This window comes from Amblyomma maculatum, chromosome 1, assembly GCF_055883805.1.
Source record: "Amblyomma maculatum isolate TAMU_Amacu chromosome 1, ASM5588380v1, whole genome shotgun sequence".
Classification (NCBI taxonomy): Eukaryota; Metazoa; Arthropoda; class Arachnida; order Ixodida; family Ixodidae; genus Amblyomma; species Amblyomma maculatum.
In genome coordinates, this window is record NC_139344.1 from 478,992,681 (window position 1) to 479,136,859 (window position 144,179).

Genomic DNA, 144,179 nt, shown 5'->3' on the forward strand with positions numbered 1-144,179 from the left:
TGCTTCGCCGCACATGCGCAGTGACATCATTGCTCTTCCGGTGCGCCGGAGCGAGTGCAGGAGCAGTCCGCCATGGAGAAATTGAGCCGATCAGAGACTGAGCGCCTTAGGCAAAACAAATCTTCGTAATTCGTCGCGTCCAGAAGTTTCAGCCTGGCACACCGCAGTAGATCGGAGAAAGCTAGACAAGGCAAAAGCCGAGCGTGCAGAGGAAACACCGGAACAACGAGAAGAGCGGTTCCGCAATTCTACTCAGAATGGCCACTGGTCAAACGATAGCCAATTTTTCTGTGGCTTTCTTGTTTGCTTGTCTGATGTCTTCGATCCAGTCCTGTACGGACTGGATCGGGTTTGATGGCACTATGCATTTCGGAATTTGGGCCAGTCGGTGATGTGTGCACCGCCCATATCCCTTTGGATTTTGGTTGATGATGTGGATGTGCTTGGTCGTTCTCATTCTGAAAAAGGCATCAAGGTTAACTTTCAATAGCCCCTATTGTGGGCATAAAATTTAAGATGAGGCCTTTATACAGCTTCTTGGCGTGATTTAGATCTTCAACCGACCATATTTTATCTTTGTTGGTATCCAGAGTGAGATATAGAGACGCTCTCAGCTTGAACATTCCTTTCGGCATTACTGCGGTTAAATGCGTGAACTAACTGTGTCTTGAACTTTTTGCTCGATAAGCATGATGACTACTGAGATATCGATCACTTGGACGCAGCTATTTATTATAAGTACGAGAAATGAATCCCCTGATAGTGCGTCTGCGTGCGTACCAAGTGTCTTCTGCTTCCGATATTTGCATTAGGCGTCTTTTCTATTGGAACCGCTACTTGCTGGATGCATCCCAAATTTTAGCACAAATAGAAAATTTCGATTTTTGCCACACTGACTTTTGAATTTCCAATTAGAGGCGGAGCATACAAGAGAAAAGATACTGGAAAAAACCACGAACCAATTCCGGTATGGCCGCTCTGGTGACGACCAGAGCTTCGTCGAGGCCTTTCTTGCGACTGTCCAACTCGCTCAGTAGTAATTGGTCACTTTCCTGGGCACACAGCAAAACACGGGTGTAAAGTTGCGTTAACAAAATTCACAGAAGTAGAAGGTGGACACAAGCATGCGGGGAGGACTAATAGCTTGTGTGGGCGATTTTGCTACTGCTCAAGAAACAAGTTCATCCTCCATATAGGCGGGTCATAACCTATAAAGCAACATGAGGAATTGTCCCAGTCAACGAGACTCGACACTAACGAGTCGTCTGACCGTCACGCGTACGTTTCATTACAAAGCAAGGAGACTCTAGGCGCACTTCACACCGCTTGCAGGTCACCCATGAAGGGAGCAGCGAAAACTAGAAACAGACAACTGGCGGAAAGAGAAAGGGTTAACTTAAACAAGCGATACTGCTTCAATGCGCCCATAAAAGCAATACAGTGAAGAATTCAGGGACGGTGAGGAAGCAGAGTTTCAGGCGCGCTCTCGATATGAATGTGACTAAATGCCAGCCAATGTTCAATGTAGAGCTTGTTTCAGGCATAGGCGATACATGGACATATTTCTACTGCGTTATTTCTAGAACTCCTCACTTTCTAATTCACTTACTCTGCTTGGGAAAACTAAATCCTTTCGGAAATGCTGGTGTGTGCAGGATCAAAATTGTCCGTGGTGATACTGGCGTTTTCATTAGCCATACGTGTTTTGGCACATTAATGAATATCTTCGACACCGTTTTCATAATGACTGGTTCTTTGATATTTTCGAGCCCTTTTTAGCGCAACAGATAAGAGAGAAACGCCGTCTTGTCCGACTTATGTTAGGGCGCTGTCTTGTTATCTTGTCCTGCTTATGTGTCGCGCTGAAGATTGGAAAAGATGAGTATTTTATAGGTTGTAAACTTCTGTCAGCTGGAAACTGTGCTGTTTTAAATTCTACTCTAGAAGCGGTTGTGGTCTTAATTCACACATTACGTTCCTCAGCATAGCACGTTACATTAATTGGACTTATCTACAGCTCGTCCTTGCAGGAGATAAGCAGGGCTGGCAATACTCCTCTCGGAGCGAGAAGCCTGCTCAACCACAGTTCATGCCATTCAAATCATGTAAAAAGAATATAGTAGCCGGATACATGAGCGTTGCTATAGAAAAATATTATCTGCACAAGGTGAGCCTCATAACCACTGCAGCAAGGACGACTTCTCGGAATTAATTCTTAATTAACATACCCAGAACATTGAAACCTTATGATCACGACTTTGAGCAGCGCACCATTCCGGGTGAGAGACGTAGCCTCTATCACGCAAATTTAACAGCTAAGGGGTCGGATACGGTTTAAATGTTCCGTTCTCAGCTCATAATCAAGTCGGAGAGTTCACAGCATCTGACCAAAGAAAGAAAGCTAGGATAGTTAGGAAAACAGGATGCAGAGTTAACCCTGCTCCCATGTTCGTTCCTAGATGTTTGGCAGATATTAGTCAGACAGGCCGATGCGCCAATGTACGGCTTTTGGAGCGACAAAAAGCTATAGGGAAGCAATAGACCAACCTGGCGAAGCATTCTTTCGAGCTTCAGTGTGTTGAACGAAACGTCGCTGTCTTTGCACACTCTCAGTTAGCTGTTTTCGTGGGAAGAGGCACCCGAGTGCTAAAGATAATGCAGGACCAGCGATAGGTCCACACTTTATCTGCCACCCACCGAAGGCACGACATAGGAGTCGGGAATGAAAGTGCAAAAATTTATACGCTAAAGAAAATGGGCCCATTTAAGCTTAAATTCAATTTCAAAATAAAGCAGACGGCAGAGAATAAACAGAATAAATCTTGGCATACATGTACAGCATCCACATGTACAAGGAAGAAAAATACGATGCAGAAAACTTTGAAAAAGAGGAATTAAAAAAAGAAAGTTGGGGCACGACACCACTCAAGGAACAATGTTGAGCGCCATTCTCACTTTTAAGGTTTGTTGTTCAAGCCTGCCTAAAGAATATTCGCTGCAGTAATCGTTGCATGCCCCGACAGCTTGATATGACAAGGTTGTCGCGCGCTTGTTGCAGTGCTGAAATGCTACAAGCACTCATTGATTTGATGCTGTTGATTTCTAGTGAAGTCGAGCTATAATACGGGCCCTCTCAGTTTGGCCGAATTTGAATCACTGATAGAATCGATAAAACAAATTATGGAAAACCAGACAACTATCATGCGCGAATTTCAACAGCTTAAAATCAGACAATTCTCCCACAAAGATTCACTGAGTCGGCACTAGGAGCCGTGAACGTAGTGATACCGCTCAGAACATGTCGCTGTCCTCAAAGCGGCTAGCACTGATGCAAGTTACGGGCTACGTAGAAATACTCTTATTTTCCTTGGCTTAAACGACACCAAAGACGAGACATACACCCGATAAAAAAATTTCCTACAGTAAGCTATAGAAAGTCCTTTGTATGGTCGGCTATAGATATTTGGCCAAAATATCTATAGTTGATTCTATGGCTGTCTTGGGTTTTTTTGTAGTATATTCTATATTAAACTATTCTATAGACTTATGACGCCCTATGTACTGCAGTCTAGCATTTTCTATGGTCGCATACTAACAACTATGGCCAGCTATAGAAAATCCCTTGTATCGTCTGCTATAGATATTTGGCCCACAACGTTATAGCCTGCTATAGAAGGCTATAACCTATGGACTACTTCTGATGTCCTAATGTAAGTAGTACAGTCTTTAGCCTTTTATATGGTCAACTATAGAATATTCGCGCGCGCGCGCGTGTGTTTGTGCATGTGCGTGCGTGTAATTGGGCATGCTTAAGTGTGTAAGTGCATGTGTGTCATGCTCTATATCTTCGGACGTTTATTTCCAATTCGATGCCTAAATAACTGAAAATTGGCCAGCAGTCCCCACGATTAAAACCATACTAGGTCGGCGGTACTCATCGCAGGCATACTTCCATGCGGCGACAGTGCTCCCACCAGTTATACCAAGATTGTGACGCAATCCATCTGTCGTACAACATTGTAGTTGACATACGGTTTCTCGTTGCATACAGCGCACATCTTAATCAAGCCAGAGGACAAGTCGCACGAGGGATTCGAACCGATGTTATATGTACTTTCATATAAGGGTGAGCGCCTACTGGTCTATAGCTTTTGGTATATACAATATTCCATAGCCAGCTAAAACAGGTTATATGGCTTGCAGTCTCTAGCTCTAGATTCATTGACATTTCTATAGACGGCTAAAGATCACTGTATGACTACTAGTCTATAGCTTCGGGAGCATGCGCTTTTCTATTCTATAGCCAGTTAAGCAGCTTACATGGTTTGCAGTCTGTAGTTTTCGAGGCATTGGCATTTCTATAGACAACTAAAGATAACTGTATGACTAGTAGTCTATAGCTTCATAAGCATACAATTTTCTATAGCCAGCTAAAACATGTTATATGGCTAGCAGTCTGTAGGTTTAGAGGCATTGACACTTCTACAGACAGCTAAAGATAACTGTATGACTACTATTCTATAGCTTCAGGACCGTACACGCTTCTATAGCCAGCTAAAGCAGCTTATATGGCTATCAGCCTGTAGCTTTAGAGGCATTCTAATTTCTATAGACAGCTAAAGATAACTGTATGACTAGTAGTGTATAGCTTTAGAAGTATCATAATCATAGTCGGCCTGACTATACCCACTGCAAGGCGAAGGCCTTTCCCATATTTTTCTAATTAACCCGGTTCTGAGCTAGCTGCATCCACTTGACCCCTGCGAACTTATCAACCTAATCCGCCCACCTAAATTTCTGCCGTTCTCTGCTACGCTTTCCTTCCCTTGGAATTCAGTTTGTTACCCTAAGCGACTATCGGTTATCCTCTTTTCGCACTACATGTCCTGCCCATGCCCATTTCTTCTTCTTGATTTCCACTACAATGTCAGTAACTTGAGTTATTTCTCTAACCCACTCTGCACGCTTCCTATCTCTTAATGTTACCCCTACCATTTTTCGTTCCATAGCCCTCTGCGTTGTCCTCAACGTAAGTAGAATCCTTTTGGTTAGCCTCCAAGTTTCAGCCCCATAGTTGAGTACAGGTAAGATGCAACTGTTGTATACTTTCCTCTTGAGCGATAACGGTAAGCTGCTAGTCATATCCTGCGAATGTTTGCCAAATACACTCCATCACAATCTTATTCACTTGTTATTTCCTTTTCATGGTCCGGATCTGCGGTTACTACCTGTCCTAAGTAGACATATTCGCCTACTACTTCCAGTGCTTCGCTAACTAACGTAAACTGCTGTTCTTTCCCGGGGCTGTTGAATATAACCTTAGTCTTCTGCATTTAGATGCATACACTGTTTCATAGCCAGCTAAGCAGCTTATATGGCTTGTAGTCCGTAGCTTTAGATACATTCACATTTCTATATATAAACAGCTAAAGGTAACTGTATGACTAGTTGTATGCAGCTTCAGGAGCATACACTTTCCTATAGCCAGCTAAATCAGCTTATATGGCTTGTAGAATGTAGCTTTAGAGGCATTCAAATTTCTATAGACAGCTAAAGATGTCGGTATTACTAATATTCTATAGCTTCAGGAGCATAAACGTTTCTATAGCTTGCTAAAACCAGTTCTATGGCTTGCAGTCTGTAGCTTTGGAGCCATTCAAATTTCTATAGACAGCTCAAGATAACTGTGTGACTAATAATCTATAGCTTCATGGACATATGGTTTTCTATAGTTAGCTAAAGAGATTTCGTATGGTCCAGAAGCTATAGACAAAGTGGTATAGAATTTTCTGTAGCTGCCTGTAGATATTTCAATGGCACTTTATAGCTGACTATAATAGTCCATAGATAGACATAGCAGGCCATAAACTTTTCCATTCAAATACATAGACCATTTTTGTATGGGCAAGAATAAGAACAAGAAATATTAAGACTTTGTTCTGACAAACACAAAGTGTTTGTCTTGATTGTTGCACCATTGAACGAGCGCATCGCATAGGTAAATTCTCGCAATCGGAGCGTCGTTCAATAATAGTTAAATTCATTCACTTCAAAACCAAATAAAACGTCCTGGCATGTGGAACTAAGCTAAAAAGGCACCAAAATTGCAATTAGGGAAGACTTTGCCTCTGCCACACGGTTGGCGCGATCAAAGTTATTGCAGTTTATCCGGCTACAGAAATGTCCCTTTAAGCTACGATTTGACAAGGTTCACGTCGGCGACAATTGTTACGTTTTCGACGCTCTTTCTAAGAGTGCGATTAAAACCACCCCGACCCCTGAAATCATTCGCGCAAGCAGTCCTGCTAGAGATACTGCTTCGCATATCAATACCTGGCGTACAGTTCGGCTTCCCGTATTCCAATCCTGGCAACAAATACCATCTTAACATCGAGCTCACCAACATAAGCAGCATCATACGTAAACCAAATTAGCTACTCAGCATCGTCGAAGATATTGACGTTGACATCCTACTCTTAACCGAGACCTGGCTGAACGATAACATTACAGACAACGAAGTTCTTTCCAATAAGACAAACTACACATTACACTGATGTGATTGGAAGCGAGGGGGAGCTCTCGCGGCAGTGAAAAATTGCTTATCGTCCTCACTCATACGTCATGACGAAAACTTGGAACTTACATGGATACAAATAGGCAATACGCCTCCCAGGGTGATCTTTGACATATGTTATCGGCCACCTGACACAACCGCATCCTTCTACAATTTCTAAACTGAGGCCCTGATATTGAAAAAAAAAACATTTACTGTCACACCCATCGATTTATTTGGCGACTTATTTACACTAATATCAACTGGTCTCTCATGCCTGTTTCAAACGGTTCGTCAGCCGACTCCAAACAATTTATCGACATAGTGCTAGATCATTACCTCCAGCAAATGATATCATGGGCTACCAGAGGCAATTACACTCTAGACTTCCAACTCACGTCTTCGCCTGATAACGTAGCCGCTATAAATCGCCTGCTCGGTATTAGCGATCACAACCTGCTCCACATTACCATTTAATTATCAATCAAAAAACGATAATCCGAAGTAAACTAATCACGGATTACAAAAGAGCAAACTTTGAAAGCATTAATCTGCGACTTGATGAGTCTTCGGCAACTTTCCACAGTTCCTATTTATCTCGCACGGTAAATGCTAATTGGAAGTTGTTTAGAAACATATTCGTGAACTTGCAATTAATTCCTACAATTATTGTAAAACCTGATGATCACAAACCCTGGTTTAATAAACGCCTAAAATAAATGCTCAACCCCCCAAAAAAAGCATCTTTACTGGACTGCAAAGGAGAATAACAATCCTGAAAATGGGGCCGGTACCACTTATGCGTAAAACAGTACCTGAAGAAGTTAGCAGAAGCTAAGAAGAAATTCCAAATATCTCACCTGCTTTTAATTCTGCTATCTAACCCCAGCAAGTTCTGGCGTCTTTTATTGAACAAATATCGTTCTAACCGAGTCGAATTCGCAGATCGCGGTGGCGGCGTACTGACCCTGAGAATGGCGCTACAGCACTAAACGACCACTTCGCTTGTTTTCACGACCGAACATTACCTCTGCCAGTCACACAGCTAGCATTCATACACATCCCATGAGAGAAATATAAATTAATGCACAGGGCATATCCAATCTCATTAGCTCACTTCAGCTATCACTGTCAGGTTGCTGCGATGCAATCAGAAGCGAATTGTTAAAACCAGCACTGCATTATTGTCGAGCCGCACACTCTACCTAACTTTTCCCAATCTCTGGACACTGATAATGTACCTAAGACTGGAAAAAAAGCGAGAATAATAGCAGTCTAGATAGAAGAGATAGGAAGAGAGGAGATAGGAGATAGATTAAGAGATAGGAAGCATGCAGAGTGGGTCAGAGAAATAACTCAAGTTACCGACATTCTAGTGGAAATTAGGAAGAAGAAATGGGCATGGGCAGGACATGTAGTGCGAAGAGAGGTTAACCGATGGTCGCTTAGGGTAACAAACTGCATTCCAAGAGAAGGAAAGCGTAGCAGGGGGCGGCAGAAGGTTAGGTGGGCGGATGAGTTTAAGAAGTTCGCGGGGGTCAAGTGGATGCACCTAGCACAGAACCGGGTTAAGTGGAGAAATATGGGAGAGGCCTTCGCCCTACAGTGGGTATAGTCAGACTGATGATGATTATGATGATGATATGAATACCAGTTTTTAAATCAGGTGACCGTTCAAGCCCATTTAACTTTTGCCCAATATCACTGTCTAGTATTCCTTCAAAACTGTTTGAACATCTAACCTTATGACACGCCTTGAATCAATTAACTTGTTATGTCCTCAGAAGCACAGCTTTAGAAAGCTATTTTCACGGGAAAGCCAACTAGTAGAATTTACTCATGCTTTATTGCAGTACATGGAGGACCATTGCCAGATTGATTCCATCTTTATAGATTTTTTGAAGGCGTTTGATTGTGTCCCTCATAATCATTTGTTGCTAAAGTTGCCCGGCCTTGGTTTAACACAAAAATGCTTGTCATGGTCACTACTTGAAATTATGTATTCAGTTCACAAGCGCAAAGAATCAAACATCTCTTCTCTCGAGCGTGACATCAGGGGTCCCTCAGGGTGCCGTGTTGTCCCCATTACTGTTTCTAATTTACATCAATGATCTGACTTCGAACATAAATCTAAACTGAGATTGTTCGCCGATGATTGCGTCGTATACCGCTCCATATCTAATCAAGACGACACCTGCACCCTCCAAGGAGACCTAAACGCTATCTCACTTTGGTGTGAAACAAGGCTCATGCGTTTAAACACAACCAAGTGTAAAGTCGGCATTTTCCCCGCCTCAGAACCAGATTAACTACTTAACTACCTACTACTTCAACTCCACCCCCGTTGCCTACGCATCGTCATACAAATATCTGTTCATGCACATGACACCATCGCTATCATGGATTTGCTCCGAAGTCTCACACGTTCTGGGCTACATGTGGCGTAATCACAGCGACTCGTCATCAGACAATACAAAATTACAAGGGTTCAACGCTGCTGAACCAAATATTGAGCGAAAGCATTAATTGCGGGTGACAGAGCGTTCTTCTTTTTTTCTTCTTCCTCAGCCCACATATAAAGCCCCTCTTCAACGATCGCTATCATGGATTTGCTCCGAAGTCTCATGTTCTGAGCTACATGTGGCATAATCTCAGCGACTCGTCATCAGACAATACAAAATTACAAGGGTTCAACGCTGCTGAACCAAATATTGAGCTAAAGCATTAACTGCGGGTGACAGCGCGTTCTTCTTTTTTTCTTCTTCCTCAGCCCACATGTAAAGCCCCTCTTTAACCATCGCTATCATGGATTTGCTCCGAAGTCTCACACGTTCTGGGCTACATGTGGCGTAATCTCAGCGACTCGTCATCAGACAATACAAAATTACAAGGGTTCAACCCGGCTGAACCAAATATTGAGCGAAAGCATTAACTGCGGGTGACAGAGCGTTCTTCTTTTTTTCTTCTTCCTCAGCCCACATATAAAGCCCCTCTTTAACCATCGCTATCATGGATTTGCTCCGAAGTCTCACACGTTCTGGGCTACATGTGGCGTAATCTCTGCGACTCGTCATCAGACAATACAAAATTACAAGGGTTCAACGCTGCTCAACCAAATATTCAGCGAAAGCATTAATTGCGGGTGACAGAGCGTTCTTTTTTTCTTCTTCCTCAGCCCACATATAAAGCCCCTCTTCAACGATCGCTATCATGGATTTGCTCCGAAGTCTCACACGTTCTGGGCTACATGTGGCGTAATCTCAGCGACTCGTCATCAGACAATACAAAATTACAAGGGTTCAACGCTGCTGAACCAAATATTGAGCGAAAGCATTAACTGCGGGTGACAGAGCGTTCTTCTTTTTTTCTTCTTCCTGAGCCCACATATAAAGCCCCTCTTTAACCATCGCTATCATGGATTTGCTCCGAAGTCTCACACGTTTTGGGCTACATGTGGCGTAATCTCAGCGACTCGTCATCAGACAATACAAAATTACAAGGGTTCAACGCTGCTGAACCAAATATTGAGCGAAAGCATTAACTGCGGGTGACAGAGCGTTCTTCTTTTTTTCTTCTTTCTCAGCCCACATATAAAGCCCCTCTTTAACCATCGCTATCATGGATTTGCTCCGAAGTCTCACACGTTCTGGGCTACATGTGGCGTAATCTCAGCGACTCGTCATCAGACAATACAAAATTACAAGGGTTCAACGCTGCTGAACCAAATATTGAGCGAAAGCATTGACTGCGGGTGACAGAGCGTTCTTCTTTTTTTCTTCTTCCTCAGCCCACATATAAAGCCCCTCTTTAACCATCGTTATCATGGATTTGCCCCGAAGTCTCACACGTTCTGGGCTACATGTGGCGTAATCTCAGCGACTCGTCATCAGACAATACAAAAATACAAGGGTTCAACGCTGCTGAACCAAATATTGAGCGAAAGCATTAATTGCAGGTGACAGAGCGTTCTTCTTTTTTTCTTCTTCCTCAGCCCACATATAAAGCCCCTCTTCAACCATCGCTATCATGGATTTGCTCCGAAGTCTCATGTTCTGAGCTACATGTGGCATAATCTCAGCGACTCGTCATCAGACAATACAAAATTACAAGGGTTCAGCGCTGCTGAACCAAATATTGAGCGAAAGCATTAACTGCGGGTGACAGAGCGTTCTTCTTTTTTCTTCTTTCTCAGCCCACATATAAAGCCCCTCTTTAACCATCGCTATCATGGATTTGCTCCGAAGCCTCACACGTTCTGGGCTACATGTGGCGTAATCTCAGCGACTCGTCATCAGACAATACAAAATTACAAGGGTTCAACCCGGCTGAACCAAATATTGAGCGAAAGCATTAACTGCGGGTGACAGAGCGTTCTTCTTTTTTTCTTCTTCCTCAGCCCACATATAAAGCCCCTCTTCAACGATCGCTATCATGGATTTGCTCCGAAGTCTCACACGTTCTGGGCTACATGTGGCGTAATATCAGCGACTCGTCATCAGACAATACAAAATTACAAGGGTTCAACCCGGCGGAACCAAATATTGAGCGAAAGCATTAACTGCGGGTGACAGAGCGTTCTTCTTTTTTTCTTCTTCCTCAGCCCACATATAAAGCCCCTCTTTAACCAAGCCGTATGAACGTGTCTTAGTGGCCTATAGGGGTAACGTGAATGCCGGGGTCCTAGCAGGCTTATTCTGATATAACTGCCCCATGTGAAACGAGAGACCCAAGTTGGCAGCTCCTGCCAGCCCACGTGGAGTGGGAGCTCACAGCGTCTCGGGAGTAAGACGGGCCTACTGGCCGCGCTACGCTGAAGACTCGAAACTTAGAGTAGTATTGCTTTCGCAATAAAAAGCTGGCATACCTCACGTTCATTATACCTAAGATTGAATACGCGTCAGCTTTCTGGCACCCGTCCCAATCATATCTCCCCGCAAACCTTGAAGCGATCCAAAACCGCGCTACACGATCTATCAATTCCACCTATTCAGTATGAAGGGTAAATGGGGTACGCCTCAATTCGCAGGTCGAGCCAACGTTTTGTCTGGGCAAAGCGATCATCACTGGCAGGGGTTTAAATACGCTTTTGCTTCCGAAGAAGAAAAGCTGGGTAGGGTAAAGCTGGTGAGAAGAAAGTAGGTGGTGGGAGGGGGGAATGGGTGAGAAGAAATTAAGTCATGGAGTAAACAAAAAAAAGAAAAATGACTTCATCAGTACGTATTTTTCAACCTGGAACCAGGGATCCTGTGGCCTGCAAAAGAAGTAAAAGTGGCAGTAACAGGAAAAACTACAATACCGGGTAGATGATTAGCCAACACTTAAGAGGGTTTGGTAGAGATACACCTTTCAAAGGGACAGGCACTGCAAAGGGCCCTGATAAGGCATATATCTAAGGGGGACAATTCTTCAAACTTTCCGCAAAGGGGGGGGGGGGGGAGAGGAGAAGTACAAAGACACAGGATAATAATTGCACAGTGAACCACAACTGACATTAAAAGTTCGAAGACAACCTCAAGCAATATGTGATAAGGAAGAAATGTGTTTAGAGGAACATGTACAGGTTATGCTATTGCGGAAGTGAATAGAGTGTCCATGCGTTGTGAACAATGTGAACAAATTGTACAATTAAAGCTAAGTGGGGTTCTTTTCCCGAATGGTTATGATGCGGAGGGAATATACCTAAGGGATTCTAATGTTGCCTTAGATATATTTATTCCTGCTGGTTTCAATGTTCTAAATTAATGAATTAGATATGCTACTCTATATTTTCTGTCCCTTGCAGATTTAAAGCCTGACTGGAGAATATATAATTTAATTTCTTCGAACATATGGTCTTTCCGATTGAAATGCTGGGAGACTGCTTTCGAGAGGTTTATGTCTGCGTCTTCCCGTTGTTTATTAAGCGTTATGCTCATTGGTTGCCCTGTCTCTCCGATGTACTGTTTATGACAGAAGGAGCATTCTACAAGGTAGATAACGTTTGAAGATGTGCAGTCAAAGCCTGATTTTATGTGAAAAGTGAAATCGCTTGTATTACTTTTAACGACTGCACGTCTTACATCTAGGTCGAGAGCAAGGGTGTGGTTGTGTTGGATGCTTGTTGTCGAGTTTAGAATGTACTAGAATATCTCTGAGCTTTGCGTTACGTTTGTATGTTACCCTTTGTGCCTCCGGAAATATTTTCTTCAGGCGTTCATTACAAGCTAGCATGTAATGGTATTTCCGCAGAATATTGTCTGTGGTTGGAAGGGCATTTGAGTATTTAGTTACTCTACCTTGATCTATTCAAGGCATTTCAGTGTCACCTCAACGAAAAGAGGCCTCGACTTGCCGTCTCTCACATCATGCCGCATCATATCTCGTTTGTGCCTTCTTCACACATTTTGTTACCACTCATGGCCCACACATCACCTACTAAGGTTCCCGTTTAGGCTACAGCCAGACTCTAATGTGAATTTTTACCCGCACCCTTGCAATGAATAGCTCATTTTTGATTCATGCTTATGGAATTTCTTACCTGAAAATATAGTCGAATGCACAGATAGAATGAAATTTCGGGATATGCTAATATGTCTGCCAACCTGAATAGATTGAACACCCTGTGTTCTTTCGGCGCTGAATTTTATTTATTTTTTTCCTGATCGGTGTTATTTCGCCTAGTTTGACTTCTGCGTCTTACTGCAATTTTTGTCTCTCTTGCTTTTGCTTGTTTGCTGCTATTTCACTTAGAAGTACTGCATTTTTTCGGTGTTTTTTGTTTTTCTTGTCCCTGCTTGCTTTCGTTGTATTTTGTATTTTTTCTTCCCCTTTTTTGATGTTCAAGACATATAAACCTTGTTATTTCACCTCCCCTTTTGCAATGTCCTCATGCCCTTAAGGAGAAATAAATGAAATCAAAAAATAAATGAAAACGACGACAGCACAGCGAGTGCTTAGCTGTTCATGACAGTAAGGCCCAATCCGAGGTGGGTGTGGGGCTGACGATGTCGGCTCGCCTAATTTCCTCCCTTGCCCGGGCAACTTCACAGACCGATCTCGCTACATTGTCATAATGTCAATATTCCATAGCACTGAGAATATGGAATCGTATGGTACTGCAATGTCGTGAATGGGCAAGAACCTCATACCTTGCGGTGTAAGAGGAAGTTTCTTCTTAATGGTACTCTGTCACATTGCGTTATTGCAATCTATGGACATGTCTTTAGTTATTTCTGATTTCTTACACAGGAAAATATTTGTCCAACCAGGTCCGTAAATTTCTTTTTGATATAGCCACGTTTTAATGGTTATGGTACCAGTGTGCAGATGGAAAAAGAACTTTTTTGGTTGCAGGCATGACCCACATCTTTCTCAACCTTTTAACACATCTTGACCAGTGCTTGTGTGTGTACATCTCGCCTTTCTTGTCTGCCTTTGTTTGCGCTAAGAAACCCTTACATCAAAATGAACTACCAACTCGCTCAGCAGGAAGTTTTAATGACCAGGTGTATCTTTAAAAATCTGTCGATTTAGGGGGACTGGCAAGACCATGTCCACGTGGTCCTGCGTATGGCGCTATTTCTTTACCGTGTGCAAATACTCCTCTCTCTGTTATGCCAACATTGAACCAAGATATCATAATGCAGCTCGAAAGAGAGATTAGTGTCAGTGAAGTGGAAAAAGCCATAGAAGATTTAAATCCCGGAAAATCACCGGGTCCATATGGCCTGAGTGCTGCCTTCTACAAGGAGTTCAAGAATGGCATTCGCAGAATCCTTTGAGCGCACGTCTCTGGCGCCGTCGTTCACCCATGCCTACGTGGTTTTAATACCCAAACGAAGGACGACCTGCCCACAGTTACAGGCCCATCATGTTGACATCAAGGTGCTCACGAGAAGACTCCAGTCAGGCCCCATCAGACATGCGGAATAAAGGACAGAACTATATACACAAACATTCATATTTGAGAGCGAATTGCTCAGGGTTGCCATGCCTCAGACTGATTTGGCGAAGGCCTTTGATAGAACGAAACACTTTTCATTTTGCTCAAGCATGTAGGTTTGAATTGTGAAGGAGTCAGAATGGCAGCACAAACCTGATCATAAATCGTAAATTAACAAGACGTACAAAATTGCTCTGTTCTGGCAGTCGAGGTTCCCCCTTTGCGCTTCTTTAGAGCCCCTGTGTCGAAAGGCATGCAAGGTCCGAGTACGCAAGTGACGGGGCGTTTTTTGTACGGGAGAGGGAAAGCACGACGGCTACACTAAAATAACACAAGAATACTACGACAAAAGCGGCAGCATGCTGAATTTATCAAAGTGTGTGGGAGTGTGGAATGGCTCGTGGGTAAGACACGAGCCGGTTTTGAGAAAGTCGAATGTCTACCACACGGAGCACTTATCTCGGAGTGCCACTTGACTGCTATAGAGAAAGCGGCTAGACCTGGAGCAAAAAGGAAGTTGAAATGAAAGAGTTGGCGACTCGGTGGGGTGGCCGCAACTTGGCGGTATTCACACGGGCTGAAGTCTGCAATGGTTTTCTGGTTACAAAAATTCTGTATATTTTACAAGTCCTACGTTGTACGCGGGAGAATTTCGAAAATTCCATCGCATTTTTGCAACTTTCGTGTATTGAGGCCATTCATAGCGAACGTTCCAAACACGCCACTTTCGAAGAATAGGGGCTGGAAGCCTTTGTAATTAGTATTTAAGGCAGACTGTGCGGTGCTGCATGTTCTGCGCAGACAAAAACATCCCTTTTTTTATTCTTTTGTCCAGTACATACTGTCCAACAGCTTACCGGATTTAATCGTCTCATCAAGTGAAGGGTGTAGTTATGATGTGTCGCCCTATCTCCGCGAGGTGGTAGCTGCTCATCGTTTTCTTGCCACGTGTTTTAGTACTCTGCGCCGACTTCCTAACAACGTACCGATAACTGTACTGGTCTACCGTAAGGACTCTGGATGGCGTTGAGGGTCATATAGTTAAAACAATATAATTAATGATGAAAAAATAAATATAAAAAGCACTGCTCGCCTCATGAACGGCGTTTCAGGACCTGTGAACAGAGCTTGTCATCCAGGCGCGTCCTGACGACGAGCTGTCAATTATGAATAATAAACAAAATCGTGTACAGTCTATAGGGTCCACATTACGAGTATGCGTGGTTATCTCAGCTGCCTCAAGTCATCTGATTTTTGCAAACCCTGGAACCAGATTTCACTATCACTTCCGGTTCCGACGTTGCCACCAACCAGATGACGGGAGGTCGGGAAGCTAGCGGCACTTGCGGTAATGACGCAAACTCGCAAAACGGACGCTGGACTAGAGCCACTACTTGCCCGCCGAGAGCGCAAACCACTAGTCTACGCCGACATTTTTTCTCTGTTGCCGTCTTGGACAACGCCACAGAATATATAAATTAATTGTAAAGAAAATCATGACCTGGCGCCAGCACCCCAGCACAAGACGCGAGCACCAGCTGTTCGAGCTAGGACCTGTAAGCACCTACCTTGACCTAGCCGCCTAGCTCTAGAAATCGAGCGTGCCATTAGCTCGTTATAACCTTGGTGAAGTCTCCGGGGACTGATCCAGGAGCAACGCAGTCGTACCCTCGGTACCACGATGCCATCTGACGCCATCCAACCAACCGCTTCTTTACCGCCACCCTGCAACCTGCCCCGATGCGCTTCGTCAACGGGATTCTCTCATTTTCAGTGGCACGGATGACCATGACATGTAGAGGACTGGCTTTCATCCTACGACCGGGTGAGCGCTCACAACCGGTGGGAGGACGGCATGAAGCTGACAAATACCGTTTTCTACTTGACGGGTGTTGCGAACCTTTGGTTCAAAAACCACCAATCGGACTTTGCAACATAGTCCGCTTTCAGGACCGCCTTTATTGGCATCTTCGGGTGTCCGGCCGTGCGTAAACATTGCGCTGAGTAGCGTCTTTGCTCTCACTCTACGCAGGTCGGAGAAAGCTTCACCAGTTATGTCGAAGAAGTCCTTGACCTATGCAAGCGCTTCAGTACATCAATGACAGAGACTGAGCGCATCAAGCATGCGCTTAAGGGCATTGTGGAGGACGCCTTTCAAAAACTGACAAAACGGCCATGTACCACACTCGGAGGCATTCAACCATGAGGCCATACGAGTCATTACTGGACTGCCCAGATCAACACCATTTACTCCAGGCGTACGCCCACCTTAACATGTTGGCAGAATTAACTGCACAACGGCAGACAAACAGAATTCCTTCGTCCTGAATTCGAGCACAAGCCACCTCCTTGGGACTACTACCACCTTATTCTGAAAAGCCTCTACTCACCAAGAAGTCGCAGTTCTCCTCATCACTCCCAATAACTTCTGGCGCAACACCTGGTGACTGTATTATTTACACAGATGCGGCCGTAACCCTGAAAGGTGGTTCAGTTGCTTTTATAAGCTCAACTCCCCCTCACCTGAACATCACTTGAACCTACCTTACCAATACCAAATCAATCCTTGCCTTCGAACTGCAAGCTATCCTAAACGCCAAAAAGCGTTATCTGTCGACTCTACGTTTAAACAAGTACACATAATCACTCACTCCAAAGAAGCCCTAAAGCATTTAAAGGAAGTCCACAGGACTCTTAGGGTAGAACAGAATATGCATGCTGCTTGTCACCGTTACCCAGTGGCTATAGCCCTTCACAGGGTTCAAGACAACACAAATTTGGTTACCATTGCAGCAGACGTGCTTCCTCATACACCAAATGTGTCACAACCTATTCATGATTCCTTGCTACCGGATACACTTCTGACCCACTTGACATCATCAGCATCCCTCAGGCATCGTACACGTGCTCTAATTCCACCGTTTACGTACCCCCTTCCCCTAATCTGGTGAAGGAGGTATCTCTGAGACGTCTGAGAGACGGAGTGGCCCTTACACCCGCCCTTCGATACCAGCGGCAAAGTCCTAGAATTCCAGTTCCAGACAAATGCCCGCACTGCGAAGAACCCTCTTGCGACACCGCTATCCGGCATCTAATATGGACATGCGCAGGAGCTTCGCATATGCGCAACACCAATCTACAAAAAGCTGGACTTTCACCGACTAATGACTCTAATTTCCACTTATGCATAACATTTATGCACGCAGTTTATGTGACGTCTTGCACATGGCTGCACTCTACACATTTCTGTGACTCCACCACCTGCTTTTATGCCGTGTGGTAAACTCAGCGACATAAATAAATAAATAAACATGCAGCCAAAAGCCCCACCTCTGTCAGCGAGATCATCAACCTCTCCCACAGTTATGACGAACTGCGCCGAGGGCGAGGCTTCACTCGGTTGCCCTCAACACAGGCAGCAACTTGTAATAACATCGACCCAACGAGAGAAGTCAACATTTGTTTCATCTCCAGACTCAGCAGTTTGTCAGTGAGCAGTAGCCTGGCAGCTGTCACTGCTTCCCTCTGTTTGAACCCGCGATCAAATATGACACTAACAACTCAATATCTGATCCGGGAGCAAGTGTACGAGGCCATTCCGTCAGTTTGTCACCCGCCTCCCGTTGCAGTGCCTCCCGTTGCAGCGCCTCCCAATGCAGCACCGCTTACTTACGCTGAAATAGCCTGACAGCCACCGCCAGTTTTTCCTCCTTTTCGACCTCCCCCTCTAGTCATTCCCGCTCCTGCTGTTCGGCCGCCTCCTCAACGTTTTCCAATCATAGCGAAAACCAGACAACTTGCCGATTTGCTACGCCTGTGACATCGCTGGACACGTGATGCGTCACTACCGCCGCCGCGTCATGACCTCTGTTGACGAAGCCGACCACTGAGCATACGCTTACGACCCTCCAAGGCCTGAAACCCAACTTCCGAGTCCATCCGAATACCATCCATCTCTTCGTCGCCGCTCTCCATCTCCGCGTCCCCGCTCAGTGTCTCCCATACACCATCTTTCAACCCCGCCGCAGGAAAACTAGTGATCGCAGTTCCGGAGGCAAGAACTGCGTTTTAGACGGAAGATCTAAGCCCTCGTTTTTCGCCGCCGAATTTGATGTTTTCGTGAAGGGCATCGATGTTCTTGCCCTTGTTGACACCAGTGCTGCTGTGTCGGTGCTAAGCGAATGTACCGCCCGATGCGCAAAGTGACGACGCCGCTATTGGTTTTTAGGTTAGTGCCGCTGATTCCCAGCTCATCTACCCAGCGACCGCCTGTACAGCGAGAGTTCGTATTCAGGGCGCTCTCTACATCATTTCATTCATCGTCATTTCATCATGCTCTCACGACGCCATTTTGGGCTGGGACTTTCTATCCAAACATCAGACCGTTAACGACTGCGCTCGTGATGAAGTAGCGCTGTTTCCCCACTGGGATGCCACGACGACCAACACCTCTACTACGTGCGCCAAACTCACTGTGTCTGACGATGTTTCAATCCCGCCATGTTTGCCGTTCTTCTGTCTGTTTTATCCGACTCTCTTTCCGACGAGTCTGTCATCTTCACGCCTTCCGACAGCTTCCCGCGTCGCCACTGTCTATTCCTGCCGTTTGCCGTGCTTACTCTTGAAGCTGGCTGCAGCGCCATGGCCGTCATGAACCCATTCAATTGCACGTTCTCTTTTCTTCGTGCGCGAGTGTCTGGGAACTGCGCGAGAATATTGAATTGGGCGAGTTGGTGCATTCGCATTTTTTGCCTTTTAGCGCTCGTGTGTGTGTCCCTCATTTTGTCCTTGTCTTCTTTGCGCTACGTTTCCTAAAATGCGAGTGTCTGGGACGCGTCCACTCTTTTTCCTCGATGCTGGAATGCGACAACTGCGATAACCCTTGCCGCATACCGGTCGCAATGCTTACTGCTACTTCTGCTTATTCATCTCCTGTAGGCATCTTCGCCAGCGCTATTAAGAATAAGCTCACGCCGGCTCAACAGACCGAGCTTCTTGCCCTGCTTGAATAGTGCCGTGCCTCCTTTGATTTGTCACATCATAGTTCAGGCCGCACATCGGTTGTTACATATCGGATTGACACCAGTACCCATTCGTTTCTCCGCCAACAACCTTACCGCGTATCCGCGACCGAACGTCAAATCATCAACGAACAAGTGGCCGACATGATTAATCGCGGCGTCATTCAACCTTCGCACAGTCATTGGGCCTCTCCCGTCGTTTCCACCAAAAACGACAGCTCCATCCGCTTTTACCTTGAATATCGGTGCTTGAATAAAAACACAGGTTAGGACGTCTATCCCTTGCCTCGAATTAACGACGCCCTTGACTGTTTGCAAGGTGCAGAATTTTACTCATCTTTGGACTTCCGTCCCAGGTACCGGCAAGTACTGCTGGCCGATGCAGACCGTGCCAAGACAGCTTTTGTGACACCAAATGTACTACTAATTTAACGTGCCGTTCGGACTGCGTAATGCACCTGCCACATTCGAGCGCATTACGGACACCATATTGCGTGGCCTAAAGTGAAAGATCTGCTTGTGCTATTTGGACGACATTGTTGTTTTCTTGCCAAATTTTCCGACGCATCTCGCTGGATTGAAATATGTTGTAGGATACATTAATAAATTTACAGAAATGTCACTTTGCCGCACGCCAATTGTCAATTTTGGGCCATGTCGTTTTTAAGGACGGTGTGCCCCCAACCTAGCTAAACTTCTTACCATCTCTGCATTCCCAAAACTATTCACGATGAAGGAACTCTGAAGTTTCATAGGACTCTGCTCTTATTTCCGACGCTTCATCCGCAATTTTCTTCCATCATCGCGGCATTGACAACCCTTCAGACATCTTATAGTTGCGCGAAAAAAAGACACACACACAACAGGACGAGCGTGTGTGTGTCTTTTTTAGCGCAACTGTCAGATATCTGCGTACTGCAGCTACTAAATTGCCAGCTATCCTTCGTGGAAGCAATGACCTCTCCGTTTGGTGTTCTGCCTCTGACGAAGCGTTTAGTACATTGCCTCGCCGAGCATTCTGACCCTGATTCTTCTACTGAGACTGATATCGGTGCTATTCTAGCGCAACCTGCTGGTGTACTGACTGTGTTGTCGCCTACGCGAGCCGCCCCTTGACGAAGCCGGAGCGAAACTACTCAGTTACTCTGAAGCCTAGCCATAGTTTGGGCGATAAGACTATTCCGCCCTTACGTGCACGGCCGACCCATCGAAATTGACCACCATTTGCTGTGTTGGCTGCCATTAAAAATCCCACTGGTTGCCTCGCTCGCTGGGCATTAAGGCTTCAAGAATATAACATTCGTGTTCTGTATCGATCTGGAAGGACGCATAACGACGCTGACGCACTCTCTCCGCTATCCCCTGAAAGTGTTTCCCCCATCTGACTAACATAGCAGTCGAACAGCCCAGAGATCCATGATCGCATCCCTACTCGCTTTCCTTTCCGACCATTCGCGCACTTTGACGTCTCGTGCAATTCGCTGCCAATCTGCTCATTTTACAAATCGCGATGTGATCTTATATCGCCGAAATTATCTTTCTTCTGGCCGCAAATGGCTGCTTGTCATTCCTCGACACTTGCGTTTAGAAATCTGCGCTTCATTTCATATTGACCCGAAAGGCGCTCACGCTGGAGCATTCAAGACTTATACTCGGCTTCGCTTGCGTTACTACTGGCGCGGAATGTACACCTACGTCTGCAAGTTCGTAGCTCATGCCTTGTTTATCAGCGCCGCAAGGTCGGCCATCGCCATTCTACCGGCCCCATGCAGCCTCTCCCATCAGGATGTTTCGACCGACATCTACGGTCCGCTTCCCTACACTGCAGCCGAAAACCGCTGGGTAGATCATCTCACCCGCCGAAACTGCCGCTCTACTGCTGCTACGGTATGCGATGTTGCTGCCTTCATCCACTTGATCCTTCGTCACGGAGCTCCATGGTAACTGCTGAGCGACCGTGGTCGTGTATTTTTATCTCAAGTGCTTTCATCCCTCCTGTAGCAATGTAACATCCCTGATCGCACTACTACGGCTATACCACCCGAAGACTAAAGGTCTGACAGAAATATTCAACTGAACCCTAGGCGACATGTTGCAGTGTACGTACCTGCCGGCCATTCCAAGAGGGACAAATTGCTACCCTTCGTTACGTATATATACAACACCGCGGACCACTACGGGATTCTCGCCATTTTTCCTATTATATGAACATGAGCCATTTCACCACTCAACACCATACTTCCTTACCAGCCCGATTCTTCCGAAGCCACCATCGTGTCTGAGAAGCCTCTGGATACGCTGTGCAGTGCGGAAGCTCGCCCGTTCGCTCGCGTCTTCTGACAGAAAAAATCCTTTTGACGCCGCACACGTCGCCGACAGCTTTCTTCTGCCCATGCTTGGCTACGGGTGGACCCTACCGCCGAAATACCATGAACCGCGTCCTTGAAAGCACCTTGCCCGTCACGCCTTCTTCAGACCTTCGACGACGTGGGCGTGAGACCGTCCACGTCTGTCAGTTAAAACCCTGCTATGGCCCAAAGGTAGTGTTGTCCCCTGTAGTCGCCAGGATGGCTCCCTCTTCTCCTGGAGGATGATTGTAAAGATGACCTGGCGCCAGCGCGCCAGCACGAGACGCGAGCAAAAGCTGTTCGAGCCAGGAGCTGCAAGCGCCTACCTTGACCTAGCCCTAGCAAACGAGCTCGCCCTATAATAAAACTCGTTATACGATATGTACACTGCATCAGCACTAAATAAGAATACATGGTCGACTGACTGCACGCGTGTAAATAATTCTCCTTGGCTAGTCCAAGGACGATGGAGGACTTTGAGGCAAATAGAAAAGTATAAAAAATAACTGACTACGGCAAAAATTAAGAAAAGTTTTATTACATGAGAAAAGGAAGAACAATAACGGGTCTAGCGTCACAGAAGCAACAGCAATGTTCAGTCCACTGGCTTTCTCCAGTGTTGGTTCTGCAGTGATCTCAAAATTTTGTTCTGTGTCCGTGGCGCCGTTTCAAGTGACGCTTAGAGAAAATTTTCCGTGCTTCTATGAGTTTCCCAGTGAGTACATCTATGATCCAAGTTCCTGAGGGAGATAGCTGGTAACGCTCTGAATGCCACTAGTTGTGTCACAGGTGTTCATGTCTCCTGCTGTCTTGCTTTGTGTTCGTCCATTCTGTTCATCTAACGGCTTGGATTTAGGTTAGATTACTGAACAAATTACGTCCTGCTTTTTTATAGTAAACCTCTAAGAGCCAAGGTTTGTAAAACTCTCAAAAGACAAATCAGTGCAGTGCCCCATTGCCTCATTGTCTCCACAATAACATACGTAACCGTTTTCTAATGGGATAAAGGAGCAACAAAGGCGAACTGTAAGCATTTCCTATAATGAACTCAGAAGTAAACAAATCCCACCCTCCTTGATGTCACCCACAACGTGGTTCCTTCGCATCTTTCTGTCGACTTGCGGAAAAGTGTTCTCCAGTTAAACAAGCTACGTGGGACGAAAAGATTCCTTCCTTATAGGACTGCAGACACACGAAGCTCCTTACTTGAAAGTTTATGCTGTTGGTGTGAGATACAAGTTACATAAGTTATGATCATCCCCTGCATTGCGCATGCATTGAATACTAAGGTGGTCGAAAGCCAGGTTGGCTTTGCTGTAGAGAAATCCGCAAAAATAATAAAATTGAAGTGCTTGAAGATGTTTCAGTATACTGTCAAGGTTTGAAGCTTGTTTCTCCAGTCCAGCACGTAAAAATAAATAATTAATCATTTCCAAACGAAGCTGAAGCAAGTGAATAGCGCTTGCAGAAACACTGAAAATAAAATGAAACGCCGAACTGAAAACGTCGCGAACTTAGCGAGTAGGCGCGTTGTTATGAGCTCACTGAATACGACCAATCGAGGTTTGTGGCTGGAGCGTACTGATATCGTTTGCGCTCACCATACAAGAAAAATAATGAAAACTTTACTTCACGGCCGGACTCCAACCTTGAGCAGCGCTGGCCGCCGGCGTTAAAAAATATCGCTTTAGTGCTTTTATTCGATCGGGCAAATACGGCAAAAAAAAAATATAGTCTCCATCCGGGAATCGAATCTCCATCCCTTGGATCCCCAGCCGTGTGCTTTACCTCTGCGCAACGTCCCGTTTTTTTTTTTTATTTCCTGTAAACAATAAAATTTCATCATCATCATCATCATCACCATCAGCCTGACTATACCCACTACAGGGCGAAGGCCTCTCCAATATTTCTCAATTAACCCTGTTCTGTGCTTGCTGCATCTACTTGACCCCTGCGAACGTCTTAACCTCATCCGCCCACCTTTCTGCCGCCCCCTGCTATGCTTTCCTTCCCCTGGAATCCAGTTTGTTACCCTAAGCGACCATCGGTTATCCTCTCTTCGCACTACATGTCCTACCCATGCCCATGTCTTTTTGATTTTCACTAGAATGTTAGGAACTTGAATTATTTCTCTGACCCACTCTGCACGCTTCCTATCTCTTAATGTTCAGTTCAGTTCAGTCGTTCAGTCGTGTCCGGCTCTTCGTGACCCTATGGGCCATGTCACGCCACGATTTCTGGTCTCTCACTATCTTCCTAACATCACATAACTTCATCTGCAGTGCCTCGAGGATGCCATCTAACCATCGCGTTCGCTGCCTACCCCTTCTCCGGCGACCCTCAACCTTTCCCAACATCAAATCTTTCTCCAGCGACTCCTCTCTTCTCATCAGATGACCAAAGTAGCTGAGCTTTAACTTTAGAATTTGACACTCCAATGAGCAGTCAGGGTTTATGGTCGACAATATCGACTGATTTGATCTTCTGGCAGTACAAGGAACTCTCAAGAGTTTTCGCCAGCACCAGCACCACAATTCGAACGCGTCAATTCTTCGGCGGTCAGCCTTTTTCACAGTCCAACTCTCGCATCCATACATCACAACTGAAAAGACCATAGCACAAGTTATACGGATCTTGGTTGGCAGACTAATGTCTCTGCTCTTTACTAGGCGGTCAAGGCTAACCATTGCTCTCTTTCCCAGAAGCAGGCGTCTCCTAATTTCATGGCTGCAGTCTCCTTCCGAGGTAATCTTGGAGCCCAAGAAGAGAAAATCTGTCACAGCTTCCACTTCTTGTCCATTGATGCTTCAGGAGTTGATAAGGCAAGACGCCATGATCTTTGTCTTTTTAATGTTAGGTTTAAGCCCAAACTCCTCACTCTCTTCTTGTCCGCGCATCAGAAGTCTCTTGAGTTCCACTTCACTTTCTGCCATTAAAGTGGTATCATCCGCATATCTAAGGTTGTTGATACGTTTTCCAGCAATCTTCACACCAGCTGAAGACTCTTCCAGACCGGCCTTCCTCATGATGCACTCTGTGTATAGCTTAAATAGGCAGGGCGATAGTATGCAGCCTTGCCTCACTCCTTTCTCAATCGGAAACCAATCAGTAAGACCATGCCCAGTTCTGACTGTGGCCTCTCGTCCTTCATACAGGTTCCTGAGGATACAGATGAGGTAAATTGGAACTCCCAACTCTTGGAGAGCTTGCCACAATCTGCTGTGATCTACGCAGTCAAACGCTTTCGCATAATCAATAAAGCAGAAGTAGATGGGTTTCTGGAACTCTCTTGCTTTTTCCATGATCCAGCGAAGGTTGGCAATTTGGTCTCTAGTTCCTCTGCCCTTGCGAAACCCAGCTTGCAGATCCGGAAGCTCCCGATCCACATACTGCTGCAGCCTACCTTGGAGGATTTTCCACATCACCTTGCTAGCATGCGAAATAAGTGCGATCGTGCGGTAGTTGGAACAATCTTTGGCACTGCCTTTCTTTGGAATGGGGATGTACACTGACCTCCTCCAATCCTGTGGCCACTGCAGGGTTGTCCAAATCTTCTTGCATAATGTATGCAGAATGTTAACAGCGTCATGGTTGAGATTTTGAAGCAACTCAGCTGGAACGCCATCAATTCCGCTAGCTTTGTTCTTAGCAAGGCTGGCTAAGGCCCATTCAACTTCACTCTTCAGGATGCCCGGCTCGAGATCAGTAATCACAACCGTCTTATGTTGGGTTTGCACATTCGAGTCCTTCTTGTACAGTTATTCTGTGTATTCCTGCCACCTCTTCTTTATCTCTGTAGCTGAGCTTCAACTTTAGAATTTGACCCTCCAATGAGCAGTCAGGGTTTATGGTCGACAATATCGACTGATTTGATCTTCTGGCAGTCCAAGGAACTCTCATGAGTCTTCGCCAGCACCACAATTCAAACGCTTCAATTCTTCGGCGGTCAGCCTTTCTCACAGTCCAACTCTCGCATCCATACATCACAACTGGAAAGACCATAGCACGAGTTATACGGATCTTGGTTGGCAGACTAATGTCTCTGCTCAATACTAGACGGTCAAGGCTAACCATTGCTCTCTTTCCCAGAAGCAGGCGTCTACTCTTAATGTTACGCCTAACATTTTTCGTTCCATAGCCCTCTGGGTTGTCCTCAACTTAAGTAGAATCCTCTTGGTTCAGCCCCATAGGTGAGTACAGGTAAGATGCAACTGTTGTATACTTTCCTCTTGAGCGATACCGGTAAGCTGCTAGTCACACTCTGCGAATGTTAGCCAAAAGCGCTCCATCCCATCTCATTCTTGTAGTTATCTCTTTTCAATGACCCAGATCTGCGGTTACTACTTGTCCTAAGTCGATATTGCCGCGAAACGTTCAAAACTGTATTTGTTGTTTTTTTAACAGCCGCCGGCGTACGGAATTATCACTCTGATTCTGAATCGCGTATCAGTTCTGTATTCTTTGTTTGTTAATGCTCGATGTCGCGAGTCGCACCTTTATCAGTTTCGTTGTAGCGTAAGATGCACCGAGATCTGTCTCGAAGGTTCCGGCCACCCGTGTGTCTTTCCATAATGTTCCAGCCCGTGCTGGTAGCTGTTTTCGACGTTATCTAGATTGTTCTGAGCAGCCTTTAAATTGAGCGTTGACGAGTGTAACGGGCATTCTTTGTTCGACGATCGATGAGCACGTTTGTTGCTATCGACGCCGCCGAGTTGCTTAGTCCTTTTACGGGTGCAAGTCAGCCCCAATAAAGAGTTATTTCAGCACCATTACGCCAGTGTTTTCTTTTGGCGTGTACGGCCTTGTCACCACTACGTGACAATATATTCGCCTACTTCTTCCAGTGTTTCGCTACATAACGTAAACTGCTGTTCCCTTCCGAGGCTGTTAAACATTACCTTAGTATTCTGCATATTGATTTTAAGCCTACCTTTTCAACTTTTCCTGTCCAGGTCATCAATCATTTCTTGCAGTTCATCCCCCGAGTTACTCAGCAATGCAATGTCATCAGCAAATCGCAGATTACTGAGGTATTCTCCATCTACCCTTATCCCTAACTGTTCCAGCAATTTTATGCTTGCTCGTTGCCAATCTTCGGAGGGGCTGAAGCCTCTCCAAACGTGGTCTTTCAGCAATGAAGACGCAGTAGACGATGAGCAGATAATGGTCAAGAGGAGAATTATATTTACAGAAGAAAAATAGTATACATTGGCAAACTGTAAATTACAGCAACAAGAGTCACACAGACAACCGTAATTTAAAGGAAAATAAACTCTCAAACAGAGAAGACCCTCCACAAGCCCTTACATTTCTACCGAGCGTTTCGGTTAAAGCCTAGGGACTTTAAATACGTGGTAAGCACGGAGCCTCAATCTTGACTGCCCAACATGGTACGAGGACCGCTTTTTGATGACAACCATCAACAAAGACCCGAGGGCGGTCACCTTAGGTGATCCGCCCAGAAAATAAAGCAATCAATCAAATTATTTAAAAACATGCCACAACCACAGTGGTTTGGGAATAATCTTGTCCCAGGTCCTCAATTACTCCAAATTAAAATACAAAATTCAAAACACACACTCTCTGCACTCACCGCGGGGGGCGGCAATGTCCCTAAGACGTGTACAGTCGCCGTTGCTCGCACCCATGTCTGGGCTGAGCGCTGGGCTGAGTCGTTGCTTGGGGGGGGGGGGGGGGAAGGTCGCGCCTATTGTCGCCTTCTGCAGGACATTTAGTGAGCGCTTGTGGCGGTGCAAAAGGCTTCATTAGTAGCGTCTTCCTGCACCCATGTTTGGCGCCACAGCAATAGCCGGCCGTAAAGTGTTTCTGTCGTGACGCTGGGGCTATGTCGACCCGGCCTTCACTTGGTAGCGTGCAGAGACTCGGGGTTGAAGAAGGACTGAATCTTCGAAGTTGGTAAAATATGTACAAGCAGGTTTACTGGCACTTTGAGAAAACGTATTTACAAGAATATTTACATGAAAAAGAAGGGTACATCAGCAAAATGACAAGCGTTAAGAGTTCATAGCGAGAAGCGACTGGATGAGCCGTTTACCCAGGGCCCAGAGCGACATTTCGTGCTCTGCAGCGTCCTTAAAACCCCCCTATGTCCAGCCCCTCTCTGAAGATGCTGACCAACCAAATCCAGGGCACGCCCCTCAGGTATCGGCATCCAATCGAACACATCACTGCACTGATGGTCTGAAGCACTGAATGGTCCGGCATTCATTCGTTGGGCGTGATCACTTGTTGGCGGGAAAAGCTTGGGAACGGCGAGGAGAGGAGGTACATTTCTATTCTTCAGCAAAGAAACCACAGGCTGGTTCTGACAAGGGGTTTTACTTCTCAGAAACCCGAGTGCACGTGGCGCCGCATAGGGCTCCCAACATTGTCCCTTTTCGACAATTGCAAATCTTTCCTGCATTCCCGGGAAATCACTTAATGGCCGTATGAGTCATGCTCCTTTCTTGTCCTGCACGTCAGCGGACATGTCACTCTGTCGTCTCCTTTGGATAGGAGGCATTCATCACTGGAGGATAGCACTTCTCGACTGGAAGGGTGAACAAAAGAAAGAAAGCACTTCCTGCTATTTCCCGCAGGGGGACGTTTCTTTGTGTTTTTCCAGACGTTCTCTTGGCAGGGTCAATTTGGCATTTGCAGAGTGTCCACAAAGCAAAACAGGCTTACAAAACAGGATTCCTGGAAACAGGCTCACTTAGAGCCATTGGACCATCACCACATTTTCACAATACTTTTCCATGCCCACAGGCGAACAATAGAGCGCGCAAATGCGGATGCTTGGTCGTAACAGCCTCCTCCCCCGCCAGAAGAGACTCGGAGGGCAGCAGCCGCAGCTGCTGCATGAAGAGACGACTTAATGGCCTGCACGTGAACGCTTGAAGCTCGCTGTTGCTTGTCGCGTTGTCTTGATTGTTGTAGGCCAAATTGCTCGAGCTGTCTGAAACTCAACCACATGTCTAAACAAGCACTCGGCTCCCGTCTGAAGAGACCAGGTCAAAAGAAAACTGCCATTGTTGTTCGAGAAAAGCCCACTCTCAAGACGTTCAGGACCCACGTATTCCTAGAAAACCAAACGTGCTGCTTTACATAGTCACACATATACAAGCGCACGAAAAAAAAAAAACCTGATTATCAATTTGGATACATGGTGAGGAACATCTCGGACCGCTTAGAAAGAACGGCTAAGCGCGTCCGCATTCCCATTTAACTTCCCCTTTTTGTATCTTATTTCAAAATTGTACTGCTGTAAAATCAAGCTCCACCTAAGAAGGCGACTGTTCTTCGATGTCGCAGTTTGCAGCCAAGCCAGGGGACAATGGTCCGTCTCTACGGTGAATTTGGCCCCTCCAAGATAGCACTGCAATTTTTGAATGGCCCATACAATGCAAGCGCACTCTTTCTCTGACGCGCAATAAGCCCTCTCTCTAGAACTCAGTTTTCTGCTCAAGTAGAGCACGGGGTGCTCATTACCGTCGTCATCTCTCTGGCAGAGAACAGCACCTAGCCCTCGATCACTGGCATCACACTGGACCGTGAATTCTCGGTCATAGTCTGGAGCTCGCAATACCGGACGGCTAATCAGCACAGCCTTCAGGTTTACGAATGAGGCTTCCTTTTGTTCGTCCCAGACTACATTTGTCGGTTCTGTCTTGCGGAGAGCGTCGGTCAGAGGGCTAGCCAAAGCTGAATAGTTAGGGATGTAGTGATTGTAGTACCCAGTCAGACCCAGGAATGCTCGAATTTCCGTCTTCGTGCTCGGCCGCGGGTAGTCTGCTACCGCAGAAATCTTAATCTCGCTGGGTTTCCTGAAACCTTGACCTACATTGTGACCCAAGTAGTCCACGGTCGCCCTTGCCAGGCAACATTTCTCGGCCTTTACGGTTAGTCCAGCTTGACGCAAAAGGCTCAGTACAGCTCTTAGATGTACCATATGGTCTGCCCATGAGTCGGAAAAAACCGCAATGTCATCTAAATAAGGCACCGCGAATGTTTCACACCCCTTTAAAATCCTATCCATGAGTCGGGAAAAACAAAATGGAGCATTTTTGAGCCCGAAACTCATCATTGTTGGCTGGTAGCTGCCCGTCGGAGTGACGAAAGCCGCGTATCTGCTGGCGCGTTCAGTGAGCGGTACTTGCCAGTATCCTCGAGTAAGGTCCAGCGTAGTCACATATGCCGCTCTACTGACCTGTTCTACTCTCTCCTCAATATTCGGAATAGGATACACTTGATCCCTGGTGAGAGAATTTAGCTTTCGGTAGTCTACCACAGGCCTAGGGTCTTTACCTGGAGCTTCTACTAAGATCATAGGCGAAGCATAATCGCTTTCCGAGGGTTTTATTACTCCCAATTCCAGCATGCGAGTTACTTCCCTATCCAGAATTTCTCTTTGCCTTGGAGAAAATCGGTAGCACCTTGATCGCACTGGCACGTCTGAAGTCAGCTCAATATCGTGCTCAGTCAAATCAGTTCTGCCTGGCCTGTCTACGAAGCAGGCCTCAAACTCTGTTATTATCTCGCCCAGATCGGACAGCTGGGATTTCTTTAGTTCTCCTCTCTGCTCCGTCTTTTTGAGAAGCTCCTGAGCGTTGCTTCCTTTTCCGCTGAGGCAAATCAAGTTGTCCCCCATCTCCTCGGGAAGGTTTAACGTTAGATTTACCACGGCTTCCCTCTGCACATAAGGCTTCATAAGATTGCAATGATAAATGCGCACTTCTTTACGCCTACCGGGAATTTTCACTGCGTAGTTAGTGTTAGAAAGCTTTGCAACGACTTCAGCCGGTCCTTCCCACTGTACTTCGAGCTTATTCTGCCTTGAACTTCTCAGCAACATCACCTGGTCCCCGATACAAAACGTCCTTTGACGGGCTGTCTTATCATAGTACACCTTGGAACGAGCCTGGGCTGACTTCATGCTGGCCTCAACGAGTTCCTTAGTGTTATGTAAGCGATTCAAGAGGTTCAGAATGAATTCTACTACTGTTGGGTCTTCTCCGCGCCCCTCCCAGGCTTCGCGCACCATTCGCAAAGGTGAGCGCAGTGACCTTCCGTACACCAACTCGGCTGGGCTAAATCCAGTGGATTCGTGCGGCACTGACCGCAAAGCGAAAAGTGCTGCAGGCAGGCAGGTATCCCATTCGCGCTTGTTTTCATAGCACAGTCCCCTCAGGACTCGTTTGAGAACAGAGTGCCATCTTTCTACGCTGTTGCTCTGCGGATGATGGATCGAGCTATGCACTACCTTAATGCCGCATCGCTCGAGAAATGAGGTGGTGAGGACACTCGTGAAAACGCTACCCTGATCACTTTGGACCTCGGAAGGGAATCCAACTCGTGCAAACACTGACAGCAGCGAATCCACTACACTCTCGGACGTCACCTCGCGCAGCGGAACAGCCTCTGGAAACTTTGTGGCTGGGCATAACATAGTGAGGATATAACGGTACCCTGACTCTGTCACAGGAAGTGGCCCAACTACATCTATTACTAACCGGTGAAACGGCTCGGTAATGATTGGTACTAACACCATCGGAGCTTTCCACTTATCTTGCGCCTTTCCAACCCGCTGGCACGTGTCGCATGATCGTACAAAATTTTCCGTGTCCTTAAAACATCCAGGCCAATAGTATTCTTGCAACAGCCTCTGCTTTGTTTTCCTTATTCCAAGGTGACATGACCACGAGCTGCCATGGGAAAGTCGCAGTAAGTCTCCGCGGTACTTTTGGGGAACGACTAATTGGTCCCGCTCTACTCCGCGCTTATCCTTGAATAAGCGATACAGCACTCCCTTTCTCATCTCAAAAGAAATGTTATTTGCTGTCTTAGTGGCGCGGTGGCGCTCTCTTATCTCCTGTATCTTGGGATCATTGGCTTGCTCCATAGCTAAGTCCTCTCGAGTTCCACTTAAAAGTCTCGTGAGATTACTAGACACTGGCGGCAAGAGGTTACTCTCAAGAACGTCCTCATTCCGCGTCGCATCAAGCTCCCTTTCAAGTTGACATATCTGAGATGCCTCGCTCTCAAAGTTTTCTGACCTGCTATCTTCCGCATTTACCACTGTTTTAACTGCCGTTTCCTCCGCTGTGGATTTTTCTGGAATGAGCAGTGTAGCTAGTTCTCGCGCCTTTGAACGTGTTAAGGCTTGCACAACTCTGTCTCCGAAAAGGATGCCCCTCTTTCGCAGCAGCATGTCCGATTTGTTGGAGAACAAATACGGATAGCACTTAGGAAGCTTTCCTGAAACGGCAGCCTCGGTTGTTAATTCGCCGAAAGGGCCCTCGATGACCACGTTCGCGATCGGCAAGCACACACTCTGTTCCTCAACTACCTGTCGGATCCATGCACACTGTCCTGTATAGTCGGAAGGCGATACATACGCCGGATGGACAACATCCATCGTTGCGGCCGAATCGCGCAGTACCTTGCAAGGCTTCCCGTTGACTACTAGGTCATGCAGGTAGGGTTCTAAAAGCTGCATATTTTCATCGCAGTCCCTGACATACGAGAAAGCAATCTTTTCTTTCCGGCAGTTGACGGCAATGTGACCCTGCTCATTACACCTAAAGCATGTGAGCGGCTTCCTAGCCTCAAGCTTATTCTTTGTGTTCTGCACGTTGGTCACTTCCCCACTTTTCTCACTGCCGTCCTTTCTAGGGAATTTGCCTGAAGAAACCTTCATTTCTTCGTTTCCCACTCTAGCAAAGTGCCTTTCCTGACGGTTTTTCACACTGAACTTGGGATTGCGGGGCCTATCCACTGCTGGGTTGCTGAATTGTCGGCGCGAAGCATACTCCTCAATAAGTTCGGCAGCTTCAGTTGCCGACTTAATTTCGCCTCGGTCCTGTAACCAATTTCTTTCTTTTTCTGGGAGGCAGTTATAAAACTGCTCCAAAAGAATTCGCTCGACTACAGCGTCCCTATCACTGTAGGAATCTGTGCTCTTTAGCCACTCGCCCAAATTTACTCTTAAATTGTACAGGAATTCAGGGTAACTCTCGTCCCTGGACTTAGTAGCGTTCCGAAAACGTTGTCTGAACGCCTCGGCGCTAAGCCTATACTTTCTCAGAAGGCAAGCTTTGACCTTCTCGTAGTTGTCCGCGTCCTCCTTGCTTAGCCGCGCGACAACCTCCGCTGCCTCGCAGGGCAGAACCGTCAATAATCTCTGAGACCACGTGTCTCGCTGGAAGGACAGTTTTTCGCAAGTTCGCTCAAAGTTAGCCAGATACAGACCGATATCCCCTGATATCACATATGGCTGCATGTACTTTGACATCTTGAAATCTGCCTCCTTGTTGAGACGAGGTACCGCTAGCTGGGGACAATCGCCCGACCTCTTGCTCAACTCTAGTTCTAATTTCCGGAGCTCAATTTCTAGCTCCAGCTTTTTTGCTTCTCTTTCAATTTCACGCTCTTTCTGCTGTCTGAGCTGTTCCTTTTTTTGACCGATGAGGTTCCATGCTTCACTGAGCTCCTCATCATCGGTTCCTAGATCAGTGATTGCCTTTATAATCAAGGGTTTTCGTGCCAAACCACTTGTATCAATTCCCAATTCCTCACACAATAGCAACAGGTCCGGTTTCTGCAGCTTTTGTAGGTCCATGATCGCTCCGAGTGTCGGCTACTTCCAAAACAACTGTGCAAACTACCAAACCTAAAGGCGTTTCCACACTCTCTTTACCAGTTCTAAAATCTAACCCTGTTCTAGAACCTGGTCCACATCAGAAGAAAAGCCAAGCACTCACCCACACATGCGATCGATGTTCCGAGCTGCCCTCTTGGCCGATTGTTGCTCCTGCTTGTTGCTTGAGATGCCACCTCCGATCACAAGGTGTTGTGGCTTGTAGCTTCAGATCCACCTCCAATCACCAGATGTTGTGGCTTGTAGATTCAGATCCCACCGCTGCCACCAGTTGTCGTGACGCTGGGGCTATGTCGACCCGGCCTTCACTTGGTAGCGTGCAGAGACTCGGGGTTGAAGAAGGACTGAATCTTCGAAGTTGGTAAAATATGTACAAGCAGGTTTACTGGCACTTTGAGAAAACGTATTTACAAGAATATTTACATGAAAAAGAAGGGTACATCAGCAAAATGACAAGCGTTAAGAGTTCATAGCGAGAAGCGACTGGATGAGCCGTTTACCCAGGGCCCAGAGCGACATTTCGTGCTCTGCAGCGTCCTTAAAACCCCCCTATGTCCAGCCCCTCTCTGAAGATGCTGACCAACCAAATCCAGGGCACGCCCCTCAGGTATCGGCATCCAATCGAACACATCACTGCACTGATGGTCTGAAGCACTGACTGGTCCGGCATTCATTCGTTGGGCGTGATCACTTGTTGGCGGGAAAAGCTTGGGAACGGCGAGGAGAGGAGGTACATTTCTATTCTTCAGCAAAGAAACCACAGGCTGGTTCTGACAAGGGGTTTTACTTCTCAGAAACCCGAGTGCACGTGGCGCCGCATAGGGCTCCCAACATTGTCCCTTTTCGACAATTGCAAATCTTTCCTGCATTCCCGGGAAATCACTTAATGGCCGTATGAGTCATGCTCCTTTCTTGTCCTGCACGTCAGCGGACATGTCACTCTGTCGTCTCCTTTGGATAGGAGGCATTCATCACTGGAGGATAGCACTTCTCGACTGGAAGGGTGAACAAAAGAAAGAAAGCACTTCCTGCTATTTCCCGCAGGGGGACGTTTCTTTGTGTTTTTCCAGACGTTCTCTTGGCAGGGTCAATTTGGCATTTGCAGAGTGTCCACAAAGCAAAACAGGCTTACAAAACAGGATTCCTGGAAACAGGCTCACTTAGAGCCATTGGACCATCACCACATTTTCACAATACTTTTCCATGCCCACAGGCGAACAATAGAGCGCGCAAATGCGGATGCTTGGTCGTAACAGTTTCGCAGACGCTTGCCGCTGTTGTTCCCGGCTGATAAGGGTGCGTCTGCCGTTCGCTTTCTCGCGACGCCTCGGGGCGAAGGGACGAACCAAACCAAGAATCCCTCGAGCCCCGCGGGGCGCAGTCAATGCCCGAGTAGTAAAGCCTTTGATACTTTGATGATCAAGGGACTTTACCGAGTAGAGGGGAGAAAAGGAGAAAAAAAAACAGCGCTCGCTCCTTGGCGTCGGTGCGTGAGGGGTTCAAACACCAGCTCGACTCCACGCGCGAGTCGCTTTTCACTGCGGCCTTACAGCTCCCATTCCAAGTCTCTGAATACTTCCTCTAAGCAAGCTGTGAATAGCACTAGGGAGATCGTGTCTCTTTGCCTAACATCATTCTTTAAGGGAGTTTTGTTGCTTTCTTTATGCAGAACTATGGTTGCTGTGCAGCCACTATATGCCGGGTGTCCCAGCTAACTTGAACCAAGGGATACAAAATAAAACATTTCAGGTAGGTCAGTGAAACCAATTGCATTCAACTGCCAGCCTCCTTGCGCACTACAGGCAATTATTTGTTTTGCAATGACGTAATTAGCTAATTATGTTAATTTTTCTAATTTAATAAATATCGACTTTAGACCAAACATGTGAAATGGAAACTTGTAGAGCATCTTCAGAAACCCCCATTCGATTAATTGCGATAAAGAAAGTCTCATGTGTATCTTTTTTTCTGGGCTCAAAAGAGAGCCCGCGAAATACAAATAATACCACGTGACTAGCGCATTCGCGAGCCGCGATTGTGGTGCTCTCAGTCGTCGTTTGAGCGAACGAAATTAGCTGCGGCCGTGTCTTCTTGGCCCCGTTAAAGCGGCAGGCCGATATGCCTGCAATGGCTTTTTCGCCCGCATCAGACAGCCGGCCCACGTGACGGTGCAAGTAGCGGCGAGAGCGGCGAACCGACATCACGGAGATTCTAACAAGGCCTCCTTCTCTCCCATCAGCGAACGTCACGACAAACGGATGCGCGATACGGTATCAGCCACCGAATCTGCGCATACAGGCTTGGGTACAGGGGCGAGATGACATCATGTGACTCGACTAAAATTAGCGCTGCATCTTCATTTGCCGGTTCTTTATCGTCATCCGCTTGTCGTGATATAGGCGGCTGTGGTGCGCAGGCCTGGACAAGATCGCGGTGGCGACGGGCGAGCTCGAGCTCGCTTTAACCTTCGCCAACATTTCGGCCTGCCACTGCAGCGGGACGATCGGGTCACGGCCGCAGCTGATTTCGTTCGCTCAAACCACGACTAAGAGCACCACAATCGCGGCGCTGAAATGCGCTAGTCACATGGTATTATTTGTATTTCGCGGGCTTTCTTTTCAGCCCGGAAAAAAAGATACACGTATGACTTTCTTTATCGCAAATAATGGAATGGGGGTTTATGAAGGTGCTCTGATTTCGCAGTGCTTGCATCACAGCCGAGGTTTCAACTCAGGTAAATGCTTTTTCGTAACCAATGAATGCTATGTATAAGGGCTGGTCATATTCCGAGCACTTTTCTTTCACCTGGTTGATGGTATGGATATGATCGATAGTAGAGTAGCGTTTCCGAAAATCTGCTTGATCCTTTGCTTGATTCAGTCTAAGGTTGTCCTGATTCTATTGGCGATTACCTTAGTAAATACTGTCACATGGCGGTGACCAGGGTCGATGACACAAATGAAGAGTCGGTGATTGCACTGAAGAAACACTTTATTGGGCTGGCTTGCGCCCGCAAAAGAGCTAAGCAACCCGGCGGCGGAGATAGCAACAAATGTGCTCGTCGATCGTCGAACAAAAAATGTCCGTCACACTCGTCAACGCTGAATTTAAAGGCTACTCAGAACAATCTAGATAACGTCGCAAACTGCTACTAGTATAACCTGGAACATTGAAGAAACATGAGCAAGTGATCGGTATCTTTGAGACAGATCTCGGCGCGTCGATCGCGAAAAGGAAAATGATAACGCGTCGTATCGCGACTATGAGTATGAACAAACAAGGGATACAGAATTGATACGCGTGCCAGAATCACAGTGATAAGATCGCATGCCGGCGACTGCTAAAAAAACAACAAATGCACTTTTGAAGGTTTCGCGGCAATACCTTATACGTAACAGACAGTACACTGTAAAAACAAAAACACCTTATTAGGTGTTTTCGCATGTCTATAACTAACACCCATGCAGCCTTGAAAAAAAGTGGCTTCAGAGTGCCAGTACACCCTCAAAGATGGTGCTTCGGTTGGTCATAACACCCTTCTATAGGGCCAATGCACTGGGGTGTTTTCATCACCTTTACACCCTATTGCAGGGTGGAAGCAGTGGCATTGCACCCTTACACCCCTTGATAAAAATCAGTGCGGATAACGTCCATATATTGCATTCCCTAATTAGGAATTACTTTTGCCACTACACGTTCCTTAATGATTTTCCTATGTGCACACTTGCAATCAAGCTTAATGGTATTCCTTTTAAGCACCTGTAATGCCAAATGAGCATGTAAAGAGATGCTGCATGCCATTATTTTGACATCTCGAATGGCCCATGCCAGTATGATTGTTTTTTCAAATTCACAGAGCATGTTACAAAAAAATGTCACACAGAAGGAAACTGGAAGTCTTTTATTCGGCATAGAAGGGTCAGGGTTTGGGCTAGTGGGTGCTCGGGTGCTTGTGGAGGGGGGGGGGGGCAGGGGGCACTTGTGTTCTGTTTCTTTATTGATGCGCGCTATGGAAACTCATTTATTTAATACTGCCACTCTCCACCGAGAGCCGAGCAGACGGGCAAAAACATACATGGTATGTACGTAAATACCTAAAAAAATGAAAGAAGCAAAACAGTTCCAACAAATGCAAACACCAAAGTATACAATTTTTTTGAAAAACAGAACCGAACAATGAACACAACAACATGGTGACATTTCTTAAAAAACAACAACAAAACATTTAGTCGTATGCAACAATAATCGCAGTACACAATATTAATCCTATGCTTTGTCAGTGTCAACGCGTGCGCTTGCATAAAATTCGGCCTTAAGCGATGAAATAAAGCGTCGTGCAGCGCATCTTGGCTTCGACACGTAGACGCCCAAAAAGAGGTGCTCTATAAAGCAGCACAAATTGTCGGACCCCTTGTCATATGTCAGATTGAACAGCCCAAATCGACCCATTATTGGAACAATACCCTAAGTAGAGTCGATGACTCGAAGAAGCTTCCGCTGCTGAATGAAGGGGAAATGCTCTTCAGCTTCTTTGATGCCGCTCCCAGTATATCCGACGCACGGCGTGGCAGTCTTTTCTTCCTGTTCCTTGATAAAATTGCGAAAGAAGTGCATAACAGAGCAGCTGTATAAATATGCACTGCACCTGGCAAAAAGCAAATTCAACATATTTTCTACTCTATATTTAGAATACGCCAATGCCCCTTTAGTGTACAGCAGTGTGCTGGAAAAGAGCCCTATCGGAAACCACTGGTGGTTATCTCACAATTAACAATGCAGAGTATACTGTTATGGTTGGTTCAGGAGGCACAAAGCCAGCAGTCTGATCAAGTCATAAATGAGAGCACATAAGGTCAACCCATTTTTATTCATGCAGCATGCTGTTGAATGGTAACTTTAGATTATGCAAGCTATTTTATCAAACAAAAATATCTACACTCATCAAAAGCACCTGGGTTAGAGAACTTCTATGCTGCCCCACGAACTTTTCATTTCACATGAACTGGAATGCTTATTATGATAGTTAAAAATGTAAATAAACAATAAACAGCACTGGAGCACGGTGTTTACTACTAAAATATTAACAGCTGGCTCAATTGAAGGGTTCACACAAGGCCTATAGCATACCCTGCACTGGCCAAGTAGATACTGCAGAACCAAACAAAAAAACGTGGAAAGAGCATACTTAGTGTTGGGGCACTACAAAAAAAAAAAAGTGCATGTAATACATAACACATAATGCATTTCTGAACTTTTGCACGTCTTCTTGTGCTAAGTATGAACCAGCCAAGCCCTAGGTCATCGCAATGCTTCCTGAAGTGTTCACATTTAAGGTTTAGTAACAAGCAAAAAGTGTTCTCGCTGCTCTATGTGGCAGTTCTGAAACTTCATCACACATTATTCATTGAAAGTGTACACTGGAGCTTTGAGTTAAGCGACAATTACATGTGCAACAGCAGAGCATTACCAAACAACCAATTGGCAGAAACTCTAAAAAATGTCAACACTGAAGCATGGCATGTTAAAACATTTTCCATGCATAGCACATTGTATGCATAGACATCCAGAACATCAGTGGTGAGCCTCAAGAGACAGCAGGAAGCTCAAGTGTTCAAGAAGTTGTAATTGTTATAGCGGCAGGCAGTCTGAGCACTTTGAAATACTAAAGGTTCGAATACTAAAAATATGTTGACTAACTTGAAATGCAAAAATAACAATTTGGATTTATTGAGAATGTTTACTATAAATGAGAATGTCTATGACAGTGCCACATGGTTAATGCATAAAATGTTAGCATCTGTAGTTGAAGGCATTATATTTATGCAGCATGAACCTTGAAACACAGCAGTATTTTCTCCGAACCAATGTGGTAAACCTAATCTCAGAAGAATTAAAATTATTACATCAATTCAAACTTGGCTAGCAAATTACAGCATTTTTTAAAAACAACTATTAAACTGCATTACCCACCTTCAGAAGCCTGTAGGATAAGACAATGTGGCAAATATTTCTTTTGAAGCAGTCTCAGATTATATATTCCAGACATTAGGAACATGTTAGGTACTAGCATGCATGAGCAGGTTGAGAGACCCCTTTCCATCCAGCAAATGCTAAACCCCACCAAGCTGCCTGCAAGAGCCATCTGATAAAGCACTGCTGGTCCACTGCAGCAGAGTGCTTAGTCAAATGGCACACTGCACCAATCTTGACATTACCAGTGCTTCATCAGGTGACTCTTGTATGCAATACGACGTGGTAAGCATGTGATGGCAGGAGTCTCTTAAAAGTGCTTTTGATTGTACTTACAGTGCAAATAATCCTTCACAGCAAAGAATTCACAGTTGTGATGAAAACTTGTGTAGTATTTCTATTTGAATTATGAATCACTAATACATATTACAAGTTAGACTGTAAACCATTTTAGAAACAAAGAAAATTCGCTAATAATGTCGGTTTCAAGTAGGCTTCCTGAATATTCAAATGACAAAGAGAAAACTTACAAATGATACAAATAACATCCAGAGCTCCCGGCTGGTTCCCAATGTTTGCCAAGAGTTGCAGAATGCATACTGTATGTACATCTACAATAGAAATAAGCAACACAACAATGGTGTACCTCCTTGCAGGTAAAAAGAGACAGCCGAGTTTTGAGGCGATAATTTATTGTCTAATTTAGGAAGGCAAATAAACAAAATTGAAAACATGTAGAGGCACACAAACTGAAAGCCAAACATCTGACAGCAAAAATTAGCAAAGCTTCTGAAGATTTCAATCAGGTATCACCTAATTCTCTGCTACTAGTTGAACAGATTCGAAAAGGCTGCACCATTACAATGGAGAAGAACAATAGGTAATTTAAATTTAGGTAATGCGAAAATTGTTACATATGAAGAAATGCACAGGCTAGTTATGGTTTTATTATTCTTTCTGATGCTCAGCCATGTTTTTAGTATATCTATAAGGCAATGCAAAATGGCAAAAATGTAGGCATTTAGCGAAAAACTGCCAATTAGATAGCACATGCAGCAAACAGAAGGAAACAGCTTAATACTTACGCTTCTTTCTCCTTTCACGCATTCCCTCAGAACATACTTCGAGCACCCGGGCAATGTCCTTTTTTCTTGCACGAATGGTGTCCTTCAAAACCAAGACAAGTGTCTTGTTCAGACCAATTTCAACTGCCTCTTTGCCGTCCTTCTTGATCAGCATGTTGACGTCATGTAAGAACTGCAAGTTTGTGTGAATGGTAGCCATAAAGAATTCATTTTACTCAATGTTTCAAGTAACTGAATATTAAAAATCATTGTACAAAAGCTAAGGCAACTGATGCCTTTGTACGTATCTGAAAAAAAAAAAAAAACTGGCATTAGCAAACAGCAAATACAAATATTTACTAAGGTTAGAAAACTGCAAAAACCATCAGTTTTTTGCCACTCATCGCCAAACTGCAAGCAATATTAAGGAAAGTCTAATATAAAAAATAACAAAGCAAACATTATGATCCTCCTTCCCTCAACTTGGCACACGGCTGAATGGCAATAAAATATGTAATATATCTCTAAACTAAGGGTCCCCGCTAAGCTTTGAAAAGTAGGCTTCAATTCTTAGAGACAATCTACAGACATGCATCGTTAGCATATGAAAGTCAAATTGTTTTCTGGGCCCTATAAATCAGTAAACTGCTTTCAACACATACATTACAAATTTTTTAATAACAGTAAGTCACAAATTTGCCTGCAATATGCGCACTGTGATGAGCAAAGAAGGTAAACATATTCGACTAAGGCTATGATAACCGCTTCATATGTACATTTAAGCAAAAGACAAAAAAAAAAGTAAACATCTGGTCAGAATCAAACTCTAATAGCAACATCTGGTACAATATTTGGCCACAGAATTCAAGCTGTCGACCTCTACTTGAATGCTGAGGCATCAGTATCGAATATCCATTTATTCTAGTCTAAAGACACTACAAAAATCAAGTAATGCGGTCAAACAGTTATGTTGAAATGTGACCACAAAAATAATGAAAACTGGATGGTTTGAACCACATCAGCTGACTTAGCACGTGTACAAGTGCCTTAATTGAAGTCTTGCTGAAAATAAAATACGTGCCTAAATGATTCTTCAAGAGCGAAAGTAAACGCCATAACAAAAGCAGCATAATAAAAATGCAAATTCACACTCCATGCAACCGCAAAATATGGTCCCCGTAAAATGAAAAATGCTCCCATTGTGATTAAAAAAGGCAAATCCAGACGCGGAGAAGTTAACATAGGCTGATGATAACGGCATATATTTTACGCAGTTTGGAATAAACTGTTATGCAGCCAGGCCGGCCGACCAGCGCACTTCGATGCCGAGAGCACGAGCGCAGAGGCGTGCCGCGCTGAACGGCCGCCGAGAACGAACATAGCCTCCTCGAACAAAAAGTGTAAACAGAAGGGCTGCGGGAGGACGCTCCCCGAGCAGCAGGACGGTGCGCGCCTATGCTCAGAGTAAATAAAAAAAAAAGGGGGGGGGGGGGGGGGGGGTCGCGGCGCTCCGAGTGAAAGAAGATGACGAAGAGCGAGCGCGAAGTGTAAGCGATAAAGGAGGAGGGGGGAGTCGAGAGTGCTAGGAGAATTAAGGTAGTACGCCGCACGAACGGAAACGGTAGAACAAAACTGAGTCGTTGCGAACTGAGCGCAAGTATCAAACTGTCAAGAAACGAAAATCGTTTCGTGAACCTTCTGCGCGTACAAAATGCAAGGAAGCGTGGCACATACATTATTTCTGTTCAAGAAAGTTGAGTCTGATGTTCCTGCGCGAAATCTGCGTAACTCGCCGCGACATCTACCACATGTGCGATGTCATTTTGGCAGCCAGGTGAAAACAAGCGCGTGTTTCACGTTTTCATTTCAGCACATTCTGGAGCGTTCCGGCACAAAAAGACACAGAATGCAGCAATCCGGTAGGACACTGTTCCCACAAAGCGCAATATGCGTGAGAATAGGCTTACCTTTACAGACGATTGCGTCAGCCGCAAAGTACGCTGTCCGCCTTCGTATCACCGGCACCGAACCAACCAGTGCGATTTCAGCGCGAGTGCAATGTAGTCGGCGCATATACCTCTTAGTCACGCAGAAAAAAAAATCGCCCATGCCTTCTTCTTTCGAACATTTCAAACACAAAGCGGTGCAGCAGTCCTTCGGCCTGAGCAAAGCAAAAACGAAGCCCGGACACTTGCCGACACGATAAATGCCCGTTTGCGTTAAACACCACATGTAGAAGGCACTTCACAAGCGTACACACTTCTGTAACACATATGCATGGGAAATGCAACACATTTCACGAGGGTACACAATCGAAGAAGCACATTCAGCATTCGCCGAAACGTGGTCGAAACGCACCCCACAATGCTAACGGCCATATTGTGAAATTTGAAAAGAGCGTTCGTAGCTACCGGCGGCCTCCTGGCGGTGAAATTTTGTTTCACTTTCTGTTTCATTTTTAGAAAGCACTCGTGTGTAATTTTAATTTTAGCGTTACTTTTGGTGCTTTATTTAGGTGTTGGGTTATATTAGCAGCGCCGCTTGTGTATAAAAGGCTACGAAGTTACGCAGCCATACCCCCAGCATGTTAGGTGATATTGCTTGCCCGTAACACCCTAAGGCATATTCTCCAACCAAAGCACCCCTTTGGCATGCAAGAGGTGATTTCCAATGGCACGAACGCCCTATACTCGGGGTGTAAGGGTGTTTTGAATCAGACAAATGCCCAAAAAGGTGTTTTCGTTTTTACAGTGTAAGCTGATTGGTCTGTAATTTTTAACGTCCTTTGAGTCCCCTTTTTTATGAATGAGGATAATGTTTGCAATCTTCCATGGTTCCGGTACCGCCGATGACACCAGGCACTGCGTATACAGGGCGGCTAATTTATCTATCAACATATCCCCCCCCCCCGTCCTTCAACAAATCTGTAGTTATCTGATCCTCTCCAGCTGATTTCCCTCTTTTTATAGTTTCTAATGCTTTCTTGACCTCGTATTTCGTCACTGGTAGAACGTCTGACTGTTTCTTCCTACCGCCAATCGACTACTTTTGCTACGGTAGAGATCTTTAAAGAACTCCTCGGCTACTTTGACTATCTTGTCCATATTCGTGATGACGTTGCCCGCCTTGTCCCTTATCGCACAAATCTAGTTTTTCCTATGTCCAATTTCTTCTTTACCGCTTTAAGGCTTCCTCCGTTCTTTGCAGCATGCTCAATTTTCTCCATGTTATACTTCCTTATATCGGCTACGTTGGGCTTATTGATTAGCTTTGATATCTCGGAAAATTTTATCTAGTCTATTAGATTGGAAGCTTTCATAATCTGGCGTTTCTTAATCGAATCTTTCGTCTCCTTAGACAACTTACCGGTATCCTCGCTAACTATTCTACACTCTAAGAACTGGAACTCTTATTTCAAGAGTCAAACAGCCTAATTACTCCTGCAGATCTCACTTTACTCCTGCCATATGCGAGGAAGAGTGAAATGGCCTTTCAATCTTCCAAGAAAAAATGAGTAAAGTGAACATTCTACTCCTGCAGATTTAGATAGCGTTAAAGGTTGTTTTACTCCTGCGATAAAGAAATTATAACTTTCCGTACCACACATGTTTCGATTGTTGCTCGGGCAGCACAAGTGTCCGTATTGGACATTGAAGCAGGCTTCTTTTTCATTTTTTCCTCCTGTCTGCGTGATACCGCATTAAATAGTAGTAATCAGCTATCAAGGGTAAAGGCTTCCAGGCGTGTCGTCTGCTACTGTTTTCAACTACGAAACTGTCAACTGCTCAAACCAAATTTACCTGAAGAAATGAATAACCTACGACCATCTAACTTCACAAATGAACTTTATTATTTGAAAATAATTTATGCATTCACAAATACTTGATAGTTATGAAACTCATGCTCCCTCTTCTTTCTTTTTTTTTTTTTTGCGTTGCGCAACTGTTGCTCTCCTTGTCCAGTTCAAGCGCTGCGTTAGCTGTGCGTTGTTTGTTCTTGCGGCCTGTCAGTTACATCGTATTTCGCTTAGAAATCCTTTATTACCGCCGGCTTGACCACTACCCTGTTATATCATTATGAAATGCATCGCAAGCCTCAAGCCTTCGCAGTGTTCACCATTTGCAGCGCGCACACAGGATATGACCTGCAACTTGCTTTCAATGCTCGCTCGCCAACGGCATCAACGGTCTCCGGACAATAATGGAGTCATTCAGGTAAGGTTCGCTTCTATTTTTTTTTCCGCAACTGCAAGTTTAAAACGCGCAAAAGCGTGTAGACTTCTGTTCATTAGCACATATTTTGAAGCCTCAGTTTTACCAAGCGCTATTTTCTTGTACTGGGAGCAGTGGCATTGTCGCTTGTTCGAACATGGGAGGCGCGTAGGCGCTATTTGTTTTGGCAGTGCTGTAACCGCTAATTTTCTTCCGTAGACACAGAAGTATGTGTTCTTGTGCATACATACTTTAATAACTTCCATTTTTATCATCACAAATATGCATCGGCAGTCACGTTTACGTCCGGTTGAGTGAGGCATTACAATTTTGTTCCTTGCACTTCCAGGTGTACACTGTTTTTGAAAATGTTCTCCTGGGAGACAGCTGCTTGCTCAGGGTGGATGCTTGCTTGGTTGCTAAAGGCGTCCCGTGAACAGCATTAAGCTCGTAAGTGTGTTCTTCCGTCACATGATTCTCAAAAGGCACTACCATGATTAATGGTGATAAATGCTTTATTTGCCTACCTATGCTGTACAAGTGGAGGAACCGCTGCCTTAGGCTAAGCACATGCCCACAAAGTGCGGTCAGCTGTTGCCATGGTCTCCTAGGCTGTTCTGTCTGAGGACGTCATTGCATATTAGGGCACTTCAGATGGGCAAGCAGCTTGAGTATGCGAATGTGTTTGCTTGCACTTTATGTTCTGAAGATTAGTGTCGTGTGTAGCAGCCAATCAAGGAAGTAATCGTGAGTTAATCCGAAGAAAATGAATTGTTCATTTTTCACTTCCTGGCATACTTTTTTTCTTCTGTAGAAAAGTCACTTATAAACAGTATGCATACTTTTTTTATAGCTGCAGCATGGACATGCTGTTATAAAGCCACTTTGAAACCTCAAAGAAGTAAAGTTGCTATTTAGGTCATGCTCATAAGAAAGAGAAGCTGCTAAGAATGGCTCACGAATTAATTGTCGAGTCATAAAGAATATTCTTTGTTGCTGTGCAAAATAATGCAAAATGTCCTACATCTAAAAAAAAAATCTGGAAACATTTCAGTGACCTGCTGCGTGCTTGCTGAAACACACACACACAAAAAAAAGAAAATGAGGGTGGGGACCAATGTTGAGTGCACACAGGAAGTTGAGTAGCGGAGGAAGTCATCACCGAGCTCTATGACAGCAGACTTGGCATGGCAAGGAGTCATAGAGCACTGGCACGACAGTGTTGCATCGGCTTCAGCTCTTTCCACGCACTTTTGATGGCCTTCCATAACTCATCAGAATTTGCAGTGTGCAGGACCCTTTTTTGCAAAATGGCTTTTAATGCCTGAAATGTTTTCAGTGACTTTCATATCAGCGACCTTAGGAAGCCAAGCTAGTGTAATGGGCTACAAAGCTTTTCAAGGTGCACTTTCACAATGTGCGCCGTGAGGATAGGGAAAGAATGCTGCGGCAGAAAATGCCCATTCTTGTAAGCCATGATTGACAGCTCTTAACCACACGGCCAGAGTAAAGAGCACATAAATGACGAACACAGGTGCTGAACTTCAATTTTATTCTGTAACCACTAATATTCTGCTTATATACCCATAAAGGCACAGACAAGTGGCGATTTTTGACACTTGTGGCAACAAAAACTAATGTGACAAATAAAAACCAAAAAAGTACCGAAAGGGCAAACCCGAACGAGGAGAGAACGAGATAGGCAAGTTATCTTTTAAGCCGCCAACACATGGAAAGTGGACTAATAAGTACAAAAAAATTACAAATGTGGAAGGAGAGCAGAAAATGGGTAGCAGAGGTAAAGGTAACAATTAGCACAGCAAAATGCATGAGATGAAGTGCACTAAAACTGAAAAAAAAGCGTCATGAACAGCGACAATGAAGCCAACAATTGACATTGCCAAATGCAGAACACAAGCAGTACTAAATAGCTAAACCAAAGCAAATGAACGAAACGCGCATGATCAACAAGGGTGAAGTCAACAATTAACATAGCGAAAGGATGAAGATGAGGTGCATAAAACCAAACAAGAAAGATAAAATGTCAGGAAATGAATTCAACAAATGTAACAAAGCTAAAACCAGGCTAGATTACAGAATTCCATAAAGAAAGGCAATCTCTTTTTCTAAAAGTGAAATGGAGGGGGTGCTAACACAATCATCCTTGAGCCTCAAAATCTTGGCAGCTTCGACTATTTCATGTGTCAGCTTTACCAATGTGTTTTTAACACTGTTTTTTTTTTTTTTTTTCAAAGATTGGGTGGCATGGCTTCTTTGAGTCGGTTCCTGCAGTGGACGGGCAGATTCCTGGGGGATTACCTGAGAAGTCATTTTAATGCTCCATTAGCCTTTCATTGATGCATCAAAAAGGCTTGTTTGTCTATGTATACCTTACGGCAAGTGAAAGGCTTAGAGTGAGCGCCTTCTGTACACTGCTCCTAAGGGTTTTCTGTGCTTCTTGGTGCGGCATCTTTTCTTTTTCATGAACGATCCACGAAAGCTGCAATAGTTGCTCAGGGGCAGAAAAGAACGTCAACTTCTGCTTTCTTTTCACTCATCGTAAGGTTGTGGGAAATTTGGTGCATGCAACGAATCACTGCAACCTTTTTGCGTGGCCTGTGCACTTCAGCCAGTGGTTGTGTTTTTGCACTTGGTGTTTTTCAGCACTTTTTCTGCGACAATGGAGAGGACTTGTAATGGGTACCCTGATTGCGTGAGCCTGCATACCTTTTTCAAGAAGCTTTCTTGCAATTTGTGCTCGCATGACTTGTTCAAGGCGTTGACAAGGGCAGACTGGATGATATTTCTTTTGACCAGCTTTGGAACGAGCGGAGCTGCATGTTAGGAAGGGATTGTTTCCCCTTGGTCCAATCCGCCTTTTGCGCGAGTTTTCTGCGCATGCGCGAAGCCCCAGCGGCGACTGATGAAAACACACTGAGAGGCGTCGACGGCGCTTCTCGTCGCCGCACTCATAGCCAACGCACGGGGGCTGGAGGCGCGGTACGTTCACAGCCTCGGTAAAACGATGCCAACCACCTGTGCCGCTTACGTCTGCCACTCTCGAGGCGTGCCGGGATGCAAGACGCGTTTTGTTAGGTTTCCTTCGGCAAGCCGCGATCTGCAACGGCGTGAAGCTTGGATTAGGGCAACCAAGCGTCAAGACGTGAATGGGCGACCTTGGCAGCCGACTGCGTGCTCTCGACTGTGCGAAAAACACTTCGTTACAGGTATGTATGCATCTAAAGGAAATGTGCATGATGAAAAGTATCTACCGGAGTTTGCACCAAGCCTGTAACCCACCAGTGATAGCCGCAATGAGCATTTGTTCGGCGCGTCTGATGGCGATGTATTTTGTCGTTTGTTGCGAAGGGGCCGGGTAGCGCAGATATCAAAGGTGGTTGTGTGCGCTAGACCGTAATATTTAGCATGTTTTATTGCGACTGCCGCCTGACTAAAAAGAAGAAAAAAAAAAGGTGTTGTGATGCACCGCCGTCAGCGAGCCGAGTGGTTGAGCTGGTCATGAGGCTCGCGAACGGCAGTGCATTAAAACGCCGTATTTTTTTTTTCTTGTTAGTGAGGTGGCAGTCACGATAAAACATGCTAAATATTACGGCCTAGCGCACACAGCCGCCTGTGATATCTAAGCTACCTAGCCCTTTCGCACATAAAGATAAGAAGGGACAAAATACATCGCCTTCAGGCCCCGGTGCAACTGAAGCAATCACGCACCGAAGAAATCCCCATTGCAGCTATCACTGGTGCGCTAAAGCCTGGGTGAAAACCAGTAGGTACTTTTCATCATGCCTATTTCGCTTAGATGCATACATACCTGTAGTATCTGTGTTTTTGCCGCTCGGAGCATATGACGCACTTGCACGACGCACAGTATTTTTTTTTAATTAAAGGCTCGCCTTCGTGCACGCCAAAGCATCCGGACTTTGTTCCTTTAATGTACGCAATCAGATGCACTTCGTTAGGGAGCTTGATAATCGTCGTCTTCGTCCAACTGTTCGCAACGGCAAGGAAACCGCCCGGCACAATAAATGAGTCTCCTGGAGGGTTCATGCTCGTTCACTTGCAGAGTGGATCGCTCTGGACGTAAAACAGGGTTGGTTCCTGACCGAGATGCGCATCCGATATGTAGGAGATTCACATATGTGTCACCAAGTTGTTGATTCCGCAGAAATCGCGGCGGAGGCAGAAATGAACGTTGGAGATCATTCCACAACAGAATGACCATTCTCTGCGCACCGAGAACCTTTTCACCACTGCGACCACATCCGTTCCGACTTCTGAGGCCAGAAACCGGCTACAGCTCTGAATCATCCATTGCCAGAAAAATGCAGCGCGTTTCCTGCAGGTGTGCATTTCGGCCGGGACAATGCCCTTTTCACGGGGTGTGTATATGTGACTCTCTGCCGATCTTCGTGGATGAAATCCTATAGCTGCACGGTTGTAGATGACGCGAGGAGGAAGCGACGCCCATTGCACCATGCCGGCGCCGCGGTGACCGCATTGTGCTCGGTAACTCAAGACACCCCGCGCATATGCGCAGCTCAAAGTCACAGGATACGATTCCACCTAGCTCTGCAGCATCAACAAACCCCTGGCTGCTTTGCCCTTTGAGATCCCTCTCTCTCTCTGCCCCCACGCTCTCCTGTCTGCCGAAAACCTGCACGCGTCGAACACGGCCCGCGCTACACGCTCTTACAATACGAAGATAGTATATGCGTACGTGCGTTATGAGTGGATTGTGAAAACGCTCTACCTTCCCCCATACTGCGTGAACATGATATGCTGCAATCACTGTCACTACTTTCCGCTCCGAGGCCAAAAAAGGGGGGAAGCTTTCGCTTTCTACCAGCGTTGGCGTGGCCATTTCGTATGGTGCGCTCTCGCGTCGTGCTGCTACACTGCCGCTCAATGTGTTTCCCGCCCGCTCCCGCATGATGGTGCCACATCCTCGCGCAAAAGGCGGATTGTCCGGCACACATAACTGGGTGTAAAGAAGATTCTTAGTTCCAGGATGTGCATGGAATCATTGTCCGGCATTTCGTGCATAAATTTAAGGGGAGCCAGGGCACTCTTAAGGACACTAAAAATTTCAGGTACTTCATGAAAAAAAAGGCTTCCTTGTCACAGTCGAAAAGAACCAAGAAATCATCCACAAAGCAGAAAATATTTTGAACTTGTTAGTGTTTGAAATGGTTCCTGAGACTTTTGTCATGCATAGCTAAGAACAGATCACTGATAACGGGGCAATACATGATCCAATGCAGATCCTGTGACTTTGGATAAAGTGTAAACCATTGCATTCTAGAAATGTTGATTTTAGGTACACAGAAAGCATTTCCAAGAAACCATCTACAGAGACACCACACTCATTCTGGAAAGATGCGGCTCCAGGTTTGTCGATAGCTTCACGAACGCATTTCATGAGGTCCCCCATCTTGAGGTATAGAATAAAATAATTTTAACATCTGTAGAAAAACACGGTAGGCTTTCTTTCTATTCCAGTTCAAAGACCTAATGATTTCATCTGCATTCTTTACCAGAAAGGTATCATCGATAGAAAGCAATTTCTGGTTGCCTTGCAAATACATAGAGACGTCTTTCTGCCAGGTATCCTCCGAAACAATAACGCACAGAGGGCACGAGAGGTATATCTGGCAGAAAGACGTCACTATGTATTTGCATGGCAACCTGAAATTACTTTTTATCGATGATCCCTTTCTGGTAAAGAATGCAGATGTAGTCATTAGGTTTTTGAACGGGAAAAGAAACAAAGCCTATCATGCCTTTTCTATAAATGAAAAAGGCTTGTTTTATTCTATACCTCAAGATGGACCTCATGAAATGCGTTCGCAAAGCTATTGACCAACATGGAACCATATCCTCCCAGAGTGAGTGTGGTGTCTCTGTAGATGGTCTCTTAGAATTGTTTTCTGTGTATCTAAAATAAACATTTGCAGAAAGGAATGATTCACACCTTATCCAAAAGCACGGGATCTGCATCATATCATGTATTACTTACTCCCTTGCTCAGTGATCTGTTCTTAGTTATGCATGACAGTAGTCTCAGGAATCACTTTGAAAACTCACGAATTCAAAAAATTTTCTACTTTGGGGACGACTTCTTAGTTAATTTAGACCGTGACGTAGAAACCTTTTTTCATGAAGTACCTGAAGTTTTGAGTGTCTTTAAGAGTATCCTGGCTCCCCTTGAATTAAAGCAAGAAATGCCAGACAATGATTCCATGTGCTTCTTGGAACTAAGCATCTTCACACCCAGTCACGTGAGCTGGGCATTTGAACCAAGGGGCAACTAGCCCTTCCTATAATATGACTCCGCTCGTTCAAAGCTGGTTAGAAGAAATATCATCCAGTCTGCCCTTGTCAATGCCCTGAACAAGTCATGCGAGCACAAATTACAAGAAAGCTTCTTGAAAAAGGTTACAAGTCCTTTCCACTGTCTCAGAAAAAGTGCTGAAGCACATAGGCAACACGATAATGTTCCAGGGATTCCTTACATGCACCAAATTTCCCACAACTTTACGACGAGTGAAAAGAAAGCAGGAGTTGACGTTGTTTTCTGCCCTCGAGCAACTATTGCAGCTTTGATGAATCGTTAATGAAGAAGAAAAGCAAAAAAAAAAATAAATAAAAAAGAGGCCGCACTAAGAAGCACAGAACACCCTTAGCAGCACATGCGGAAGGCGCTCACTCTAAGCCTTTCACTTGCCGTAAGCTATACATGGACCAAACTGGCCGATGAAGGCTAATGGAGCATTAAAATGACTTATCAGGTATATCCCCCAGGAATCTGCCCGTCCACTGCAGGAACCGACTTAAAGAAGCCATGCCACCCAATCTTCGAAAAAAAAACTGTGTTAAAAACTCATCGTTAGAAGCTGACACATGAAATAGTTAAAGCTGCCAAGATTTTCAGGCTCAAGGATGATTGTGTTAGTACCCCCTCCATTTCACTCTTGGAAAAAAAGATTGCCTTTCGTTATGGACTTCTCTAATCTAGCCTGGTTTTAGCTTTATAACATTTGTTGAATTCATTTCTTGACATTTTATCTTTATTGTTTCGTTTTATGCACCTCATCTTCATCCTTTCGCAATGTAATTGTAGACTTCACCCTTGTTGCTCATGAGCATTTCCTTCATTTGCTTTGTTTTAGCTATTTAGTGCTCATCTTCTGCATTTAGCGGTCAATTGTTGGCTTCATCTTTCTTGTCATGCACTTTTTCTTTCAGTTTTAGTGTACTTCATCTTGTGCGTTTTGCTGTGTAATTGTTAGCTTACGTCTGTTACCCATTTTCTGTTACCATTGCATTTTTTTTTCTGTTATTAGTCCGTTGTTCCACGTGTTGGCGGCTTAAAAAATGATTTGCCTATTTTGTTCTCCCCTTGTTCGGGTTTGCTCTTACGGTACTTCTTTTTGTTTTTATTTGTCACAAGTGTCGAAAATCACCACTAGTCGGTGCCTTTATGGGTATATAAGCAGAGTATCAGTGGTTCCAGAATAAGGTTAAAGTTCAGAGCTTGTGTTCGTCTTTTATGTGTTTACTCTGTCCGTGTGGTTAATTAAGCACTGTCAACCATGAATCAACACCATTAGCCCGACAACTTTTTCTATCCTTGCAAGGTCCTTTTAGCAGGTGAGAAAGGAGCTGGTGACAATGATTACAAAATAAGCTTGGGAGCTCAGCTGACCATCAATGCAGGGAAGAGGTGAGAGGCTGTCTTTGTGGCAACCTCCCCCCCCCCCCCTTCACATGTTTAAGGATTTTTGAGTGCTTGGCCTGAGGCCATTGACATAAAGGGGATCATACCTTAAAATAGCAGTATTTAATGAAAGTTACAGCCTTGGCAGAAAAACAAACACGGTATATAAGAAAGCAAGCCACAGGTCAAAAGACAAAAGTATAATCATTTACTTTTTAGCAACTAGGCAGCACTCTTTTTGTTTCTAGGCCCACCCAGTACAGGCCCACCCAGTAATGCCTTAAAGTTAGGGCTTTTGTGTAGCCATCCTATCTGAATCCTGCTTTGTCACGCCTTTGCCTAATAAATTTATCTGACACATTAAGGCCCTTATCTCACCCCCTGTTACGAACAGGCTGTCACTAACTGAGGCAACAATTTGTAAATTCTTTTTGGTTGCTTTTTGGTGAGATAGTGGGAAGCATCTTTGATTTGGTCTTCATCCCGGTAAGTATGTATGATTATGCCCTCTGAAGCCTCAGCCACTCCAGTTGCTTTTCTGTAGTGCGCTGTCCAGTGATGTCCCTCTAATTCAGAATCTTTTCGCTTGAGGTATCGCGGCAGCCTTATAGGTCCGTAGCCATGCTGAAGCTCTAAGCAATGCATGTTGATAACTGTCCATTTTACAGATTGAAAAAGCGTTCACATCAGAAAGTGAGAAATGAACGATCCATAAATGGGTGTGTTTGGCCAGTGTTTAAATTGCATTTCTTCAATTGTTTGCTGTATAGGACAGTCTTCAGAACAATAAATATGAGCAAGGCCGTTTGTCTGCTCATGCTGCCTGTTCATCTGAAGTGTGCTAATGTGGAGTAACATCCTTAAAGAACAGTATAGCAGATGTGGGCATGCTATTCAACCCATGTACAACCTCTTGACCAATCACTTTGTGGCTAAGTGCAGTTACTACAGGCCTACTATTACCTTCCATGCTATGTGTGTGTTAATTGTTGCACTCCTTATTTAATCTTAAGAGAATGATCTGTGTAGGTAATTGCATAAAATGGATCACTACCTTATTTTGACAACTGATTTATTGCTATTGCTGCCATGCAGCATGTGACACTGATTGAGTGTATTGTTCTCAAGCACTTCCTTCAGCCAATGCTTGGTTTAATAATTTTGTTGTCATTGTCTTGTGTTAAGTAATGGCAATAATTAGTGAACTGGTTGATCTTGTGCCCTTCCAGCAGGTGTGCTTCTGCTTGGCAGCACATGAGAATCAGTGATTCTTGTTTATAAGTCACTGTATCTGTTCTGTTCCCAAACTGTAATTGTACTCAAGGGGACTCAATCACAGTTCTTCAATGCTGTTTTTTTTGTAATACACTAGTTGACTTTGCTTTATATTTGATGATATGTATTCTTTCCTTGACTATCATTGTGTATATCAGTGGGCCTCTTAGATTATCCACTGTCCGCAGGTCGCCTGAGTACAGCCCAGCCATTTGTTTACTAGGGTTGCTCTGGCGTTAGTCTTTCTCCAGGTGGACAGTTCCGGGCTACCTGCTGGCTGCTAGACTTGCCAGGATGATTTTATGTTGGCTACTCGCATCCAACTAGCAAACAACGGAGAGGTGATGGGGAGGTGAGGAATGTCTGCGGCTGTTTTTATTGACTAGGACCGCAGAGCTTCGGGTGAAATTATCTTTTGTTTTTAGGGTGTCTTTAATAATGTGCAGGCAGGTGCTCATTTCAGCTGATCTGCAGTGCTCATTTATTACATCTTTAACTGTCGCCGCATACATATTTTGTATGTGTGTGACATTGTCTCCCATCACATAATTTACAAGATCAGATGTTCGTTCCATATTGAGCTTAATGAGTTCGGATTTGCAAATTATATTTCATCTGTCAAGTTCTAGCATCAACTTATTTTACAGCATTGTTCGAGAACCTTCTCGAGCGTGAGAGCAGACCTCAATTCCCTGTGCACTCAGGCATGCGCATTCATGCAAGTATATCGTCAGCATGCGATACACGGTCCGAGTGTTCGGTATTTACTTTTGTAGCGCAGTGGAAAGGACATACTTTGGTAATTGCTCAGAAATATTTTAAGATGTAACGCATGCATGCACTATCACGTTTCACTTGATTCATTAAGGTGGTCACGACAGCTAACAACTGAGCATAAACTAGTTATTGCATTTCACTCCTCACACGTTAAATTATAAATCCTCGAAATTTGAGCTCATTCGGTGCAGCAGATAGTTTTAAAAATAATTTTTGTTATTATTGAAATTGGCTTTCTGGTCTGGCAACCATTGGCCGCTGACGTCATGAGATATCATTCCCATGTCGTCTGCTATTCGCGATGTAGTCTATGTAGGCTGCACTTTTGCATTCATGCTTGGATGGTGGTCACAGATTTTTTTTTTTCAGCAAAAATATTTTATTCGCATATTCTCTTTTCCTAGAAAAGCCTTTACTATAATATGCGACTTTAGTGATCCTCGGACTTGTTTTGGGCTTCGTCTAGAGATTGCCGAGGAGGCTGAAATGGACGGGCTCATGCTGTATAATTCAGCATACAATCAGAAGCATCTTATTCTTACACTATGAGATTTAGCTTGTTTTAACAACAAGCACTCACGCATATAAAAAGGTACTTGTCCGTTTCTTCCCGCCGTGTACCCGCGCCACGAAAGTGGGGAGGGGTTAGCATTATGTTCCTGATTGCTGAGGTATTGCCGTTGCTCTTTCGGTCCAAAAACTAAGAGTAAGCAAGCATTACCTTGAGGCGAGAGCATACCTTGCAACATTAAAGGAGCAGACAAAACTTTTAAACAAAGCAGTACCTCTTGACGACCTTCCATTGATCAGTTCCGTCGGTGTCGCGGGGCCGAAAACCTCACACTACGGTGATAGGTGCTGGTCGTGCTGGCGTCGTCGCCAGTGTAATGCGAAAAATCATGCGTCGATAAGCTAAAGCTGATAAGCTGACTGACCGTGCCTTATGCTGAAGGAAACATGCCTTATTCTATATTGCTTTTGTGCAGTAGCATCTTCATCAAGCGCTTTCGTCTGAGGGTCGGCCACTGAGTCAATCAACTCCCTCCCCCCTCCCTGCAAAGAAAAAAAAAGTGTCCTTTGATATTGCAGCCTGCATTTCAGACGACGCTCCACCGTGCATAGTCTCCTGTCCGCAGTGATAAGAATGTTTTTAATATGAAAGCGCCTCTACTTTAATAAAACTTTAGCAGCACACCTCTGATTTGAATTCATTATGCAATTGGGGCTGGTACAAAAGCAGCCAATGGTGTGTGCTGTGCCTTCACTGTGGGGAACAACTGCTAGCATGACCAGCGTGGCAGTACGGCCTTGCATGTTGTTTTTCATGCATGATGGCTCACACGGGGAAGATTGGGAAAAAATAAGGCGATAGATAGTTCATGCATTTGGCATTTCTCAAATATTTCTGAGTGCTTCCGAAAACACATTCTTTTTTCACTGTGCAGAAAAATGAAATGAAGACGTGAAAAATTAATGCACTCATGATACTGATGTACTGTCTTTGCCAGAAGTAACCAGGCTGCGTGTTCCGCTTCTCAGTCGGTTAGCAGAGAATTCATAAAACTTCTGATGCTGTAAATTGGTGCAACATAAATGAGAGCTCCTGTCTTCACTTGCCAAAAAGTTATGATCCTCAGGGGATCCATGTTAGCTTCAGAATACAAGCAAGAAGCAAAACATGCAGCCTGGTTACTTTTGGCAAAGACGGTACATGCACTTGTTAATGTGCCTTCTCGAGTACGTACTGGGAGCTGCAACTCACGGCAATGCTCGAGAAGGTGCTCAAACAGCAAGTCAAGTAAAATAAGCTGAGTACGGACTTGAGAGATGAAACGTATTTTGCAAATAAATCGATTTATTGAGCATAGTATGATGCAAACATCTGCACTTGTAAATGGTGAGAAGAGATATGTTGCCCCACATACACAAAATAAGTAAGCAATGGCAATGGAAAGACACACAAGATGTCCACCACGACTGGCAGAAATAAGCACTATCCTTGAGATTGTACGAAATGTCTTGTTCACTAAAGTACCGCACATGCTCACCACTTCCTTATAACCTCTGTTGTCTGCTAGCCGCCCAAGCGCAACCCACACTAAATCATCCTTGTGGGAGTGTGGCATTCAGTGGCATATCATCAGAGAAAAAATGACCCCCCCCCATACACACAGAAAAATGTAAGAGCTGGCTCCACGCTCGGGCGCCCCTTAGGCTAATAACTTAAGCCCAGTGACAAGGTGGCACGTATGCGGAAACTAACGATAAAAAAGAGTAAGCGTGACAAATGTCTCTTAAATGTAATTTATGTTCATTATTTTACCTGTGTTTGCTGTGTTTTTGGTCATTTATTTTTAATGTGACAGTATTGAAGGCCCCGTTTCCCCAAAATCTTGCATTGTTGGTGGCAACGTCGTGAGCAAAAAAGTCATGAGCAGGGTTCTAGCATTTGGTAATAAGCAGATGACATTTTTGTGAGTCAGGCATTGATTTTTGGTGTTAGTTTGTGTGGCATCATGAGGCCGCATGAGATGCCGAATTGCCTGGAGCTCCTTACGATTGAAGGGTGAGATGGGCCCTTCCGAGTCGCACTTTTGTGCAATGTTGCTAAAGCAGGTATATATATATCTATGTCAGGTTGTCTTTCAGATAATGTGGTAGCTTATCACTGTATGCTAATGAATGTTTGAGATAAATGGATCAGTGACGAAGCGAATAGCAGTATGCAGGTACGAAAAGGTGGGTCACCTTGTAGAAATGCAGACTGAAGACAGTCAAACTACCACATTATACCCTTAAAGGCAGACTTTAAGTATCCCTCCAGGTCTTAATTTTAATTTATTTATCCGAGGGCTGTTTTTAGCACCTGTTTTCCTTCCGGATTTGGTTTTCATTTATAATTGTGTGAATTTAAGGTAGTCTCATTTCTCGCAAGGGTGGAAGAACGGGCTAGTTGCTGGTTCATATTGGGAAAGGAAAAAATGATTGCACACTCGACAAAGTGCTGTGTTGTCATTTTTTGTTCATGTCTCAAAAATGCGCTCTTATTTTTTCTCAAGCTCTCTGTTCTTACTAAGCTTTTTCATTTCACCTCAGATGCATGACCTACAGTAATGAAGAAGGACATGCCTCTTTGTTTATGCCTTATCACTTAATGTTGTAGTATTATATTTTTTTTCTTATGTCTATAGCCCTGTGTTTTAGATAAAAAGAACGACCGAGGTTGCCCTGCTTTGTTATATTGAACAACAATGCACCATAAAGTCATCCCGCTGTCAAAACATGCATGAACATCGGAGCATATCCTACCTTCCGTTATCACTCTCAAAGAAAGTGACTAGTATGCAGAAACACTAAGGCGGTAGGCATTGCTAGTGAAGTTAACTGCCGCCTGACCACATGCCCACAGGCTACGAGGTCAGCCACTCAGTGTGTATGTGTGTAAGGGCTGATATGTTAGCAGAATTAGGGTAGCAGCAGCTTCTCTACACTGCCAGGAAATGAACCACTGACAGGGTTTTAATTAGTTTGAATACTTGTCACGCAGTATGCTGTGTTGGTCCAACTGGTCACATTGCAATGCATCACCTTCTTAGTTGGATCTCTGCCTTCTCCACTACTGCAGAGTGTAGGTAGCAGTGTGTTATTAGTCTGTGCAGACGTAATTGAGCGGAAAGGTTGCTTTGTGTTCCAAGCAACAGCAATCCGATATCACCTTTCTTAAAGGTTGTTGGGCTGGTGGAGTGCATTACACAAATATTACATGTATAATGTATGTTCTGCATGCACATGTGCTTGGTAGCATTGCCGCAGTATCTTTGACTATTCAGGATCGATGACAAGAATGCCAGCCTACCTACCACCAGCTGTTGTGAACACCTCGATTACTATATTATTGCGTTGCTATAGTGGCTTATCCACAACCAATGACTCGGTCAAAAGAACATAAGCACTCCAGAGAGCTTAGACGTTAGCTTGACAGGGTCAGGGTGCTTACTGAATTTGGTATGGCAAGCATCATGCAAAAAAGGAAGTGGTGGCAGTCCTAAAACTTTTACACTCTGCTAGATATAACTTCTGTGTGGATCTTGCATGAAAGTAGCAATTATCAGTCAATTTTGCAAATATATTCGGTGGAATCAGCTGTGCAATACAGTATGATGCTATATCTGGCTAATTGCACATACATTTAGGTTTTTTTTTTTATTCTGCAAGCTCGCCATAAGGCATATTATAAAAACCCATCTAAATTGTCTTCCATAAGTAACCAAAGAAGGCTCTTGCTCTTATCGTTGTCGGTGAGCCATTTGGAGAAGTCCGCTTGCCTTGTTGCAGTTAGTCCTACTTCCTGCTGAATCTGTCCTTGATGGTCCCTGCACAAGTGCACAGCAGGTGGCGAACATCCACTTCTGCAGCTGGTGTGCAACACTTCGGGCATGTGGCGGGTCCGATGTCTTCTTGAGATTCCCATCAGCATGTTACAGATAGGGTAAGGGCCGCCCCAGCTCTTATTCTTGTTTCTTGCTATTGTTGTCTGCAGTACTAAAACCTGGCTCCTCATCTCCCTGGTATATGAAGTAATCAATTACAGGCTCTGCATCTCAAATACCCATATATTTGAACCTTTGAACAACAACAGCATCTGGGGACATCACATGCAAAGATTTGAAAATACGCAAACAGACAGCCTAAAGTGACACTCCAAGCTAACCTCATGGTGTCATTACGTGGTTGACTGCTGCCATGCGCAAAGTACAGATGTGTCTGAATTGTTCTTTATATGCCACAGAGCTAGACGATGATAATGATGGCAGCAGGCAGGGGCAGTACCTTGGGGTGTATGCAGGGCCACTGTACTATGCAGATTCCATTTCCTTCCAAATGACAGGTTCCAAATTTACAAGGAGTGGCTCATACATAAATGTAGCCCTTAGTCGAGTGTAAAAGGCACTCTATATTTCCTTGGTATGGATGATCAGGTCGTTTAGGCTTTTTGAGAAAATGTATTGCATAAAAGGGTTGCCCTTTCTCAGTATTATTTACACTTGGCAAAGTGCTAGACTGCATTATGCAAAGATAGTCTGCAGTCTACCTCTCCCTTCTTGCCACCCTGCTGAAAGATATCTGTTGTATGTCTGTAGCAATGCATCCGTCTGTTGTTTCACGCTACTAGGAAAAGTGACACTATGCACAGGCAACCGTAATAAGCATACTTATTGCGTCCCCACTAGCAACGTAAAGCAATTTGCCTTTACAGTGGTCTTGTTTATGCTCTTTCAGCTAATTGCTTGCCTTTTCATGATGCTATTTCCTTACACCTTCAGTTAAGATCACTGCAAAATTGCCATATATGTGCCCTGGGGGTGAAACCGCAGCCATCTGCTGGGAAATAAATCACATGACTGCATTAATTTTGTAAGAACTGAATCTGCAGTTTTTACCACACATTAACGGTGCATTAGAAAGACACCAGTATCAGTTCTGAATGAAAAATGTAACCCTTACTAAATTTTATGGATATAAACACGTGAAAAAGTGCTGGCCTTTACACATTCTTTAAACTGACCACTGAAAGTCAGCAACAGAGCTATCTATAGATACATACACCTTCACATTGTCTTTTTGTTTACTGTTAAATACAAATAAAGTCAGATATCCAAGCAGTCAGGCGCCTGATGCAGTCATTGGTTGTGGGTGTGCTGCTTTAGGAATGCAATAATAAAGCAGTTGAGGTGTTCACGACAGCTGGTGGTTAGGTGGGTCGGTGTTTTTGTCATCAACCCTCAACAGTTAAAGGCTAACCAAGCAGATGTGCATGCAGAACATCAATTGTACGCATAGTTTTTGTTTAAAGCATTCTAGCTGCACATCGAGCTTTAAATAAACTGATACCCAGTCGCCGTTGCTCTACTTTTGAAGCAACCTTTCTGCACAAGTAGATCTGCACATACCAACAAGCCTGGTAGGAAGTGGCTCTTTAGCATAACACCATCGGCTGCTGTCTAGTTTCAATTGATGAGTGTGCACTGCTCTACCTACAAAGGAGAGGTGCAGATTATTTGCTCTGTGTGCTATCTGCACGCTCCAGTAATTGAGAAGGTGCAGATCCAGTTGGGCAGGTGACACATTGTCATGTGACCAGTTCGGCTAACAAAGCATACTTCGTGGCTCGTATTCAAACTTCTCAAAGCCCTGTTAGTGGTTGATCACTGCCAGTGTAGAATAGCATTAGTGAAGCTGCTGCTACCCTGACCCTGCTCACACTTCAGAAGTTTTGCCTAGCCGGCACACTGACGGACCAACTGATCGACCTTGTAGCCTGTAAGCATGTGCTCGGGCAGTGGTTAACTTTACTAGTGCTTCTGATTTATAGTTTCTTGCACTGTTTTTTACATGCTCGACACTTTCTTTGAGGATGATAATGGGAGTTAGGATATACTCTGATCTTCATGCATGTTTTGACAGTAGGGTGACTTTATGGTGCATTGTTGTTCGTTATAACAAAGCAGGGTGACCTCAGTAGTTCTTTTTGTCTCAAACTCAAGGCTATAAACACATATTTTGACAGTAGCTCCACCCTCGTTCACAATAAGCATTTGTGATAGCTGAGGCCAATATAGGTGGGCTCTACTTCAGAGCTAGGAAAAAGTAGTGAAACCAGTACCAACAAGTTCCATAAGTACTCACTGGTACCAAGCTGTCGAGGATTTTCTCTTTAGTCTGACATATCGAATACACACACATGTTGCAGCTGTTAAATTAGGTTAAAAAAAAATAAAAACAACAGTAGGCGATAATGCGTAAACAAATTCATCTTCTTCATTGCTGTAGGTAATGCATCTGGGGTGGAATGAAAAAACTCAGTAAGAATAGAGAGCTTGGGAAAAAAATAAACCGCACTCCTAAGACATTGAAAAAGAAAGAGATGACAACACAGCGCTTTGTCCTTGTCTCAAGAGAGTGCTGTTTTTTTTTCCCAGAGATGAACTACCAGCTAGCTCATTTTTCCACCCTTGCAGGAACAGAGACCACCTTAAATCGACGCGGTGCTACAAATGGAAACCAAGTCCGGAAGGAAAGCAGGTGTTAAAAATCTCGGAAAAATAAATTAAACCTAACTTTAAAACCTGCAGGGATACCTAAAGTCTGCCTTTAAGGGTATGCTGCTAGTTGCTTCGTCACTGATCCATTTATTTCAAACATTTATTAACATACAGTGATAAGCTACCACATTATCTGAAAGACAACCTGACATATTATATATATGTCAGGTATAATTGTATAAAAGTGCGACTCGGAGGGGCTTGATTGCCATCTCACTCTTCAATCACAAGGAGCTCCTAGCAATTCGGCATCTCATGCGGCCTCATGATGCCACACAAACTAACACCAAAACTCAATGCCTGACCCACAAAAATGTCACCTGCTTATTACCAAATGCTAGAACCCTGCTTATGACTATTTGCTCACGACATTGTCAACAATAATGCAAGATTTTGGGGAGAATGGGGCCTTCAATACTGTCACATTAAAAATAAATGACCAAAAGCACAGCAAAAACAGGTAAAATAATGAATATAAATTACGTTTGAGACATTTGTCACACTTACTCTTCTTTTTTATTTTAGTTTCTGCATACGTGCTGCCTTTTGAGTGCACTTAAGTTATCTCATTAGCCTACGGGGCGCCCGAGCGTGGAGCCAGCTCTTGCATTTTTCTGTGTGTAGGGGGGAGGGGGGCTACTTTTGGTTGCTCCAGAATGCGTTCATTTTTTCTCGACGATATGCTGCTGGATGCCAGACTTTAACAAGGATGATTTAGTGCGGGCTGCGCTTGGGTAGCTAGCAGACAACAGAGGTGATATGGAAGTGGTGAGCATGTGCGGTACTTCATTGAACACGACATATCGTACAATCTCAAGGATAGGGCTTATTTCTGCCACTCGTGATGGACATCATGTGTGTCTTTCTATTGCCATTGTTTACTTATTTTGTGTATGTGGGGCAACATATCTCTTCTCACCATTTAAAAGTGCAGATGTTTGCGTCATACTATGCGCATTAAGCCGATTGATTTGTAAAATGCATTTCATCTCAAGTCCATACTCGGTTTACTTTACATGGCTTGCTATTTGAGGGCTTTCTCGGGCATTAGCGCGGATTGCAGCTCCCTGTGCTTAGTCAGGAAGGCACATTAATTCGTACATGTACAGGGTCCTTCAAAATATGTGCGAACACGGCGAAGCGTGCCCGCGCTCCGTGAGCGTCAGCGCATCCGGCGCGGTCGCGCATCGAAACAATGTGGCGCATGCGCACGCTATGTGCGCATGCGAACGCTTCGAATATGTGCGAATATGCGAATTAGTGCGAACGCTTCGCCGTGTTCGTACATATTTTGAAGGACCCTGTACATCAGTATCATGAGTGCACTCATTTTTCACATCTTCATTTCATTTTTCTGCAAAGTGGAAAAAGGACGTGTTTTGGAAAACACTCAAATATTTGAGAAATGACCAATGCATGCACTATCTATCACTTTATTCGTTCCCAATCTTCCGCGTCATGCATCATGCATGGACACCAACATGCAAGGACTGTCACGTTGGTCATGCTAGCGGTTTCTCCACAGTGACGGCACAGCACACACCATTGGCTGCTTTTGTACCAGCCCCAATTGCATAAAGAATTCAAACCTGCGGTGTGCAGCTTAATTTTTATTTATGGTAGAGGCGCTTGCATATTAAAAACATTCTTATCGACGTCATGCATGGATGACGGCATGCAACAGACACACTGTCGTGTCAGCTCTACCACATAGTGTCCTCTTTTCCCCTGATAGATTCCTAAGACTGCACTGCATTCCCATCCAGCAATGGAGCCAAAGTTCGAGCGTCACCGATGCTGGCATCGACAAATCCCATTGATGCTCTCTCTCTCATGCTCCCTGTTTCCGCACTCCTTTATGTTGAGTTTTGAAAAACTAAAATCAGCTTTAAACCTGTGCCCTTTTAGCCATTTAAAGCTGTGTCTAGCTGGGTCAAAGCTATTGCATGACCTTTCAATTTTTTTTTATCATATGTTTTTGGACTCCTAAAATCGTGACTCCCATTTGAGAAACATTGCTTTTTGATGGCTGAAGTGAAACATGATAGTGCATGCATGTGGTACATCTCAAATATATCTGAGCTATTACCAGAGCATGTCCTCATTTCCACTGCATTGAAAAATAAAATACCATGCACCCAGATTGTGTTTCACACACTGGCGATATGCTTGCATGAATGCGCATGCCTGAGCATGTACTGAGGGCTATGATCTGATGTCACACTCGAGAAGGTCATTAAATGATACCATAAAATAAGCTGAGGCTATGCACTTGACAGATGAAAGATTTATAGAGAATCCGAGTTCAGTGAGTTCATTATGAAATAGAAATCTGCAATTGTCAGTTGCCTGGTGGGAAAGAGTGCCGCATGCATATTATACGTATATAAGCAGCGACAGCTGACAAAAAAAAAGATACCATAGGTGGGCACCATGGATCAGCTAAGAGCACCTATGATGCCCTCGGATAAAAGAAATGTCGCATGATACTCCTGTCCTTCTAGTCAGTTTAAAAATAGTGCATAAATTTCTCACTTCTATATCACATCTCCATTGTCCGCTAGTTGGAGGGCTGCAGCGAGCATAAAATAATCCTGCCATGTCTGGCTGCCAGTAGGTACAAACAAGACAAATATGAATAAAAATTGAAAACGTTGCTTATGCTTTCTCTAGTTTCGCTGGCTGCTAGCTTCCCTATGTAATTTGTCATTTGATAGATTTCATTACTACAAAAGCAGCGTCACTTCAAAATTTACATTGTCATGGTCTTGCCTGAGTGGCAGTATTAACTTAAAATTGTACAGACACCATAATAATGCCACAGCATTCATGGCTTTATTCTGGATATAGTCTGATATAGGCATTTTGAGCAAAAATCATGGGCATATCTCTAGCAGGTGGTGGTTGGCTGGTGACATGGCTGGACACTGCTCAGTGGTTGTGCATGTCACGAGTCCACATGACACGGCTAAAGGCCCGTTCACACTTGCGACTAGCAGCGGTCGCGTGACCGTTTTGGTCGAAAAGCGACAGTCGCAAATGGTCGCATCGGTCGAAAAGCGACTGCCGCGGGCCGATCGGGCACTGCTCGAATTTTCAGTCGCGCGACTACTAGTCGCAAACCATTTCACCAATCAGCGAGGTCCCGGAGTACTTGATCGAGCACCTTCTCAATGCAATTAAAGAATACCCCTACCTTTTCAACAAACGGCACCCGGAATTCAAAGGCAGGGAGATAGGATATGGCCTGGGAGGAGATTGGAAAGATATTTGGACTATCTGGTAAATACCATGAACTTTTAAGAAATGGATTTTTCACGCAGGTGCAACATTTTATATTGACACCACGGTGATTGACATTGTCTATTCGTCGTCGGCGTTTTCCTGGAAACACGAGAGCGCGGCATGCGTACCGGCTCGCCTGAAAAAGCTGAAGTGTCTGGCAGGCGGCAGCTACCGACGTTCACTGTCATCGCCCAGCAGCTCTCCTACTCCCAACTCGTTCGGAACGAGAACAGAACGAGAAGGCGACTGTCGCAAGTGTGAACATTGGTAGTGGCGAGCTCCTCTCCTCTGGTCGCGCGACTGGTAGTCGCAAGTGTGAATAGACCTTAAGTTGGCAGATAGGAATTCTGGCTTTAACCAAGCCATTAAATGTGCCCGAGTGACCTAGGGGTAGCATGTCTTTGTCTGGATCCAAGGTTCTTTGGATCCAGCCAACCAGGCATCCCCAGGTGACTCAGGTAGGTTCAGATCTCTTGGTTAAAGCAGGTTTCTATATCTTTATGTGGTCTAACATAATGTGATGGCTTACAACTGCGTTAATGAGTATGCACAACATAATAGAATAAATTGTGGGGTTACTCAGTTACCCTGTAGTGAAGTGTCTGTACATGAATGAGAATCCACACGGAAGTCCCAATGTGCTCCATCATACACTTAAGGTAGAGTTTAAAGGACCCCCGATTTTTTTGCGTGTTGTCTTTGTAACAGTGTGCATGACTATACATGGATTACCACATAGTATTTGTTTATGGCTGCTAAATAATACAATCTCTCCCATCATCTGTTTCAATTTCAATGCCATAGCAATGGCTGTGTCAGAAATCAGTATAGGTCATGGAAGGCATGAAAAACAAGAAACTGCAATATCTGCTTCATGATTTTATTCACTATATCGCTGAAGCTAGCCTGGTTCAGGAGCAGTCATCACACCGAACGTGCCTTTATGACCTTCTTGATATTTGACACAAAAGCCTTCTTCTCCTGGATTCTAAATATAACTAAACTCAAGGATTCATTCAAGTTATTAACACGAAAGCGTTACTTCGCTATGTTCACAGATTTCTGTCCGTAGACCGCACCCGCAAAATCGTGTCCGCAGCAGTTGCGAGTAATTAAGAAACGTGAGAGGTTAATGAGTGGTGTCAATCGATAGAGGCTGACATAATGTTGCTGCCGAAAAATAGGCCAGTAAGCTAGTTAGGTAATTAATTACAGGCAAAAAATGTAAAAGTTCTCTGCAGCAGTTGTGAGTAATTGAGAAGTGGTAGAGGTTAATGAGTCCAATTGATAGAGGGTGACGTAGTGTTGTGTGCGAAATAATAATTAGGCCAATAAGGTAATTAGGTAATTAATTAGAGGCAAAACATGCAAAATCATGTCCGTAGCAGTTGTGAGTGATTGAGAAATCGTAGAGGTTAATGAGTGGTGTTAATTGATAGAGGGTGATGTAATGTGTGCAAAGAATTAGGCCATTAAGGTAATTAGGTAATTAATAAGAGGCAAAAAATGAAACAGTAAAGGCAAAAATGGTCTCATTAGCTAATGGCTTGGTGCCACATTTGAATGTATCAAATACTAAAATAATTAAACCAGTGAATTAAGGTGACTTCAAGTATGTGACATTACACAACCTGAAGTCGAGCTAAAAAAGGGCATATGAAGGGATTAGCATGCAATTTCAAAGTACCAAAGACTAAAGTAGTTAAGGCAGTCAATTAGAGTGGCGTCAAAGGTGTGACGTCACGCAACTGGAAATAGAGCTGAAAAAGGGCATAGGAAGGGATAGTGCAATTTGAAAGTACCAAAGACTAAAATGAATAAACAAGAAGTGGATAATGTGAGCTAGAGGCTGTGACGTCGCACTACCAACCGGAAGTCTAGCTGAAGAAGGACATAGGAAGGGATTGGTGCACAATTTGAAAGTACCAAAGAAAATGGGTAAACAATAAGTGAATTAAGCAAACAGAAGCAACCAACAGCAGATTCCGTGCTTTTGCATTACTCCAATTCAGATTCTGCAGCGCTGTTTTTAGTTGTAGATGGATGCCACTCTGCAGAAGCGGCCTCAGTAAACTCCAGAGGGAGTGGAGGTTCGCCAGTACAGCTGCATGTGTTCTACATCCAAAGCCAATTCTCGAGCAACAAACGGTCCAGTGCCGGCCAGGCTTGTGTTTAGCCTCTGAGGGACCAGCATAGTGGTATTCCCACTTGAGGTATAGCAAATTGGCAGTCAGAATAAACGAAGTATGTGGATTTCTAGATCAATAGCTTTGTTTAATGATTTGGAATGAAAAGTCTACACTTGGTCATGATGTGCCACTGTTAGGGCATACCTAGGTGGCGACCCCAGGCGTTCACACCAAGTTTTGTTTTGTTGCATTAGCTGTAGGTTAAAATGAAAACTTGAGATTAGGAGTATGTTTAGTTGCTTATAATGGTTTGCTTTAACCTCCCTTGCATTGTTTTTATTCTATATGCAGGCACCTGGAAAATGCAAGGATATCTTGAGCGGCTTCACTCGGCTCGGCAAGCTGCGATGTGGTCGAGCGGCAGGATCACTTGGTTAAAACTTTGCTCACAGGATCACTTGGCTTGTAGCAGTGTTCTGGGCATCTAATGCCAATTAGACTGTGGTGTCGAAAACACTGATGGGCCTAGACCTCACAGAGCACATCCCAAATGTATTGCTGGCATGCACAGCAATTGTGAGAAAATAAAAGCTGTCATCAGCGTGCTTTTGCATCCCTATTTATTGAAGCACCGATTTCACATCACAGACTGTTGTGTGTATGGTGCAAGAAGTGTGGAAAAAATTTGTACATTCACCATTGAACAGTGTGTAGTGGAAATACTATGCACCGTTTTGCAGAGGAAGGTATGGCCAAAGTGAGTCCTACAAAACATATGGCTGGAACTGGTTTAAAAAATGGTAGGATATGTAAAACAGGCCATGAAATTCCATCAGGAGGAGTAAAATAAAACTCCTTGAAGGAGTACAGGCACTCCTATCAGTGGAGTCTTTGAACTCCTCCTGGAAGAGTTGTAGGACGCTACTACAGTGTGTAGTTTTACTCCTTTCGGAGGAGTACCTTTACTCTATTCACAGGAGTAGCGCAGTACTCCATCAGTGGAGTCCGATTACTCTATGGCTAGAGAGAGTTCTTTTACTCTGGAAAAAGGAGTCGTATATGGGACAAGCGAAAACTCCTCCAAATGGAGTTCTAGTACTCCTTCTGTTTTTAGAGTGTACCGCCTACTTCTACAGCGCATTCAGTAATGATATCCCTGAAATTATTGTTCATTGCTTCTAGGGTAATGTTACCACCCTCGGTTAGAACTGAATATCTATTCTGCAGCGAGATCCTGAACAAATCTGCCCTCCCCCTCACCGCTAATAAGTTGGTGGCGGGTTTCTTTCTTACTAATCTGTTGCGTTCCTTCTTCAGATGTAGGCTAATTCGGGACCTCACCATCCTGTGGTCACTGCATCGCACTTCCCGATTACCTCTACATCTTGCATAATGGCGGGGGTTGAACACATTATGAAGTCAATTTCATTTTTAGTCTCACGGTTAGGACATTTCTACGTCCATTTCCGGTTCTTCCGTTTGCTGAAGAAGATATTCATGATACTTGAGTTATTACGCTCTGCAAACTCTACTAGTAACTCGCCTTTGCTACTCCTAGAACTAATGCCATAGTCACATACTGCCCGGTCTCCTGCCTGCTTTTTCCCCACCTTGGCATTGAAGTCGCCCATAAGTACTGTATACTGCCTCTTTACTTTTGAATTGCTAATTCTACATCTTCGTAGAAGCTTTGAACCGCCTGGTCATCATAACTACTTCGCCACTGCACTCCCTCACCAGAACAGGAGTTGGCAACCCTGGTGCAGTAATTGGCCACAACCTCTCATGATAAGCTCAATAAAACCCCGGCCCTCAGTCACCAGCGGCTGCGGAACAACTCACCACGGCGGCGGTCAGACCTGTGACGCAGCAGGGGGTGCTAAGAATTCCTGGCTCCGCTGGACAGGCCGCCATTAGAAACTGACCTTGGCAACGTTTAATGCTAGAACCCTAGCTAGTGAAGCTAGTTTAGCAGTGCTGTTAGAGGAACTAGAGGGTATGAAATGGGATGTCAGTGAGGTTAGGAGGCCGGATGAGGCATATACTGTACTGAAGGATGGGCATGTATTGTGTTAGCGAGGCTTACCAGAGAGGCGAGAACTAGGAGTAGATTTCCTTGTCAATAAGTATATAGCAGGTAATATAGATAAATTCTATAGTAATAATGAGAGGGTGGCAGGCATCATAATTAGGCATAATAAGTGGTATAAACTGAATGTTGTACATGCCTATGCACCAACAATGAAATTTACAGTGAGTCAAATTCAAAGTATCATACCACGAAGAGCTCTAGCAAAAGTAAGGGTTCACAAAGTTGCAAAAACTCTTTAGGTTAGCCAGTTTACTAAAAACTGGAATCTATTCATTTTTCTCACTTTGGGTATTATAGATTGCGGTCAGGGTGTTAGCACTTTCATTGAAATACCCCCTCGCGGAGCGAGCATACACGTCCGCGTGCCTGACAGCCATTCTCGTTTTCCATACACTGTGGAGGCAAAGCAACATGATTACGTCATATGCACAGCCCCTTCATTATGGACCGGCAGGACCCCTATACCATATGGTGTAATTGGCAAGCCTTTTTTTAAGTCCTCTGCAGTTTCTCCCAAAGAAATACTGCATCCCAGCATTACACGTTGATATTAAGCATGCGAAACGTGCTTATTACGAAGCAGTGTTTTCTAGGATAAGAACGGATCCAGCTAAAATCTGGACGCAGGTTAATTACCTTACCGGCAGAAACTCCTCACAGGATAAGGCAGATCAAATTGTAATCAATGGCTCCATAAGTGGCAAAGAGCTTGCAGTTGAAATCAACGAGCATTTTATTAAAGGGGCCGTACCCCAGTCGTCCATTCAACACGGTGGGGATTACTGGCCTTCTCGCCAAGTACATTCATTCGTATTGGAAGCTATTACCGAAGCAGAAATTAATGATCTTATAATACACCTAAAAAGTAAAATGTTGTGAGTGTGTATGATGATATTTTAAAGTTGAACCCGTAATGCGGGTGTCATTAATAGTCAGCTCTGTTCTAGCCCATCTCGTAAATCTCACGTTTTCTACAGGAGTCTTCCCGGACAACTAAAGGTGTCCAAAGTAATTCCAATACACAAAGAAGGTAGAACCGATGATATTGTAACGGATGAAAGGGTTTTAATACAGGTTAACGTCATATGAAGGACGGACGCACACGGCTCAGAAACCCAGATCAGTCTGCGCGCGCCTCGCTTCCACTGCTTCTTCTTCTTCTTCTCCTGTTGCTTCTCAGTGTGCCGCTACGCGGCGTAAAACTTCCCCCCGAGCAAACGATTCTCGTCCTCGAGAAAATTAGGCAGATCGAAGACGGCAGCGCTTCAGGCAAGCCACGTGAACAACTTGTGTCTTGCGGGGCCGGCGGTTATCCGTCGTGACTTTGGCGATGACGTATTTCACGTCATTCAGTTGGTGCAACACGACAAAGGGGCCATCGTACTTGCAGAGAAACTTCTCATATAATCCTCGCTTGCGAATGGGCGTCCAAAGCCAGACTTAGTTTCCAGGGGAGTAAGCTACTGCACGATGATGCAGATCGTAGTGCTCTCTCCAGCGGTTTTGAGAAGCCAGTGTGCGTAAGCGGGCTATGCGACGGGCTGCTTTGGCACGGCATAATATCTGGGTAACAGACGCATCGTCGTTGGGGGAAAATGGAAAGATGGTGTCTAGGAAAACGTGGGGAGTTCTTGCATAGAGTGAATAGAAAGAAGAATAGCCGGTAACTTCATGATTTGCAGTGTTATACGCGTACGTCACATACGGTAGCACTGCATGCCAGTTGCGATGATCAGAGGAGACGTACATGGACAGCATGGTTGTCAAGGTGCGGTTGGTGCGCCCGGTGAGACCGTTGGTCTGCGGATGATACGGTGTCGAGTGTTGGTAGTGTGAACCACAAATTGGGAGCATTTTTTTGCGACATCAGCAGTGAATTGCCGACCACGATCACTGATAATAACACGGGGTGCGCCATGGCGAAGAATAACGGAATGCAAAAGAAACGACGAAACATCAGCAGCCTTTGCGGTAGCGAGAGCAGCGTTCTCCGCGTATCTGGTAAGATAGTCAACGCAGACGATAACCCAGCGGCAGCCCTCCATAGTCTTTGGAAATGGACAGAGCAGGTCAATTCCAATCTTTTCAAAAGGTAAGGTAGGTGGCTTGACAGGTTGTAAAGGTCCGGCCAGCGTGGTGGTGCGTGCCTTATGTCGCTGACATTGTTGACATGTCGCAACGTATTGCTTGGTTGTCTTATACATTTGTGGCCACTAAAAACCGGGTTAAGTGGAGAAATATGGGAGAGGCTTTCGCCCTGCAGTGGGTATAGTCAGGCTGATGATGACGATGATGAAAAACGCTAGCGAATTCGGTGCAGGGTACTACAGAAGCCTAGATGTCCAGAGGTAATATCATCGTGCATGGCATGCAAAACTTAAGCACGGAGACTTTTTGGGACGACCAAAAGGAGGGCAGCACCGTCAACTGAGTAGTTCTTCTTGAACAAAACACCGTCTTCAATAGTAAACTGCACTGACTCTGCTCTTCCTTCTTCCTCTTGTATAAGAGGCTGTAGTGACCGGTCGTTGCGTTGTTCTCGCATAAAGGTCGTCATACTAGGAAACGTCGACGCGATTGAGGCTAAACACCCGTCGAAGCCGTCTTAATCGTTAACGGAATTCGGCAATGGGTGCTGTGACAAGCAGTCTGCATCACTGTGATGTCGTCCACTTTTGTATGCGACACCAAAGTTGTATTCTTGTAGGCGCAATGCCCTGCGCGCCAGACGACCAGATGGATCGCGGAGTCCGATGAGCCAGCATAGCGAATGGTGGTTAGTAACTATGGTAAAGTAGCGCCTATATTGGTATGGTCGGAACTTGTACACCGCGAACACAACTGCGAGGCACTCCAATTCGGTAATTGTGTAGTTCCGTTGATATTTATCAACGTGCGGCTGGCATATGCATCAACGTGCTCAGCCCCACTATGCAGCTGCACAAGCACCGCCCCAAGACCGATGCCACTGGCGTCAGTGGGAACCTCCGTCACAGCAGAAGGGTCGCTAATGTGCAGCAGTGGTGCTGAAGTTATGGAAGACTTGAGCAGATTTAAAGAGGATTCGCACTCTGGGGTCCACACAAATTGCGAATCCTTGTGCAGTAGAGAAGTAAGGGGGCGGGAAAGTTGCGCAAAACCAGCAATAAGCGACGAAAATAAAAAGAGAGGCCAAGAAAGCTCCGAGACTTTTCAGGGTTCGTGGAGTTTCGAAGTCGCGTACTGCAGCAATCTTCTGTGGATCCGGTCTGATACCATCCTCGTTGACGAGGAACCCAAGAACTAAATTTTGTCGCCCTCCAAAATGGCACTTCTTCGAATTCGAAATGAAGTCCGCTTTACCAATGCATTCAAGAACATTATGGAGCCTGTCATTGTGCTCTTGGAAGGTCTTTCCAAAAATGATAACATCATCAATGTAACACATGCATATTTCCCATTTGAGGCCACGAAGGATAGTGTCCATAAATCGCTCGAACGTCGCGGGAGCGTTGCATAATACAAAGGGCATTACAATAAATTCGTTTAAACTATCTGGGGTTACAAAAGCGGTCTTCTCACGGTCGGATGGATGTAGAGGAATTTGCCAATAGCCAGATCGCAAATCAACAGAGGATAAAATGACGCCGAATGCAGACAGTCGACAGCGTCATCATTGCGAAGTAACGGGTATACGTCTTTCTTTGTTACCGCATTTAAACGACGGTAGTCTACACAAAATCGCCAAGAATTGTCTTTTTTCGCACTAGGATCACAGGGGCGGCCCACGGACTGGAAGATTCTCGTATGATTCCTTTCTGCAGCATTTCGTCCACCTGTTCTTGAATTATCTTGCGCTCCTCCGGGGAGACTCTGTAAGGTTTTTGGTGAATAGGGGGTGCGTTTCCTGTGTTAATTATGTGCTGCAGCCGAGAGGCTGGGAAATGCCTACTCGATCCATTTGAGGCAAAGTCGAACACTTGGGCATGAGTTGCCAAAATGTCTTGCAGAATACGACGTTCACTAGATGGGAGCGATTTGTTGACCATGCCCTCAAACTCAGCACAATATTCAGACTTGTCTTTTCGCGGCTCCTGTGCAATCGGAAATAATTCCAATGGTATGAGTCACATAATTCTCAAATCTCGCAAGTGTCAAGCCAGAAGGAATACAAACAGGCTCTTCTGACACGTTCACAGCCCAGAGGTATGCGCGACCCTCCTCCGCCTCCACGACCGGAGCGTGGCACCAAAATATTTTTTTTTCGCTCCATTCGAGACATCTGACTCGACGACTATTGAATGTTTACCCATGAAGGATTCAGATGACTTCACAGGGGGAAACGTCGCCGTCATCGCAGGCAGCAGCACATCTTCATTCAGGGCGAGAACTCCTTGATGACTCTGAGTCATGTTATCGACTAATGCGGGGATAATGTTCGGTTGCAAACAAATTTCACCGGCACTAAAGTCTAAAGTCCACCACACTCGCGCAAAACGTCAAAACCCAAGATAACGTCATGCGTGGCATGTCTCAATACAACGAATTCTGTCCTATAGCACTCGTCACCAATTACAACTGAAACAGTGCACAGGCCAACCGGGACTAAAGTTTCACCCCCAACTCCACAAAACGTAGTGCTTTTGTCCTACACAAACAAAACTTTCTGTCGAAAGCGGTTCTTAAATGAAAGGCTCACAACTGACACAGCGGCACCAGTGTCAACCAAAGCATCCGTTTTAACATTGTCTACACACACTGACACTTTGTTCTTCAGCATGACGATAGGCAGAGGTATGCGTGAAATCGACCGTCCGACGACCTTACCCCCATCGGTCGCACCACCTAGTTTCCCAGTGGTGGAGAAACATAGCGGCGACGTGGGGATGGCGAACGGGGTTGTCGCTGCGGTGGGGGAGTGATGCTGCGATCGGACACAGGGGAGTCATTCCGTGAGTGGCGTTGAGGGGAAGACGGCCGATAGAAGGTGGCGGGTGGTTGCTGCTCCCACTGGGCACCATTCGTGAAGCGCGGTGCTCGTTGGACAGGGGGTCCGGTAATTTGACGACGCGGGCAAAAGCGGAAGATATGTCCGCTGCTCCCACAGCCGTAACATACAGGTTGCTGGCGGCTCTGGTAGTTCACTTCAGGATCCCTTGGAGGCCGAGATGGGGCGACAGAAGCGCGACTAGGAGCGCCACGAGGCACTTCATCCGGATGGGCTGGACGCTGCTGGAAATAAGGGTGCGATGTTCGTTGCAGGGTCCGCTCCACGCCGTTGTTGTCAGCTGGTTCGCAGTCATTTTGTGAAGCCCATGGCGTGCGCTGTTCCCATGATGATAACGACCTGGATGTCGGGTGGTAAGGTACATCGAAATTTTTACGTAGCCGCCGTATATCCAGCTCCTCGAGTATAATCCTCCTGACCATAGAAGCGATGTCTTCAGCCTCCGGAATGTTGATGCCGGCAACAGTTGTCACATTTGAAAGACGGCCAAATTTGGGCGCTATGCGACGTGCCTTTAACGCCTCAAATGCCCGACACTGCTTGATGATATCTGCTACTGTGTCCCGCGAAATAAGGAAGTTGTACACATCCTCAGCAATCCCCTTGAGAAGGTGCCCTACCTTGTCTTCTGACATCTGCCAGTTTACAATGCGACAAAGTTTCAATATTTCGTCGATGTAATGCATGCTTGTTTCACCGGGCAGCTGGGCTCTCTGGGAACGCTGATGCTCTGCGCGTTGCTTCTTCGCAAGGGTATCCCCAAAGGACTTCGTAATTTCTTCAACGAATCTGTCCCAGGCCGTCTGGATTTCTTCGTGGTTATGAAACCACGTCGGAGCCGTGCCAGCGAGGAAGAAAACAACATTGCACAGACGTGCGATCGAGTTCCAGAGGTTTTACTTGCTGCACCTTTCATAATATCGGAGCCATTTCTCAACGTCATCTTCGGGCTCACCGTGGAACGTACGCGGCTCTCGCTGATGGGGAAAGGTCGTCGTCTCTTCAGGTCGCTGTTCATGAGTCTGCGTCGTGCGGGTGGTAGCCATTGAAAGGTGCTGTTGAGGAGATAAAGGTGGCAAACCTGCCACACGACGGCTGCGACGAGGTACTGGCTAATACAGAGCCGTTTTACCCAGCGCCTAGCACCAAATGTAACGGATGAAATGGTTTTAATACAGGTGAACGTCGAAGGACGGACGCACGCGGCTCACAAACCCAGATCAGTCTACGCGCGCCTCGCTTCCCCTGCTTATTCTTCTTCTCCTGTTGCTTTTCAGTGTGCCGCTACGCGGCGTAACAATATTATGAATAACCAGCTAATCTCAGTGCTACCGGTGTTTTCTAAGGTTTACGAGCTATCAATAAAAAACCGGCTGTCAAAATACCTAAGTATCATGTAATATCACCCTCACAATGCGGTTTCCAGAAAAATACGACAACTCAGGGCGCTCTTCTTACCGTGAAGCAGCAATTAGAAATCTTGAAGATCAGCTCTTCACCTTGGGGTATTTCTTGACCTGCGTAAAGCCTTCGATTCTGTTGGCCATGAATTATTAGCTATAACATTAGATTGCTATGGAATCCAAGGCGTTAAATTGGATATTATCAAAAGTTACTTATCGTTTCGGCGTCCGTTTGTTCAGATACATTGTATTACTTCAAAGCAACTTGATATTAAACTAGGTGTCCCGCAAAGGTCGATAAAGACCCGTTATTTTTCCTCTTGTATGTGAATTACATCACGGGATTGAAAACAACACCCACAGTAACTAGTCTATTTTTTACACGTAGGACACTGCACGACATCGAACAATCATCAAATTGTTATTTGGGCGAACTATCCGCGTGGTTGCAGCAAAACAAACTTCAACTCAATGCAATAAAAACAAAGTACATGGTATTTAAGCCAATCAATAAACACGGAAAAAAAAGATCCATCTAGAATACAGAGGACAAAACTTACAGCAAGTGAGTGTGCAGAACTTTCTTGGGGTATGGTTTAGTGAAGACTTGTCTTGAAACCCTCATGTCAATCACCTGCTCTCTGAACTCGCAAAGTCTGTCGGATGTCTCAGAAAAATAGCCTCCCTTCTACCTCTCTGGTTAAAACAATCACTCTATTACTCCCTGTTCTATTCCAAACTTTTGTATGGTATTCTAGTCTGGGGAATGACGACAAATGGGAAGTATGATAGGCTACAAATGCTGCAAAAGCGTGTCCTCCGAATCTTTGTAAACCAACCAGATTGCTACCAACGCAACCACTTTTTCCTGCCTTTGATGTTTTACCAGCAAATAAAGTCTATTTATGGGTACTGGCACAGCAAATCTATAAAAAGAAACTCCACACTATTTACATGCCTGTCTTGGTGCCATATGATATTCGTAACACCAAACGGAGAACCAAAATGTTACAACAAATTATGGAAAGCAAGATTTTGAATATCAGGTAATAGACCTGCTAAATTGCTATGTTTTTATTTTGGATTTACGTTTGCCGACAAAGGCGGTCAGACGGCCACTCCGGAAAATTTTGTTTTCTGTTGATAACGTAGAGTAACGTTGATAAATATATGTTTTCTTTTCATTATGTCAATATGAACTTTTTCTATGTTTGTGAGACATGAGCTATTGTTCAATGTTCATAGTGGTTCATGGTTCTCAGTTCATAGTGGTTGAAAGAACAGAGCCATGCTGTATGAATGTATGCGTGTATTTTTTTTTTTGCGGCTTCTATGTTCATATTTATGTATTGTACAAGCTGTCTGATGTACTGCTGTAGATTGCGTAGTTTGTTACGGGGCCACAGACCTCGTTAAGCAATCATGCATTTTGACTCTGCAACCCACAGGAAGCAGTGTTAAAAAAAAAAAGACTGACTGACTGTTTGACAGTCAAGAAAAATGTGGTCTATGGTTTCTGGCTTATGGCAAATCAAGCAGTCCACCGACCACGGGACAGACACCTTTCTCCCTCAACCACTGTTTAACAGATAATGTACCACCGTGAATAGTAAAAAAAAAAACATTTTGCTGAAGACCGTACTGGCATCTCTTTGACTCTTTTTAGGACATCCTTACCTTCCCCTCCACAATGTAATGATCGATACAAGGACTCTGGCATCATTACATCAGCCAGGTTATCATTCAGTTGCCTTTGGATTACAGCGCTTAGGTATTTCATTGAGAATCGCACTTTTTAAATGTTGAAGGAAGCCACAACCTCCCGAAAAAAAAAAATAAACACTCAGTCTTCAATGTCTAAATTTGCTAGACGACACCAAAAATTCGGGAAAGTCCAGGCTCAGGCTAACTTTAAAAACCGTATACAGAAATGAGTCGGTTTGGTTCCGTAAGAACATAAACCTGGATACTAATTGTCGTAAAAATAAATGGGCCAAACTAAGTCTTTCACGTTTTACCGAGGGAAACAAATTTGTACAATTTGTTCTCTCCCAAACCGATCCCCAGCAAACTGTGAGACCCTAGAAAACCCCTCAACCCGCGCGAACCCCAGCGAACCCAAGAAAACCGCCAGCAAAGTGCGAAATTTCTGGACGCCAACCTTTGACATGCATAGTGTTTGCCACACATACCACACTTTCGCAACAATGAACAAATATTATACAGTTTGTGGGGCCCCACAGCCCCTTTTAGTGTTTCAAACCGCGCGCGCTTTTTTCTGTTTGTGTTGGTGTCCGCCCGGGCAGCGCGAGTACGCATGAGCGAGCTGCCTGAAGCGGGGGCGGCATGTTATCGGCGTGAGACCGAGGGTAGATAAGCGCGTCTGAAGCATGGCTCGGGGCTTTTTCGCGGGGCGGCCGGCCAGCGAAAGGTGGCTAGGCAGCGTCCCAGGCCGCCGGGATGTACACGGAGCGGAGTCCTGCCAGACGAAGACGAAAGCGGTGCCTGCAAGAATGCCTTAGTAGTATTAGCGTGAGTGCTGCCACGCGAGAAGCAATGCTTTTGTACCGTCGTCAACGCTTTGGCCCTATTACTCGCCCTATCCTCGCCGCAGTGTGTTTTGTGTTGCCGCGGTGAAGCCCTGATCCATGTTCCGTTTTATTCTGCACAGTCCATTGTCGCGCACTTCAACGGCATGTTTTCAGCGCAGTTTTGACCAATGCTGTTTCTTTTCCATTTTATACTTTTCTGTTGATCCGGAATAAACCGGTGTTTTTAAGAAAGACCTGGTTTTTCACTCGTCGGGCGAGACCATCGCTCGCGAACCCGTATTCTAGAAGGCGGAGCCTTCAGGTTGGATGCGCAAACATTGATAAATCAAGGCCACTCCACCTTGTTTTCGACTGGACACGTTCACGTTCAGCATTCTAGTAATCTTTCGTATCCTTGTAGTGTTCCAGCGGCACTCAAAGGTACCTCGCAGGTATGACAGGCCAAGAAACACTTTCGAAAAGGGAAGGTGCGCTGCACCAAACCCCATTCCACAACATTTGTCCCGGTTGACTTCGCTGGCCGTTTGACAACAAAATCTAATAGCATCTTTGATTGTGTTGTGACTGTGCATGGTCCGCGCTTGCGCGCACTATTGTGCGCTTGTGGGCATGGTATTGATATGTGCTGTTGGTGCAAGGGCTCTAATTGAGCCTGTTCCCATGAATCGTTTTGTGTGAGTATGCTTTGCTTTGTTGTGACCCTGCAACTTCCAAGTTGGCCCTGTCAAGGGACGTCAAGAAAAATACAAAGAAACGTCGCCCTGTGAGAAATAGCCGGAAGTGCTTTTTGTTCAACTGTTCACCCTTCCCGTCGAGAGGCGCTATTGTCAAGTGAGGAATGCCTATTGTCTAAAGGAGACGATCGGAGTGACACACCCGCTGACGTACAGGAGAAGAAAGGAACATGATGACTACGGCCATTAGAAGATTTCCCGTGAATGCAGGAAAGAGTTGCAATTGCCGGAAAGGGACAATGCTGGGAGCCGTATTCGTGGCGCGCACGTACACTTGGGTTTCTGAGAAGGAAATCCACTTGACGGAACCAACATAGCGAATCTGTGCAGAAGAATCGAAATTTACCTCCTCGCCATTTCCAAGCTCTACCCGCCAACAAGTGACCATGCCCGACGAAACAATATTGGACCGGTCAGTGCCTCAGACCATCAGTGCAGTGATGTGATCGATTGGTTGCCGATATCTAAGGGGTGTGCCCTGGAACTGATTGGTTAGCATCTTCAGAGAGGGGCTGGACATAGGGGGTTTTAAGGACGTTGCAGAGCACGAAATGACGCTCTGAGCCCTGTGTAAACGGCTCATCCAGACGCTTATCGCTATGAACTCTTAACGTTTGCCATTTTGCTGATATACCATTTTTTCATGTAAATAAGTTTTCTCAAAGTGCCATTAAACCTGCTTGTATATATTGTACCAACATCGAAGATTGAATCCTTCATCAACCCGGAGTCTGCACGCTACCAAGTGAAGGCCGGGTCGACTTAGTCCCAGCGTCATGACAACTGGTGACCAGCGTTGGGATCTGAATCGACAAGCCACAGCATCTGGTGATCGGAGATGGCATCTGAAGCTAGAAGCCACAACATCTGGTGATCGGAGGTGACATCTCAAGCAACAAGCAGGGGCAACAATCGGCCAACAAGAGAGCAGCTCGGAACATCGATCGTATGTGTGGGTGAGTGCCTGGCTTTTCTTCTGATGTGGACCAGGTTCTAGAACAGGGTTAGATTTTAGAACTGGTAAAGAGTGTTGAAACGCCTTTAGGTTTGGTAGTTTGCACAGTTGTTTTGGAAGTAGCCGACACTCGGAGCAATCATGGGCCTACAAAAGCTGCAGAAACCGGAACTGTTGCTATTGTGTGAAGAATTGGGAATTGATACAAGTGGTTTTGGCACGAAAACCCTTGATTTTAAAAGCAATCACTGATTTGGGAACCGATGATGAGGAGCTCAGTGAAGCATGGAACCTCATCGGACAAAAAAAAGAGGAGCATCTCAGACAGCAGAAAGAGCGGGAAAAAGAGAAAAAGAGGCGTGAGCGTGAAATTGAGAGAGAAGCAAAAAGGCTGGAGCAAGAAATTGAGCTCCGGAAATTAGAAGTCGAGTTGAGCAAGAGGTCGGGCAATGGTCCCCAGCTAGCGATACCTCTTCTCAACAAGGAGGCAGATTTCAAGATGTCAAAGTACATGCAGCCATATGTGATATCAGAGGATATCGGTCTGTATCTAGCTAACTTTGAGCGAACCTGCGAAAAACGGTCCTTCTAGCGAGACACGTGGTCTCAGAGATTATTGACGGTTCTGCCCTGCGAAGCAGCGGAGGTTGTCGAGCGGGTAAGCAAGGAGGACGAAGTCAAGGCTTACCTTTTGAGAAAGTATAGGCTTAGCGCCGAGGCGTTCAGACAACGTTTTCGGAACGCTACTAAGTCCAGGGACGAGAGTTACCCTGAATTCCTGTACAATTTAAGAGTCAATTTGCGCGAGTGGCTAAAGAGCACTGATTCCTAAAGTGATAGGGACGCTGTAGTCGAGCGAATTCTTTTGGAGCATGTTTATAACTGCCTCCCAGAAAAAAGAAAGAAATTGGTTACAGGACCGAGGCGACATTTAGTCGGCAACTGAAGCTGCCGATCTCATTCAGGAGTACACTTCGCGCCGACAATTCAGCAACCCAGCAGTGGATAGGCCCCGCATTCCCAAGTTGAGTGTGAATAACCGTCAGGAAAGGCACTTTGCTAGAGTTGCAAACGAAGAAAGGAAGGCTTCTTCAGGCAAACTCCCTAGAAAGTACGGCAGTGAGAAAAGTGGGGAAGTGACCAACGCGCAGAACACAAAGAACAAGCTTGAGGCTAGGAAGCCGCTCAGATGCTTTAAGTGTAATGAGCAGGATCCCATTGCCGTCAACTGCCGGAAAGAAAAGATTGCTTTCTCGTATGTCAGTGACTGCGATGAAAACATGATGCTTTTGGAACCCTACATGCATGACCTAGTAGTCAACAGGAAGCCTTGCAAGGTACTGCGCGATTCGGCCGCAACGATGGATGTTGTCCATCCGGCGTATGTGTCGCCTTCCGACTATACAGGATGGTGTGCATGGATCCGCCAGGTAGGGGAGGAACAGAGTGTGTGCTTGCCAATCGCGAACGTGGTCATCGAGGGCCCTTTCGGCGAGTTAACAACCGAGGCTGCCGTTTCAGGAAAGCTTCCTAAGTGCTATCCGTATTTGTTTTCCAACAAATCGGACATGCTGCTGCGAAAGAGGGGCATCCTTTTCGGAGACAGAGTTGTGCAAGCCTTAACAAGTTAAAAGACGCGAGAACTAGCTAGACTGCTCATTCCAGAAAATTCCATAGCCGAGGAAACGGCAGTCAAAACAGTGGTCGATGCGGAAGATAGCGGGTCAGAAAACGTTGAGAGCGAGGCATCTCAGATAAGTCAACTTGAAAGTAAGCTTGATGAGACGCGGAATGAGGGCGTTCTTGAATGTAACCTCTTGCCGCCAGTGTCTAGTAATCTCACGAGACTTCTAAGCGGAACCCGATAGGACTTAGCTATGGAGCAAGCCAATGATACCAAGATACAGGAGATAAGGGAGCGCCACCGCGCCACTAAGACCGCAAAGAATACTTCTTTCGAGATGAGAAAGGGAGTGCTGTATCGCTTATTCAAGGATAAGCGCGGAGTAGAGCGGGACCAATTAGTCGTTCCCCAAAAGTACCGTGAAGACTTACTGCGACTTTCCCATGGCAGCTCGTGGTCATGTCACCTTGGAATAAGGAAAACAAAGCAGAGGCTGTTGCAAGAATACTATTGGCCTGGATGTTTTAAGGACACGGAAAATTTTGTACAGTCATGCGACACGTGCCAGCGGGTTGGAAAGGCGCAAGATAAGTGGAAAGCTCCGATGGTGTTAGTACCAATCATTACCGAGCCGTTTCACCGGTTTATAATAGATGTAGTTGGGCCACTTCCTGTGACAGAGTCAGGTTACCGTTATATCCTCACTATGTTATGCCCAGCAACAAAGTTTCCAGAGGCTGCTCCGCTGTGCGAGGTGACGTCCGAGAGTGTAGTGGATTCGCTGCTGTCAGTGTTTGCACGAGTTGGATTCCTTTCCGTGGTCCAAAGTGATCAGGGTAGCGTTTTCACAAGTGTCCTCACCACCTCATTTCTCGAGCGATGCGGCATTAAGGTAGTGCATAGCTCGATCCACCATCCGCAGAGCAACAGCGTAGAAAGATGCATTCTATTCTCAAACGCGTCCTGAGGGGGCTGTGCTATGAAAACAAGCGTGAATGGGATACCTGCCTGCCTGCAGCGCTTTTCGCTTTGCGGTCAGTGGCGCACGAATCCACTGAATTTAGCCCAGCCGAGTTGGTGTACGGAAGGTCACTGCGCTCACCTTTGCGAATGGTGCGCGAAGCCTGGGAGGGGCGCGGAGAAGACCCAACAGTAGTAGAATTCATTCTGAACCTCCTGAATCGCTTACATAACACTAAGGAACTCGTTGAGGCCAGCATGAAGTCGGCCCAGGCTCGTTCCAAAGTGTACATTGATAAGTCAGCCCTTCAAAGGACGTTTCGTATCGGCGACCAGGTGATGTTGCGGAGAGGTTCAAGGCAGAATAAGCTCGAAGTACAGTGGGAAGGACCTGCTGAAGTCGTTGCAAAGCTTTCTAACATTAACTACGCAGTGAAAATCCCCGGTAGGCGTAAAGAAGTGCACATTTATCATTGCAATCTTATGAAGCCTTATGTGCAGAGAGAAGTCGTGGTAAATCTAACGTTAAACCTTCCCGAGGAGATGGGTGAAAACTTCATTTGCCTCAGCGGAGAAGAAAGCAACGCTCAGGAGCTTCTCAAAAACAGGGAGCAGAGAAGAGAACTAAAGAAATCTCAGCTGTCCGATCTGGGCGAGCTAATAACAGAGCTTGAGGCCTGCTTCGTGGACAGCCCAGGCAGGACTGATTTGACTGAGCACGATATTGAGATGACTTCAGACGTGCCAGTGCGATCAAGGTGCTACCGATTTTCTCCAAAGCAAAGAGAAATTCTGGATGGGGAAGTAACTCGCATGCTAGAATTGGGAGTAATAAAACCCTCGGAAAGCGATTATGCTTCGCCTATGATCTTGGTAGAAGCTCCAGGTAAAGACCCTAGGCCTGTGGTAGACTACCGAAAGCTAAATTCTCTCACCAGGGATCAAGTGTATCCTATTCCGAATATCGAGGAGAGAGTACAACCGGTCAGTAGAGCGGCTTATGTGACTACGCTGGACCTTACTCGAGGATACTGGTAAGTACCGCTCACTGCACGCGCCAGCAGATACGCGGCTTTCGTCACTCCGACGGGCAGCTATACCAGCCAACAATGATGAGTTTCGGGCTCAAAAATGCTCCATTTTGTTTTTCCCGACTCATGGATAGGGTTCTAAAGGGGTGTGAAACATTCGCGGTGCCCTATTTAGATGACATTGCGGTTTTGCCGACTCATGGGCGGACCATATATATGGTACATCTAATAACTGTACTGAGCCTTTTGCGTCAAGCTGGGCTAACCGTAAAGGCCGAGAAATGTTGCTTGGCAAGGGCGACCGTGAACTACTTGGGTCACAATGTAGGTCAAGGTTTCAGGAAACCCAGCGAGAATAAGATTTCTGCGGTAGCAGACAACCCGCGGCCGAGCACGAAGACGGAAATTCGGGCATTCTTGGGGCTGACGGGATACTAGAATCACTCATCACTAACTATTCAGCTTTGGCTAGCCCTTTGACCGACGCTCTCTGCAAGACAGAACCGACAAATGTAGTCTGGGACGAACAAAAGGAAGCCTCCTTCTTAAACCTGAAGGCTGTGCTGATTAGCCGTAAGGTATTGCGAGCTCCAGACTGCGACCGAGAATTCACTGTCCAGTGTGATGCAAGTGATCGAGGGCTACAATGGCCCATACAATGCGCTTGCATTGTATGGGCCATTCAAAAATTGCAGTGCTATCTTGGAGGGGCCAAATTCACCGTAGAGACGGACCATTGTCCCCTGGCTTGGCTGCAAACTGCGACATCGAAGAACAGTCGCCTTCTGAGGTGGAGCTTCATTTTACAGCAGTACAATTTTGAAATAAGATACAAAAAGGGGAAGTTAAATGGGAATGCGGACGCGCTTAGCCGCTGTTTCTAAGCGGTCCGAGGGGCTCCTCACTATGTATCCAAATTAATACTCAGGTTCTTTTTTTTTCGTGCGCTTGTATATATGTGACTATGTAAAGCAGCACGTTTGGTTTTCTAGACATACGTGGGTCCTGAGCGTCTTGAGTATGGGCTTTTCTCGGACAACGATGGCAGTTTTCTTTTGACCTGGTCTCATCAGACGGGAGCCAGTGCTTGCATAGACATGTGGTTGAGTTTCAGAGACAGCTCCAGCAATTTGGCCTACGACAATCAAGACAACGCGACAAGCGACAGCGAGATTCAAGCCTTCATGTGCAGGCCATTAAGTCGTCTCTTCATGCAGCAGCTGCGACTGCTGCCCTCCGTGACTCTTCTGGCGGGGGAGGGGAGGATGTTGTGACCGTGCATGGTCCGCGCTTGCGCGCACTATTGTGCGCCTGTGGGCATGGTATTGATATGTGCAAGGGCTCTAAATGAGCCTGTTCCCATGAATCTTTTTGTGTGAGCATGCTTTGCTTTCTCGTGACCCTGCAACTAACTGCCAAGTTGGCCCTGTCAAGGGAACGTCAAGAAAAATACAAAGAACGTCGCCCTGTGAGAAATAGCCGGAAGTGCTTTTTGTTCAACTGGTCACCCTTCCCGTCGAGAGGCGCTATTGTCAAGTGAGGAATGCCTATTGTCTAAAGAATAATCCGTCCGCAGTCTAATCCGTTTGTCTTCTTGGTGCAGCTAATCGGAGTCTTGGTGCTGATACCGCCACGGACTGACGCGCCTGTCACGCCAGCTACGATCGTCGACGCAAAGAAACCGGATCATCGCGCATGCTGCTTGCCGGCTGCAGTGCTTCATGACGATGTGATACAGCATGGCTGCCCTGGAAAATCAACATCAGAAGCCCGGGCGATCTTCAGCGACACACTGGCGGCGCTGCAAGCTTCGTGGGCGAATATAAAGGCCGGACATCACGACCCGCGAGCCATAGGGCACGGCAGCTCTGCAACTATGCAGTCTAATCCGTTTGTCTTCTTGGTGCAGGTGAGCAAACATTATGGAAAATGTATCCGCTCGAATAACCCTTGTTTGATTGTGCTGCCGTGCCCTCGGCTTGCGTGTCCATTGCTTTATGATTTATCTGTCCATCTTGTACAACTGCTACTGCTTGCTGGAGACGTGGAAACTAACCCTGGTCCCGACATATCACAACTTTCTAGACAGTTGCAGCAAATTGCAGACGACCTGAAGGTTATTAAAGAGGAGCGGCTCACTTCAATAGACACCAAACTAGAAAGGCTAACGTCTCTTGATGATAAGGTTTCCACCTGCTTAAACCAAGTCGCTACGTTGCAGGAAACAGTGGCATTCCTTGAAAAGAAAATCGACCACCTGGAAAACTACTCGAGAAGAAATAACTTAATCGTGTATGGGGTCCCTGAGGACCCCGAGGAAAGTAACAGCTCACTTGAAAATTTAGTTACCGGCGAAATCTTCAGGGACACACTAAAGGTTGAACAGGTAGCCATAGAAAGAATACACCGGCTGGGCAAACCAGAAGCGACAAAATGCAGGCCTGTAATTCTAAAGCTGCGGGATTTTCGAGACAAATCTGCAATATTAAGAACCTGTACAAAATTAAAAAACACTGATTACTCGATTGGTGAAGATTTTTCAGCAAGAGTGCGTGAAATTAGAAAAAAAGCTCTGGAAAACTGGTAAGGAAATGAAAGATTCAGGGCAGAAAGCTTCCCTGGTTTTCGATAAGTTACGAATCAACAATGATCTGTACCGATGGGATGACGAGACACAAAGTATTGTTTTGCTTCGATCTTACACGCAGACGGCTAACCATAAAAACCAGAAAGACAGTGTCGCTTCAACTGAAACAGATTCCCGGACTGCTAACCAAAAAAACGACAGAGCCGAAACACGGTCGCTACGTTCCCGCCACCCGCCTCAGCCTCCGAAATAACATTTGCTAACATGAACGTTCGCAGCATAGTGAATAAAACAACTTACCTTGAATCATTCCTCCTCTGCATCAGCCCTGATTTTGTTGCCATCACAGAAACATGGTTAACAAACAATATAAAAGATTTCGAAGCAACTCTCCCCAACTATGCAATTGTGAGAAAGGATAGGCTGACACGTGGTGGGGGCGTTGCTATCCTAATAAAAAAGGAAATCCCATTCGAGGTTATGCCTGACGTCGAAGATGTCGAAGCAATATTTTGCAAACTCCTGTATTCACCGCGACCAGTCTTTATCGGCTGCGTGTATCGCAGCCCGTCTTCAAACACCGATGTTCTGCATTCCTTGCACGCTTACATGCTTAGGCACTTGCTTGGATCGAGGTTAATCTTATTGGGCGATTTCAATTTACCCTGTGTTAACTGGAACACTATGCAACATCATTCTAAACACGCAGACATACTGTTTGATACCATGCTAACGTTTAATTTATGTCAAATAATAAATAAACCAACTCGTGTACAAGGTGGCAGTTCAAACATACTTGATATAGTTTTCCTTAGTGATCACTTCCCAACAGAAAAAGCAAAATTTCAGCTTCTAGATGGTACGTCAGATCACAAGATAACATTATGCAATGTACCTATTCATGACATTCTAACGCACTCGAAATCATTCGTAACATTTCCTGGTTTCCACAAAGCAGATGACACCTGCATACTCGATCACCTGTCTTTTGAATTCTCTTCTTTTGAACAACTCGCCTTAGACACTAATACCGACACTGAAAAATTGTGGCAAAGATTCAAACTCATTATATCGTTTTGCATAGGTAACTTTGTGCCAGTTAAAACTAAGAAAACAAATAAGCACAGCCCGTGGATCAACCGTGACATCATCCATGCCAAACGCAAAGTCAAGCGGCTGAGAAAATCTTTAAAAGCACAACCCAGTAGCACAAGAACTTCTATTCTCTCCGTTGCAATCAGGAATATGAAATCAAAAATAAAAGTCGCCAAAGCTGACTATTTTTCTTGCAAACTTGCTAGTTTTCTCAAGAGCTCTCCGCGAAAGTTTTGGCACTACTTAAACCCAAAACAACATAATACGACCATAATGAGTCCTGACGAAAGCAAAGCCAGAGCGAACTCACTGAATAATTACTTTCATTCGATCTTCACTACAGATGATGGCAACTTACCACACATAAAAGCTCCCAACATATGCCTTGAACCACTAACAATTGACGAGGCTGGCGTATTTAACCTCTTGCTAAATTTAGATACCAAAAAAGGACCCGGACCAGACAAAATACCAAACACATTTCTTAGAAGATATGCGCAATGGGTCGCAAAATACTTATGCCTTATTTTCAACAAATCTTTAGCCTCATCTTTCCTTCCCGCAGATTGGAAAATCGCAAGGGTAATTCCTATCCATAAAAGTGGAAGTGAAAATCAAGCGTGTAACTATAGGCCCATTTCACTAACAAGTACTGCATGTAAACTACTGGAACACTTAATTTTAAAACATATAACAACATTCCTGGAAGATCAACGCATTATATCACCATTTCAGCACGGCTTCCGTAAAAACCTATCCACCGTCACTCAACTAGTAGAACTAATACATGATGCTTCTCTTAGCATCGACCACCAAAAGCAAATAGACCTGATTTTACTAGATTTCTCTAAAGCATTCGATCGTGTATCGCATAACAAATTAATTCTAAAGTTAGAATCCACACTAGGCAAAGGAACAATCATTAACTGGATCAAAAGCTATTTATCTGACCGGTTACAATCTGTAGAGCTTAACAGTGAAAAGTCCACAATAACTGAAGTCACGTCAGGTGTACCCCAGGGCAGCGTTCTAGCTCCTATTTTATTTCTAATCTTCATAAATGATTTACCTGCTAGCGTTCGTGTTAATATGAGGCTTTTTGCTGATGATTGCATATTATACCATGAAATAAATTCGCCAATTGATCATGTAGCACTTAATGATGCACTAAAATCAGTACGTGAATGGTGCGCTAAATGGCAGATGAGCATTAATACTGAAAAATCAGCCGTGTTACGAATTACCAGGAAACATAGTGTGTCCGAATTTTCATACACACTAAACAACATTCCGCTTCCCACAGTTACACAGCATAAATACCTAGGCCTAATTATATCAAATAATCTTAAATGGGACACTCACGTGAACTTCATTACATCATCAGCACTAAAACGACTTTTTTTTCTTAAGAGGCGCCTCCGAGACGCCCCATCAGACATTAAATTACTTTCGTATAATACTTTTGTCAGACCCGTACTTGAATACGCAAATGTAGCCTGGTTTCCGTTTACAGATAAACTAATAAAAAAACTAGAGGGCGTCCAGAGGAAAGCTGCTAGATTCATCTATAACAAGTACAGACAAACGGACTCACCCACAAAACTAATAAACAAAGCTGGAATACTCACGTTACAAAACCGCGCCAGGCTTGCACGGCAGAAACTGCTTTACCAACTCATTCATAAAATGATAAACATAGATACTTCGAGGTATATTGCAAAACCAGACACAAGAGCAACACGACATAGACATTCACAAACACTGGAAGAATATCGCTTTAACACAGACTGTTTTAAACATACATTTTTCCCGACAGCAATTAGAGAATGGAACAACCTACCATCATGTATAACACGTTCATCTTTAGAAACTTTTTTGCAGTCTTATGAAGCCCACCTACTCGTTTTACAATGTCAGTTATAATCATAGTTCAAACTCATTCAGTGCTCTATGTTAATGTCAAGTGTGCTTCGTTGTGGTGTGTTTTCAGGCATTTTTTTAGTTACTCTCATATTATTTGTAATCCGTTATTATCAAATACTTGCTATTAACTGTACTACTCTTTCAAACCGTTGTAACGCTGTATATTTTTGTACTTTTGTTGTGTATTTCCAAATTTGTGTGCCCTTCCTGCAATAATCCCGATTGGGATTGGCAGTATTTCCAAATAAATAAATACGATGGAGTGACACGTCCGCTGACGTACAGGAGAAGAGAGGAACATGATGATTACGGCCATTAGGGGATTTCCCGTGAATGTAGGAAAGAGTTGCAATTGCCGGAAAGGGACAATGCTAGGAGCCGTACTCGTGGCCGCACGTACACTTGGGTTTCTGAGAAGGAAATCCACTTGCCGGAACCAACATAGCGAATCTTTGCAGAAGAATCGAAATTTACCTCCTCACCGTTCCCAAGCTCTACCCGCCAACAAGTGACCACGCCCGACGAAACAATACTGGACCAGTCAGTGCATCAGACCATCAGTGCAGTGATGTGATCGATTGGTTGCCGATATCTAAGGGGTGTGCCCTGGAACTGATTGGTCAGCATCTTCAGAGAGGGGCTGGACATAGGGGGATTTATGGACGTTGCAGAGCACGAAATGACGCTCTGAGCCTTGGGTAAACGGCTCATCCAGACGATTCTCGCTATGAGCTCTTAACGCTTGCCGTTTTGCTGATATACCCTTTTTTTCATGTAAATAAGTTTTCTCAAAGTGCCAATAAACCTGCTTGTATATATTTTACCAACTTCGGAGATTGAATTCCTAATCAACCCCGAGTCTCTGCACGCTACCAAGTGAAGGCCGGGTCGACTTAGTCCCAGCGTCACGACAATTGCTTCTGAAACGCTCTCTTGATCTTAACAGAAAACGGCTGTGTCGCCAGCATATGACAATATTTTTACTTTGCTTTCCATTAGTCTAAAATCTCGGACCCTTTCATTTTTATTCACCTTTAAGCATAACGGGTCTATATATATGGCAAATAACAAAGAAAGCGGACATCCTTGTCTTACAAACGACCTTATCTGAAAGCTTTCTGTGACTTCCTTATTTACAATTATGCTATTGAAACAATTTGCATAAGCCATTGGAACTCCCCCTAATATGAATGAGCCTACAATTACATGCTCTGGTATTAAAGAAAAATTTTCGTGGCTAACCCGGTCAAAAGCTTTCTCAAGGTCCAGTTGCAACATTGCAACGTGGTTTTCAGACACTTGACTGCATTTCAAAATGCTTCTAGCTACATTAATGTTTGTATAAATGCTTCGCCCTTTAATACCACATGTTTGATGTGGCCCTACAATATCTTTAATTACGTTCTGCAACCGTTTTGGTAAGACCTTCATGAAGATTTTGTAATCCACATTGGCAAGTGTTATAGGCCGGTATCACTTCACTGAGAGCAGTTTGACGGGGTCGTCGCTGTTTGGTAGAACACCACGTGTGTCCTCCTAAATGACGGTGGCGTTTCTTTTTTACCATATGCCTGGCTCAAAACTCAATACAATGCCTGTGGTGGTGAAAACGTTTATTTCACATTGGGAGGTTTCACGCGGAGCCTTAAGGGCTTCGGCCTTATACAATACTGGGTGGAGACCCTAGTCAGGGACCCCATTGGCGGTTGCCGCCGCCCGCGCACGCCGCGTTAAGGCCCTTTAGGCCTGTAGGTCGCAGCAGCCGAGCAGGGTCGCCTCCCAGTCCTCCCGGCAAGGGTTAGGGATGGGGGAAGGGATGGGTTTTGTTGGCACGCCCATACCATGTGGTAGGTGTCAGCCACCTCCCCACAGTACTGGCACTGTCCAGTGAATTGGGAGTCAAAATGTTTAACTACTGCCGGGCACAGCATTGTGTTAGTGAAGAGGTGCAGGAGCAGCCTCTCATTCGCTTTTCCTAACCCTTTGCAGGGGTTAGGGTATTTGCGATGCGAGTTTTGGTAAAAGATTACAACTTCGCCCTTAGAAGCTTTATAAAAAGCTGCGCCCAATCCATCAGGACCAGACGATTTTCCAACGGCCAGGTCATTTATAGCAGTTTCTATCTCTCGCATGCTGATGGGCTGCTTCCATCTTGCTTTCACAGTGTCTTTAAGTCTTAGCAGCAGTGGCAAAAAATATTTTTCAAATCCTTCCTCCTCCCGCCTTGCGTGGCCTAGCAAGAAGCGAAAATATTCTACGAATGCTCGTTGTATCTTCACCTTGTCGCTTGTGTTTACCTCTTTTAGTTCATTATTCCTCGCTTATCATTTTTCCTCTCCTAATGCACGCTTGGTGGGCGCTTCTCGGGAAAATAATCTTTCTGCACGTGCTTGAACGATAGCCCCTTCGTACTTGCGCATATCGATGTGCCATGCCCCTGGTCGTGAAACGCTCTTCATAATTTCACTTGTCTACCGTGAGGATGATAGCGGGATTCCGCGATTGAAAGATACTGCGATTGGCGCGCAATTTGAAGGTACCAAGGACTAAAATAGTTGTCACTCAATTAGGGTGACGTCAATGATGGGACATCAACCATCAGCTATGAGGACCAAGCGGGAACGAGTGCGCTCTTGCCTTCCGCGAGTTACAGATGCTGCGCCTTTCCTTTCCTGTAAACAAATTGTAGAACGCCGCTGAACATAGACGCGCTCGACATGGAAGGTGGTGGTGGTGTACTTTTTTATTGCGCCCAAAACAGTGGAGCAGTCAAAGGACCGGTTGCGCTGTCTTAGAGGAGGTCGGCGGGGATCCTTTGAGATGCCGCGGCCTCCACCGCGCGCTGGATAAGCCAGAGTTGGTCTGCTGGCTCGGAAGTACACAGGAGAGACTCCCACGTCTCTGGGGTGTTTGAGGTGTCTGTGTTGTAATGTGCACAAGTCCACGACATGTGTATGAGTGTGGCTGGAGTTGAGCAGTGTTTACACATGGGGGCTATCTGATCCGGAAAGATCCTGCTGTGTAAGAGGGGGTGTGGGAAGCTGCCAGTTTGTAGTTTGGGCCATTGGACGGCCTCGCGTCTTGTTGCGGGAGGATATGTGCACCTTTGGAGTTGGTAGTGCGGGAGTATGTCCGTGTAAGTGGTGAGTAGAAAAGCGCGTGATATATTAGTGTCAGCGGAAGCAGGGTGGCTGATCATACTCTCGGCTCGGCAGCTGAGATCTCGAGCGAGAGTGTGTGCCTGGGAGAGTGTGTGCCGCTGAGCGACTCGTGGGCTGGAGCCCAAAGAAGTAAGCGAGATGTGGAAGAGGGTGCTGTAGAACGTAGAATGTGTAACGCCTGGCAAGAGATACGGCCAGCCTCGTAATTGCAAATAGCCTGTTGAGAGTCACTGATGACGACTTTGGTATTAAGGTCGGCTATCGCTAGCGCAATGGCAACCTCCTCAGATGCGGTGACTGTTTCTGCATTGCGAATGCTGTAGGCTGTGTACCAGCTGCGGTGAGGGGCGAGAGCTACCGCCACCATCGCTGGCCTCGATGGATGGTAACCCTAGCAAAAAAGACCAATAGGGAACGTTATTGTTTCTACAAGAATCGGTGTTGGTTCTGTAGGTATTCTATGTGTTGTATCTGCATTTCTATGGGACTTATGCAGAAACTCATAAATCTTATAGAGTGGTACATATTTGTCCTATAAGCAATAGTATTGGTTTCATAGGTTTATCTGTGGGTTGTATAAGAAACCCCTTCATGGATCACTGCCTTGTCGTGGCGGAGGGGCTTGCGAAACTTGATGAAGTCGTGAGCTCTGCTGTGTAGGGCCACCCAAGATAGACAGGTCACGGCAGAGAGTTCTGACAAAATGTGATTCACTGGAGAAGGTAATGGCAACCCACTCCAGTATTTCCTGCCAAGAAAACCCTATGGCCAGTCACAATACCATTAATGATATGGCGCCGGAAGATGAGCCCCTCAGGTTGGAAGGCGTCCCGCATGTTACTGGGGATGAACAAAAGGCGATTCCTAGTAGCTCCAGGACGAATGGAGCGGCTCAGTTGTGGATGTGTCGGGAAGCGACCGGAAAGTCCGATGTTGCAAGGAGATATATCACATAGCAACATGGAATGTAAGATCTATGACGCAATGTAAACTGGATATCGTCAAGCGAGAAATGGACAGATTGAACATTGATATCTCGGGTATCAGCGAGCTCAAGTGGACCGGAATGGGAGAATTTAACTCCGGCAACCATTATGTCTTTTATTGTGGGCACGAATCCAAGAGAAGGAATGGGGTCGCTCTCATAGTAAACAGAAGAATGGGCAAAGCAGTGCTAGGGTACAACCCCAAAAACGACCGAATGGTTTCACTTCGGATCCAAGGTCACCCTTTCAACATAACAGTTATCCAAGTCTATGCACCGACCATTACTGCTGAAGAAGCTGACGTTGAGAGATTTTATGCGGACCTACAATGCCTTTTAGACCGCACCCCATCATCAGACGTCGTTTTTCTCATAGGAGACTGGAATGCTAAGGTCGGGAGTGAAGAAATATCAGGAATTGTAGGCAAGTTCGGTCTTGGCGAGCCAAATGAAGCTGGGCAGAGGCTAGTAGAGTTTTGTCAAGAAAACAACCTGACCATAGCGAATACTCATTTTCAACAGCACAAGAGGCGCCTGCACACATGGACTTCACCGGACGGTCTGTACAGGAATCAGACCGATTATATTATTTGCCGGCAGAGATGGAGAAGCGCTATACATGCAGTAAAAACAAGGCCTGAGGCCGATTGTGGCACCGATCATCAGCTTCTTGTTGCCACAATTAAGCTTCGATTGAGGAAAACGCAGAAAACTAGAAGGCCTTTCAGGTATGATCTGGATCAAATTCCATTAGAATATGCTGTGCAAGTGAGGAATCGATTTTAAGAATTAGATCTAGAAGACAGAGAGCCCGAAGAGATGTGGACTGATGTTCGTGATATAATACAAGTTGCTACTAAGGTAGTTCCAAAGCAAAAGAAATGCAAGAAAGCAAACTGGTTATATGAAGAGGCTTTGCAAATAGCTGAGGAAAGGAGGATGACAAAAGTTATGGGGGAAAGAGAAAGATACAAGGTTCTCAATGCGGATTTTCAGAAAATAGCAAGGAGAGATAAGAATGCCTTCCTGAACATACAGTGTCAAGCAGTTGAGGACAACAGCCAATTAAGGAACACAAGAGCTCTGTATAAGAAAATCAAGGATATCAAAGGAAGCTTCTGTGCTAAGCTGGGCGTGATAAAGGACAAACAAGGCAAGGACCTCACTGAAGCCTCAGAGATAAAGAAGAGGTGGCAGGAATACACAGAAGAACTGTACAAGAAGGACCCGAATGTGCAAACCCAACATAAGACGGTTGTGATTACTGATCTCGAGCCGGGCATCCTGAAGAGTGAAGTTGAATGGGCCTTAGCCAGCCTTGCTAAGAACAAAGCTAGCGGAATTGATGGCATTCCAGCTGAGTTGCTTCAAAACCTCAACCATGACGCTGTTAACGTTCTGCATACATTATGTCAGAAGATTTGGACAACCCTGCAGTGGCCACAGGATTGGAGGAGGTCAGTTTATATCCCCATTCCAAAGAAAGGCAGTGCCAAAGATTGTTCCAACTACCGCACGATCGCGCTTATTTCGCATGCTAGCAAGGTGATGTTGAAAATCCTCCAAGGTAGGCTGCAGCAGTATGTAGATCGGGAGCTTCCGGACGTGCAAGCTGGGTTTCGCAAGGGCAGAGGAACTAGAGACCAAATTGCTAACCTTCGCTGGATCATGGAAAAAGCAAGAGAGTTCCAGAAACCCATCTACTTCTGCTTTATTGATTATGCGAAAGCGTTTTACTGCTTAGATCACAGCAGATTGTGGCAAGCTCTCCAAGAGATGGGAGTTCCAATTCACCTCATCTGTCTCCTCAGGAACCTGTATGAAGGGCAAGAGGCCACAGTCGGAACTGGGCATGGTCTTACTGATTGGTTTCCGATCGAGAAAGGAGTGAGGCAAGGCTGCATACTGTCGCCCTGCCTATTTAACCTATATGCAGAGTGCATCGTGAGGAAGGCCAGTCTGGACGAGTCTTCAGCTGGAGTTAAGATTGCTGGAAAACGTATCAACAACCTTAGATATGCGGATGATACCACTTTAATGGCAGAGAGTGAAGCGGAACTCAAGAGACTTCTGATGCGCGTACAAGAAGAGAGTGAGAAGTTTGGATTTAATTGAACATTAAAAAGACAAAGATCATGGCGTCTTGCCCTATCAAGTCCTGGAGCATCAAGGGACAAGAAGTGGAAGCTGTGACAGATTTTCTCTTCTTGGGCTCCAAGATTACCTCGGAAGGAGACTGCAGCCATGAAATTAGGAGACGCCTGCTTCTGGGAAAGAGAGCAATGGTTAGCCTTGACCGCCTAGTAAAGAGCAGAGACATTAGTCTGCCAACCAAGATCCGTATAACTCGTGCTATGGTCTTTCCAGTTGTGATGTATGGATGCGAGAGTTGGACTGTGAAAAAGGCTGACCGCCGAAGAATTGACGCGTTTGAATTGTGGTGCTGGCGAAGACTCTTGAGAGTTCCTTGGACTGCCAGAAGATCAAATCAGTCGATATTGTCGACCATAAACCCTGACTCCTCATTCGAGGGTCAAATTTTATAGTTAAACTCAGCTACTTTGGTCATCTGATGAGAAGAGAGGAGTCGCTGGAGAAAGATTTGATGTTGGGAAAGGTTGAGGGTCGCCGGAGAAGGGGTAGGCAGCGAACGCGTTGGTTAGATGGCATCCTCGATGCACTGCAGATCAAGTTATGTGATGTTAGGAAGATAATGAGAGACCGGAAAGCGTGGCGTGACATGGTCCATAGGGTCACGAAGAGTCGGACACGGCTGAACGACTAAACGGAACTGTATAAGAAAAGTATTAGACCAGTGCAGAAGCCCATACATCTTATAGGCTGATACATGCTTGTCTTATAGACCACTACATATTGGTTCATGTGTCTGATACATCAGTATGCCTTTGTTTATGGGTCTTACATGCAGGATCAGTCAGTTGGAGATTTTAGGTTTCTTTTTCCATTTCGGACACATCCCCAAAACTCACGCATTCATCCCATTTATTGAGTGCTGCCATAACATACAATATTAGCCGTAATAACAATTGAGAACGCCGCGACACAAACTATTCTCACTTAATTCTGCGCGAGGTCTCAACAAACTACGTGGTTGGAGCCGCAAGACGAGTGACGCTGTTGCTACTGGATCACTGAATAGCGGTGAAATGGATTGAGAGGCGCGCGTCCAAGCAACTGCAACGGCCGCCGAAGTGATCGAGCACGCGACGAGTACGGCTCGAGCTGCCGCCGCGGTAGCGCGATGCCGGCGGTGCTTCGCAGCGGAGAGATAGGTTTCCTTACTCTCACTCCTACTCCCGCGCAAGCGTTCCCGTGCTGGCCTCTCTCATCCTCCTTTCCACCTCTCTTCTGGGCGCGCATGTGCAGCTCCGTAGAGGCATTGGCGCTGGCGCGATCGCTGATCGCGCTGGCGGCAGTTCGGTCGGTGCCCTGTGTTTATAAGTTTTCGCCGTTTTTCGGGGTGGTTCTCGAGGATGTCAACGTTCCAGCGCACGTTCAGCTTTTGAACAGGTGCGTGTGCATCACTTGCAACTTCGGGCTGACGTTTATACTTTGTCAGTGTTTGATGTGGCTTTGCGTTGCAGAATGCCGTTTCCTGCACGCCAACAAAGGAATTTGAATCGCGCGGTGTGATATAACGCAGCGCCGAGTTTGAAAGTTGTCGGCACGATTTCTTGAAAGTATTGATGGAACTTTTTAGCGTTAATCTGTTTTTGAATGTTGTGCGCACTGTGTTCAAGTGGCAGAACCTGTGGTGAGGCGCTAGACGGAATGTTGGTTCAGCAGATACCTCGGCGTTCAATAATGGCGGCGCGTTCCCTGTCTGCCTCCGCATGAATACGCGCGCAATCGCGGTTGCCGGCATATATGTGCACCGATTGTTTGAAGTCGTGGTGGTGTCGCACTCTTGAAATCGCTTATTTTCAAGCTGTACCGCAATTTTTATTTCTTTCAGGTGCCTTAGTATTTGAGAGACTACATCATCGGGCCGAAATCCGCAATTTTGGAATCGAGGGCTACCTCTGGATGCAGTCAATGTTTGGATGTTTGGATTATGTGCCAGTATGCGTTGCCGCTGTCATTGTGGAATAAATTGTGTCTACATGCACCTGCTGCGTAACTCATCCCTAGAAAATGGAACATAGCTGCCCTCTCCCTTCAGGTGTCCGGAGAGGTAAGCACATGCAGGTACTCGATGAGACCAATGTTCCGTAGGGCCTACAAAACCAATAGGAAGACTACTGGTTTCGTAGGTCTATCAGATTATTGACAGCTATGGGTGTACTAGCATTACAGACCTATCTGTTTTACCAGATGCCATAGGACCGATAAAACCATAACCTATACGACCAGCAAACAATTGACCTATAAAACCAATGCTCCAGCAGACCTGTAAAACCAATAGGCTAGGATACCCATACGACCAATACTCTGGCAGACCGGTAAAACCAATATCAACAATCTGATAGGCTATTAGTTTTCTATTGGATTTTTTTGCTAGGGAAGAGGCGTCCGTATACCTGACGTCCGGACGTCCGCTGAAGCGTTTCTCGAATTGACGAGCCCGGTCGGCCCGTTTAACGGGGTGGTGTTCCGGGTGCATCCGTTTGGGAATGGGGAGGAATGCGGAGATTTATGCGATATTCCGGTGTAAGTTCAGCGTAACTTGGGGCCGATCTCGGCGGAGAGATCCCAACTTGCTGCAGTACCGCTCGGCCAGCGTGTGTGATTGAGAGCCGCTCATACTGGGCAGTGAGGGTTGTCTCGATCGGTTCGCTCACGGTATTGGAGATTCCGCGAGCCATGAACGTATGGGTAGCTGTGGACATGGGAAGACCTAGGGCCGTCTTGTATGCTTTTCGAAGTGACGCCTCTAGCCGTTCGCTTTCGGCACGAGTGAGACGTAAGTAGGGTCCAGAGTAGGTAATGCGGGAGCAGATTAAAGCTTGTACGAGGCGCAGGAGGTTGGACTCTCGCATGCCATGATGCTTGCTGGAGATTCGCTTAAGGAGGCGTCCGATCTGTACAACCGACTGGTCGATGCATTGGATCGTAATGTTGTTGCTGCCGTTGGCCTGTAGATGCAAGCCCAAGATCCTGATGTTGTCTGTTCGAGGAATCGGGTTTCCTTGCACCTGGAGGTTGATGTCAGGAAGTATCTTTGGAGGGCGTCGTCCCGGGGAAGGGATGATGATATACTCGGACTTTGTCGCCGAGCAAGTGAGGCCAACTGTTAATCTCCAATCCGTTCGATCGCGGTCCGTAAAATCTCTTCACTCTGGCCGTCACTGCCCCACCTACATCACAGCATTTATGCTGACAACCTCGACATGGAAGCCAAAGAGAGTTTAGCTGCTGGCGAACGGCGCAGAAGACAGGTAACATTAAGTTCTTCTGATCCCGAGGTAGTCACTGCTTTTCGCTACGTATATCCAGGCATAGTAGAGCTAAGCCAACTTTAAATTTTTATCGTCCTTGAAAGGCAACTCGCCTCAGAAGAGAAGCTGCCTCGTGGCAATGCTATACTTCTAAATTTCAAGACGCGCCCGGGAGAAGAAAATGCGCCTTCCTCTGCAACGCTTCCCTGACACCAAGCTTTGCGTGTAAGGTTAAGATGAAAGCCACCAGCTGGTCGCATGGTTGATCTCTTCGAAGGTCAGTCATAAAAGCTACAGAAATTCTACATTCCTGAAACATTTTAGCTCGCTTTCTTTGAGACAATGCATAGCTTTGCGATTAGAACGTTCTTTCTAAGGACAAATATTACAGGAATGCCCTTACGTCTGCTGAAAAGGGGAAATAGTAAAAGCCACTTTAAAAGGCTGTTTTCCCCAACTGCATGATCTTTTTTCACTCCTACTATCGTCATTATCACTGTCCTTACTGTCATCGTTATCAACTAAAGGCATCATCATTGTCAACGCAACTACCATCATTATCCCTACTACCACGTCGTTATGATTATTATGATCGTCACTATCATCATCCCTAGCCGTATCGTAATTTTCCTTGCTAGCGACAATAATTAGGATCGACTTCTCACGAGCCCGGCGTGACCAGTGCGATAATACGTTTCATTCGTATGTGTGAAGAGCTTAAGGAAGCCATTGTACGGTATTGTGAACTTTTAAAACATGTAAAGCCAGCCCCTAATTTGCTCCCGCAGATTGAATCATTATCGTAATTGAAAGAAATTTAGTCGTGTTACCTCATTCATATGTGGCTAATGTTTCTTGCGTAAAAAGTGTATATTTCAGGTAACATGGCATAAACAATAAAGAAAAAAGTAGTAGTCTTCGCGCTCAGCTGGGAATCGGAGGTTCGATTCCTGGTGGAAACAAATTCTTTCAGTGTCACTTCGTGGAAATATTTCCTGCGAGCATTTCCGCAGCCCATGAATCAAGAAAGGGATTCGCCTTAAAAATATGATGTTGGCTAATTAGTCGACAGTCATACTTTATGACAAAGAAATGACGCTCTAAAGCGCGGTGATTATCACTTCTCTCTATCGTTTTTAAATATTTACTTATATTTAACTAGGGCACCTGCAAATTAAAAATATGAATATAAATTCCCATTGACTTGATTACCTCTCTTCTGCAGCCAATATTTACAAGGGACAGCCGTCCCTCTTTAGATATAAAAGATGCTTTTTAATGTCAGGAGTATCAGATTTTCCACCGTATTGGTGGTTCGCCAACAGAAATGAGACCATCGAAAACACGAACGAAATGTACTACGTTTAGTCCCTGAAAAAGAAGGAACTACAAGTAAATTCTGACCCACACTGCACGCTTCCTATCTCTTAATGTTACCTCTACCATTTTTCGTTCCACAGCCCTCTGGGTTGTCCTAAACTTAAGTAGAACTCTCTTCGTTAGCCTCAACGTTTCAGCCCGTAGGTGAATACAAGTAAGATGCAACTGTTGTATACTTTCCTCTTGAGCGATACCGGTAAGCTGCTAGTCGTAATCTGCGAGTGCTTGCCAAATGCGCTCCATCCCAATCTTATTCTTCTTGTTATTTTCTTTGCATGGTCTGGATCTGCGGTTACTACCTGTCCTAAGTAGACATATTCGCCTACTACTTCCAGTACTTCGCAACCTAAGGTAAACTGCTGTTCCTTCCCCAAGCTGTTGAACATTACCTTAGTCTTTTGCGTATTGATTTTCAAGCCTACATTTCTATTTTTTCTATCTAGGTCATGAATCATTATTTGCAGTTCATAACGCGAGTTCCTTAGCAAGGCAATGTCATCAGCAAATCGCAGATTACTGAGGTATTCTCCATCTACCCTTAACCCTAACTGCTCCCATTCCAAGTCTCTGAATACTTCCTCTAAACAAGCTGTGAATAGTACTGGGGAGATTGTGTCTCCATGCCTAACACCTTTCTTTATGGGAATTTTGTTACTTTCTTTATGCAGAATTATGGTTGCTGTGCAGCCACTATATATATATATATTCAAGCACTTTCACGTACGGCTCGTCTACCCCCTGATTTCGCAATGCCTGCATCACCGCCGAGGTTTCAACTGAGTCAAATGCTTTTTCGTAATCAATAAATGCTATGTATAAGGGCTGGTTATATTCGGAGCATTTTTCGATCACCTGATTGATGGTATGGATATGATCGATAGTAGAGTACCGTTTCCGAAAGCCTGCTTGATCCTTTGCTTGATTGCTGTCTAAGGTTGCCCTGACTCCTGATTCTATCAGCAATTACCTTAGTAAATACCTTATAAGTAAGAGACAGTAAGCTGATTGGTCGGTAATTTTTAAGGTCCTTAGAGTCCCCTTTCGTATGAACGACGATAATGTTTGCATTCTTTCATGGTTCCGGTACAGTCGATGACACCAGGCATGCGTATACAGGGTGGCCAGTTTTTCTAGCACGATATCCCCCCCCCCCCCCCGTCCTTTAGCAAATCTGTAGGTATCTGATCCTCTCCAGCTGATTTCCCCCTTTTCATAGTTTCTAATCCTTTCTTGACCTCGTCCTTCGTCACTGGTGGAACGTCTGGCTGTTTTTCCCTACCGCCAATCTCGTTATGATCCTGACTACTCAGGCTACTGTAGAGATCTGTATAGAACTTCTCGGCTACTTTGACTATCTTGTCCATATTCGTGCTGACGTTGCCCGCCTTGTCCCTTATCGCACAAATCTAGTTTTTGCCTGTGTCCAATTTCTTCTTTACCGCTTTAAGGCTTCCTCCGTTCTTTGCAGCATGCTCAATTGTCTCCATGTTATACTTCCTTATATCGGCCACCTTGCGCTTATTGATTAGCTTTGATATCTCGGCCAATTCGATCTGGTTTGTTGAATTGGACGCTTTCATACTCTCGCGTTTCTTAATCAAATCTTCGTCTCCTTAGACAGCTTACCGGTATCCTCTCTAACTATCCTACCGCCTACTTCTACCGCGCACTCAGTAATGATATCTGTGAAATTATTGTTCCTTGCCTCTAGGGTAATGTCGCCATCCTCAGTTAGAGCTGAATATCTATTCTGTAGCGAGATCCTGAACGCTTCTGCACTCCCCTTTACCGCTAATTCGTTGCGTTCCTTCTTGAGATTTAGGCTAATTCGGGACCTCACCATCCTGTGGTCACTGCATCGCACTTTCCCGATTACCCATACATCTCTTCCTCCGCGCCTAGAAGCTTCTGCGTTGGCTATTTAGGAGCGCGCCGCGCAGTCATCGACGGTTCTGATTCTGATTTTGGCTTGATTCTCGCTCAGAGAAGACAGCGTAGCAGGCAGGCCCCGACTGAGAAGTCGTAAAAAGAGCGATGCGCTCAGTTTGCAGTTAATCTTTCGCCCAGACTCTTGTAAAATTTGATGTCTCACTGCCTCGTGTAAATGAGTTTTCTGTATCTTGTGTTTGTGTCGTATAAAGTTAACTTTCGTTTTCTTACTGCAAGTTCGTCGTCGTACGTCTCATTGTGTGTTTGTGTGTGAACTGCACGTCGCCTGCCGAATCGAGGAGCACCTTGGAGAGGTGCGGAAGATTTGAAGAAACAAGAAGAACCTGACGGTTACTGTTGCTTATGGTAAAATAAAGCTCACATAGGGAGGCAGTGATTGCAGCAGCAAACTTGAATCTTCCTGCTACAGACTAGCTTGAAGTTCACCGTCAATATGACATCTTGCCAGAACATTCAAGATAGAGAATTTTCAGTTTATCGTAACGACTAAAAAGAGCAGTAATGGTCTAGTGATATCTAATTCCGAATTACAGACCATTTTATTTACTTAAAAGACAAAAATTTAAGCTGCGCACCGAAGGTGACTGTTGTAGAGCACAATGCTTGCTTACAACCACAAAAATCGCAGAAGGTAAAGTTCATTTTTTCTCGATAAATTATAAAGCAACAAACGTGTAACACCAAAGAGCGCAAGTTTTTAAAAAATTACTACCCGCTCATAGCGACCCCTGCGATATATTAACAGCAATGATTTGAGGAAACTTGTTCTGGCAAAAAGAAAAACAATGCGGCTAAGCCACGATAATAAAGGCGTGCAAATAAATCTACCTTGGGCTATGATTTACAGGGAGCGCGAGACAGACGAGGTCGAGAGAGGCACATAGGACGAGTGTACTCTTCTGTCTCGCGCTAAGCCTCCCAGCAAATCGCCACTTACCAACTGGCTTAGAACTCACTTTGCTCAGAATATCCTGGTGTTCGGAAGTCTCTATTTAAATAATGTTTGGAAACATTCATACGTTATTCTTATGCAGCACCCAGTATGATGGCCAAAGAAAAAGCAGTGCAAAATAGTAACCACAGCCCCTATCTAAGCCAAACAAGTTTTTCTGCTTCCCCAAAACACAAGAAAAATTTCGAACAAGGTATTCTCACTTTAGAAACTTTTTCTTCGGATGAGGCCGCGCAGAGAATGCTGTCGTCCTCGAGGAGACTGCCATGCGTGTAGTGCTCAAGTAACGGAAAATACTTTCGGATTGATTGTTTGTGTTGCGGAATTAAATTAAACTGTTGCGAGTTAACTAAACTCGTTGGATGAGTTTTACGACGAGCACAGGAAGTTATGTGCACCTCCCAGCGAAATAAATAAGCCTGCAGTATGCTGCACATGATTTTGTTAACAGAGTTAACAGCGTTGTTAACAGCTTCTTGCGTGCTCCTTAAGACTTTCCTTTCCGCGCCTATTCCGATCGTTAGCCCGCTAACGATGGTTTTGCGATTCAAATTTCCCCACTTGGGAAGTGCTTCTGTAAGTGGCGGCCGCCGGTAGGAAATAGAAGAACCCTTCTTTCAGTTTCGCCTTGATTTTATTCATCATGCATTCGATGTCAGGTGATCGTTGCTCCTTGGGCGCACCATGGCGTCGACATCGCACTCCTCGGAAACGGCGCGTTTCTGCGGATATCGACGCATCTGAAAGCTTGTTTTTGAATGGCAGTGACCATTCTGAGGATGACTTCAGCTCTTCAGATTTCGGTAGCGACGACGGAACTGCACCAAATCAACCCGGAACGTTAATGGCCATGCCCCGGCAAGTGTCGGATTGTCCTCCGAACAGTTCCGCTTTTGCTGCGCGCTAATAGAAAGAGGTCAGAATGATCATAATATCATAACTGTTATCTGCGAGATCTCAACGTCATTCGGGCAGAACTACTTGGCGCTGACAGTGCAGAGAGTCGTGTTTTCGGCAAAGAGAGAGCCAGGGGTCCACCTCGGCGTTGCGCGCCGGAGTTCCGCTCGACGCTACTCAAGAGCCGTTCACACAGTGGCACGATCGTCATTAGTGACGAATTCGAGTGGGAGAGCAGGCGCATTCGAGAGCACTTCGAAAGTGCTCTCAGACAAGCGGGCGCCCTCCAGTGGGAGAGCAGGAGTAGAATCACTGGCTTCCAATGGTAGCGGAGGAGGGCTTTTCTTCCGCTGAGAGAACCCGAGTGCACACCCGGCGGCTCCCTCGTCTCAAGCGATGGCATAGAGCGTCATATGCGCGCCATCTTTTTTTCTGTCTTTCTTGAATCGGCGATGCTCAAAATGACGGCTTCAAAGCGTCGGCGCTCGGCAAGCGCAAAGCATTCCTCAGGTGCTGTATGCATGTTTGAGAGTGGCTGCTGGCGTCGAAAGGGCCAAAGGAGGCAGATCACCGCGCTGTGAGGACAAAGGCATACAAGACAAGTGGTTCTACATGGAGCATTGGCCTCTCCTCGGGTTGCAACTGTGGCCGCTGCGCACAGGTGGAGAATGCTGGGGAGGGAAGTGCGGTGACGTGGTCGTGGCGCTCTGCTCTCGACACGCAGAGAGCTTTCCCGTGGAAGGATAGCTACACTCTTGCTCAGCGTGCTCCTGTACTGCTCTGTAATGCCCGGCGCCTGCTCTCGTCCCCCCAACCGAATGAGCCATAGGTGTAACATCTGCTTTATTAACTTCATTACTGTTGTATCTAGGCAGTTAAAATTTACAACATTGCTAGACCGGTCCCTTACCTAAGAAACGTATATTTAAGTATATTTTTGTGAGAAGAACTTTTGATGTTTTTGACCGTTTTTTATTTTTCACTATACTTTTTTTGTGATTGTTTGTATTGTTTTCGTCAATTCTTTAATAAAGACATTAATTTCAATTACTTTCATCGTAAAGAGAATTTCCTCCTCTACAATGTGATACCAAACACTCCTATACCACGCACGTTTTTGGTAAAACAAAAAAGGTTAATGACACCACCCAAAAACCACTACTTTTCCCGCGGACAGGGAAGTGTTAACCGGTTCATAATTAAACTGTGCGAAAAAAACACACGGACAGAGACAGAAAACACGTACACACAGAGAGCGCAGACCTTCCAACTTTTATTCGATAAACACTTCGAGCATGCCTTTTATACGCTCTAAACAACCAAAATAACAGCTAGAGCGGCAAGTTGGTGCTGCATAGTATCTAGAAATGTGGCGCAACAAACAAAATCACATGCGAAGAAACACAACATAGGCGCACACTAGCAGCTGTAATATCTGTGGTGAAGAGGAAGTTTGTGATCAGATCCATATTACAGTTGCTAGTGCGCGCCTGTGTTGAGTTTCTTCGCATGTGATTGTATTTGTTGCGCCACATTTCTGGGTTCTAAACAACCACCACATGACACAGCCGGGATCAAAAACAGAAAAGTATTAACAATTACGCGTACATAACACGAGGACCCGCCAGAGCTCCAATCTAAACTACACCCGTTTGTTCAAGCTTGCGCACAATTGAAACTTGATAAAAGGATAACAAAGAACCTGAATAATAAAAATCCTGAATGTGAAGATACTACCGATATCCCGAATGAGGACATCAGCGAAACGCTGTACACTAGCGAAACTTACTCAGCCAAAAGGGATGAGACGCGGAACCGACAGTAATAGTAGGAAACGATGAAGATGCAAAGCCACTAAAAGACATAGGCTGAAAACAACTAAAAACTAAGAAAAACCGCCGAGGCTAAAACTGTGAAACTGAGTTAAAGATGAAAGACAACAAAAGCAAAGGTAAATGCGACGCGAGCAATGAAAAGGCCAAAGCCAGGCTAAATTCTAAAAGGATGGAAAAAACAATAAACAAGAGTACGGGTTCGGGTTTACAAACGAACTATTTAAAGTATTCCTTTCCAAATACGAGATTTCTTTATCAGAAAGCATAATGGACGGTGTGCGCGCACATTTCTTCGAATTGTTTGCGATTAGGAACGCCTCAATTATCTCCCTTTCAGTTTTAGTTCTAGCCGTCGCTAAGAACTCTGTGCTTTCAAGAAACGGGTCACAATCAGTTTTTTCGCACTACTTACTATGTAAAGCTAAATTTCCTCCTGAGGTGGTAGAAAGGTTGCGAACATGTTCGGCCGCCCTCTGATTGAAACATCGCCCGGTTTGACCGATGTACGTCTTGCCACAGAATAATGGCACCAGAAAAATAAATTCTCTGGTACATTCAGTGTACTCAAGGCTGTGGTTTGAGGTGCACCTTTGCTGCCTGTCATCTCAGTTCGTGATTGCACACATTTTAGCGAGCTTACACGGCGCCGCGAATGCGAGTCTGACGCCGTATCTTCCTGCAACTTTCTTCATGTTGTGAGACACTGTGCAGGTAAGGCATAACACACATTAGTTTCGGTCTTCAAGCACCAACTATCTTGCCAAAAAACCCTTCGTTAACCGGAACAAACAAAAACGTTCATTGTAGCCTGCTAAAAAAAAATAAGGGAAGATAATGGATACAGTTATGCACCGAGATCTCTGCCCGGAAAGACATGGCAGTGTGCGATCGTGACACTGTGCAGAAAGGAAAGACGTGGCAAAACAGCCCAGATACACGGCGACAGGAAAGAATTAGGAATGATAATTTTTTATCGCCTTCATGACTACAAATAATCGGTTCTCATCTTAAATTGCTCGAGCGATATGGTTGTGATGGATATGTTTTGGTGGTGGTGGATGTTTTATGAGAAGCTGTGGTTCTTCTAAATAAACGAATCAGCGCCTGTATCTTTCTCGGTTACTGAGCTGTTCTGTCACAAATGAATAACCAGCATTCCCAAGCTGCGGTCCCGGCAGAGGTTCTTATCGCTGCAGTTTTCATAAAAAAATGCGCCTTGGAAGAAATGAGGTTTGAAGTTCCGCGAAAGAAAAGCCAGGCGAATTGACTTTATTGTGGGCAAAGTGACTGTGTACACTGTCCCGTAGAAAACTCCAACGCTATAAAGCAGGGCTATCTACCGACGCTCCTTGTCGCAGCGCTGACAGATCAGGACCAAAGGACATACAACTGCGCTTACTTTCATTTTCATTTTGGGTATTTTGGACCCGCGCTTTATAGTTGACAAAAGAGCATCAACACGCCAGTGCTGCCAGCGCTGCGAAACCATAATGCGCGATGACCTAGTCCAGCGGCATACCTTACACCTTGTCAATCGGTTAATTTTTCATGCTTTTCGGCACAATTTCTTATTTCCATTCGAAACAAAAAGTTTTGCTATACAATAATCCGTGCCTCAATAACGCGCCTCAACAATCTCGCAACGAAGCCTATTAATGGGTATTTTTTCAGACATATGCACATATTTTTTCGAACTATATTCCCACCTCCAGTTCACACCGAGAAAGTTGCCAAATATATATTAAGATGCTAGAATTGGTGAAATAAAGGAGCGAGAATTTTCTTTCGAGGATCATGCTGCATAACGAGGGATATACTGATAGTGGGAAAATTCTGTCGCCCAGAAATCTACCTTCATCTGCTACCGCGGTAGCCTTCCGAATGCAGCGTACCATACCCTCCCCGAATTCACCAACCAAATCTGGCTCGCAGAGATTCCTCTCTCCCAGGATTGGAAGACAGCCTTAGTGACATTTATTCGTAAGACAGGCAAGCCCATTAATGTGAAAACCCTGCGCCCTATTTCTCTCACATCTTATCTCTTACTGTTACCCCTACCATTTTTCGTTCCATAGCGCTCTGGGTTGTCATCAACTTAAGTAGAACTCTCTTGGTTAGCCTCCACGTATCAGCCCCCAGGCGAGTACAGGTAAGAAGCAACTGTTATATACTTTCCTCTTTAGCGATACCGGTAAGCTGCTAGTCATCATCTGTGAGTGCTTGCCAAATGCGCTCCATCCCAATCTTATTCTTGTTATTTGCTTTTCATGGTCCTGATCTGTGGTTACTACCTGTCCTAAGAAGACATATTCGCCTACTACTTCCAGTATTTCGCTACCTAATGTAAACTGCTGTTCCTTCCCGAGGCTGTTCAACATTACCTTAGTATTCTGCATATTGATTTTCAAGCCTACCTTTCTACTTTTCCTGTCTAGGTCATCAATCATTATTTGCAGTTCATCCCCCGAGTTGCTTAACAAGGCAATGTCATAAGCAAATCGCAGATTACTGAGGTATTCTCCATCTACCCTTATCCCTAACTGCTCCCATTCCAAGTCTCTGAATACTTCCTCTAAGCAAGCTGTGAATAGTACTGGGGAGATTGTGTCTCCTTGTCTAACACCTTTCTTTATGGAAATTTTGTTACTTTCTTTATGCAGAACTATGGTTGCTGTGCAGCCACTATGTATATCTTCCAGCACTTTCACGTACGGCTGGTCTACCCCCTGATTTCGCAATGCCTGAATCACAGCAGAGGTTTTAACTGAGTCAATTTCGTTTTCGTAATCAATGAATGCTATGTATAAGGGCTGGTTATATTCCGAGCATTTTTCTATCACCTGATTGATGGTATGGATATGATCGATAGTAGAGTACCGTTTCCGAAACCCTGCTTGATCATTTACTTGATTGAAGTCTAAGGTTGTCCTGATTCTATTAGCAATTACCTTAGTCAATACCTTATACGTAACAGACAGTAAGCTGATTGGTCTGTAATTTTTAAGGTCCTTAGGGTCCCCTTTCTGATGAATGAGGATGATGTTTGCATTCTTCCATGGCTCGGGTACCGTCGATGACACCAGGCACAGCGTATACAGGGTGGCCAGTTTTCTAACACGATATGCCCTCCGTCCTTAAGCAAATCTGTAGTTATCTGATCCTCTCCAGCTGGGTTCCCCTTTTGCATAGTTTCTAATGCTTTCTTGACCTCGTCCTTCGTAACTGGTGGAACGTCTGACTGTTTTTCCCTACCGTCAATCTCCTTACGGTCCTGACTACTTTGGCTACTGTAGAGATCTGTATAGTACTCCTCGGCTACTTTGACTATCTTGTCCATATTCGTGATGTCGTTGCCCTCCTTGTCCCTTATCGCATACATCTGGTTTTTGCCTATGTCCAATTTCTTCTTTACCGCTTTAAGGCTTCCCCCGTTCTTTACAGCACGCTCAATTTTCTCCATGTGATACTTCCTTATATCGGCCACCTTGCGCTTATTCATTAGCTTTGATATCTCGGCCAATTCAATCTGGTCTGTTGGATTGGAAGCTTTCATACTCTGGCGTTTCTTAATCAAATCTTTCGTCTCCTTAGACAGCTTACCAGTATCCTCTCTAACTATCCTACCGCCTACTTCTACCGCACATTCGGTAATGATATCTCTGAAATTATTGTTCATTGCTTCTAGGGTAATGTCGCAATTCTCATTTAGAGCTGAATATCTATTCTGTAGCGAGATCCAGAACTCTTCTGCCCTCCCCCTCACCGCTAATTCATTGATTGGTTTCTTTCTTACTAATCTGTTGCGTTCCTTCTTCAGATTTAGGCTAATTCGGGACCTCACCATCCTGTGGTCACTGCATCGCACTTTCCCGATTACCTCTACATCTTGCATAATGGCGACGGTTGAACACATTATGAAGTCAATTTCATTTTTAGTCTCCCCGTTCGGACTTTTCCACGTCCATTTCTGGTTCTTCCGTATGCCGAAGAAGGTATTCATGATTCTTATGTTATTGCGCTGTGCAAACTCAACCAGTAACTCCCCCCTGCTATTCCTAAAACCAATGCCATAGTCACCTACTGCCTGGTCTCCTGCCTGCTTTTTCCCTGCCTTAGCATTGAAGTCGCCCAATAGTACAGTATACTGCGTCTTTACTTTTCGCATTGCCGATTCTACATCTTCCTAGAAACTTTCAACTGCCTGGTCATCATGTAGGTGCGTAGGCCTGTACAACCTTCAGTTTATATCGCTTATTAAGCCTAATAAAGATGCCTGCCACCCTCTCATTAATACTATAGAATTCATCTATATTACCCGTTATATACTTATTGCAGCGGTGGCGTAGCGGTAGAACATCCGCCTCGCATGCAAGAGGACCGGGGTTCAATTCCCGGTGCCGCGCAATTCTCCACCGGATGACAAAAAAAAAAATAAAAAATCCGCGTGTCGATGGAATTGCATATACAGGTTTGGGGTGCGACCTGATGCCGGTGAACACCTCCGGCAACGCACTCCCTCACCAGAACAGGAGTTGGCCACCCTGGTGCAGTAATTGGCCGCAACCTCCTATGATAAGCTCCATCAAACCCCGGCCCTCAGTCACCAGCGGCTGCGGAACAACTGACCACGGCGGCGGTCAGACCTGTGACGCAGCAGGGGGTGCTAAGAAAGCCTGGCTCCGCTGGACAGGCCGCCATTGGAAACTGACCCTGGCAACATTTAATGCTAGAACCCTAGCTAGTGAAGCTAGTTTAGCAGTGCTGTTAGAGGAACTAGAGGGCATGAAATGGGATGTCATAGGGCTTAGTGAGGTTAGGAGGCCGAATGAGGCATATACTGTACTGAAGGAGGGGCATGTACTGTGTTATCGAGGTTTACCAGAGAGGCGACAACTAGGAGTAGGTTTCCTTGTCAATAAGTATATAGCGGGTAATATAGATGAATTCTATAGTATTAATGAGAGGGTTGCAGGCATCGTAATTAGGCTTAATAAGCGGTATAAACTGAAGGTTGTACAGGCCTATGCACCTACATGTAGTTATGATGACCAGGCAGTTGAAAGCTTCTATGAAGATGTAGAATCGGCAATGCGAAAAGTAAAGACGCAGTATACTGTACTAATGGGCGACTTCAATGCCAAGGTAGGGAAAAAACAGGCGGGAGGCAAGGCAGTAGGTGACTATGGCATTGGTTCTAGGAATAGCAGGGGGGAGTTACTAGTTGAGTTTGCAGAGCGCAATAACTTACGAATCATGAATACCTTCTTCAGCAAACGGAAGAACCGAAAATGGACATGAAAAAGTCCTAACGGAGAGACTAAAAATGAAATCGACTTCATAATGTGTTCAACCCCCGCCATTGTGCAGGATGTAGAGGTAATCGGGAAAGTTCGATGTAGTGACCACAGGATGGTGAGGTCCCGAATTAGCCTAAATCTGAAGAAGGAACGCAATAGATTAGTAAGAAAGAAACCCATCAACGAATTAGCGGTGAGGGGGAGGGCAGAAGAGTTCAGGATCTTGCTACAGAATAGGTATTCAGCTCTAACTGAGGATGGCGACATTACCCTAGAGACAAGGAACAATAATTTCAGAGATATCATTACTGAGTGCGCGGTAGAAGTAGGCGGTAGGATAGTTAGAGAAGATACCGGCAAGCTGTCTAAGGAGACGAAAGATTTGATTAAGAAACGGCAGAGTATGAAAGCTTCCAATCCAACAGACCAGATCGAATTGGCCGAGATATCAAAGCTAATCAATAAGCGCAAGGTGGCCGATATAAGGAAGTATAACATGGAGAAAATTGAGCATGCTGTAAAGAACGGGGGAAGCCTTAAAGCGGTAAAGAAGAAATTGGGCATAGGCAAAAACCAGATGTATGCGATAAGGGACAAGGCGGGCAACGTCATCACTAATATGGACAAGATAGTCAAAGTAGCCGAGGAGTTCTATACAGATCTCTACAGTAGCCAAAGTAGTCAGGACCGTAATGAGATTGGCGGTAGGGAAAAACAGTCAGACGTTCCACCAGTGACGAAGGACGAGGTCAAGAAAGCACTAGAAACTATGAAAAGGGGGAAATCAGCTGGAGAGGATCAGATAACTACAGATTTGCTGAAGGACGGGGGGGATATCGTGCTAGAAAAACTGGCCACCCTGTATACGCAGTGCCTGGTGTCATCGACGGTACCGGAAGCATGGAAGAATGCAAACATTATCCTCATTCACAAGAAAGGGGACTCTAAGGACCTTAAAAATTACAGACCAATCAGCTTACTGTCTGTTACGTATAAGGTATTTACTAAGGTAATCGCTAATAGAATCATGACAACCTTAGACTGCAATCAAGCAAAGGATCAAGCAGGGTTTCGGAAACGGTACTCTACTATCGATCATATCCATACCATCAATCAGGTGATAGAAAAATGCTCGGAATATAACCAGCCCTTATACATAGCATTCATTGATTACGAAAAAGCATTTGACTCAGTTGAAACCTCGGCGGTGATGCAGGCATTGCGAAATCAGGGGGTAGACGAGCCGTACGTGAAAGTGCTGGAATATATATATAGTGGCTGCACAGCAACCATAGTTCTGCATAAAGAAAGTAACAAAATTCCCATAAAGAAAGGTGTTAGGCAAGGAGACACAATCTCCCCAGTACTATTCACAGCTTGTTTAGAGGAAGTATTCAGAGACTTGGAATGGGAGCAGTTAGGGATAAGGGTAGATGGAGAATACCTCAGTAATCTGCGATTTGCTGATGACATTGCCTTGCTAAGCAACTCGGGAGATGAACTGCAAATAATGATTGATGACCTAGACAGGAAAAGTAGAAAGGTAGGCTTGAAAATCAATATGCAGAAGACTAAGGTAATGTTCAACAGCCTCGGGAAGGAACAGGAGTTTACATTAGGTAGCGAAATACTGGAAGTAGTAGGCGAATATATCTACTTAGGACAGGTAGTAACCGCAGATCCGGACCATGAAAAGGAAATAACAAGAAGAATAAGATTGGGATGGACCGCATTTGGCAAGCACTCGCAGATTATGACTAGCAGCTTACCGGTATCGCTCAAGAGGAAAGTATACAACAGTTGCATCTTGCCTGTACTCACCTATGGGGCTGAAACGTGGAGGCTAATCAAGAGAGTTCTACTGAAGTTGAGGACAACCCAGAGGGCTATGGAACGAAAAATGGTAGGGGTAACATTAAGAGATAGAAAGCGTGCAGAGTGGGTCAGAGAAATAACTCAAGTTAACGACATTCTAGTGGAAATTAAGAAGAAGAAATGGACATGGGCAGGACATGTAGTGCGAAGAGAGGATAACCGATGGTCGCTGAGGGTAACAAACTGGATTCCAAGGGAAGGAAAGCGTAGCAGGGGGCGGCAGAAAGTTAGGTGGGCGGATGAGATTAAGAAGTTCGCAGGGGTCAAGTGGATGCAGCTAGCACAGAACCGGGTTAAGTGGAGAGATATGGGAGAGGCCTTCGCCCTGCAGTGGGTATAATCAGGCTGATGATGATGATGATGATGATATACTTATTGACAAGGAAACCTACTCCTAGTTTCCTACTCCTCCTACTCCTAATAGAATTTGTCCACATCCGTCCCTCCCCTCGGGGCGACACATCAATTCACCTGTCGCCTGTCTTCTTCAACCTTGCAACGAAAGACCTACCCGCAAAATTAAGCTCCATGCCTGGCATGTGATATTCTATATATACGGATGATATCTATATCTGGGCAACGGAAGGTAATCTTGGACACATGGAAAGATGCCTACAAAGGGCAGCGGAGGTGGTGGATGCTTGCGCTGCGTACTCTAGTCTGCAATGCACCCCAACCAAATGAGAATTTGTCCACATCCGTCCCTCCCCTCGGGACGCCACATCAATTCACCTGTCGCCTGTCTTCTTCAACCTTGCAATGAAAGACCTTCCCGCAAAATTAAGCTCCATGCCTGGCATCTGATATGCCATATATACGGATGATATGTATATCTGGACAACGCAAGGTAATCTTGGACACATGGAAAGATGCCTACAAAGGGCAGCGGAGGTGGTGGATGCTTACGCTGCGTACTGTAGTCTGCAATGTACCCCCACCAAATCAGAATTTGTCCACATCCGTCGCTCCCCTCGGGACGCCACATCAATTCACCTGTCGCCTGTCTTCTTCAACCTTGCAATGAAAGACCTACCCACAAAATTAAGCTCCATGCCTGGCATCTGATATGCCATATATACGGATGATATGTATATCTGGACAACGCAAGGTAATCTTGGACACATGGAAAGATGCCTACAAAGGGCAGCGGAGGTGGTGGATGCTTACGCTGCGTACTGTAGTCTGCAATGTACCCCCACCAAATCAGAATTTGTCCACATCCGTTCCTCCCCTCGGGAAGACACATAAATTCACCTTGCACTCCATTCGGGTCCGATTAAAGAGGACCCCTACAAATCTACCAATCTCGACCTAGCAGACAAATATTTATCCACCGACTCTACCAATCTCGACCTAGGTCGAGATTGGTAGATTGCGCGTGCGCTGTCGTGTACAAAATTCCACTGTCATGGAATAGTGTATACATAGGTCAAACGAGTCTGTGCATAAATATTCGTCTGCGTGTGCACCTCAATTCGCTTTCGGACACATGATATTCTTATTTGAAAGACCATTGCAGTGCTTGTGGGAAACAAGGAAAGCAGGAAAACAAAAGTGGCCGCCCCTTGGTTTCAAAAGCAAAGATTTTGTTTCGCCACAGGGACAAAACGACGCGAGAAATAACTGATGCTTATTACCATCAGTAAGAAGCAGTCGCAGTGTGTCAGCCAGACTTCCTTGGTGCTTATCGATAAAGAGGGTTCTTTTCTGGATAATGTTTGGTGATAATTCATCATTTATAAAACGAACGGTTGGGAGGGGGGGGGGGGGGGAGTTGTATGTTTAGTCTTGCTTGATAGCGTTTTCCACGTGGCTGATGAAGGAAAAAGATATCTCTTGAATTTGCCTGGTCAAGGGTTTCGTTCTTTGTAACATCATGTGACATATTTTTTGTATAAGAATCGGCTTTCTTCCTAATAAAAAGTTAGTTGCGAGTTAGCGCTAGTCTGTTATGCTTCTCTTGTGTGTTTCGTCTCTTCGACGCTGTTCCACTCACTATACGGAACTATGAGCTGGGCAGGATCCTCCTCTTGCCAAGAGCATCCTACAAAGTTGCTGTCGGTCCAGCGACCCTCCAAACTGTAATCTCGTCTGGGCTTCCTGCCATCAGGGACTCCTGAGTATTGAGTTGGCCAATCAGGCGGCCCGCGCGTTCTCTCCCCGGGTACTCAAACTTATCTAGTGAAGCAGCGCAACGGCACAAGGCCAGAAGAAGAAAGGGACAAACACAGCGCTGTGCAGCCGTGTTAGTGGCCTTGTGCCATTGCTCTGAATCACTAGATATAATAATAATAATAATAATAATAATAATAATAATAATAATAATAATAATAATAATAATAATAATAATAATAATAATAATAATAATCATAATAATAATAATAATAATAATAATAATAATAATAATAATAATAATAATAATAATAATAATAATAATAATGTTTATTTGCATCAAGTAGAATAAACAAGATGCAGGAGGCCTGTAGGAAAAGCTGTCAAAGACAGCTTGACGAGGCCGCAGGCCCCCTTGTACACTGGGAATTTCACAGCGTCGCCAAAAACAGAAGGCCACAGAAGAAATCTAAAGTAATATTGATAAGCACTGAAGCATCAATAACATCAAGCATGAAGCATAATAAACATGAAGCGCGAGAAAAAAAAACTTATCAAAACAGTGGTAAACTGCATAGCACATTAATCAGTATACAAAATTAATGCCACGCACCAACAATAACAAAAACACTACGCAAAACTGCACAAGACCTGATACAAAAATGAAATCGACGAGTAAGAAAGAAAACATTATGCACTGCCATCACTTGGGCACGAAGCAAGTAGGAAACAGAAAAACACTAAGAAAATTAGTGTGAGATCATAAAAGGTGCTTTTAAGTCTGAGATTTTTTCGAGGGAGATTTGGTCATGTTGCAATTCGTTCAGTATCCTAGGTAGCTTGTTATAAGTGTCTGCATTCCGTACATTGATCTCTATGTATTTACTTTCCATTCTTCGTTATGGCGCAGGTTATGTGATTTAACATTTTTTTCCAGGTTTAATAGAGATCGCATAAAGGAAGTTTCCCTTTTTAATTTTTGTTTAGAGGTTCTACACAACCTGTAGTCATAATTCCTTTGTACTGGCATTACATTGTATTTTTTAAGCAGCTCGTGGGTGTGGTAACGACTGTGCACATTCTCCGCGGCTCGGAGGAACATTTTCTGTAAGACATGCAGGTTTTGCAATTTTCTTTTGTCGTAGATCCCCATACCAGAAGGCAATAATTAAGTCGGGAGAGGAAAAGAGGATATGTCAGACCAACTCGCCCACCAGTTCTTATTGTACTCAAACTTGCTCGGAAAGTCTAATCTGAGCCCACCCAATGTTTTATCACATTCAAAGAAATTACTCAATATTATAAGGACAGCCACCGCCGCTTTCCGGAACCTTGTAAAGGTCTCCGGAGAGCGGACGAAAGGCTCCTTCTCCAAATTTTTACACAGTGCTGTGTCCGGCAGCCTTGATGCACTTCAATACAGACTTTTATAGGGGCTGCAGCCTGTGCGGAGCGACCTTCTCGGACGTTTTCCGCATGGCCTGGGCCTGTCCATCCAATCCTCACCGTTTACAATCCTTCATTACCCACCATTCTAGGGAGGCCTGGGAGGCAGCGCTGCTCAGCTGCCATGACCTTCAGTCCCAGCGGACCTTGGTCGCCAGGGTGCGAGCGGCGTTAGACACCATTGGGACTCCGGAATAGGAGCTCCACCTAGATTTGTGAGGGCCTGGCCCAATTATTTTGCACAACACCTCGTTGTGCGAAAGAATAAAGAAATGTTTATCACCACAACCACCCTCTTTACATACATAATGTTCGCTGGTTGGCTTGGCAAAAGCAGCCCCTATTAATTGTCAAGTATTCTGGATGCATGCTAACAACAACAGAAAAAAAGCCTGAGCTCGAACAAGCAGGTTTGGTTTGAGAATATCTTTCAAGGTTTGTGGGGTTTAACGTCCCAAAGTGACTCAGGCTATGAGACGCCTTAGTGGATGATTGTGGAAATTTCGACCAGCTGGGGCTTTTCAACGTGCTCTGAAAAGGCACAGTACTCGGGTGCCTTGCTTTTCGCCTCCATCGAATAGCGGCCGCCGAGGCCGGAGTTCGATCTCGCATCCTTGGGAAAAGTAGTCGAGCGCCACATCCACTGCGCCACCCCTGCTGGGTCTCGGCCAAGTACAATGTTAAAAGAAACTGCAAATTCGGAAAGCGCACCAGTCACCTAATGTGAAATCCAGACGCCAAATAACCTGCATCACCTACTTTTCAACAACCTTAGTGTCTTCCGATTAGAATGTCATGGTTCAATGTTCACTCTTTCTATCCTACTTGTGTTACAAAAATGGTTTTTATGTTGTTTACATTTCATGGGGTACGTTACACATCGCTTCTTGCTCTTTGAACATTTATGCCATTGTATACAACACGCCGCTAAGAGAAGAAAAAGCGGTTCTTGAAAACTAACTTGTCAGCCTTCTTCCGCGTGCGGAAATTTTCAGTTTCCTGCTGTGAGCGACGGGATATTAGAAATCCTGAGTCCGCACACTGATACCGTTTATTCAAGTATTCTGAAAAGACACACTTACTTGCGTGGGAGGAGATATTGCCATAATGGTCGCCTGCATGTCGCTTGATGTTTTCTGCAACCAAGTGGTCAAGGTCTCGGTGTCCACCTGCATGAGACAAGATTTCGTAGAACGATCAAGCCTGCAGTAAGGTAGAAAGTTGGGCGAGTTGGTAATTAGACATTATTTTAAAAATGCACTGCGAAAGAGGACGATGAAACACTTAGAAAAGGAAAGCGAAGACTCACAACTAAGTTTATTCGAACAAACAAACAAGATATATATATATATATATATATATATATATATATATATATATATATATATATATATATATATATATATATATATATATATATATATATATATATATATATATATATATATATATATATATACAGAGAACAAACAGATGCTTTTGCACGGAACCGCCAGATTGTAAAAAAAAAAAAAAACATTACGTTTCGAGTTTTATCAAAGTATAAAAATTCACACTCTGCAGGGGAGACAGAAGGCTAGCTGATGCACCTACCACCTTGTTTCATGATACAGTAGGCCTCCTCAATTTCTCGCGTTAGTTTATCTCTATGACGGAAAAGAATTATAGTTTGTGAGAAAAGGGGGTAGCAACTTTGTCTATCTTGATTACCTTTTCGATTTTTTCTTTCTTTGCAATGCCCAGCCACGTGTAAATAAGTGTCGGAGCCCCACAGTGCTCCTTCAGTCTTGCCGCAAGATAAAGGCAACTCATGCACGCAGGGGACATATTGTGCTTAGTACTACACTGAAATGGGCCAGTACTCTAGGATGAATCAATTTTTCGCTGTACACGGGCACACAATCTGGCCAATTTGAAGGGTGCAGAAAAACACCCACTCTAATCCCATAACGATAGGCCACATTATTTATGTTATGAGAGAGTTAGTGCTTATAAGGGATGACAAAAACCTTCTTTCCAACACGTGAATCTATAGCAGCCACGAGTTTTTTTATTACGATTGTTTCTAAACAAATTTTGTCACTTTTACATTGTTAAAATGGGCTAAATAGCATCTGACGCAACTTATTCGAAGCAACGCCAAATGCCTATTGTATTTACTTTAAGGTCATGAATAATTCGGTCAAATAGTATGCCAAGCAGCGGCCCAAGAACAGACATTTTAAGGTATATCGCGAAATGAAGGCAGAGATGACTTCACGACAGAATAAAAACAGGTTAAAGTGGGCCGTCGTGCGATAGGTGGCAGTGGCTACTGCGTGAGGGTATGAGAGATGCCGAAACAACGGACAGCTTCTTCCGGTATGGCGCAAAGGTGGAGCGCCTGATCCAAACGAAGATCACTTTTTGTAGCAAGCCTTCCCTGGCTTTTGTCTTACAAAGCCACACCAAGCCGTACTAGATAAACGCCTCTAGTTTATTGGATGCTTTTCGTGTGACAATTCCATGCCGTTCATCATCATCATCATCATCAGCCTGACTATGCCCACTGCAGGGCGAAGGCCTCTCCCATATTTCTCCACTTAACCCGGTTCTATGCTAGCTGCATCCACTTGACCCCTGCGAACTTCTTAATTCATCCGCCCACCTAACTTTCTGCCGCCCCCTGCTACGCTTTCCTTTCCTTGGAATCCAGTTTGTTACCCTAAGCGACCATCGGTTATCCTCTCTTCGCACTACATGTCCTGCCCATGTCCATTTCTTCTTTTTAATTTCCACTAGAATGTCGGTAACTTGAGTTATTTCTCTGACTCACTCTGCACGCTTCCTATCTCTTAATGTTACCCCTACCATTTTTCGTTCCATAGCCCTCTGGGTTGCCCTCAACTTAAGTAGAACTCTCTCTAACTCTAACTCTAAGTAGAAGTGGTTAGCCTCCACGTTTCAGCGCCAAGGTGAGTACAGGTAAGATGCAACTGTTGTATAGACCTCCTTCACTCTGGCTACGTCACGAAAATGTGGTGGCGCTGTCGTCGCTAGTGACTTTCGAGTGGTAGGCAAAACAACGCTTCAGTCGCCTTGCCTCCCGTGATTGTGCGATGGCTTGCTGCTGCCAGGAAATGCAGAGCACCATGCCGACTAATCGCTTCACTATGACATGTGCTGAAAGGCACACAAGAGGAAGTTTAGTAAGCTTGCAAAGGCTTCTTGCCGACAATGGTCGCCGTAAACAGTTGTGGGCCGCCGCGGTGAAGCGCCAAGGCTGAATACCGACGCCTGCTCATCGAGTATGCGGCAAACACTTTGTTACGGCTAAGCTGGAGCTTATTCACCTTTACGCTAGAGCGGTCTACCGGATCAAAGGTCGCGAATCACTCGAGTTTGGACTTTTTACGACGCGTGATGGGATCTTGGTGTGTGGGCGCGGGTGCGCTGGTAACACACATAGACGAGGCAGTCGTGTATGTTGCATTGCGTAGGCCTGTTTCTTTGTTGGAGCATGCATAGATGTTTGCCTATGTGAACTGTTCCTCAAGCCCGTTTTTTCACTTTGGTAATTGTATGTATGCGCAGTGAGCTGCTACTCGAAAGATCTGTGTTGCACTCCTCGATCTGTGATATATATGTTGCATGGCTAACCTTCGCCACGTTCATGTCAAATTATTTTAATTACTTCCAGATGAAGACTCTCACTTAACAGCTAGTGATTTGGATCGGATCTGCATTTTTTTTATTTATGCCGAGCGCTTTTATTTGTATTCACAGCGGCTTATTGTGAATGAGAGTTGTGGAGTTTATCCTACATTACCGCGGCCACAGTGGCGAGACCGAACTGGGCCACCCTAACTACCGAACCACGGGTGAAGGTAAAAACGGCCCCTGAAAAGAGGTCCCCAGAAGATACAGCCACGAAACAAAGGCCCCTGGACTTTATTGCCCCGAAAAAAAAAACGTCCAGAAAGGTCCCCCCAGGAAGCGGCCCCTAGGAAAAAATGTCACCGAAGAAATTGACTGAAATCTGCCCGGAACTCACTTCGCGAAAAATTAAACATCTTATGACGCCTTTTTTTTTTTTTAGAATAGATGTAACCATTGTTTGGGTACTGGGTCCTCTGGGTGCTTTACGCGTTTACAGAAACTGGAGAAGACTTAGCATGAAAGCATATCGAAAAAAAAAAAAAAAGCCCCACCACTATATAATATCCAGCGAGTATTATGCGGTGCATAGTTTCCAGTTTCCAAGCTGGGAAATATCGCTCTTTAATATAGGTCTAATCACCCGGCTAATATTACACATTCGAGAGACGTGCTTGTCCTCCACCGCACAAATTTCGGTGCCATAATGGTTTTCTTTTCTTTTTTTCTTTTTTTTTTTCCGAACGCACACCATCAGTACCATGTTTTGCAAATTTCAAGCGGACGGGTAGAAAGAAGCACTGTAGCCTACAATACTGCGACTAGACTCGAGGAAACTCAGTATAGGCCTTTTGTAAAAGAACTACAGGACTTGCAAAACAAAACAAAACAAAAAAACAAACGGCGGGGTTCAAAATATAGCTACCGTTCAAGCTAAAACCATAAACACAGATGGCAGATAAAAACAGTAAAAGTTGATTACAATGAGCGAAATTTATCGCTGATAAATCAAGCACCGGCCAAGGCGAAAGCTCGACTTTGTAGAACGTTTAATTGCATCTATTTGGGGACATTTTATCCGAGGCCATTTATTCCGGGACCACTTTTTCCTGGGACGTTTTTACCAGAACCCACGTAACCACATTGGCCGCTGCAGCTCGTAATTGTAATGCAAGCTAACAGCGTGACTAACCGTGATAAAATTGCTACCATTAACGACGACAGCCGCCCACGAACAGAGCAGATATAATAGATGCGCAGCGTTGTGATTTCAATGAATAACGAAATGATACGCAAGTGCGTGCAGTGTTAAGGCTACTGTTGCCATGCTGACCTAAATCACCGTATACCCATACAGCCGCTCGACGCTAGCGAGGTGCTTCGTGCTTACCAAGAACACTCATTTGCCGCTCGGTGTGAAGAATCATCCGATAACGCAATGATGCTTTGAGCGGACTACATCGTACGCGGTTTGCGCCGCTATATATGAGCGAAAAAAATCACAGTCAGCTTACTCGACTCAAAGCAGTTGTAAGCATCCGAAGCTTTGTAATTCTCTATGCGTTCCGCGCTTAATTTTCTCGGAGAAAACAGCAAATAGATGCCAACGTCGCTCATTTTTCCTGGCTGGCAGCAATGCTTCTCTTGTGCGCCTTGAACCGAATCTCCATCGGTACGGCATGCGGGTTCGTACGCTGCACGCCGTGTAGGTAGAGTTTTTCAATGTATCGCTTCTGTCCTCCCCGCTGAGGCTCACGAATATTAGCACATGATCATTTCGTCTGCCAAGAAGGCGCCTACAAATCACAATAACACGGCCTTAACAAGCTTGGCCACAGTGCCGTGGCCGCAGTCGTGCTTTTTGCCTACCGTGGGATCGCTGACGATAGCAGCGCCACCTCGATCATCTTGTTTGTTTGCAAACATGAAGGAGGTCTATACTTTCCTCTTTAGCGATACCGGTAAGCTGCTAGACATAATCTGCGAGTGCTTGCCAAATGCGCTCCATCCCAATCATATTCTTGTTATTTCCTTTTCATGGTCCGGATCTGCGGTTACTACCTGTCCTAAGTAGATATATTCGCCTACTACTTCCAGTACTTCGCTACCTAATGTAAACTGCTGTTCCTTCCCAAGGCTGTTGAACATTACCTTAGTCTTCTGCATATTGATTTTTAAGCCTACCTTTCTACTTTTCCTGTCTAGGTCATCAATCATTATTTGTAGTTCATCTCCCGAGTTCCTTAGCAAGGCAATGTCATGCCGTTCAATAAAGCCTAGCTTTGAAGCGAGAAAGTGCGATGACATGCCTTGACTTGATTCATGTTGGAGGTGCCAAGCGAAGTCAGTGGCAGGCTAAGTATAGTCTTGAGCGCCGTCAAGCTGTCCTCGTCCAGCAGGTTGATGCGCAGCCCTTGGAACAGGACACTCGTGTTGATCGGGGCCGACGCTTCCAGGGCGTACAGGGCGCGTGCAAGCTCTGGTGGGGCCGCCACGCTTTTGTCTGCACTCAACTTGCTTTCAGTTTTGAAAGCCTGCGCCCCGAGAGACAGGCGTCCACTTGAGACTCGAGTCCCCACTGAATTTTTGTACTCCTCGCGTTTGCCCCTAATTTGGGGGCCGGTCAAGCACTGGCTTTAAAAGCGTTCCACGACATCACTAATGACTCCCGTTGGCTCCAATGCGGATCCTCGTTACCTAATCGCTTCCTAATCTCTTGATCTGCTCCCCTGTTTTGTCACACATGCTCATGACACTTGCAAGCTGCCACAATGTGTGTGAAACAACTCCCCACATTGATACCCATCTGGTGTCATCGATCTGGGAGGGTTCGATTTCCATATCTCAGCGTCTAGTTTAACAAGAACTGCCAGAGTTTGGAATTGTTTTGTTATCAAGGCTCAGAACGCCGACTAAGGATGACCAATTGGACTTAATTTTTGCTTGTCGGACGGGGCGATCACGTGAGAACAAGGGTGACGTAGAACCTACGCAACGGCTACGTATTGGTATCCTGGTCTTCCTTGCGCTCTCAGCACTTCTTTTTAACTTTTTTCCGCACCTCTCTCGACCACGGTGGAAGAAAGAGAGGTGCTCCGACGGCACTGCGAGGAGCGGCCGCTTAGTGTGACTTTTACACATCGCGCCGCCGCCAGGGGCAGCCCGGATACTGGGGGCCTGCCTCGTCGCTCGTTCTGCTGGCGTTTCTATGGGCGCGCCTAGGACGGGCGCTTGTTTTTGACACATAGGGGCGTTCGCCTGCTAGAAAGAATTGTTATTTTGGTTGGAATTATGTACCCTTATATATCTGCCCATTTTCTAGGTTATAATGCGACTCGGGGCCGCATGAATGATTTCTTAATTGATATGCAGCTCTGCGGTTTACGACAAACACGAGTAATACAATACTTCTTGAAAGCACTCCTGTGAGCGCCGCGTAAAGAGCATTCAAAGGAGTGCAAGACGACTATATGAGCCTTCATAGCTGCCAACATGTGCAACGTTTCAGGTACTGTCGCACTGAAAAAAAAAATAAAAAAAAACGAACACAGTTCGCGCACTCCGCTATTTGAAATTTTCCTCGCCGTTCTTTTTCCGGTTGATAGCAAAAACACGCCAATGTCCTGATTTACTGCATTACGGGCAATTGTAGAAGGCTTTTGCTGCAACCCAAATGTAAACATGACGCAAGAAATTTAAACAGCGGAACTCGTAGGCGCGCCTTTGCTCGCATTTCTTTTTATTGCCATTATACGTGCGTGTCGTGCATTACAGCACAATTTGAAGGTAGGATGCTACAGGGCGATTCCATGTAAGATCAAACAAAGGATGGTTGGCCGGCCTTATACATTGATTTTAAAACTTTGATATACTGTTGCCCGATGACTGGAAAGATATCTGCAATTGGTTGTGCTGCCAAATTTTTCTTTTTCGGCGCATAGCAAATTAATAGTAACGAAGGAGTGGAGTGCCGCGCTTATGTTCTCGGTTGTTTTTGACAACTTTGCTTATTGATTACATTGATTACAGAAATTATAATAAGGTCAGCTAGCTGAAAATGGTCTCACTAAAAATATGCATGCCTTTCTTTGTATTCAGATAATTTTGTGTTTTTAGGAAGTGTAGATTTTTTATTTACATGAACAATAAAGGAAAAGTTTGTGCCGCATAGCCGTTCCAGCTACTCCTTTCCACCAGATTTGTAAGAAATAATAATAATAATATTTGGTTCACGGGAAGAGAAAGGCGCAGTATCTGTCACACTTACTCTGTGGAGACCTGAACTGCGCCGTAAGGGAAGGGATGAAGGTGGGAGTGAAACTGGAGAGAGAGAAAGGGGAGCCGTAGTGAAGGGCTACGGAGTAATTTCGACCACCTGGGGATCTTTAACGTGTGCTGACATCGCACAGCACACGGACGCCTCTTCGTTTTCCACTCCGGGGTGGCGCAGTGGTTACGGCGCTCGACTACTGTTCCCAAGGACGCGGGACCGAATCCCGGCCTCGGTGGCCCCTTTTCGATGGAGGCGAAAAGCGAGGCGTTCGTGTGCTGTGCGATGTCAGTGCACGTAAAGGACCCCAGGTGGTCGAAATTTTCGGAGTCCTCTACTACGGCGTCTCTCATAGCCTGAGTCGCTTTGGGACGTTAAACCCCACAATTGCCAAGCCTCTTCGTTTCGCCCCCATCGAAACGCAGCCGCCGAGGTCGGGTTCGACGGCTGCGTTTTGATGGAGGCGAAACGAAGAGGCGTCCGTCGAAACGCAGCCGTCGAACCCGACCTCGGCGGCTGCGTTTCGCTGGAGAAACACCTAGTCTGTTTTAATGAAACCTAAAATAGCATAATTAGTTTTCACAGGAGAGGAAAAGCTTAGTATCTGTCACAAATGTTCTGTGCCTTAAGGGAAGGGAGGAGTGGCAGCGCAAAGAGCGAAAAAGGTGCCGCAGTAATTTCGACCACTCGGGTATCTTCAACGTGCACTGACATCGCAAAGCACACGGGCGCCTGTTCTTTTCGCCTCAATCGAAACGCAGCCGTCGGCGGTCGGGATTGAACCAGGGTGCTCAGGCCAAGTAGTCGGGCATTTTAACTGCACCAACGAGGCGGGGCGAAACAGGAAATGAAATTTTGCCTATTTTACAGGCCTTTGTCTCAAAAAACGTTTGTGATAGAGCGGCAATACTTCCACACTATGTTCTCAGCATATTTACCTATGAAACTGCAAAAGCTTATATTTATATAACGGTTCAATATACAGACGTACGATCGCGCTAACTTCAAGAAAACAGCGAGCAATGGCAATTTCTGAAGACAAATAATTTTTCTTATATTTCTTAAACTTTGTCCCCTATTCTCCTTTGCTTCAGCTGTGAAATTCATTGAAAAGGTATTGCATAATTTCGTTGCGGTAATAATTACGGCCACTCCAATAACGCCCTGCGCAAGTCTCAGCGCACGACGCAGGATTCAAGATTCTACGACATTTGTGAATCGCACACTGTTTTTCAAGTGTTGCATAATATTGTATTTTGTCATTTACGTCTTGGCGTTGCAAAGTATCTGGCAGACACCGTAGTGAATGATTCGGAAATTTGCAAGCGTGGTGTTCCTGATGCGTTTGAGGCATCGGGCAGCACAGATATGTTTTTCGAGTCTTACCTTCACCAAAACACGGATTGCGCAAAATACGATAAAGTTCTATGAGCAAGCAATGTATTCCAAATATTACTAGTGAATGAAGAATTGTTAAGGCCCATGGAGAATTGCCCCATTGAAACAGAATGTTTCTTGGCTGCAATCGTTTAGTTTAATCATTCGACGACGCACATTACCTTCATTCCTGTGCAAACTTTTACCTTCATTCCTGTGCACACTTTCTTCGTTTCTTTCATGCAGTCCTATGCATGCCTGCATGAAGTGTGAACCGCAAGTCGAACGCGAGGCAAAAGCCCCAGTCTGACCGTGTGGATGCCATCGTCTGAGATAGGCACGCAGCCGGCTACAGATTAGTAAGAAAGAAACACATCAACGAATTAGCGGTGAGGGGGAGGGCAGAAGAGTTCGGGATCTCACTACAGAATAGGTATTCAGCTCTAACTGAGGACGGTGACATTACCCTAGAGGCAAGGAGCAATAATTTCAGAGATATCATTACTGAGTGCGCGGTAGAAGTAGGCGGTAGGATAGTTAGAGAGGATAACGGTAAGCTGTCTAAGGAGAGGAAAGATTTGATTAAGAAACGCCAGAGTATGAAAGCTTCCAATCCAACAGACCAGGTCGAATTGGCCGAGATATCAAAGCTAATCAATAAGCGCAAGGTGGCTGATATAAGGAAGTATAACATAACATGGAGAAAATTGAGCATGCTGTAAAGAATGGGGGAAGCCTTAAATAAGTAAAGAAGAAATTGAGCATAGGCAAAAACCAGATATATGCGATAAGGGACAAGGCGGGCAACGTCATCGCTAATATGGACAAGATAGTCAAAGTAGCCGAGGAGTTCTATACAGATCTCTACAGTAGCCAATGTATAGTCAGAACCGTAATGAGGTTGGCGGTAGGGAAAAACAGTCAGACGTTCCAGCAGCTACGAAGGACGAGGCCAAGAAAGCACTAGAAACTATGAAAAGGGGGAAATCAGCTGGAGAGGATCAGATAACTACAGATTTGCTGAAAGACGGGGAGGATATCGTGCTAGAAAAACTGGCCACCCTGTATACGCAGTGCCTGGTGTCATCGACGGTACCGGAACCATGGAAGAACGTAAACATTATCCTCATTCATCAGAAAGGGGACCCTAAGGACCTTAAAAAACAGACAGATCAGCTTACTGTCTGTTACGTATAAGATATTTACTAAGGTAATCGCTAATAGAATCAGGACAACCTTAGACTGCAATCAAGCAAAGGATCAAGCAGGTTTTCGGAAACGGTACTCTACTATCGATCATATCCATACCATCAATCAGGTGATAGAAAAATGCTCGGAATATAACCAGCCCTTATACATAGCATTCATTGATTACGAAAAAGCATTTGACTCAGTTGAAACCTCGGCGGTGATGCAGGCATTGCGAAATCGGGGTTAGACGAGCCGTACGTGAAAGTGCTTGAAGATATATATATAGTGGCTGCACAGCAACCATAATTCTGCATAAAGAAAGCAACAAAATTCCCATAAAGAAAGGTGTTAGGCAAGGAGACACAATCTCCCCAGTACTATTCACAGCTTGTTTAGAGGAAGTATTCAGAGACTTGGAATGGGAGCAGTTAGGGATAAGGGTAGATGGAGAATACCTCAGTAATCTGCGATTTGCTGATGACATTGTTTTGCTAAGCAACTCGGGGGATGAACTGCAAATAATGATTGATGACCTAGACAGGAAAAGTAGAAAGTTAGGCTTGAAGATACGTTCAACAGCCTCGGTAAGGAACAGCAGTTTACATTAGGTAGCGAAATACTGGAAGTAGTAGGCGAATATGTCTACTTAGGACAGGTAGTAACCGCAGATCCGAAGCATGAAAAGGAAATAACAAGAAGAATAGATTGGGATGGAGCGCATTTGGCAAGCACTCGCAGATTATGACTAGCAGCTTACCGGTATCGCTCATGAGTTGCATCTTGCCTGTACTCACCAATATGGCTGAAACGTGGAGGCTAACAAAGAGAGTTCTACTTAAGTTGAGGACAACCCAGAGGACTATGGAACGAAAAATGGTAGGGGTAACATTCAGAGATAGAAAGCGTGCAGAGTGGGTCAGAGAAATAACTCAAGTTACCGACATTCTAGTGGAAATTAAGAAGAAGAAATGGACATGGGCAGGACATGTAGTGCGAAGAGAGGATAACCGATGGTCGCTGTGGGTAACAAACTGGATTCCAAGGAAAGGAAAGCGTAGCAGGGGGCGGCAGAAAGTTAGGTGGGCGGATGAGATTAAGAAGTTCGCAGGGGTCATGTGGATGCAGCTAACACAGAACCGGGTTAAGTGGAGAAATATGGGAGAGGCCTTCGCCCTGCAGTTTGTATATTCAGGCTGATGATGATGATTATGATGATCCAGCTACAGATAGCTTTGCTTTTTTTGTGTTCAATACTTCACTTTGCCCCTGGAGCCCCTCGTTCATCCTGATACCATCTGGCGCAGCGCAGTTTCTCGTATGGCAACGGGTGTGGCCCCCGCGAAGATGAAGCATACGCTCAAACCTCCCCGACAGCGCTTTAACCTTGCTTCCTTCACCTCCATGTAATCGGCGTCTGGTTGCGATGCGAACAAGGGGCGGATAGAATGGCGAACCTTCATTTCACATGCGTTGAACAGCTACCCAAGAAGCATTGCACCGGCGGCATGATGTCATGGAGCTTCTCTTTAATTGGCGAGACGCGGCAACAATCCGCTAGAAGCGCGTCCGGTGCGTGTTCCGGAGCGGCGAGCGCAGCGTGTCGTTGCTCGAGCAGACGACGCGTTCGCTTGGAAATGAAGTTATTTATTTAGTCAGCGTTACGAAAGTTTCTACCTGCTCAAAGGTTGGGGTGTAAATATCGCTAAATAATGATCTAAGGGTTAGGGCCTTTTAATGCTGATTTAAGTGCGAAATTGTAAGCGCGCGCACCGGTGCTTTATAGGCACGCCAGCAGAACCGGCGGAGAGGATGGCCCCAGAACACGTGCTGCCCTAGCGGCCCCTCTTCCGGTCACACTAAGCGGCCGCGCCGTCGGAGCACATCTCTTTCTGCCACCGTGCTCTCAACAGAGTGGGAGGGGGGGGGGGGGGGGCAGGAATTCTCTCTGGGCGCATGAAACGAAAGCCCGTGCGCGAGAGTTGTGCGCGAGTTCTGTCGTATTCCGCAAGATTCCACTAGATATTTCTTGTCTAGCATCCCTGCCATCTGCAATGCCACACATGAACGCACGCCAAGGAACGTCACGCGACATGAGCGATGGTGTACCGTCCAAACTCACACTCGCCAGAGAAAGTGCAACAGATATATATACTGCGCCTTTCCTTTCCTTGAAGTAAATTATATGTAGCACTGCTGCGTTTCGATGGAGGCGAAACGAAGTGGCGTCCGTGTGCTGTGCGATGTCAGCGCACGTTAAAGATCCCCAGGTGGTCGAAATTATTCCGTAGCCCTCCACTACGGCTCCTCTTTCTCTCTTTCCACTTTCATTCCCACCTTCCTCCCTTCCCCTACGGCGCGGTTCGGGTGTCCACAGAGCAAGTGTGACAGTTACTGCGCCTTTCCCTTCCTGTGAACCAATTTAACTTTATTTAACAGACACAGATAACAGGAATGAATGAATGAATGAAGCCTTTATTGAAGGGAAGGGATGGCTCTAGGCCGCTGTTTGGGTTCTTGGGGAGTTAGGAGGGATGGGAGTGTAACTTCGTCTTAACGGTTCTTCAAGCTGTTGCTTGCTGCTTGCCATGCGGCCGATCTTCGCGCTGTAAGTCGACCTCTCTCACACTACTCGAAGCAGGCCGCTCTCACTGCCGTATGTAGCAATGGAGTGTTGTATTACGGTGCTTGATATAACCTTACCTGCTAATGTGGGCATGTCGTCGTGTGGAATATGCGTAATTTTGTTTCTTCCTCGTGAAAACGATGGACATTGCCATATAAGATGTTCTAGGTCTGCTGTACACTGTTCCTGACAGTGCGTGCATATGTTGTGTTTGAGTGTTTCGTGTCTTCGGGGAGACCACTTGTCAAGTATGTGCGGTGTGTAAGCAGCGTTTGTTATTACTTTGTTGAGAAATATCTCTTGCGGTCGATTGAGCCCTTTCGTGTCCTCAAACACCGGCGTTGGTCCAAATGATAGGAGAGAAGGGGTACCCCATTCTCCTGTGAAGAGACATCTAAGAGGCCCTCTTTTTTTTTTTTGTCGCTCATAAAGAGGTTTTGGGGGTCTGAAAAGCTCACTCTGCGTTGCCGTTGTTGATGATCACTTATTTGTTTGCTCGGAATGAGCGAGCAGCGCACTCATCTTTTGGCTCAGCGTGCACGTGCAGGTGCAGTAGCTTGGACTGCTTCATACTACGCAAGATATTACGGCGCAAAGACATGGATGAGCAGGAGGCCTTAGCTAGATAAACGTTTATTCCGCTTGCTCGATACGGTCAGCCTTACGATCCTCATATTTTCACGTAGGCTATCATGTATTTCATTTATCATTATAGCCTATTGACCAAAATACTGACAAACCGCTGAGGAACCTTGACATTGGCATTGATAGTTATTATTCGTTTTACTCTCTTTCCGTGAAAGCCACCGCAAGGTCTGCCCCTACAGTCCATTACCCGAATTTGAGTCCTGATTTTTCTTTCTAATACGAGGGATGAGATGTGAACGAATATTTTAGCTCATCGTCTATTTTGTTTTCGCTGATCTGCTTTGATTTTCATTAGAGTCCACATTGAATAATGGTTTAAAAGAAGACTCCCTAATGAGGTGAGCAGACGTAGTGTTCTTTACGCAAACTTTTGTATGAAGCGCGCAGCGCCATTGTGGAGGAGAATCACGGAACAAGCCTTTTCGCAGATAAATCTGCTTCAATTGACAACAGTCGAAAGCCTCAATTGTTATCGGTCTAATTACTGTTTTTCTGCTCTACTTACTAAAATTCCTCTTGGCATTTGTAATGTTCATAACTAATTTTCACTAGAGAGAAATAAACGAAATCTTTTTGCGCAAACAGGTCGTTCCTTGTCATACTGAGCGATCATGTACAAAGTACAATGCGCGGAGAGCAGTGGTAGAAATCGAGCAGCGAGCGTAGCTCGAGGAGCTGCCACGACTACGTGCACATTTACTTTTTGAAACATTTTCCGTGTTTCAGTTACAATGCCAGGTCGTCAAGAAGAATTTCTGAAACGGAACGTTTCCGAGCGAAAGTAAGTTTAGGGCGTGAAGGAGGAGCGCTACAGCCCTTCTCACCGGGCGTGGCAGCTAGGAAAGGGTGGGGAAGAGTAATAGAAAACCAAAAGGGAATGCAGCCGAGCACCCGTTGTTAGAGGCAAAACAAATATCATGCAGAGGGTAAGAATGCGCCCTCATTCACTCCACCCGGCCATCAGAGAGGCGAGGAAAAAGTTCAAAAAGAAAATGCGTGCTGAGAGGGCAAGAAGACCATGATGACAATGCGTAGCCGTGACGTAGGTTTTAAGGCGCAATTGTTGCCACGTGATCATCCCACTCCGACGGGCAGAAAATCAGACTCATGAACAACCATTAATGTCACATTCCAACCACCCCCTGTCGAAACATGTCCATGAATATTCGCGCTTGGCCTACGTCCGATTTTTGAAGAATAGGGAATTTAGCACTATCTCACTGAAAATCAATGACACTGCGCTTTTTGAATGCGATCCGGCAGCCTATATACGAATGTCCCTTCGTTGATTTATAAAATTAGGCATAGCGGGAGCTGTAGAATCATTCGCCTCATGCTTATACCACCTGCATCCAGGGAGGTTCTGCTAATACTGTCAAAAGCCGTTCTTACCGTGGAGAGCGGATGACTACACATCACTCCACGTTACACGGTTTGCAAATTTGTCACGTGATATTTAGTTTTATCGGTACATTTTCATCCTCTCGTGTGGAGGAAAATGCGCCCACCCGGATGCCTTCGACCGACGCCTTAGCTGCAGCCAGTGGTCGAAGTTGTTGCGAAACGAAGCTTCTTTACCGACGTCGTCATTGGCCAAATCCCCCACAGAGCGCTCTAGGTTAGTTTGTTTTTTGCTATAACACATTTCAGAGAGAACCACTCGGAACACGTAGCAGCTTCCATCTTGTAATTTGGAGAACCGCTCGGAACGCGTAGCAGCCTCCATCTTGTAATTTGGCTTTGGTTTTAAAATCATAACAAAACAGCACAATAAACGAGGATACAACAAAGAAGAGACGAGCGCTGACTTTGAAATTAAATTTTAATACACACTTGCATACACTTATACCCTCCTGCCAAGAAAAAGATAAAAAGACTTAACTTATCAACACAGTTACTTCCTACCTTTGCGCACAAGCACCCTCCAAAAATCGCAGTATGCGGCTGTCAAGTGATAACGACGGTTGGCTGACGAAAGAACCACCAGTGTTACCACCAGCACTATTAAATTTGTAGTTGAAAGTCAGCGCTCGTGCCGTCTCTTAGTTGTGTCCTCGTTTTTTTTTACGCATTTGTATTATGGATAATAACCAAGTTGGCCTGCTTTCTGATCATTTAGGATCATTTTTATCGTTAGATTTCGTAAGCATAATTGCTTCGAATTAGAAAACTATAGAATTCAAAAACATTGGACACATAAAGCTTACCAGTTAAAATCTTACAGAGCTATCCAAAAACGAATTCGGAGATTAAGTGTATCCCCTCAAAACATCCTCCACACCGAAGGAAACTGAGCGCTTCGTGTCACCTCCAAAACACGTGGAACGGCTAATAAAATATAGGTTGACAGTATAACATTAGGCCCTTTTCCGCGAGCGGCAGTCGACAACCAATCTTCAGAATTTTGCTTATTAGTGTATTTCGACATGATTGTAAATCGTAGACCCATCATCCGTACTTTCGATCTCCGACAGCAGTATACGCTACTTTCTTAAAGTATAGTTCCGGCGTTCTGGCTTGAATCGTCCGCAGGCGGTCTGTAGCGTTCAACACATTCGTCTCACGGCCAAAATGGTCGTTAGGATGATGGTTAGTTCCTTATTTATTTTGATTCTCAAGTGCTGACGAACACGAGATAACAAAAGATTGTCCTAATTTGTCTGTCACAGCCCTTCTTCCTGGAAGAGTTTTCTTCAACCGTTCTATTTTACTCGTCTGGCCATGGTGCAGGTCCCTGAAGTAACGCTAAGCACTGCTGCATATCGCGACTTACATAATCATCGCCATCTGGGGCACAAAAGTAGAAACCCAGGCTTCGCTCTGTGCTTTCGCCCCGTGCGTGGCCTAAGCACGTTCTCGCTCTTTGAATCGAGTCGCAATGTGCCTTCAAGAAGATTGCTTACATTGCCACGCGCTTACGCAATGCAAACTCTTTAGGTATTTATGTGCTGGTGCGCTCTATTTAGCACAAAGCCGTAGACCGAAGTACAGAAAGGCGAAGCAGGTGACGTCCGAGAAACTTGAACTGTTTATTCGTGTGCTACTCAGCTTATATATGCATCAGAGGGAAGCAAAATGCACAAAATACAAGGAACAAAGAGAAGAGCTATTCGTGGAACCGAAAGCCATTATCACCGCTTCCCATCGCGCTCTTATAATTCAACCTCAGTGTGGGTCAGCATCATTCATGAGTCTCTTGCAGCACAATAAATAAATAGTCAAAATTCCTCGGACGTTACCTGTATTTTCTTTTTCTACTTTGGAGCAAGTCACTGTGTTAAATACAGCGCGCCAGCGCATAAAGATTAAAAACCTACTGGCTACCTCAACACCATTACTTTCTCACTCTGTAGAGCAGACCTTTGACTATGACGTTCAATTGCGACATTCTTCTCGATTTTAAGCAACAACATCGTGTACAGAGTGGGCCTCGAGATTAGCCCTCTACTTAACTATATAACAGTTTTTCATATATTTCACTTATGCAAAAGGCTATCAGCACGACGAAATGAAACGGCACACTCGTTAATCGCCGTTTTCTGTTGTAGCATGAGAAGAATATTCAGTAGGGTTCATTGTACCACGTCCTTGGCACACATAGCTGTGTATAAAGGTGTACAGAGGTGAATATGTTTTTGCTCAACTAAGAGCGCTAGCAGACTGAAAAGTCCGGTCATATTTGGTCATGTAGTATTGGTCTGCTCCTCGCGCTGGGACATAACACGCTCACTGGTTTAGTAGGTAGGTGAACTTTAAGCTTTAAAACCAAGCAGAACTAAAAAAGTTCTGACTATGGCCTCTTGTCCTTCATAAAGATTCCTGTCTCCTCAGAAACCTTAATGAAGGGCAAGAGGCCACAGTCAGAACTGGGCATGGTCTTACTGATTGGTTTCCGATTGAGAAAGGAGTGAGGCAAGGCTGCATACTATCGCCCTGCCTATTTAACCTATATACAGAGTGCATCATGAGGAAGGCCGGTCTGGAAGAGTCTTCAGCTGGTGTGAAGATTGCTGGAAAACGTATCAACAACCTTAGATATGCGGATGATACCACTTTAATGGCAGAAAGTGAAGTGGAACTCAAGAGACTTCTGATGCGCGGACAAGAAGAGAGTGAGGAGTTTGGGCTTAAACTTAACATTAAAAAGACAAAGATCATGGCGTCTTGCCTTATCAACTCCTGGAGCATCAAGGGACAATAAGTGGAAGCTGTGACAGATTTTCTCTTCTTGGGCTCCAAGATTACCTCGGAAGGAGACTGCAGCCATGAAATTAGGAGACGCCTGCTTCTGGGAAAGAGAGCAATAGTTAGCCTTGACCGCCTAGTAAAGAGCAGAGACTGCCAACCAAGATCCGTATAACTTCCAGTTGTGATGTATGGATGCGAGAGTAGGACTGCAAAGAAAGTTGACCGCCGAAGAATAGACGCGTTTGGCGTGCTGGCGGAGACTCTTGAGAGTTCCTTGGACTGCCAGAAGATCAAATCAGTAGATATTGTCGACCATAAAACCTGACTGCTCATTGGAGGGTCAAATTCTAAAGTTAAAGCTCAGCTGCTTTGGTCATCTGATGAGAAGAGAAGAATACCCTGGAAAAAGGTTTGATTGTTGGGAAAGGTTGAGCGTCACCGGAGAAGGGGTAGGAAGCGAACGCGATGGTTAGATGGCATCCTCGAGGCGCTGCAGATGAAGTTATGTGATGTTAGGAGGACAGTGAGAGACCTGAAAGCATGGCATGATATCGTCCACAGGGTCACGAAGAGTCGCACTGAACTGAAACCAGGCATATTGTTCCTCTCATTTATTTCGCAATGTTGGCACTTGATTTCTCTGGTAATGACGTTAAACCCTGTGGTGCGAGTGGGGTGTTACATATGAGTGGTATCGCGCCACAGCAGGCTGGTGTATATCGCGCGAGACGTATGCTCAAAATTAAGTCATTTATGGAAATCTCAATGCAGGTTTACAGCACCACTTGCCTTCCGACCTAAAATCCCTGTTCTATTGCGCCACTTCCTCGGCCTTTTGTGGAAATGAACAGCCAGGTGTCAATTAATGACGGCCCATTCAAACTTACGAGTCGTGGGTGTTGTGCACCCGATTTCGGTGCGTTCCGTCCATTTCCGATCACTGACGAAGCAGGGAGCGGCGCAGCGAATCGGCCAAAGCCAATCACTCCCGTGGAGAGCGGCACATGTTAGTCCTCCGTGCCCTTCGTTTTTCATGCGTGGTAAGCACTTTTCACACCTCTCTCCAAACCATCTTGGTCAGTTAGCGATATTCCTGAGCGTACTCAAGACGGGCACCATGACTAAATTTGTTTCCATGAAAACTTTCAGACTGTCGTGTACGAACGTGGCCTATTAACGGAATCCAAGCCTCGCGGATGAGCTGACAGAGAAACCTCTATAGTTGCAAAAGTGAGCCTCATCTTTCATTTTTAGGTGAAGTGCTGTGGCTGCTCACGACACAAACGTATTTCGTACCTTGTTTTTTGTTTTGTTTTGTTTTTGCGCGGTACCGTTTCCGTGATCCCGAAAATACTGGGTTGCGAAACTAGTACACCACGCGGGGTTAAACACCTAGTCTAGCGTCTGCTCTGGCGGTGACTCGCCATTTAACAGTTGGCCGCAACTGAAATGTGGCGCTGCCGTCATGCGATCAAATAAGGACGTATACTGCCGCGGCCAGTTTTGTATTAGAACCAAAATATGCACCAAAGATCGAGCATGAAGGATCTATTACTCTAGATGACTGGAACAATTGTCTGTACAAGTGTGACTAGATTCACGTGATGTTCAACTTCTACCATCCTTTCCTCTTTGGAAAGTTGTTGTTTCGTTGGCCAGCCTTTGCTCTCTCTTCTTTTTGATATGACTCATTTGCCGCCTATCCTTAACTATGTTATTTCATGTCTGATAATTGGCTGCGTTTCTTCCGTGTTTTCTTCAGTGGAACTGAAAAGTAAAACGTCGTATTTCGCTGCTCGTTCATCGGCAATCATTTTGTTCTTGCTTTCATACAATCTGGTCTACTGTTTTTTTGCACACTTTTTATAACAGCTATTTACTGCTAAAGGCAAATTTTTAATCAACAACCGGAGCTCAGCCCGCTTTGAACTATCTGGCAAAAAAAAATAAAAAATCTACGCGGTGCCGTCTTTTAGCCGATCTGATCGAGTTTTGCTACAACACCAGTAACGGACGGAGTTTAGTCGCGAGTTCAAAGCAAATTTCCTGGAACTCCATTTGCGTGTGATTGCCCTCAGGTGGACTTAAGTATTTGATGAATGGATTAAGTTCTGCTTCAAACCGAGGTACGCCGAAAGTAAGCTGTACTAATATCGTTGCAGGTCGTTTAATGTGCTCGACCAATCATTAGCCCTGCATTATGCATTCTCTCACCTCATGGCAATAATTTCATTTCATTTTATTACCTTAAAGGCCCCTATAAAGGGGTGTTACGTAAGGGGTGGCAAGAGCAAAAATACATAATCACAATAACAGGCCACTACGAGACACAGACCAGTCCGGTAATCCTGCTATGAGTCCGGTTTGCGGTTTCCTCATCGCCGCATTTTTCCTATCTCATCGGCGAACCAAACTTTCCTCGCAATCAACTCCGTTAACTTTAAGACTGTTTATCAGCCTCCCACTCCCTAAAATCTAGTCCTCGAGGTATTCACGTCATTAGCTCAAGCTCATTCTAGCTTGGTAGTGGCTTGTAGGGCGCCATGTTCCCCATGCTGCAATCGTTGGATCACATTTAATTTACCCGATAGGGCAGGATGTGTGGAAATCAGGCTCGTAAGTAGTGTACATGCTGCGGCTACAGTACACTATGGTAACGCTCCTAGAAAGAACAACTTCAAGCTACCTAAATAGCAGCCAAATTAACGATGGCAGCAACACCTACCCGAAATCGACCGCTCTAATCTTCCCGGGGCCTGAAGAAGAAGCGCACTGCCTGTGTTTTTGAAACAGCGTATACTATCGGTCCCATTTACAAGTGCACTGGGCTAACTGAAGAGGATAAGTCGCTGCTCTATAAAGCCAGATAGTGACCTGGTAGATGCTGAGCTTGGCATGGCAGCGGAGCACCACGTCCGGTATGTCGTCCATCCACTTCGACGTCGGGTTCTCATTCACGTAGTCTCCGATGGCGGTGCGCGTCGCTTCGCCCCAGGGCTCCATAGCCGGCTCGCAAATAGCCCGCTTTCCCACCAAACCGAGAAAGAGCAGCAGGGACACGACCACGTGCACCTGGGCAAAGAGCACACTACTCCAGGAAAGCAGAATTCATAGCAAGCTAGGACGAATTGTACTGGCAATTAAAGGGAGCACACCGTTTGAACAGCTCAAGTAAGCTTTCCCAATTTATTGGCCACCTATAGTTGTTTGCACCCACCTACCCACCTATAGTTGTTTGCACCAGTGCAAGCGTTCCGGAGTATGCGTTGTCGGGCTAGTTGGTTCTGCATATTTCAGAAGAAATTAGCGCAAATACTTGACGCGGGCAAAAGGAAAGAAAACACACACGACGATTGACAAGCTAGTGTTCTAGAAGTGGACGAACGCCACTTCTGAATAACATTTTACAAGTTAAATGGCTATCACAGTAACTAAAAATATTTCCTCTTGACCACGAATCAATTGGAATAACTATTGCGTCGTGCTCACTAGCACTTACACACTATTGGAAATCCCACAAATGAAAATTTGCGTTTATCACCGTATTATTTGTTCGAAGAAGGCAGGAAAAATACTCGAACAATTATCCTCAGATTTCGCTCCGGTCGCGGCTTTCGTAGTAGTTAACGCGTGGTTGATAACGCCTGATTAACTCCACTGTAGGCCAAGTTACAATTTTGACAACCTGTACAACTTTCAGCATGATATATCAATTTGCACTGCACTGCATGAACAAAAAGGCTAATGTTTCAAAAAGGCACCTTCGGAATGTTTCTACATTTCTTCGATTCCGCGAAGAGAAAAGATGCAGTTGAAAATGCCCCACTGGTGAAGACGACAGCCTTTTATTTTCTCTGTAAGAAGGCAGGGCTTTACCTGCCACCTTTTTTCACATTGGCATTGCATCAGACAAGCGGCAATAAATTCTGCGCTATACGTTATAGCACACAAGAAGATAAGTCACCGTGCAAAAAAAAGCAAAAACTACCACCACAAGAATACATACCGCGTCACCACACAATCTTGTTCAGAAACAATTTCGCAATAACGGTATTTAAATGCTGGAAAGGGTCAAACACTTCTTTAATTTATTTAATAGCATTGGCAGAGTATAAAAATCAGACTGTTCGGAGTAATATGCTCAGGTGTATGAACTAACCAAATTTATTTCTGATGTCTGGAATATGGGTGTTTTTTGCAAGTTCTGCCAAAATACCAACGTAATTTTTATCGCTCCGCGAAGCACTTTTGAAGCTCATTAAAAGTCTGTATTCGTATAAAGCGAATACTATAGGATTTCATATCTTTAAAAAAAATACATGGGTTGAACGCTACTGAACCAAATAATGTGTGAAAGCATTAGCTGCGGGTGACCGAGCGTTCTTCTTTCTTCTTCCTCAGCCCACATATAAAGCCCCGCTTTAACCAAGCCGTATGAACGTGCTTCAGTGGCCTATAGGGGTAACGTCAATGTCAGGGTCCGAGCAGGCTGATTCTGACATAACCGTCCGATGTGAAACCAGAGGCCCAAGTTGGCAGCTCCTGCCAGCTTGGGGTCGTCTACGGGGGTCGTCTGAAGGTCAAAGATCAATGGTGGTTACCACCGTTCCACGCTGAAGGCTCAAACTGCGAGCAGTATTGTTTTCGCAATAAAAGTGGTCATTCGTAGGGAAACAATACGGGAAAACCGCCATTCATCTCACAGCTTTATTTTCGAGAAGATGCAACTTGGTGATGGTCGTGATACCAGTGGTACCCCAAACGATAATACAGTATTGTTAAGAGAGACATAACTAAAGCATTCTGCACCAATAGCTTAACTTTTACAGGAAGAATGGTGCGCAGGCGCTATATACCTTCGACAGCTGAGGATATTTTAGATCTGATATAATCAACATGATTGCTTTGTAAACATGACACCAAGGATTTTGACAGAATGCACTATCTCCACAGGATCACTGTTTAAACATACATTGAGTGGCCTAAGCATTAACTTCCCTTTCGGCAAGTCACACACTATTTTAGTATTTTAGGATTATTCTTTAGACAATTTGCTTTTGCCCACGTATTTAATGCATCAATTGTTCTGCTTGCTTTTTCTTCAATATCATCTTATGATTCCCCGGATATGAACATTGAAGTAATATCAGCGTAGGATACAAATGTACTATCAGGTTCACAATGCAAAATATAATTTAGATCAATCAAAAATAAAGACGGACCTAATATGCTTCTCTGAGGGACACCTGTGCAAATATTCTGTATTGAAGACAAGGAACTTTTAAAGTGTACATACTGCGTTCTATGGGGTAGGTATGACTCAATTAAGTCTAGTGCTTTTCTGCGGATACCCTAGGTTTTCATTTTATATCGGAGAATTTGTGACTTAATAAATCAAACGTTTTTGTGAAGTGCCTGCAACTAGCTCCTTATTTTGAAATTTATCAATTTTTTTTTGTAAGTAGTGCTGTTTCTGTAGATCGATTCTTTCGAAAGGCATGCTAAGAGTCAAGGAAAAGATCACGCTGATAGTCAAGGAGAAGATCATCCTTATCAAAAGAAGACAGGACTCTACCATGCAGTAACAATTCTTTATACCTTTAGAGAATACCGGAAATATAGATATAGGGCGCCGATTTTGATCAAAGATTTTTCGCCACTTTTGAAAAACAGTATCACTAGAGCAGTTTTTAGAGTTCTTTCGGATATACAGCGGTCATCATCATCATTACCATCATCATCATCAGCCTGACTATACCCAATGCAGGGCGAAGGCGTCGCCCATATTTCTCCAATTAACCCGGTTCTGTGCTAGCTGCATCCACTTGACCCCTGCGAACTTCTTAATCTCATCCGCCCACCTAACTTTCTGCCGCACCCTGCTACGCTTTCCTTCCCTTGGAATCCAGTTTGTTACCCTCAGCGACCATCGGTTATCCTTTCTTCGCACTACATGTCCTGCCCATGTCCATTTCTTCTTATTTTCCACAAGAATGTCGGTAACTTGAGTTATTTCTCTGACCCACTCTGCACGCTTTCTATCTCTTAATGTTACCCCTACCATTTTTCGTTCCATAGCACTCTGGGTTGTCCTCAACTTAAGCAGAACTCTCTTGGTTAGCCTCCACGTTTCAGCCCCATAGATGAGTACAGGTAAGATGCAACTGTCGTATCCTTTCCTCTTGAGCGATACCGTTAAGATGCTAGTCATATTCTGCGAGTCCTTCCCAAATGTGCTCCATTCTAATCTTATTCTTCTTGTTATTTCCTTTTCATGGTCCGGATCTGCGGTTACTGCCAGGCCAGGTTAGTCGTCTGCATATTGATTTTCAAGCCTACCTTTCTACTTTTCGTGTCTAAGTTATCAATCATTATTTGCAGTTCATCTCCTGAGTTACTTAGCGAGGTAATGTCATCAGCAAATCGCAGATTACTGAGGTGTTTTCCATCCACCCTAATCCCTAACTGCTCCCATTCCAAGTCTCTGAATACTACCTCTAAGCAAGCTGTGAATAGTACTCGGAAAATCGTGTTTCCAAGCCTAACACCTTTATTTATGGGAATGGTGTTATTTTCTTTATGCAGAACTATGGTTACTGTGCAACCACTATATATATCTTCCTACACTTTCATGTATGGCTCGTCTACCCCCTGATTTCGCCATGCCTGCATCACCGCTGAGGTTTCTACTGAGCCAAATGCTTTTTCGTAATCAATGAATGATATGTATAAGGACTGGGTATATTCCGAACGTGTTTCTATCACCTTTTTGATGGTACGGATATGATCGATAGTTGAGTATCGTTTCCAAAGCCCTGCTTGATCCTTTTTTTAATAGACGTCTAAAGTTGTCCTGATTATATAAGCATCTAAAGTTGTCCTGATTATATAAGCAATTACCTTAGTAAATACCTTATACGTAACAGACATAAAGCTGATTTGTCTGTAATATTTAAGGTCCTTAGTCTCCACTTTCTTATGAATGAGGATAATGTTTGCGTTCTTCCATGGTTCCAGTGCCGTCGATGACACCACGCACTGCGTATAGAGGGTGGCCAGTTTTTCCAGCACGATGTCCCATTCATCCTTCAACAAATTTATACTTATCTGAACCTCTCTAGCTGCTTTCCCCCTTTTCATCGTTTCTAATGCTTTCTTGACCTCGTGCTTCGTCACTGATGGAACGTCTGACTGTTTTTCCTTACCGGAAATCTCAATACGGTCCTGACCACTTTGGCTACTGTAGAGATCTGTATAGAAATTCTTCGACTATCTTGTCCATATTCGTGATGACGTTGCCCGCCTTGTCCCTTAGCGCATACATCTGACTTTTGCCTATGCCTAATTTCTTCACCGCTTAAAGAATTCCCCCGTTCTTTACAGCTTACTCAATTTTCTCCATGTTATACTTCCCTATATCGGCCACATTACGCTTATTGATTAGCTTTGATATCTGTGCCAATTCCATCTGGTCTGTTGGATTGGAAGCTTTCATATTCTGGCGTTTCTTAATCAAATATTTCGTCTACTTAGACAGCTTACCGGTATCCTCTCTAACTATTCTACCGCCTACTTCTACAGCGCACTCAGTAACGATATTTCTGCAATTATTGTTTATTGCTTCTAGGGTAATGTCGATATGCTCGGTTAGAGCTGAATATCTATTCTGTAGCGAGATCCTGAACCCTTCTGCTTACCGCTCACAGCTAATTCGTTGATCGACGTCTTTCTCACTAATCTGTGGCGTTCCTTCTTCAGATTTAGACTAATTCCGGACCTCGCCATCCTGTGGTCACTGCATCACACTTTCCTGAGTACCTCCAAATCTTACATAATGGCAGGGGTTGAACACAGTATGAGGTCAATTTCATTTTTAGTCGGCCGCGTTAGGACTTTTCCATGTCCATTTCCAGTTCTTCCGTTTGCTCAAGAAGGCATTCATAATTCTTAAGTTATTACGCTCTGCAAACTCAACTATTAACTCCCCCCTGCTATTCCTAGAACCAATGCCATAATCACCTACTGCCTGGTCTCCTGCGCCTGCTTTTTCCCTACCTTGGCATTCAAGTCGCCCATTAGTACAGTATTCTGCGTTTTTACTTTTCACATTGCCGATTCTACATCTTCGTAGAAGCTTTCGACTGTCTGGTCATTATAACTACATGTAGGTGCATAGACCTGTACAACCTTCAGTTTATACCGCTTATTAAGCCTAATTGCGATGCCTGCAACCCTTTCATTAGTGCTATAGAATTCATCTATATTACCCGCTATACGCTAATTGACAAGGAAACCTACTCCTAGTTCTCGCCTCTCCGGTAAACCTCGATAACACAGTACATGCCCGTGCTTCAGTACAGTATATGCTTCAGTACAGTATATGCTAACCTCACTAAGCCCTATGACATCCCATTTCATATCCTATAGTTCCTCTAACAACACTGCTAAACTAGCTTCACTAGCTAGGGTTCTAGCGTTAAACGTTGCCAGGGTCAGTTTCCAATAGCGGCTTGTCCAGCGGAGCCAGGCTTTCTTAGCACCCCCTGCCGGGTCACAGGTCTGACCGCCGCCGTGGTCAGTTGTTCCGCAGCCGCTGGTGACTGAGGGCCGGGGTTTTATAGGACTAATCATGGGAGGTTGCGGCCAATTGCTGCCCCAGGGTGATCAAATCCTGTTTTGGTGAGGGAGTGCGTTGCCGGAGGTGTTCACCGGCATCAGGTCGCACCCCAAACCTGTTTATGCAATTCCATCGACACGGTAATTATTTGTTTTCTTTTTTTTTTTGTTCGGTGGAAAATTGCTAGGCACCGGGATTCGAGCCCCGGTCCTTTTGGATGCGAGACAGATGTTCCACCGCTACGCCACCGCGGTAGATAATATTAAATTGTAAATGTACGTATTCACTGGGCGTATAAGCATCAAGAGGGTTTATAGTTGGTCTAGTTGGTGACTGATATGTTCAAACATCGTTATGGTTAAGAAAAACCGATGTAAGGAACGACACGAAATACAAGAGCGCAAAATATCAACTGTGTGAAGAGGAAGAAGGGCACAAGAAACATGCCAGTCAGTGACATCGTGATCGCTGCGCGTGCTGGATCTGACTGTGTTCGCCGCCGCTGTGTTCGCCGCTGATCTGCTCAGTTGTGCTGATCAAGTCGTGTTGATCTGCTGAATAAACCCCCCATTCTTACATTTGGTGGAGGTGCCGGGTAAGATCTATCCTCTCTCCCTGGAACTCCGCAGCCGTACATTACCACCTCCTGCGATGCCTGAGGACGTCAACCACCAAGCCGTACAAGTTGGCTCGGCCATCATCTGTCCCGGCTCCCTCCGCCAGCGAGACCCCGCCATCTTCAGCGGCACTGACGACCACGATGTCGAGGACTGGCTCACATCCTATGAACGAGTGAGCGTTTACAACAAATGGGACGCGGAAACAAAGTTAAGCAACGTCATTTTCTATCTCACCGGCGTAGCAAGCCTATGGTTTCGAAACCATGAAGCGGACATTCCATCATGGTCCGCGTTTAAAGCCAGCTTCTCTGAAGTTTTCGGCCGACCAGCTGTGAGGAAACTCCGCGCTGAACAGCGCTTGCGTACGCGGTCTCAGCAAGTCGGTGAAAATTTCACGAGCTATATCGAGGACGTCGTCGACTTGTGCAAGCGCGTTAACCCACACATGTCAGAGGCCGATAAGATCAAGCACATTCTGCAAGGCATCGATGACGATGCCTTTCAGATGCTGTCGGCTCGAGATATCCGCAGCGTCGCGGAAGTGGTCACACTGTGCCAAACTTATGATGAACTGCGGAAACAAAGGGTCATAACTCGCGCGAACACCATGCACTCTGAGTCCCTTGCTGGCCTGACAGATGCAGAGAGAGAGAGAGGGAACAACTTTTATTTAAAATGCCTGCAGAATCGGTTAGGCTCCCTCCAAGCAGGGAGGACAAGCTTTTA

At 45.2% G+C, this 144,179-nt stretch overlaps 2 long non-coding RNA genes and 1 pseudogene across 4 annotated transcripts; 2 read left to right on the forward strand and 1 right to left on the reverse strand.

Moving 5' to 3' along the window:
* Positions 1 to 37,491: 37,491 nt before the first annotated feature.
* LOC146210063 (uncharacterized) lies at positions 37,492 to 42,940 on the reverse strand. Its single transcript, XR_014703505.1, has 4 exons — positions 42,504 to 42,940; positions 40,558 to 40,729; positions 40,003 to 40,083; positions 37,492 to 38,089 (listed from the first exon to the last, which is right to left on the reverse strand). It is a non-coding gene; the product is annotated as an uncharacterized LOC146210063 (long non-coding RNA).
* Positions 42,941 to 44,502: 1,562 nt separating this feature from the next.
* LOC146210064 (uncharacterized) lies at positions 44,503 to 67,656 on the forward strand. Of its 3 annotated transcripts, XR_014708097.1 has the most exons (6): positions 44,503 to 44,750; positions 45,097 to 45,197; positions 53,998 to 54,109; positions 58,870 to 59,023; positions 64,961 to 65,189; positions 67,403 to 67,656. It is a non-coding gene; the product is annotated as an uncharacterized LOC146210064 (long non-coding RNA). The 3 variants fall into 3 exon arrangements; XR_014708093.1 differs by lacking the exon at positions 64,961 to 65,189; XR_014708094.1 differs by lacking the exons at positions 58,870 to 59,023; positions 64,961 to 65,189.
* A 143-nt stretch (positions 67,657 to 67,799) lies between these two features.
* On the forward strand, positions 67,800 to 86,398 carry LOC146210065 (uncharacterized; annotated as a pseudogene).
* The last annotated feature ends 57,781 nt before the right edge of the window (positions 86,399 to 144,179 follow it).